Source organism: Chiroxiphia lanceolata, chromosome 5 (genome assembly GCF_009829145.1).
Source record: "Chiroxiphia lanceolata isolate bChiLan1 chromosome 5, bChiLan1.pri, whole genome shotgun sequence".
Classification (NCBI taxonomy): domain Eukaryota; kingdom Metazoa; phylum Chordata; class Aves; order Passeriformes; family Pipridae; genus Chiroxiphia; species Chiroxiphia lanceolata.
Genome location: NC_045641.1, coordinates 51,258,587 through 51,401,959, shown reverse-complemented (window position 1 = coordinate 51,401,959; position 143,373 = coordinate 51,258,587). Strand labels below are relative to the sequence as shown.

The 143,373-nt window shown below is 44.3% G+C and overlaps 1 protein-coding gene and 1 long non-coding RNA gene across 5 annotated transcripts; one reads left to right on the top strand and one right to left on the bottom strand.

The window, feature by feature from the left end:
* Positions 1-38,848: 38,848 nt before the first annotated feature.
* Positions 38,849-43,466, bottom strand: LOC116787197. Its single transcript, XR_004357211.1, has 3 exons — positions 43,367-43,466; positions 39,272-39,280; positions 38,849-38,858 (listed from the first exon to the last, which is right to left on the bottom strand). It is a non-coding gene; the product is annotated as an uncharacterized LOC116787197 (long non-coding RNA).
* A 6,032-nt stretch (positions 43,467-49,498) lies between these two features.
* CACNA1I (calcium voltage-gated channel subunit alpha1 I) lies at positions 49,499-142,056 on the top strand. Of its 4 annotated transcripts, none has more exons than XM_032688586.1 (35): positions 49,499-49,605; positions 50,580-50,713; positions 67,822-67,919; positions 83,645-83,804; positions 85,992-86,307; positions 86,997-87,089; positions 92,718-93,024; positions 94,416-94,816; positions 102,371-102,522; positions 103,110-103,295; positions 103,982-104,099; positions 104,568-104,723; positions 105,168-105,258; positions 107,161-107,363; positions 108,601-109,017; positions 109,938-110,038; positions 111,049-111,172; positions 112,018-112,086; positions 113,011-113,195; positions 113,519-113,645; positions 114,744-114,869; positions 115,335-115,424; positions 115,873-116,065; positions 117,178-117,329; positions 118,989-119,098; positions 119,702-119,835; positions 120,578-120,648; positions 124,198-124,276; positions 124,825-124,946; positions 125,692-126,030; positions 126,656-126,802; positions 130,940-131,056; positions 131,425-131,593; positions 132,438-132,634; positions 134,426-142,056. In XM_032688586.1, exons 1-35 carry the CDS (start codon positions 49,513-49,515, stop codon positions 135,125-135,127), a joined length of 6,279 nt encoding a protein of 2,092 aa, XP_032544477.1. In that variant the 5' UTR covers positions 49,499-49,512; the 3' UTR covers positions 135,128-142,056. The 4 variants fall into 4 exon arrangements, with proteins under 4 accessions (XP_032544477.1, XP_032544478.1, XP_032544480.1 ...); XM_032688587.1 differs by having other exon boundaries at positions 131,428-131,593; positions 134,426-142,055; XM_032688589.1 differs by having other exon boundaries at positions 132,448-132,634; positions 134,426-134,530.
* The last annotated feature ends 1,317 nt before the right edge of the window (positions 142,057-143,373 follow it).

Genomic DNA, 143,373 nt, shown 5'->3' with positions numbered 1-143,373 from the left:
AAAAGACACAGGATGCCGCTCTAACCCTGTCCATCTTGCTTAGCTCTGTGTCTCCTCTCTAAGCTTTTCTTGCCATCATCCACCTCACACTGCTTTGTGACCCACCCACCTTGCGACCTCCTACCTGCTGGTGTCTTTGCTGTCCCTGCCTCAGCCCCTCAGCTGAGTAAGCCATGTTGTCTTTCATTGCAGGATGCTGGCGACCAGCCTCATCAAATCTCACTGCCTTCACCCCTTGCCCTTCAATATTTTGCTCACTCCAGTCCCTCTGATTGTGGCCCAATGTCTTGCCCTACTACCTCCCATGATCTTTGGCTGATTAATGAGAAGTAGAAAAACTATATTCTGACAACATGCAGCTGTTTTCTTTGTATCTCTCCTCTTATTTCTGGGGCCCTGGGCAGTGTGATCTAGTGAGGAGCATTCATGCAGGCCAAAAAGGGAGGGGGGTTGGAACTACATGATCTTTAAGGTCCTTTCTATCTCAAGTCATTCTATGATCTTAGTTTCTCCAAAGGTGAGATGCTGTGTAGTTATGCTGGACATAAGGACAGGTTTCTTCAACCTTTGAAGCTTTAGTTTGCTTTTGCTTTATATTTCCTCACTTTCTTCCTCTTTTCCCCATTCCCCAAACTGATAGCCTCTGTCAGACAGTAACCAACTTCAGACTAGCTGGGTCTTGCTCCCCTCTTCTTACTGCTGGGGTAGGATGTAGCCCTGTCCCATTTAGGCACAAATGTGTCTTCTTCCATGTTGCCTTGCTGAAGCTGGGAACACCAGGTGGGGTGTCACCTCTCAGGCCCTTTTCTTCCCCCAGTCAGTGCCTGGTCCCTTTGACATCTGCTCTTGGGAGTGGAATGACTTGACCTGTGTCCAGTTCAGCAAAACTTTGAGCTCAGTTGAGGTGATGCAGGAGCAGAATCCACAAGGATTTCTCTGACCTTATCCCATGTTGGCTGGCAGAGGCAAAGCTCTTCAAGCGTAATGAGTGTCTCTGAGTGCCTAAGGATCCAGGCACTGGCATAGCCCAGGAGAAGTCAGAAAACTCAACTGTCTCAGCTCAATGAGTGTTGGACCAATGTACTAGCCTAGATATGAATACCATATCTGTCTAGATGTGAATACCACTCTCACGTGCAATACCATCACCCTTTGCTTCTCCTGCTTCCATTCCCTCCCCTCTGTGCAAGCAACAGAGAGGCACTGCCTTCAGACTGGATATGTGTAATCACCATGACCTAGTTTGGGAACTAAATCTAGAAGGGAGAGAAAACCATGCCTATTAAGTTAACAAATGCAATAGATAACTACACTCACTCGCCACTTCTTCCTCACTCCCCAATCCAGTGTTAACCAAAGCCTGATCAAAATTACTAAGTAAATTTATTTTAAGATTCTCAACACCTGTAGCAACTACTGTTTTCAAATGTAGAAAAGAAGTCAGACTTAAATCTGAACCTTTTAGCTCTGGAGACCTCATTCAGAGGTGACAGGTACTGCATCTTTCTTTTGTGGTCTTCCTGTGTGTGTCCTGCCTTCTGTTTGCTGCCTCTCCCTCCCAGTGAACCATGTTTGATTTTTCTAAGATAGTGGAATTGTCTGTTCTTCCTGCTGTCCCAGCTCAGGTCTGCAGTTGACAGGTTAGCAAGCGCATGTTGGGGTTTTTTTGGAGGGGACGAAGAATGGAAGGGAGGATAGGAAGTACATTTGTCATGGTTCACAAAGCAAATGAGCCTGGGACTGGTGTCCAAGTTTTCTTGATTCCTCTCTGTCTGACATCAGAAAATATCACAAGACACAGACAAATATTACTGTATTTAAAGGCAGAATGTGCTACAGGGTTATACCAGCATGAATTAATGAAAGTGAAGGAATGAATAAAAAGTAAATGTTATCTCAGATGACAAAATAACAGGCTTTCATAATGAACTAGCATCCCTCCCTAGGATTGATGGTGTCCAGTAAGCCTGAGCTGTTCTTTTCCACCCTTTGGTATTCACAGATAGAAAATGCTCAGAAAACCTTTTGGGTTTCTTTCCCCATAATTTTTATAATGGATGCCAGGTACTGAAAAGTGTGATTAAGGCTATTGATATAACATCCACAGTACAAGACAGCAGCATGTCATCCAATTTCTTCCAAAGATGTGAAACATGGATCTGCATTTGCAAGAGTAGTATGGCAGTTCACATCTGAGTAGATTACACATGGGAAACCTGCATGTTGATGCTGTCTTTCTATAATCCTATATCAAGATTGATATCAAGCACTACCTTAGCTCTCCTCAAGTGTTATTATTCTCTCTCTCATTCCTCTCTCATTAGGAGGAATCCATGAAGGAGGAGTGAAAAATAAAGAAACCTGATTTGGCTCAGGAAGCCCTTGAGCTGAGAGCGGTTGGCAGCTGGAAAAGGGCCTAAGAGAACTGTTGTGCCTGCTCATCCCATTTTTACACACTTCCCTGGGCAGCTGTGTTGTAGCCCAGTCTGGACAGATGTTTGGTCCAACTTGAGATGCTCATTTCTATTTGTTTTTGTTATGCTCCTCTGACTGTTCCCTGACTCGTGTAGGCTTTCTGATAGTCTGTAAACTCTTAGGTAACTTTTTTTTAATATCCTTTCTGCTTAATCCTTATTGCCTTCCTCTTTCTTTCAAGGTACTTGTTCTTTTGATGGGTGTTCCCATTTAGAGGGGCATGGGACCTCCAGCTCTGGAGGGAACAGGAGCTACTCTACTCAACGTCTTTTGGTGGGGATCTCTTTTTGATGATCCATAACTGTTGGGGTGTGGTTGGAGACTACTGTCTCAGCACCTGCTGGTGACCACCCACCCCATGTTTACCTGCTGACCAGAGCACTGAAGGAGCAGGTTGGCAAAATGTCCCTGCCTGGGCCCTGGGGTGTGCCATCCTCCACCTTTCCTGCTAAAAGCAGATCGGGAGCAACAGCTCCCCCAGAGGAGAGAGCTGAATACGGGTTCTGACTCTCCTCTGCTATGAAAATAGATGCAACACAGAGATGAGCTGTTTGCTTTGAGAGGATGGGATGCTTCCCAAGGGGGATATTATCTCTCCCTTGGTTGGACAGGTTAGCCCGGCTCTGATTAACCTGGACCCACTCAATTCTACTTCATGGTTTGCTTTACGTTCATCTTCCTCCTCTCCTCCTTGAGTGCATATGAGGCTTTGGTGTAAAAATTTAATTACAATGACCTTTTCCTTCTAGGCTGTGATAATGACAGCCCCTAGTTACAAAGAAAGATCTAGACCGACTTACTGACTAGTTGGAGGCTCAGCCATGTTTTGAAGATCATTTGAGGACGAATCTGTAGCACAACAATCACAGGTAATTCAACAGCCTGAGGCTGAAGAAGGAAAGCACTGACTGGGCAGAAGTTTTCATTTCACTGCACAAAGATCCAGACCTGTTGCATTACTCTTGTATTTCCCATTTGTGGCTTCAAACCAGATCAGCACTGTTTTCTGTACTCTCACAACAGCTCAAGCTCCCACAGGTTGAAGTTCATATTTAGTCATAACACCAGTATTTGTCAGCAGGAGCTGCAGGTGATTTAAAGGGAACTGGTTTTGTTTCTGCTGTTGACTGGGTATTGGTGTGAGAGAAACACTTCTTATTTCTCACTTCTCTTTTAAAATCATATTCAGAGTTAGTTAAGTTTTATTTCATATGAAATACTCCTCCTACCCTCACAGCCCCTTGTTTCTTTTATAAAGGCTTTAGCTGTAGCGGCTGTTCCCATGCCTGTTTCTTTAGACTCAGCATAGTATGTGGTTTTAAGACTGAGTAAGCGATTTTCTAAAGCCATGCTTAATTTCCAAGACTACAATGAGTAAGTTACTGGAAGAATGAAGTAGTCTGAAAGGAAGGCACAAGAATTAATGAACTCAAGCTTTGATGGGCATCCAAGAAACAACCTTCTAAAGGACTGAGGGTTATGCAGGAGTGGTTATTTAACTTAATGAAAAGGGTGAGAAAATACTATTTGCCTGGGTGAAGTCTGCTTTCAAACCCTGGGAGCTGGTCCATGTTCACAGGTGTTATAATGACAGTAACACAGCCTAATGCTAATGATCAAGGCTTTGGAGGAGTGGATCATCAGTGGACCCGCTCCAACTTCTTAATAGAAGCACCCTGTGCATCTAAATAGGTAGAAAGGGAAAACGAAAAAATGTTTGGATACAGCTGATGTTAGCAGTTTTGGAGGAATTTAGGGTGGATGGGGGCAGGACAGATGTTGAAGGGAGAGATTGATTAGAATTGGTTAAAAATGCCTAATTTGCCTAAAAGGTTGCTTAGAGAAAATGACAACTTGTAAAAATTCTCTCTAGCATTGGGCTAAATATTAGAGGGTGAAAATGATCGTTCAGCAGATGTTGAGAACACAGAGGGAGTTCAAGAGGTGGTTCACTTGCCAGTGGGTGGCGCAGCCTGATGGGCAATGGGGTGGGGACATTGTTGATTTATTTATTTAGCATCTGTTTGAGCTCTCCCTTGTGGGTATTCCTGTCTGGGCAGAAGGTAAGTTGACTGTATGAGAGAGCCCTGATTAGAAGAGGAGGAAGGATGAATACTGTGTTCCTCAGAGAGGGACGTTTGTAGATAGAGCACTCAGGTGTGTGTGCAACATTACCTTGAAGTATCTCATAGTAGAATATAAATGTATTTGCCTTCTTCCCAAATCACACTCTCCATCTGTTTTATGTTTTAGGCACCTTGGTTCTTATCTAATATTTTATCATCTTGATAGCTCTTACCTTATTAAGTATGTCTGCTTCTATCCATCTAATCTCTTCATATCACCTCCCCAGGGTGCTCTCCTTTGTCTCTTACTGTTCTCAGTGAATCCTTTACCTGATGGTATTTTTTTCCCACCCCTCACTGATGCATTGCAACCTCAGTTGACATTTCTGCTTTCCTTTGGAGCAGTGGTGAGGAAGCACTGTTTGGATACTGGAAAGGGATTGAAAGTATACAGCGTGTAGCTGTAGTACCCTGAGGAGCTGGACATCTGGTGTTCCCTGCGTTGGGAACTGACCCTCCAGGCTCCCTATGTAACTTAAGTCAGCTCTGACCTTTGGTGGCAAAGACAAAACAGACATGAAAACCTCCACTCTGTGTTCATGCAAGGAAGGAATTTATAGGGATCAGAAGCTTCCCACAACGTGGCAGGTTGTGCCCAGAAATATTGCAGTAGTGTGCCTTTTGCTCCTGCACTGGCTCTCCCTGGGCATCTCCTCTTCCAGGTGCTGGTGCACAAGAGCAGTTTGAATGGCAGCTAAGGGACAAGGAAACACTGTGAGTCCAATGGAGAGAGGGCTTGATGACGAGAGCAGAAGTTAAGGTAAACTCAAACAAGCAGAGATTAAAGCTGTCTGGAGCCTGAGGACAGATTGATATTTCCTAAGTGGAGTGACCGGGAACTCACCAGAGGAATGTGAAGCTGGCAGGAGGGCAGCTGATGATGGTGTTGCTCTGTAGAATGGTTTGCTATCCACCTGCAGCAGGGTTGGCTTGTCTGAGCAGCCAGCCTCACCTCAGAGGCAGAGAGCAATCAGAGAGTCCTAGATGTCTCCAGCCTGAGCAGACCTCTTCTGCAGGGGCACCCCTCAGGAGAACTGCTAACAAGAACTGCTTGTATAGGAAAGGGCTTGTGGTTGGCTGCAACCTCATTGTGGAACATCTACAGGCTCGATAGTGTGTGTGCCCTAAGCACCCTGGCATTACAGTGGCTCTTGAGCTCGGGTGAGCACTGTGCTGGTAGACTTGAGTCACTTCAGAGAGTCTGATCCCCTGGGAGCAGGTTCATTTGGCTGAAAGTTGATTTCTCAAATTCAGACAGGCCTGTCATGGGGGGGAAAACGTAGAGGGGAGCTAAGAAAATAAATATCTTCTGTGAGCTGTCTAGTTGCTGATATCCAAGGCAGGTGAGTTGGATGGCTCGTGGAGGTGCCTGTACCCCATCAATGACTAGAAAGGGAGCCTGATTTACCAACTCAAACTGCATCCCTACCTTCTTGTGGACTCCCTGTCCACTGGCTGTAGGAACATGAGGGGAATCTGAATCAAGGTGTGTGTGGGGGAGCTATCCTTGGGAAACTGCTAATTGCTGCTTATATGAAACAAGGGTTCTCTTTTGTCATTATCTGTGCTGAACGTGTATCATTTGGCTGTTATCCTGCTTTGCAGCAGGCAGCTCTGCTCTCATGGACTGCTAACAGCCATATTACATCCCTCTGTGCACATCAGTAATGGCACCCTGTCCTCATGGGGTGCTCTCATCAGGGATGAGACTGGCATTTTGAGCACAGGCATCTGGGTGCTTTGCTCCCTGGTGCTGGTTTCTAGTAGATGATGGGGCTGTCAGTGGAGCAGTGGATGTGAACATGTGGCTGCTCCTCAGGCGTAGGGACGTGAGGAACTCTGACTCCTGAGCTCTTTCTGCCGCTGCCTTTTCTCTGCCTTCACTCCCCAGATTCTCTCTATTCTTTGCCTTGGCAGGAAGAGGTGTCCCAGTATGCTCAAGGCTTGAAAAAATGCAAGAAAAATTGGAAGTGTTTCAGCTTTTTTGTACATGTTTCAATTTTTCCTTGCAGTTTACAGTGCTAGACGCACTGGATCTTATTACATAAAGATGTTTTTTCTTGTCATTAATCCAAGGCACGGTGGCTGTTGGCACTTTCCTTCTAATTTGCGGTTCTCCTTGGTGAATAGCTATCTCATGGCACATACAGACTCACTCTATGTTATCCCTATTGAGAGTATTTGCTCCTCAACTCTAGGATCAAGGGAAATTTCCTTTCCTTTTTTGCTTTGTTTTATCCTCCTGATTTTATTCATGATATAAAAAACAACTCTGTCTGAAGCAATAGCAGCCCAGCAAAACCTGGACTACTCTTTTTGTGGAGCAAGACTTTCCAGATTTGCACATTCAGCTCAGGCAAGAGTTGCAGTGCTAAATTCTGGGTCCACTGGATTTGTGTATTGGACATACAGACTCAGTTTTATTTGGACGTTCCACTTTAAAATGCTGTGATGATGGTTTTCCACGGAAAGAAAACAACTATCAGTGCTCAGCTGTTCATTCTCTTACGACTTACTAGAATATGTCAGTATTAATGTTTTAACATTTCTTCCTTTTTGTCCGAATCAGGATGCAGAAAGCATCATCATTACAGCTTTTCTATGCACAAGCATGGTCTTTCAGTCAAGGATCTGACTAGTGCATGAGCTGTTGTTGTGGCTTAACCCCAGCTGGCAACTACGTACCAGGCAGCTGCTTGCTCACTCTCCCCCCAACTCAGGGGACTGGGGAGGAGAATCACGGAGGAGAGAGGTAGAACCTGTGGGTTGAGAAAGTAAAATACGATGATAATAATACTAATATTATTAATTATCATAATAACAATAATTGTAATGAGAAGGAGAGAGAGGATTAATACCTGAAAGAAGCAAGCAATGCACAATACTACAGCTCACCTGCTGACCAATGTGCAGCCTGTCCCTGACCAGCAACTGGTGGTTCCTGACCAACTCCCTGCAGTTTATATGCTGGGCATGATGTTCTATGGTATGGAATGTCCCTTTGACCAGTTGGTCAGCTGTCCTGGCCATGTTCCCTCCTGGCTTCTTGTGAAGCTTCTCACTGGCAGAGCATGAGAAATGGAAAAGTCCTTGACTTAGGGTAAGACACTACCTAGCAACAACTACAACATCTGTGTTATCAACAAGATTCTCATGCCAAATCCAAAACAGCACTGCACCATTTACTAGGAAGAAAATTAACTCTATTCCAGCCAAAACCAGGACAGCTGTCCTGCAGTGAAAGTTTAAGGCTGAAATCATCCAAATTCTTCCCTTGCTTCCCCATGAGGTAAACCTTCTGCTTCTGGACTCCTCTATACTTCTTGCTCATTTGAAAATATGAATGATTGTGCTTCACCACCTCGGGAAGAAGCTGAGACAAAGGGGAGGATGGAAATATGAGGAACAGTTGCAGAACCAAGTCTTCCACTGTTCACAAGTGCAGAATTAGGTTGGCCAGTGTCTTTTCTTACCTGTTCACAGATCGTATTTTTTCCCATCACTCTCTTGCTTCTGTCAGGTGCTTAAAGGATGGTGTTCATTGAATAAGCAGCCAGATTATACTTTGTTTTCCTGTGTTTGTTCAATGCGTGGCTCTGGGCCTTATTGACAACACACTGTTTAAGTCCTGCTCTGAAGATGGGATTATTGATTTTCTCATAGTCTGTGGGTTTTTTTTTTTTTTTTTGGTCACAGTAGTATCTGTGTTCATCACTATAGAACCCAGGTAGTTCACAAATGTTAATTTATCTTTACAACACTCTTGGGAGGAAAGAGTTTTTCTTGGCTCCCTGCTTATGCAGAGGGGATGGCAGTGGGCACAGCTGAAATCAGTAATTTTGAAATCCTAATTAGAGATACATGAGACTAAGCATTTTTCAGAGTCTGTGGAGTGTAGCACTTGCTGTGTTCAAGGCGTGGAGCCTTCAGATGCAGAAATGGGCTGTCAGGCATCCCTCAAGCTGGACTTGGGATTTCTGGTCTGCAGTGCATAATAAAAATAACAAAATAGTGGCCACCTGCTTAAAGTGACTTATTTTAGAATCATAGAATCATTAAGGGTGGAAGAGACCTCCAAGGTCATCAAGTCCAACTTCTGACCAAACACTACCATGTCAACTGCACTATAGCATTAAGCGCTATGTCCAGTTACTTCTTGAACACTTGTAGAGATGGTGGCTCCACCCTGGGCAGCCCACTCCAATGCTTAACCACCCTTTCAGTAAAAAAAGTCTTCCTGATGTCCAACCTGAACCTTCTCTGGTACAGCTTGAGGCCATGTTCTCTTGTCCTGTCACTAGTTGTCTGGCAGAAGAGGCTGACCCCCGCCTGGCTACACCCTCTTTTCAGGGAGTTGTAGAGAGTGATAAGGTCTCCCCTGAGCCCCCTTTTCCCCAGACTAAACACTGCCAGCTTTATCAGCCACTCTTTATATGACTTAATCTCTAAACTCCTCACCAGCTTCATTGTGCAGTCAAAGTTGGAATAAAGTCTTTCCAAGGTGCCCTTCTCATAGTATCAAAAGCCATTCCCAGAGGAGCAAGGACTTGGACCTTGGGTCTTGATGCTTCTCACCCCATTGGGATCATGTCAATGTTTTTCTCCAGGTGATGCAATGGCAGCTGCTCCCTCAGCTTGAAGTGGCATGAGACTCCTGACTGTGTTGCTGTTGCTGAATTTCAGCAAGGCTGGAAGCTGCAGCTTCCTCCAGGACAGCTGATCAGTGGGATCTTGCCTTGGCACTTGGTGGGAGCATCCACCAATTAGTTGTTTTGGAGCCAAACACCTGTGTTAAACTCTTGCCAGTTTTGTAAGCAGGGAAATATGGGCTCTGCTTTTCCCATATGGGAAATACTTGGGAAATATGAGAATGTTCTGATAAGGTAAGTTTCCCATGCGAGAAATATGGTTCCTCTAAGGGAATCTCATCTTGGTCTAGCTACATGTTTGAACTCCTGACTGCTTTGTCTTGGGTATTTCAGGTAAATATTAGTTATTTACTCTTTTGTACCTTTGTATTTTGATCTCTTTTGGAGAGCTTCTCATCAAAACTGTCTTTCAACAGAAAATGGTTTTCTCAATTTCGTGGAAGCTCTGCCATGGAAAGTGTCTCATTTTCACATAAAATGATTACTTGGGGCAACAAGCTTAACACCACAGGGCCTGCGATGCTTGCTCTAAGCCTTGAGTATCCAGGTTCTGGAGTATGTTCTGCCTTATTATAACAGAGCAGGTCAACTGCAAAGTATGACAGCAGCCAGACACCTGTTCTTATGATGCCTGGCTGTCAAAATTTGCTGCTTCTGGTTGCCAAAATAGCTTCCCGGCTTTACAAAAGGGGTATGAACAGGGAGTCGAATGCAGAGAGAAAAGTTTGAGCACTGAGCAAGTGGCTAAGAACTCCCCGGGGCAACATTTCAAACTTCAAACAGTTAATCTTTTTTTCTGTAATTGGTATTTTCATTTAGTACCAAAAGTACAGATTTTTCTGTGAGGAGGTGAGGAAATGTTTTTCTGACCTGCAGTATGTAATTGCATAGCTCTTGCAGGGCTAGCAGTTTTACTTTTTGACTTCCAGCTGTAATTGTTAGATCTCAGCCAAACTGGATGATTGTCTAAATGATGGTTTTATATGTCATAATAAATTTTTTTGTTTATTTTACCTCTCTTCTAGCGTGAAGACACATTTGGTTTTTGCTTAGATTTGGATAACTGATGTCCTGTGGGGGATAAATGTTCTTCTTTTTCTCCTTGTTGGCGTCTGTAATAGGAAATCTAATCTTTCCATTGGTGTCTTTCTAGGATCCAGCGGAGATGGACAGAGGCATTTATTGTCAATTTTAACTTATTTTAGTCATGTATATTTGCTGTCCAGTGGGATATCTGGTTCTCTGTGTGCATCTTGATGAAGAGGTAAAGGGGTAAAATGAGTGTTTTAGTGTTATTCTGAAATTTCACAACCGAGAATTGGACTCCTGTGTTTGTATTTGCAGAAAACTATCTATTGTGCTATTTGAGCTTTTCTTCCCATTGCAAAATTAAACCATTGTTACCTGCATTTTTTTTTCCAAGGTAGTAGTGACCACTCTGAATTTGAGCATCATCTTTCTTAGTGTTGCTGGAGTAATTGGTCTTGTTAAAAGAACATTCCCCTCACTGATTTCTTCCCTCAGTGGCCAACACCATCCCAATTTGCTTCTGCTGCAAGCCATCTTTGGGAAACTGCTAATTGCTGCTTATATGGAACAAGGGTTCTCTTTTGTCATTCAGCTTGAAATGCTGCACATCTGGATGTGGAGAGACAGATGCTTTGCAAAGGCTGTGACTGTGCCATCGTTCGGATGTAGCCACAAATTCTGATTGCCTGCACTTTGAACTGGCATTACGTGTGGCACTGCAATAAAGCCATAAAGCATGTTGAGGGGCAGAGCTGTTATGCTGGGCTCAGTGCCATGCTGGTGTGGTCACAGCTTCCTGCTGGTTTTGAGCACAAGTGTGGGGTGTGCACTGCTTGGTATGCACATCACGTCTGTATGAAACTTCTCAGAGTTGAGCAGGAACAAGACCAGTGCAGGTTTTGGTCCTCACAAAGCTGTGAAAACATGCTTATGTAAGTGCTGTTGGTTCTGAGAAATGTAACACGCGTACAAGTAATAAACCCTAAAATCCACCTTATTCTTTGGAGAATGCAGATGCAATTCTTGTTCCTTGGTTATAATGGTGCTGGTTTTCAAGACTTTACACTGAAATTGCTTGGAGGAGAAACTTCCTTTCAGATAGTAAGTTTTCTTATGAAAGCAGAGATGGTCAGTCGTAACACTTGGATGAGAACTGTGAGTCCAAGCATTGCTGTGAAAGTGCTTTCATTCCCTCTGTGGGAGAAGTTGGTCTGCTGTGATCTGCATATTGAAGTATGTCACTCTGGAGCAATGCTGGTGCGGTGTGCTCAGTTTTTTTATAAAATCACAGAATGGTTTGGCTTGGAAGGGACCTTGAAGCTCATCTAGTTCCAACCCCCTTGTCATGTGCAGAAACACCTTCTAGTAGACCAGGTTACTCAGAGTCCTGTCCAACCTGGCCTTCAACACTTCTGGGATGGGGCATCCACCACTTCTCTGGGCAACCTGTGCCAGCGTCTCAACACCCTGACAGTACAGATTTTCTTCCTAATATCTAATCTAAATCTACCCTTTTCCAGTTTAAGGTCATTCCCACTTGTTCAATCACTACATGCCCTTGTAAAAAGTCCCTCTCCGGCTTTCTTCTAAAACCCCCTTTTGGATACTGAAAGGTTACAATAAGATCTCCTCAGAGCCTTCTCTTCTCTAGGCTAAACCACCTCAAATCTCTCAGCCTGTCTTCACGGGAGAGGTGTTCCAGCCCCCTGATCATCTTTGTGCCCCTCCTCTGGACTCACTCCAACAGGTCCATGTTCTTATGTTGGGGGCCCCAGAGCTGTACACAGAACTCCTGGTGGGGTCTTATGAGAGGAGAGCAGAGGAGGACAATCCGTTTCCTCAACCTGGAATTTTTCCAGTTTGTATTCTACCTGGAAATAAAGGGAAACTTTTTGCTACCTCCAATGCATCACTACATAGACACTTTTAGAAAAGCAAAGTGGATTTGATGGTGAAACAAGCTCCATCATCTTTTCAGCTTTGGCATCGTATATTGTAGTCTAGGTGCTGCTCCAAAGCATGCTCTTAAGAGGAGCTCATAGCCATCTGTTTGATATTTATGAGATTTGTAATTTTAGATCAGGGAATTTATTATTCTGTATTAAAAGGTAGGCATAAAATAAACCAAGCTAAAGGGCATACAGCCTTTTGAAAGGTTTTCATCTAGTTAAAGCTTTCTCTCTCTTTTCTGTATAATACTATATTTGAAAGCGAGATTACAAAACACCTGGATGTGGTTTCTGTTGGCTCTATGTAGAGATTGCAATCCAAATGTAACTGGCTGTTGCTCTTGAAGGGGCAAAATGCCTTCTGCATCTTTTTTGGGGGGTGGGGGGGAATTGCTGGCAGTACAGCTGACTTATTTAAGTAACAGTTTACAGTTGGCCTGTTGTTCAGTGTGTTTAACTGTTCTACACCCCTCAAAACAGCTGCTGGAGGCAAGCAATGTTCCGGAACTTTCCTGAAGCGGTTTTACTGCTTAATAGCAGATTTGCATTGTTTTTCATTAAATCTGTATCACTTACAAATCTTTGCGGATACATTTAGGTTCTGGTATGGCTGTTTCCCCATAGCTTTTATTTGTTAATTGTTGGGGTTTTTTTTAAGCCACTGCAAGTTGAATTCTCTATAAAAGGGGGATGATCCAGGGCTTGGAAGTTGCTTGGCTTTTAGATGGACACAGGTAAAAAATCCTCCTCTGTAGTATTTGCCTGTATTTTATCAGGAGCTTATGTGCGTGCAAGTTTGTCCTTAGCTGGGCTCTTGAAATTAAGATGAATTGTCGTTTATATGCAGAGACGAACTGTTTGCCCCGCAGAGAACAACACTAACAAATGTCCATATTGTTACCAAGGTACTGCTGTATCTCTAATCTCTGGCAGATGTGAAATGTATGCTTAAAGCTTTGCATATAAATATTTGTCCATTTGTATTAGCTTTCCTGTGCACGTGACCATGCAATAGGATTGCTTTCGTGTATAGATGCACACTCTGTACACAAATATATCATGTGAAATACACATTTCTTCACTTTGGTTTTTTGCATGGACGAGCACAGCTGTGATCAGCCCATAGCTCATGATTTTAGATGTGGGTTGCTTGAGTTGAACGCAGGGAAAGACTTAAAAGCCTGTTTGTGACTATTGCAGCACAAAAACACATGCAGGCATGCTGAAGTTCTCTGCATTTAATGAGGCACGTGAGTGGTTATCCAGTTTTCCCCTAAAATCCTCTCCCCCACAAGTGAAGGTTCAACACCTCTTGGGACCAGGAAATTTCACCCCTCTGTAGTTTGAAGATAAATGGATAAGTGATAAGCGAAGTATGCTAAACTAAAGCAGCTGAGATTTGCTACTGTAGCAGAATACTTTGTCTGTGACCTTCATCTGAAAAGGTGGGGTTGAGTGACGTTAGAGAACAGCAGAAAACTTGTCTTTGGAAACCTGTGATATGTTTGGAGTTGTGCAGTTGGCTGGCTTGCTGAAAGCTGCTTCATCCCAGGATTCTCAACTGTGGAGCGCAGATGCTTTTTTCTATTATAATAGTGCTTTTAATACATTTACTAGTTAATGCATGTATATTTGCAGCAAAGCTTCTCTGTAGAGTGCTCTTCACCACTTATGTCACCTTGTTTATGGCAGAATCTAGCAGAAGTGGAATAACGTGGGGAGAATTAGGCCCTGTTCTCTAATTGTTCCTTTAATGGATTACTCTAATTAGAAATGCATTACTTAATAATTAAAATGCACTAATTTGTAATTCTGTAATGATCTAAGTAGTTAGTCTTTGCAAGACCTGAAGAGGAGATTTAAAACCAGGTAGAGAGCTCTTCCACAACATCTGAACAAGCACGCCATCGCTAATTTAAGCTTAATCCTTCCTTTTGGCAAAATGCTTGTATGTACCTGCATATATAATCTCCTGTGTCTTTTGCAAACTTGGATTTTCTCTTCAGCAGTGAGTTTTCTCAGGCAATGTTCATACTTTATGGCTTTATATAAATCCTATGTATTACTGGATAACCATTCTTAACGTGGCCTTCAGTAACAGCCATAGACTCTGGTTTTATGGGAAACTTTACTTTTTCTACAAATCTCCAGACTATAATGATTTTTGCATATTAGGTTAAATCCAGATTTTACCTCTGTCTCCTTAAGGAAAGTGTCTAGGTGTTTGCACCATCTGTCTCTTGAACTCTTGAACCTCCTTTTGACAGAGGAGCAGAGGTCTCGGAGCAAAGCTATTACAGGGAAGTCATGGAGGCTTGAAAGGCCATACAAAGGCCTCTACAGCAGAAATTCTGCAGTGTGCACTCACTGTTTATCAGATATCAGGGATTCCACGTGGCTGTTCAGCCTTGACACGTGCATTCAAGGGAGACCCCGCTCCCTGCAGAGCCCCAGCCTGTACCTTGGGAATTCACTACTTGTCTGCATTCACGTTGAGTCCTGTCAACAGACGGAAATCCTCACCCCTCAGTTGCCCATGCACCTTGGAAGATGAATATTTGGCCACAGTGGAGATAAGATTTTCTTCCAATTTATTTTTAAAAGCTATTTTTCCTGGGTGCTCTGCCTCTGAAATGGTTCTGACAGCTGACATTCAGCCTGAAGGTTGCTTCTGCCTCCTCTTCCTCCTGCTTGGAGTTTATTTTCCTGTCCCATCTGAATGACTCACCAGTGATTACCTTCCATCTTAATGCAGATCATGATGGGAGAGCAACTTGACAGAGGAGCTCTGTGTTTCTCTGCAGCGCCTTGGAGGCAGCCATGCTGTACCAGAAGACACTTGCAGCCAAACTCCCTGTGTCTGGCATTGCAGCTAGGCAGGCCTTCAGCTACAATATATTAATCTGTGTGCACTGTATGGAGAGCTGTCACCAAGTGCCACTGTTGGTTTTTATTTTCTTTTTTCTTTTTGAGCAGGGTGGAAATAGTTATTTGCCCTTGTATGTCAAGTCCTGAATTATCAGCATACCTTGCTTTAGATTTCTGTGCATTTTCCTTAGCTATGCTATTTATTTTCTGGAATTAATCCTACCCAGAACACCAGCATCTAGCATAACAAATTAGAGCTCTGTCTCTATTCAGCTGTACCTGCAATCATAAAACCATAGAATATCCTGAGTTGGAAGAGACCCACAAGGATCATCAAAGTCCAACTCCTGAAGCAGTTTGTGCTGTGGTCAATGCAGTTAACAAAAGATGTGGATCATTATCCCGGTGCTGCTGAAGCATGCAGGAGGCTTTGTCTTTAGCTGTGATGTAACTTTGAAAAAGCATTTCTTGTGTGCAAGTGCTGATGACGTAATTGACTAAATGTGAAGTGTTTTCTAGCTTTTATTTTCCTGTTTGTGTAAGGCTTGTTACAGCTGTAGCAGAGGCATCAGAGGATCTTTCTTGGCAGTGATGAGATGTGGAGTTGGCTCTTTGTACTTCTGGTCTGAGGATCTGTGATTGTTGCTTTAGTTTTCTGCGTCTCTCAGCCCTGGGGATTTCTCTGTCTTTTTTTCCAATGATGTCACCTGGAACAGCTGCTTCTGCTGTCTCAAGTCTAAATTTGCATTTAATTGTAAAATTAATTTGCATTTCACAGAATCTGAAAAATCTCTCTGGCTTGGGTTAAGGTTAAATCAGCTTTTCACATGAGTCTGACCTGCTCAATCCTTTTGTATTCTGTGTACAAGCCTAATCTTTTCATTAAAGAACCGTATTTCCTCAAACAGACATATTTAAGCTTGAAGTCTGTCATATGTGTCTACTGATTCATCTTTCCATTGGTGAAGATTAAAGGAGGAAGGTTGTACACCAGTAACTCTCTTGCATGGAAGAGGTTCCTTGCCTCGGCATCTTTCTGTGCCCTGTGTATTGTTTTCTGTCATCCTCCCCTTCATCAAAAGCCTTGTATGCCTGCCATGCTTGGAGCCTGTTGCAAGGAGAAATTGTGTTGCTTGCCCTTAAAGGCTGCAGAGAAAGAGCCACCGCCTCCATCCTAATTTCATATTGCTCCCTCAAATGCCATGTCTGCTGTGATTCCCTTGGTGGTTTGTGGTGGATTGAAGATACTGTCTTGCTCTCTCTTTCCTTTGTCCGTGCAGCACCTGGCATATAGGCCCTGACTTGACTGGGGCGTGGAACCACTGCGGTTGTGCAAACAATCAGTAGCATCAATTGCAAGCTCTCAGCCAGCAGAGGAACATGTTGGAGCCAGCTGGCTAGGCAGAGGAAGGCTTTTTGTGACAAGAAGTATCTAGAAACTGTGAGTCTATCCTGAGTCCCATCAGCACAGATTTTGTGACGCTGTCAGCTTTCTTTTAAATTTGTGTGGGCTCTTGGCACTTCTGACCGGTGGCATAGGAGGAGCTAATTTGTTTTAGTCTGCTCATAGTCTTCATTATGTGCTGTCCCCAAAACTGGTGCTCTCCCTTCCTTGTGTCAGGGTGTCTCCAAATTAGGTCTGCACCTGTAGCAGAGCCAGCCCAGGGCCGTAGGGAGGGTGCTGCTCTCTTGATGCCAGATGGTCTACATATGGAATGGGCTCCTCTAGCCTCACATCACCTCTGCCCAGACCTCATTGCTGGCCAGTCACTGGCTGTGGGTTTCTCCCTACTTCCACCTCCCACCTCACTGGACAAGGATATGTACCAGACCTAGCACACATTACCATTGCACCAAGTGTGACTACCTGATCTTGCCAGGTGGCATCCAGTGGTATTGGGGGGACCTGCCCAGAGCAGCAGAAATGGTTTACAGTATCTGGGTTAGACCGTTTGCTTTCTTACAGAAAATGTGTCCTCTCCCCCTTCTTCTCTTTTTTGCTCCCTGCTTTTATGCTCACAGGTGTTTGCATTTTTGCCCTTTCAGGCTATCTCCTCTTTTTGAAAGGAGCTAAAAAAAAAATGACCTTGTAAAACCTTTACTCATAATTGACAGAGCTGCCTCAACACTGAGGCATAGAGAATGAACCTGATTGAAGGAGGGAAAAACAAATGGTATTCCTGCTCATCTGAGAAACAAAATTATTATTTCTTTTTCTTCTTTTAATAAGTCTGTGTGAAATGAAAAGGGGTAAAGGTAAAACAGAACAGTTTAAATTCTGCACCAGGGAAGATCTTGATGTGTTCAGTCCCTGTGCACAGTGTATAATTAAACCCAAAATAGACCAGTGAACTGAGGGAGGGAGGTGGGCTACAAGACCAAGCAGGGAGGGGGCAGGGTTACTCACTTCAGAAGCACTATCCAAAAATAAGTTTCCATTTGATAAATGGACTTGGTCTCATTTAATACCACTTCTGGTTTGCTCTCTTTTCATCTGCTCCCATTCTCTCTGCTATGTCACCATAACCACTTTTTGGAAGCATACTGGGACATGTTGTCCCCAACTGAGGCTGGATCTGCTGTGCCAAAGATGCATGTGCAGCGAAGGAGACCGGTGACTCTGTCTGGGGAGCACTGTGGGGTGTGGGCTGCAGGAACTCAGTCTGTGTTGACTGAGCTTGTAGCTTTCTTTGTCTTCTAATTAGCCCAGACCGGAGCCTTTTTCTCTTTGTCCAAATATATTTCAATAACTTTTCTTCCATCCACTGCATCTGCATGACTTTTCACCAACCTTAAGTACTTTTTTTTTTTTTTTGCTTCTGTGTCTTATTTAGCTTTAATGTCTCTTCACTTTCTTTTCTCTTTTTTCTCTTTGTTCTATTTGCACATCTTCCTGCTTCTTCTGCCTCTTTTTCTTCCCATTAGTGCTCTCTGTTGCTTTGTTTTTCTTTCATTGCATCGCATTTTTCTAGGGCATCACACTTATAATATAGCCACAAGGTAAAGGCCAATGGGCTTGCTAAGGAAACTGCTTTGCAAGAAAGTGAGAAATTCAGGTTAATTGGATGCAATCAGGTCAAAATTTAGTTAATCTTTGAGTGGGTGGGTGTGTTAGCGCAAGGCTGTGTATGCATGCCTGGTCTGGGGGCTGATCCAGGCATATTCGTTTCCAACTTTGTATGAATATGCACATTCCCTTGGAGACTGGAAGAGTGACGTGCATCTGGGGAAAATGACAGGAATACAAAAGTGACATCTCTTCATGTCACAGCAGAGAAATTTCTTCCTTCTCTGGCAAGAAAACAAGGCTGTCAATTCCTAGAGTAAGGATAGCGACAGAACTGTAACCTAATAAACAAGAGTGAAAGATCAAATGGAACATCCACCCTCGGGAAAGGATGCTCTGTGTGGAGGACAGAGGGACACTGCCTGTGTGAAGGGTGAATGGAGAGAAGATTCTCTCAGATATCTCTATTGATTTTGTGTGTGTGATTAAGGAACAGGTTTAGTTTTTCAAAACTGTCCCACTTCATTCAGCTGTTGAGATGTCCTTTGTACTTGAATGTCAGGAATAGGATTGGAAGGTTGAGGAAAATGGTGCTGTAGTTTTGAGGGGCAAAAAACCTCATTGAATCCTTCAGGGAGGATCCTTGGGAGGTCCCTCAGGAGTTCCATCTCCTACTCAAAGCAAGGTCAACATTGAACTCTGGCCAGGCTGCTCAGGGCTTTGTCCGGTTGGGTTTTGAAAACCTGAAAGTACAGAGTCTGCACCACACCTCTGGGCAATGACTGCTATAGTTGCACTACCTACATATGGGAAACTCTTTGCTTCTGTTTGATTTAAAGACTGTTGTTTCTTTTTCTCCTGTTATGTATTACAGTAAAGAGCCTGGTCTCACCTCCTTTAGTGTAATGGATATAGGGCTATTAGGTCCCTCAAATCTTCTCTCTAGGCTGAACAAGCCCCTGTCCCTCGGCCTCTCCTCTCCCAGCCAAATATTCGTGTATGGTCTAGTAAGTACCTTATGAAGGGAAATAAACACTTTCCTTAATCTACTGGTTACAGTCATGTGAATACAGCCCTATGTGTTCTTAGCTGCCTGTGCTGCTGGGGCAGAGCACATACTCCTGAACTTTTCTTTGGTTTAAAGCATGCTGTCCAATTTGGCCAGTTGTGGAGCTGAGTGGGAGTCACCCTGCTTGACAGTTGACTGCCACCCATCTTGGTCCCAAAGGGAAGAGACATGGCTCATCATTTCTGTTATGAATTTGGCATGTGGGAGAGACAGTCTCCTCAGGGTGGTAAGGGCTCTGAAGGTAAGGTGGAACTGCTGACCTTGCCATCAGAAAAAAAAAGGGAGAATTTGATAGTGGGTGGAAGCTATTGTAAAGGGATCTGCTGCTTGGATAAGGACCAGCTTGCCTCTTTTAGGGAAAAGCAAACAAAAAACCCCACTTGTCATAATCATTCATTTAGAAATACTGATGTTTTAAGATTCTATCATTTAGCAGCATTAAATTAGACCCAATAGAAACAAAGCACTTTGAATTTCTATGGCCAGGTACTCATATGGAAGAACATGTGCTGCCAGGTACTGCTAAAACACTAGGATCTTGTTTAGGTCTGGAAGGTAACTGTCATGTTGTCCATCTGTCACACAAGAAATCAGTTTAAATAATTTCAGTCCTCCTGAGTGTGGTCAAGGGCAGAAAACATATCTGTGAAAGTGGTGCTCAAGTAATCTATTTGGACTCTGATGTGTACTTTAAATTCTGAGTCGCAGTGTGCTGTGACAGACCTTTCCATTAACACATTAGACACTTTTCTTCATGCAAGCAGGTGTCCTCACCTACGTGGTTTGATGTGACCACCGAACTATGGGTTCATGAAAATATAACCTCTAGTAGATTGTTCAAAAGCTGCTTTGTTTCCGATGTTGGTTTTATATGACCATGTGGTTATGGGTTAGAATTATTCACTTGTACATCTTTGCAACTACACAGCTGTAATATAGTATTAATAATTACATGGCATTTCCTAAGCAATTTGAATATTCAGAAATACAGTAGAAAATCAGCAAAGGGAGTAACAGATAATTTTTAAGGAGAGGCCATTCAGAACTGTAAGCTGAGTCTCCTTTCTTTTGAATTTGGTTATAAATCATTCATGATTAGGGCCTGTAGGAGGATGCTAGAAAATGGAGATGTAGGAAACTTCCAGGAAGCTGAGAAGAGTGCACTGTCCTGATGTAACCTGAAATTAATAAAAACTTTGCTTCAAGCATGTGCTCTGTCCACATTTGGGGGAATCTCCAATGGAGACAAGGATTTAATGTTGTAGCAGAAAAGGCCCCAGCTAGTCCAACTGATGGCCATGAACTGATGTTCACATGCTTAAAGTGATTTCCCTCTTGGGGTCTACATCAGAGGGCAGGGTTTGGATGACAGGAGAGCTTCTGGGCAAGTTGTGGTTTCAGGCTGGAGTAGGAGGTAGACTGGGGTGAATTGGACACCCTCAATGAGAAAGAGAGGTATATGGTGGCTCTTGGCTATCTGATGTGGCTGGTTGGCTTAGGAGCTTAGAGGTTGTCCATCTCCATGCTGGAAAGGAAAACACTTCAGGACTGTGATGGACTTTGCTTCACAGAGTGTTTTAAGGTTGACTGCGTGGGTGATGGATTGTTGTTACTGGAGCCATTTTGGTAGCACTAGACCAGACAGCCCCAAAGCACCACCACTGAGTGTAAAGAGTGGAAGATCCTGGAGGCAGAGCCATGACTTCAGGGAATAATGATCTGTAGCAGGAAATGGGTGCTGTGATTTCCTCTGCCTTTTGGCATCTCCTGCTCCATGTCCTGTTGACAGAGAGTCTGGAGAGACTCCCTTATCCAGGATTGAGGTGACTGTATCATGGTGGGAGCTGAACTTTGCTGCTCAAGGAGTGGAGCCCTGGTACTCTCTGTGCCCTCCTAGTAGGGGTGTGAAGCCCCCAAGGAAGGCGGCAAAACATAGACACAGAAAGTCGCAGGTGATGCAGAAAGGCTGCATTGACAGGGGACTGTACCTTTTATCCTGTAGCTATCCAAAGCCAACCCAGAGGCCCCTGGCTGAAACACGTTTGAACATCTTTATCTGTAGCACGCTAAACGCTTTTGATTAGTTTTAATTCTAGCTATTTTCAGCTATTGAAGTGCTGCTTTCTTTGCATGGCCTCGTGCTTCTAATTAGCCAAAGCAAACCCATATGCCACAAAATCTTTTCCTTCATCCAAAAGGAGGAGAGCGTTATCATTTCTGCCACAGCTCTTCTTTCAGACACACAAATCAGGACCCAGTAGCTGGGCAACCCCCAAAGCTGCCAGGAGCTTGTGTTGCTGCAGGCTGTTTCCTTGGCATGGGAAGGGAGGGGTGGAGGGTCCCTTTTGCTGCATGTATCTGCTCTGTTCCATGGTGAGCATCACCTGGGATGGTGAGAACTGAGGGTCTGTGATGCACATGTGCCATCTCCCCTGGGCTACTTGCTGTTGAGTGGCACATGCAGTGCCATGAGGCAGTGCCCACCTCGTTGCTCTAGTTGAAGTACCTTCACAGACCCCCCACCCGCTGTTCCTGTAGGTGCCCTCTCTCCTCCTTTCTCCTCTGCTGTAAGCACAGATTTTCAGATAAGTGATACAATATCATCGTATTTTGTGAGCTATCTACCGTGCTAGCTGTATTCTCAGAATACAATAGCACAAATTACTTTACATAACAGAAGTAGGGAATTCAATAATAGCAACAGCGGAGGGAAGGGAGAAATCAACCACTGAAAAACTGAGAGAGACGTTTCCAGCTACAAGCTTTAATATTCACAGGAGTTAAATTCAATGCAAGGCAGATTTTTGTGTACCAGTCCTGAAACAAGGGAAACAGTTTGGTAGAGAGTGACATGGGGGGAAATCCAGGTGACTGTTTTGCCTGAAGTGCAGTGCAGAAGGTAGGGACATGTGGAATGGCCTTAGGCTAGATGGGTACTCTATCTACAAGAGCTGTCAGTGTATCTCTTCCTAAATTTGTAGTGTGATCAGGGTCACAGCTTTGTTTTACCCACCCTCCCCATTTTAGGGTCTTTTGCCTTTTTTTCCCCTTTGAGATGGTGACCAGCGCTGCCTGTAATAATCCCAGTTTGATCCCAGCCCTGAACTATAGAGGTCTCAGCACAGTCTTTGTATGGCTTCATCCTGTTCCTCCTGTGCTCTGACATTAGTTGTGTTGGTTTTTTGGATTTGTTGGTTTGTTTTGTTGGTTTTGGTTTGGTGGTTTGTTTTTTTTTCCCCACAGCTGCACTGTAAGCTGAGCTCAGCATTCAGCTGTTCCTATTGCCATCTCAATTCCTTTCTTTAGTAAGAGAGTTATTTCATAAATTTGAAAGATGTGTGAATAATGTACAGTTTTCTCCTTTTTAGAGGTATTATTTGCATTTAGCAACATTGAATATAACTTATTATCACATTGTCTCTTTGCTTAGGTTTCACACAGGTTCTTCCTTCTTCCTTCTGGTCTTGGCTACCTCACATAACTTGGTGTTGTCTGCAATTTTGTCACTCACTGGGTGCCCTCATTTCCAGCTAACTGTGTTTAAATATAATGTGACACAACCTAGAAACAAATCTTTATCCATCACAAAATTCACTGCCACAGTAAGGATTTAAACACTGGGATATATACATTGACGGATTTTATTCGTTCACCAGCTTGTCATGTTTGAAATATTCAGGGGATGGCAAGACACAATCTTCTTCAGAGTGTGTATAAAAAAAAAAAAAAACAACCACAGAGTTTGTCATGGTATATTCTTTCAGACGTTTGGATATTATACTTTTGGAGGTTATTTTATTCCAATTACTGGACCTTAACTGAATAATTCCTTGTATAGAAACTTCTAGACGCTTTCCAGCTGGGAAGTGTCATCTTGCTAATTCCCCAGTTTGGTTTATGCTACTGAGTTGTTAAGTGGTGGAGTTCCTGCATGCTGCAAGTCACTTAGAGATCATTGGTGTAATATTTGGGAGTAGAAGCTTTTTGCATTTTACCATATTGGTTTCTTCCTGAGCTGCTTCTCCTCCTGGCCTCTCAATCTTCACAGGTATTGTTTCACTTTTAGTGCAGAAAAGGATGGAAAAGAGGCCACAATTTTTTAAAAGGGGTAATGTTAAACTAGCTTCTTCTAAATGCACTGGAGATTAATGAAGCTATTCAAATGCAAGAAAGATGATAGTTTTTCCTTGTACAACGTGAACAGTAAGAGAGTGATACTGGGGGCATGGTCAAGTAAAGTGGGACTTGAGGCAAAATAGGGAAATGGGTCAGGATAAGAAGAAATAAAAGTGTGGATGAAGGTTGCAGTGAAAGCAGACTTGAAAACTGTAATGATGATTAATTAGACTTCTCTCTAAATAACTGTTTTCACCTGTACATCTAAAAGCCATTCAGATGTGCAGCATACCTTTAGAGAGTCCTACAGATAATAAAGGTAAGTAAATTAGCCATGAAGTTGCAATCAAAGTGTCGGAGGAAAAGTTCAATGCAGTCTTGAACTGCACTGTTAATGTTATTACAACTGTTATTTTTAGCTCTGTTCTCTAAAGAAATGAAGTGGAGGTGATCAATGTACCCCTGTAAGAACCTTTTGGCTGATTCGAGTCTCGGGTGGGTGGAGGAGAGCAGTCCTACTAATGCTCTCACCAAAGGAAGGACGGGCAGGGCAGAGCAGAGATCTCATATATTCTGCTTGGTACACCAACTGCTGAAAGGCAATGAGCACATGGGCAGTCAGCCTGCCATGCCTGATGGCCAACCAGCACTTGGGCAGTGCAGGTGCAGCCATGGTGGCTGCTGCCACTTGTTCTGCTGGTAGGGCACGCTGTGCTGAGTAGGTTGCAATGGTGGGAACAAGGAATGGACCCAGGCATAGTGGCAAACTGTTGAGGAGATGTTGGGAACACTGGGAGAAAGTAAAACACTGTGGTGTGATGGAGAGTGCACAGAGTTGTGTGAGAAGTTGACCTGAGATGTGCTGGAAGGTGGGGAAACCCAAAGAGGATGAAGGAAGTAGTTTTGTGAGCAGGATAACTAATGATGCCTCATGTTTGTATCCCATCCCTTGAAACCCACTCTCTCTGAAGTAAGAAGGGTCACCCCCTGAAGCACTGGGAAAGAGACCTGTTCCTGAAAAGGGGACTTTTGGAGGGATAAGACATAAATCATAAAAGAAGCTTAAATTCTGCAGCTCAGAGCACCTTGCTCTCACTAGGATCCTAGTAGGATCAGGAACTGGTTATGGTAAACCTCGTATAATCATAGGAGGAGAAAATGGTCCCTGCTTTAAAGAGTTTGTTTAGGTGTACAATAAGACATCATTCTGTAGACCTGGCATGTAGTTCTTTTTCCTGTGTGATTGGGGTCATCATATGTTAAGTACTCTGGGCTCTGGGGGGATTTTGAAAAAAGTAAAATGGGAAGAGCAGTGAAAGAGAAAACAAGGAAAATACCAAAGGATCTGGAAGGATTGCTGGTGTTTTTGTCGGTGGTTTGTTTGTTTTTTTTCCCATCAGGAGAGATTGAAAGTTCCACTTGTGGGTTGTTTGACTTAGCAACGAGTCAAAGGGAAACCAGGAAGGAATTTAGAACAATGGAAAAAGTTTCTGTGCCAGGGATAGAGAGAAGGCTGTAGAAATGCTGAAGGCTTACGGTGGAGGAAGGAACAAAATATTTTGAATATTCAAAAGAGCTTCATGCCTGTGAAGGTGTTAAGCTGATGAATGCCCCATGGCTTGTGACACTTGCAACCCAGCTCAAATGCACTACAAACTGTGTTGCTAGGATCCTTCAAGTCAGAGCCCAGAGAAAGGCCTGGCTGCTGCATGTGACTGTCACTGCTGACTCACATATTTCTAGGGAGAGAAGCATCAGCTCAAGCACAAAATTAAGAAGGAACATGGCAATTACTAATCAATCAGACTGGAAGCCCTATCACTGTTTCCCTGGTTCTAGCCAAACCCTACAGGCCTCAAGAGCGTCCTAGATTTTACTGGTTTATCAGGAGTGATAAAGGCCTGAAGCATCCCTATCCACAGTGGCAGCAGTCCCTAGTATTGCTGCAGTCTAAGAGGGACCATTTATGGTTTCCTTTTAAAAAGGGGATCAGAAGGCCACAGCAGGCAAGAGTGTGTATGAAGATAGCTCTGCAGAAAAGGAGTTACCTACAAAAAGAGGAAGAGCAGCTGCATGAGGAAAAATGAGGAGAAGCTGGGGAGGAACAAGAGGTGTCAATGCTGAATTCCAGAAGGATGGAGCAGCTCAACATTTAAGGCTGTGCTAAGGTCAAAGAGAATGAGCAAAGAGAAAATCTATGGTTTGCAAAAGATGAGATCATTAGCTATCCCAGGCAATTCCACTGCTCTAACTGCCAGAGCCTGGTCTAAAAACAGACTGGATTTATACTGTGTATAAAAATGAAAGTGGTGTTCCCCCCCCGCTTCCCTGAGAAGAGAGAGGGCTGCAAAGTGACAATATGTCAGGGCAAAGGTGGAATTGTGCAGGGAATATATGTAGTGACATGTAGCAAGGTGGCAGGAGAGTCATGGAGGAGAAGAAATTTGGAATTGTTACACTGGGTCATGGAAGTGGGAGGGGGGTGAAAGGAGTAGGAGGTGGTGCAAAAGGAACAAGAGATGAGGAATACCCTGAGTGATGTGAGAAGGAATAAATAATATCCTGGGAGCGGTAAAAAGCAGCAGCAGCAGGGAGCAACATTATTGAGACTTAGACCATTCCTTACATTGAAAGAAAATTACATGCTCTAGCTGCTCCTAATACATGTGTGTAAGCTGCAATCCTGCATGTATACACTCTTTCAGCGATAAGGAAATGAGTAGCAAATTAATTAGGAATTGGGAGCACTGTCCAGATTGTCTGGCAATACATAAAGAAAAGATTGTCAAGTGCCACGCCTGAAAAAGAGCTTGGAACACAGAGAAGGCTTGGGCATTTGGCAGTCAGGCTAACTGAGCTAGATAAAGCATTGCAAAAAAAATTTGGCTGGCAAACCAAACTACTTATTCTGAAACTGGCTTGTGTCTCTTCAGCATTTCTCAGTGCAATACCATCTTGTAGCTGTATTAACTCAGCTGGACACTGAGTTAAGCAGACATTCCTCTGCCTGTTTACCTTACAGAAGAAGCTGTGAAGAGGATAAGGATCTTGAGCATCTCTAGTGTTGGGTTAAGTCTGATATGTTGGTCTGGCTTTTCTCTGGCAGTGAATGGTGGGGAAGGTAACAGCTGCCTGAAAGGTGTCTCTAACGTTCTGGGCTGTTAACTAGCATGCAGCTTGTACTAATGCAAACAATTGTTTTTATAAATTGAAAATGGGGTGTTAAGGAGGGTTTGCTTGGTCTGATCTATGAAGGTCTGACTCAAAATGATGGGAGCAAACTGATCCTGGAGGGAGAAAAAAACCCAGTTGATCATCACAGAAGTTAATGCTGATGCCCACTTATCTGCTGCCACTCATAGCTACCCCTCACTTGTTCCATGCTCCAGCTTGGAGATGAAACCTGCTGCCTATGACTCCAATATGCTTAGGTACTTAAAAAAATCAAGAGTAAATTTGATTGCCTTGATTATAAATGTCATCCAGCTCAGATGAAAGAGGAATGGCTGAGCTGGGGCTGGTCCAGTACATAACTGCTGGTGATTAAGCACAGCAGGGAGCACCTTACAAGAAAGTGTCCAGACCTTGCTGTAGACAAGTGTGGATTTATCCCATGTGTATGGGTTAGAAATCGGTATAAGTGCTGGGGCTTTGAGTCTCTCTAATGATAATTCTGCATTTGGTTTTATCTTCCTATGGATTACTTAGTTTGTATTGAATGAAGGTCTTGCTACCTTCTGTGGCAGTGAGTTCTGCTGTTTAATCATATCTAGAAATTGGGGGCAGGGAAGGGTAGAAGGAGGAGCAGAACAAAATTTCGTATCTGACAGCTTTGGATTTGCTATCTTCTAGTGACACTGAGTATCCTCTTGGCCCTGCTCTGGGGTCGCAGAATGAGCTCGGGACCAAAAAGGATGGCTGGAGTTCTCTTACCAAGCACCCTGCAATCGTGAACCACTGCGCTGTTAAGTCCAGAATGAGCTGCCAAAAACATAATCTCCTATGTCAGAGGCTGTGAAATGTTTTTGTGTGCTTTACAGCAGATGTAGGACCAATCTACTAGCAGATCAAAAATCTCGAACAGTAATATATTGTGGTGGTAGCCCTGCCTGGTAGGAATCCAGGGTATTGCTAATGTAGTCGGTGCTTGTAGTGGGGAGGAGGATTTACTTGGTAAAAGGGACCAGAAACCAACCCAAACTTTCCACTGCTTGGAGACAACAGTATTCCTAGGCTGTCCATTGCTTCTGTCACCTTTTTCTGAACACCACCACCTCTCCCTAGGTTCTGCAAAAGCTTGCAACCTGTGATGACTAGTCCTACCTACTGCTATCTGTGGCTTTCCTCTTTTCAGTCCTTCTGTAGCTGGAGACCTTACCTGATGGCACTGTGCTTGGCTGAGGATTGCTGAGTTGGTTACAGGGACCCCACTCGTGTGCATAGGCTGTTGCTGCTCAAAATCCTGTGAGATGACTTGTAGCAGCCTGAATGTGGGTTTTCCAAGAAAATCAGTTTGTTTTTATTGACAGTCACCATTGTATTAGCCATCCGACTTACTTTGGTTAAGACTCAGTCCAACACCCAAGACTCCTCTCTGGTCTTAAGAGGCTATTTTGAACTATCCAAAATAACTTGTATCCTCCGCAGACTGTGACTCGACCAAGAGGTTTCTTCCCACATCACTTATATATTATTCAAACCATCTACACAGCACTTGCTTCGTTTACTTCGAACTAATGTCCTTCTGAATGACTCCTGCTGTGCTCCAAACACTCTTCTAAAATCTAGTGTCATTCGTGCATCTCTTCATTCACTACCTCCTCCTAGGATATTGTACTTAATTACATTGTGAACCCTATTACTTAAGGGCTCAGATACTGTCACTTCTTGAATTAGCTCCTGCATGCTGCTGAAATTAAGTCAGGAATATCTGTTTTTGCTTGTGGGTGCTCGAATTAGCTGTTCCAAGCAGCAATTGTTTAAAGCACTGAGGAGTTGTTGTGTCCTTTGTGCCAGCTTACAGGTGAATTTCCTCATCTTCATTTTATTTAAACTGTGTATTTCTTTCAAAACTGTACACCAGTTGTCTTTAGCTAGAGCCCTAATGATAGATGTGTAGCATGGAATTATAAATGTATTGCCACTCCTGGGGTTGTGAATTCACACAGAGTTGATGGTATGATCTTCTGCATGTAGTTTTCCCCCTTAAGAGTTTTAAGGTTTCTGAGTTAACTCCATGGAGGTATCGAAAAGACTGCATTCTTCCTCTAACCCTTTGGCTTCAATGCACTTTACTACGTAACTTGCAGCCAGGTATTATAATATCGCTTTTTAGTGTTCCACCAAGTTTCTGTCATTCATAGTGTATTAGTCATCATCCATTGCCAGGATTTCTTGTTCACCTTAAAATCAGCCCATTTTGAAATGTTTAAAGCTAGGCTTGAAGGGGAGAGAGGGGAGTAAAGGAACAAAAATGAGGCAGTAGTAGAAATGCTAATGTTAAACCTTCCTCCCTTATTTAAGTCTGTGTAAGATGCTACTTGTCTGTCTTTCCTGCTTGTCTCCTCTGAAACTGTGTGAGTTGCTGAGGGAATGTGATTTCTGGCCTTCGATTTGCCAACTAACTGGTTTATGTTTTTTTTATCTGCTGTAATGAAAGCAAGCAAATTGGAGTCAGCAGGTGAGAAAGGACTGTCAGTAATTCCCTTGCTTCACTCTGCTGTATAAACCTGATAGGTTTAAGGGGCTGACGGCTATGAGGCTTGGTTCTCTGCCCCTACTAGCATGATACAAGGTGCTGGGAGCAAGGCTGCTAGCTCCAGGGTATGAAAAATGAGTGCAATCTCCTGCCCCATACCACTGCAAGCCTCCCATGTCCTTCTGGCTTGGCCCTTCCCTGAAGGTGAAGGCAGGCACTGCAAAGGGGCCAAGCCCAGTTTGGAGAACAGGATTGAGTGTCCTGGGGAATGCGGTGGCTTCCTCCTGGGTGGGGGGCACACAGCACAGGCTGTGAGATTATGCTGATTCTTCACTGTAGGGCTCTGCAGGGAAGGGGCTGAGGGGATCTCCTGCAGATTAATCCGGTTAAACCATTCTTCACAGGGCAGATAATCTGTGTCAGCATTTGTGAGTTCAGACCCACTGACGAAAGTTACTCTGCAGCCAGCTGGGAGCTGGATAAATAGAGCAGATACTACTGAATGTGATGACATTCAGCACTCTGTGCAAACACCTGAAAACCCAAAAAAAGAAGCTCAGTGGAGAAAAAGGGGCCAAAGTTGAATGTTTGAATCTGTCCAGATGTGCGTAGTGTCTCAGATGAACACAGGGGACAGCATATGAGTTCCCGCTGATGCTCTGGAGAACTTTGCCCTGGAACTGGTTTCAGTTGGAAATTGTTGATTCAATGAAATCAGCATTAATTTACTGACACCCTTCTACCCCCTGGAAACTATGTGCATGTTTTAATCAGCTCAGTGTGTTTCCTTTGGCTTTATATGCTAATGTAAAAGTCAACATGGTGATAGTCAAAACCCTTAGGTCAAAACAATGTACTTCAAACAAGTCAAAGCAAAATGTATTTTTGAATATATTGTTTTGGTCATTGCAAATTAAGACGACACAGGCTTACAGCACATGGCATGACATTTGGCTTCCAACAGCCTATTAGGAATCTGTGGCCTTAATGTCCAAACAAACTCAATGTTCGGTTTGTTTCTCTTATTTTTAATAGTTTAGTTTTGATAGTGGCTGTGGGGCTGACAGCTCTGAAGAACGAGCCTTAATGCATTTCTGCAAAGCATTTCTTTAAAGCTTGATGCGTCCTGGCAACTCCTCTGTTTCTGAAGCTATCTTTTATAATTTTTCTTTCAAAGCTTGTAATGTTTCACTACATATGTCAAAGCACAAGTTTAGCTGTGACGTGGACAGTGGGGTCTGCAATGCAGCCCATGTGGTTTCCCACACGTTGCTGGCTCTGAGCCCACCCCCTGTGCAGGCTTGGAGGGTTTGTACTGTGCTCAGGATGCCTGTGACAGCCCATCCAGACTGCACAAATGAGAAGAGGCAGTGCAGGGCTGAGAGTGCAGTGCTGGGCTGGCACAGAAACTTACTGTGGGCACTGGGCTTTGCAGGGGGGTTAAGGATGAAGCCCAGGAGGATAGTGGCTTTCGGATTCCTGTTCAACCCACCTGTCCAAGACATTTGCTCTGCTTTCAGTTGGTTTTGGATAGTAATCTGCTTGCAAACTTATGTTAGAACTGGGACAACCCTGCAGGAAACAAGGAAGAGATGAGTCCCAAAGGGAAAGCTTCCTGCTTGTCCTCCTGCCATCCCTGCAAGAGAAGGGAGGAGGCAGGGGTAAGCGTTCCTAGTCCTCCTTGCTCTTTTGTCGACTGTTTCTCAGGGCAGGTGAGCAAGCAAGGGCCTGTGTTGGACACCAGGCAGGAGACAGGGCTGCTGCCTTCCCCCTTCATCACGGCATGGAGGAAGGGGTGAGATACAGGACCAACCATGTCAGTTGTCCTTGCTGGGCATAAGCAAAAGTATATCTCACCAGACATCATGACAGCATGAGCTTGTTCCTACAGAACAGAGCCTGCACCACCCCTACTCTCATATCCTCCCCCATTCCACAGCAATGTGGGGCAGTGGGGGGAAACAGAGTACAAGCTCCCTTCCAGAGCTGGAGTGCTGCAGGGAGATGTACAAGTAATGGAAATCGAAATGTAAATTCTTTTTCTGAGTGGAGAAAAGGCTCCCATAAATCAAGAGTGACAAGAACACAAAGACACCATCAGGATGCATTTGCACAATCAAGGGATGTTTCATATATCTGAGAGAACGAAGGCACAACCTCTACTCCTGAAATAAACCAAATCCATTTTTTTCTCATCAGTGAAGCAGTCTGAAATTCCCTGTTTGAAGATCAACAAAAAAACAGAAAGGAGATTTGAGCTAAATTTTACTCAGACATGGCATGTTTTCTAATCCAGACAGGAAAACATTTGTTTTAAAGGGTCAGTGAAAAATAAACAGTTCTTCCCTTCCTACACATCCAGCAACATTACAGGGATCTGCATTTCTTTTTTTTCTCTAGATTTGATCATCTAATAATAAATAGTACTGCTGCTGAGAATGATGATATAATTATGTAGTCTAGAAACAGAGTAACCTCATGGCAAAGAAAAAGAGCAGAAATGCTTGAACAGAGACCCTGTCCACAGGATACAAGCAAAACAAGCCTGGCAGCATAGAGAGCTCTTTCCAAGGCTTGCTCATACAACCACAGCTAAATGTTTCACCAGCCTGTGCACAGGTCTAGGCGAGCTGGAGGTGCTGCTATAGCAAGAGGTGGAAGTTTTAATCTGAAATCAGAAGTGACATTGCTGAGTGATGGAATTTGGTTGTGCAAGCCCTGCCCTGGATTTTGACTTCTCTCTTCATTATCCTGTCACAAGTACCAAATCCATCCATCTTTTACTGTAGTAACTGATAAAACCCCTGTGTCTCACTATCTTCCATGTTAGACTTGAGACAGGTCTTTTTCAGGCTTACCAACCGGCTTTCCAAACTAGACAATGTGTGCTGGGTGTTTGTCTACTTCCATTTAAACATTCTTGTGGAGCCCAGCTCCCACGGGTGAGATATCTTTATCCCAGCCTTGCTATGAGGTCGTTTTTTCTGCAGTTTTTAGTGTGTCTCAAAACAAGGTTGATTGTCCAACGTTATCTCTGCATTGCAGAAGATGTGATTATTTATGTGCAAGTGGTCTAATAATTCAACTGTAGCAAATTTGAGCTCTGCTTTTGACTATAATTGTGTGGTCCTGTCCCACATGTAGCATTGAATTACACTTGAAAGACTGAAGCAGTTGCCATCTTCTGTTCCCCTGGTTTAAGGCTGGACTGGATGAGGCCCTGAGCAACCCAATCAAGTGGGTGGTATCTCTGCCCATGGCAGGGAGGTTGGAACTTACATGATCTTTAAGGTCCCTTCCAACCCAAACAGTCAACCAAGATATGATGCTATGTTGACAGGTAAATGGGTGTAGAGCTCCACTGACTGATGGAGTCACAGACAATTCCTGCCCCTGTACAAATAATAGGACCTGGCTGGAAAACCACTGAGTGGTAAGCACTGGAGTTGTCCTAGTTTCTATTTCCTTCAACTGAGCCACCACTCTCTGCTATTCTAGCTGTAGAATGGGGATTAGGCAGACAGGCTTTATTGATGTGATTTGGAATGGATTAAAACTTACAATTGAATTATGCAGGTTCTGTCTTAATAAAACCTTTCCATCACAGCATCACATCCTCTAAAGTGCATTAAAAAGTGGCTGCATTATGAAGGGCTTGGGGAATTCAGATCTGTTCTCCTGCAGCTGTTTTTCTGTCCCTGCCAGGGTCAGGTGTGTAATGTGCCGTCAGCTTCCATCTGCTGGGACTGGAAAGAGCCATCTCTGTTCCTAAAAGATAGCCCATGATAACTTTCTCCAGTGCTAAACTGCTTTTTTTTTTTTTTTTTTTTTTTGAGCCATTTCAAAACTAGAAGGGAAGCAGAAGAACTGCTAGAATGTGGGAGGCTCCTTCCTATGCAAGGGTGATTCCCCCTGGATCAGGAGCAAAACTGGTTTCATTTCCATAGGAATGATATGTTTCATGGGTTCCTGTTCTTCTCTGCCCTGATCACTTTATCCCAGTTTTGTGCTGTGTCTCACTAGCCTGCTGGTAGAACTGTCAGTGAGGACAGTGCTCTGGGAGGAGAAACAAGAAGCAAAAACCTGACCCAGAGTGGCCACAGTGTCTGGAGGGAAATGGAATGTGTCAGTTCTACTCTTGCCCCAAACAAGCAAACAAACCTGAATATGCATGTCCATGCTGGTCCCGCTTTATGTATTATGTACCAAAATAAATATGAATTGCCAAATTTATGTGCTATTGAGATTAGAGGTGCAGTAGCTAAGATTTGATGGAGTCTGGGAAGGGGAGCTGGAAATGGTTGTCTGACCTTAACTCAAGCTGTTAAGGCTTAATCTGTGTTTGGAGAAATTCTCTAGGCTGTGGGCTGACAGATGGACCCTGTCTGTGTAGTGTGGAGGATTTTGCTGGCTTCAGTGCCTTTGTTTTGGACCTGGATGGTGGTAGTTATAGGAAAAGGTGCTAAAGGATCACAGCAGCTCCTTATGCAGAGCACAGGGTTTCAGTGCAATGAGGAGAGAGAATAATGATTTCTTATTTCTCTGTTTCTTTTAAACTAGGGTTAATTGGAAAACGTGGGGGAATTCTCAAACATGGGAAGAAAAGGCCTTCTTAAGAGATTTTTTCCAAATAGGTATGAGTGGTTTAAAATTGAGGATTTTGACAAACCGAATGTATCATCAAAACACCTGGGCTTTCTCTGTGAAGAAACAAAACACTTGATAGATCATTGACTCACCTGAATGTACATGACTCCCCAGTGAAAGAGCTCTATCAGCTGGTGATTGTCCTTTGTATGTGGTCTCTATCCTTGTATGTGTTACACATGCCTGGACATACTTCCTTTGAAAAGCTATAATGCAGCAGCCTGTAACGGGCCATTAGTCTGTGAGGTTTTTTTAATGCACTTGCAAACAAAACCCTGTCAGGCAGCATATGGGAATCTGAAAGAAAGAGTGTGAGAGAGAAGTGTGACTGCTAACAGGAGAGGAAAGGATCAGCTGTGTGTGTGGAGTCTTCATGGAAATGGTCTTAAAGCCCGGTGAGACAGATAGGACCAGTAAAAGCTTTGTACATGACAGTGCAGCCTGTCATGACAATTGCCACTTGGAAATTTACAGCTCTGTGAGGCTGAAAAGTTTTGGGGTTTTTTTGTTTGTTTGTTTGTTTTTAAGAGTTGCTAGTACTAATTATCCTGGAGAAATGAAGCTAGATTTAAAAAAAAAAATTATAATGGGGTCACCATGCACAAAATACTAGCGCAAATTTGATTTTCCTTTGTACCCTCCTCCCCAATTTTAGTGGCAGGTGAGTGGGAAGGGTGCAGAGTGAGGGAGAGTGGTGTGGGGGTAATTGCTTTATCAGCCTAGTGACAGCATGCAGGGGTTTGAGTGCATGGCTCGCTCCTGACCTGGCACGCTGTGGCTACCCTGGCCCCTATCACTCCCTGGCAAGAGTCCCTTACCCCATGGGACCACAGGAACTCAGCTATCTTGCTGTTGGCTGATGATTTGTCATCCTCCTTGATGGCAGAGGGGTTGGGAATAGAACTGGCTTTAGGGACAGGCTGTTCTTTCTGGGAAAGTGATGGGAGCTCTTTTGTGGTTGCTTTTTGAGATTTACTGTGGGTTCACAGTGACTGTCTCCTCCAGGCGTGCCAAGACTGTTTTTACTATCCTGACCTACGCTCTGGTTTTTCTTTTCCTTCCACTCACTGTCATAAATATGAAAGCTTTTTAAATGTGATGAAGCTAAGTGGGCGCTCAAAGCGTGCCTAAGAGGAGGCTGTGCTTTACATGTTGTGGAGGCGCAGATGCCTCCTGCTTCAGCTTCCTGCCATAGGAACAGGTATGGCAACTCCTTCCAGAAAAATTTGGTGATGCAGAGGAGTTTTCTCCTTTTTCAAAGAGGTGTTATGATGGGACCATCCTTTTGTCTCCTTACTGATAAATGGTCACTGCAGCTATTTGAGGGAAAATGTTTCTGACCCTTACCTGACTCAGACCAAAACAGACATCCTTCCTACACAGCACGGCATCCCATGGCAATGGGCATGTGAAGCAGTGTGTGTTCTGGCAGCAAAATTGGTGGGTGCTTGGGGCACAGGTCCCAGCAATGACTTCTCACCCCTCAGGCCTCTATCTGCATCCTGACTCTCCAAGAAAACTCTTCTGCTCTTTTTTCACGTTCCTTTTCAAGTCCTGTACTTGCTGAGTTGTCATTTCCAGATAAGCTGAAATGGGACAGGCCAAGGGCTGTGCTCTACTTCTGCTTGGAGAAGCACATGTGGTCAGCAGAGTTATTAGATATGCAACTAGACAAAGGGACTTCTTCCCTCCAACTCCCAACTTTCCTCTCCAGAACTCCCATCCTTGCTGATTGTGATGAGGAGGACAAATTTGCTACTGTCAGTTTGCATCTGCGCTGCTTTCCCAGTCAGGTGTCATTCTGAGTTTGAGATGTTGGCTTTGCAGTAGTGCAGACAGCTTCTGGTTTGCCTTTGACAGTCACTATATTGGCTGTGTAAGCCGAGCAGGTGTGATGTGCAAACAGGTTATGAGGGAAGGAGATAATTCTGTTGTCTGCCATGCAGACAGCTGGATGTGTGATGGCCATAAGATGTGTAAAGTGATTTGCCTTCTTGATACAAGGGTGTCAAATCACACAAGGTATATGAGTACATTAGAGGCAGCTATGAAGGATGCTGTGGTTATGGTATAGCTTAGTGTCAGGCAAATAATAATCTACAGGAAGTAAATCTTGAAATATAAGGGTAGATTATTAGCAAGAAAGCCTAAAGCTAAAGCTTCTATGATAGTCTTTTCTAGTACACCTCTGGGTCCAAGTCTGATTGTATCTGGACGGGAAGAATCATTGTCAGCTGAAAAAAAAGATTACGTAGAGAAGATGAGCTTTGTTAAGTCACTGCTAAATCTGTTTGAAAAAGGATACTGCATGTAAGGGTTTGGAGAATAAATTTGCAGAAGTTGATGGGTCTGCCAGCTGCAAGTACCCTGAGTCTAGTAGTAGCTGGTGTGTTGTCTCGGAGAACAGCACACGAAGCTACTGCTCCTGATGGGCCCTTTGACAGAGCTGCACTGGGCATGAATCAGCCATTCTAATCTACAAAGAATGAATTTATCATGTATATCTGGTCCCTGGTGACAATGTCTCATCTTGCTCAGCTGGACAGGTTATCAATAATTTCATGTCTCTTTGCCTTGGTGATCTACTGATCCAGGGGCTGAAATGTCTGCATCATGATGCAGCCTTCCCTGCAGTAGACCTTTTCAGGCTGCTGAGACCCTACTTGAGCCCTCTTCTGGGGTAGAGGATGATGACAGGGTCTTGTACTCTGCTCACCAGCATTTTGTCCTAGCTATGTCCTAGCAAAACAATCATCTTTGTTCCATCTTCATGGCAAAGTCTCTTTGTTGCTATAAGTGAAAGGGAAGCATTCTGCTGGAACTTACATAGTATCGTAGAATAGTTTGAGTTGAAAGGGACCTCGTATCTCATCTTGTTCCAACACCTCTGCCATAGGCAGGGACACCTTTCACTAGATAGGGTTGCTCAGAGCCTCCTCCAACTTGTCCTTGAAGACTTCCAGGTTTGGGAGTCCTTCTCTGAGCAGCCAGTTCTAGTGCCTCACCATCCTCAATAAAATCATAGAATGGTTCAGGTTGGAAGGGATCTTAAAGATCATCTAGTTTCAACCTGCCTGCTGTGGGAAGGGATACCTTTGCAGTGGGCAGCATTGAATCAGTATAGACTATGGAGAGGAGGCAGGAATCTGAGGATAGCTGACTAGGGAAGGTAACGGAACCTGTGGGACACAATGGAAATGCATGTGATCCTTTGGTGCTCAGTAATTAATGTGACAGAAGATGGATGTCTGTGAGACAGTGAAGAGCAATCCAATAAGGAAGCAGTTCCTGCAGAATCACACAGAATTGGGAATGGTTGTTAAAAGTTAAAACAAAGACAATAGGCTCATAAGAGTCTCTGAAGAGAGAAAGGGAAATACTTGGCATGGCTGGATAGGATGGAGTAATGGGCTAAGCTGCAACTGGTATGTCCAAAATGAAATGGGTTTAACACACATCCATAGTTTGTGACTGGAAACAGCAGGGAAAAATAATTTAGACTGTAAATAAGAGGAAGAAGCATGTATTTCCAGAGGCTGTCAAAAACTCTAGAATAAATGGAGTGTGAAGTTGAATCTATATGAAAACAAATAGGTCAGAAGAATATAAATGTGGTACCAGTCCTAAATCTGAAGAGAGATGATGAATACAACAGGCAGAAAGACATCAAAGAGGCAGCAGAACTCTGCTATACTGATGATGGAGACTTTAGCTAGCCTGTGCTATTAGCAGCACACTGTGTAGGAGCTGCCTTTTTCAGAGATGGCCGTTCTGCAGTCAACATGTTGATAACTTGTGCTTATACAGGATGATACAGCATGCTTTTATTAAAGAAACGTGGAGTGCCCTTGAGAGGTAGCAAATTCTTTGGCAGATGGAAAAAGAGAAAGGTGTGTTGGGTTTTAGACTGGCTTTAGTGTTACATTATCATAACTATCTACGGGCTGAATTTTATCTTGAGGTCCCAGTGAAGGTATCAATGGAAGATGGAGGTAGAGAACTCAGGTATTCTGGCTCTTGCTTGTCCATCCACTGCACACCTGAACAGCCAGAGACCTCTCTGGGTTCTAGGGGGTCCTACACTTACAGTAATCTATATGCAGTACATTACTTGCCTCTACAAAGTGGAACTTGGACACTTTTCCCATTGTTCTCAGGAAAGATCTATGGGAGAGCCATTGTCCCTGTGAGCACTGTCCTCATCAAATGGAGTTGTAATTGAGATAGAAAATGATCTTAGGTCAAAGATGCTGAAAAAGAATTTGGGAGACTCTTGCTCAGTTTCCAGCTGTGCCCCACGTCTCCTGTCTGCCCTTGGGTAAATGCGCTCATTTCTCTGTGCTCTTGCTTCTTGTGTGCAAAGCAGGGATCATAATGCATCGTTAGTCTGTCCTGTTCAGTTAGATTAAAAACTCTTTGGAGCGGGCAGCATGTTATACCGCATGTTTATGTAACATTTTGCATAATTTGATCTTGGCTGCCATCATCTAGGACACGTGGAGATACCTCATAAATAATACTAATAACATTTTAATATTGATAATGCTTAGCACACTCACAGCATTTAACTTCCCCCTAAAACAGCACTCAGTACTGTCGACATCGCAGTGATTGAGCATGAGTCACGTTGGCTCCTTTCCCTGGCATGGTGCAATCTGTCAACTAGCCAGAAAGCTGAGGTCTTCAGTGAAAATGTACTGGGTGTCAGGAACACCTGAATCTTTATGCAGTCCCAGGCAGTGACTTACTGTGTCGTTGCTGGGTAATGTTTTTGGTTTGTTTTTTTTTTTAAAGTGAACTCTGACTTTTGACATCTGACTTGAGATGTTAGGAGCCAGAGACTTGGAGCTTCACGAATCCTGTTGGCTGTATTAGAAATTACAAGTATTACACACTCCTGAAAATCAGTCTCTGTGAAGCTCGTGCATTGGAAAACCCAAACCAGGGGACACTTAAAAAAACCTGCCTGTCTCCTGCTTGCCTTCTTATCAGTAACAAAGGTGAAGTATTTATGCACCTTAAGGGGGTATATGTGCTAATTTAGTGAATTTAATGAAAGTTTACACTTTCCTTCCTTTTGGAAGGAAAGCACTATACAATTTAGATAATCTCATTTTCACTGACTGCTCTTTGTTGCAGGATATAAGAGGAGGGATGGAAGAGAAAGAGACCAGATGTACAAAGAGTGCTGACACATCTGCTCATCCACCACAGGGTCCCTTTTCCTACTCAGATGAGAAGCTTAAATAATGAAAATCATTCCTACCCTTCGCAGGTATCTCTGTCACACAGATACAACGGGACCTTCCTTTTCAGGAGTCCATCCATAGTCCATTTGTGTCCTCGAGGAGGTTCCAGCAGCTGCTGTGATCCTGCATGCTGGCTGAAGCTCCTAGCTTCTAGTTATCTGCTGAGACAGATTGGCTCAGTCATTTGCAATCAGTCTTTTCTCCAGGCACGTGTGCTGTGGGCCATCAGTGCCAATTTTTGCAGCATATTCTGGGAACCAGGGTAGAGGGGCCAGCTACAAGCCTTCAAAAAATAAAAACTGTTAGGGGAAAAATGTGCATTCAAAATATGGGGTGGTGGCAACTTAAATTCTGAAAATTGTTTAAATTACAGCCAATAATGAAAAAACCAACAGGAGCTCATACCCAGCTTTCTGTTATTGCCCTGTGTTTTGCTTAGACTGTATGTAATTTCTTCTGAGTGACCTTACCGAGCACTCCCTACACTTCTGAATTAATCTTTATTTACTTTGCTGCAAAGCTTTGTCACCACATGACTTTCTTTTCTGTACTGAAGCACTCATCAGAAAAGCCTGCTAAACCAAGCAGCAAGCATAGGATTTAGTGAGGCTGTATCCACTGAAAGCGTCACCTAGCTGGGAGAAGGGAGAAAGGCAAAGTGGCTTTATGTCCCTCCAATGCAGTACTGCTAAGGGAGTCAGTGTACCCTCTAGGATAATTTAGCCTTGGAAATGGGCCGTCTGGGGGAGCAAGGTGCTCACTTCCACATCCTTCACCAACTGATGTGCTGGGGTACAGGGTACTGCCATGACACTTGCAGAGAGCAGAGCCCCTGTGCAGAAGGGCACACACACCTCTTAAAACTGTGAGAAGATCCATAACCTGTCCTTTGTACTTTCATTGTCATCTTCACATTCCTGTAAGGCAAGATGGCCTTTTATTAAAGGTGCGCTGTACTCCCTTCAGAGATGTTTGAGTTGTACGTCATTGTAAGCTCAGCTTGAACTCGTGTGACATTTGACAAGGATAGGTGGGAAGTTGCAGAGAGTGGAAAAAGTAATGTTTAACATCTGAAGACTAGTATGGACTAGAAAGACAGCAATTATGAACAGAGAGATGAGTGCAAGAAAAAGGAACAGGAACGCAATGAGTGTTAAGTGGGCTTTAGACCTTCAGTGCTGGAGAGGCTTCTGCTGCTCTTTTCCCTTTCCATAGAAACAGCTTCTTGTTCAAAGACAAATATTTCCATTGTTCCTTGTATTTGCAGTAAAGTTCAGTATCCAGGACCACATCTGTCTGCCTTCCACCCGTCTGTCCCTCTAGTCTTGGGGAGGTGACTCCCAGTCCTCCAAACCTGGGCAGTTGACAGGCAGCTGCACAGCAGTGCTCACAGGGAAAATGGCTCTCCCATAGATCTTTCCGGAGAACAATGGGAAAAGTGTCCAAGTTCCACCTGTTTCAGGAGGTTCTTTGGAATATCTTCATGCCCCACACATCTTTTTCCAAGGCCCACTAAGCCTTAAACCCACAACAAGAGAACAAACTCCACACCTATAAAGCATCAAAAAGTAAGATGAGAAGATAACCTTTTACTGGGAAGGTGAAAGTTGTGCTGGAAATAGAAAGAATTGACCTTGCTTTAGATGGTGCAGGGCACTTTACAGCCAACTGTCCTTACTCCACATGTGTCCTCTTTGCACTTGTTTGAGTTTTTGAGCTACCAGAGAGATCATCTTGTAGGTTTGAGGGGGACAATGTGGTGTCACCAATGTCAGTGGGGAGGCAGGGATCTGTATGCTGTAAAAGGTCTCAAAATGTTCCTCTGCATTCTTAAGGACCTGCATGTCTTCTAAAACCTGGGCCTTTGTTCTTTGTTCCTGAAGAAACACTTATTCCCCTCTTTATGCTGTTTCACTCCAAATATTTAAGCATTTCTTTTTGGTAGAGTGGGGAAAGAGAGATCCGGAAAGCAGAAGAGAGATGCCAAGGCAGAAGAAAAAAACCCAGACAAACCAGAAAACATTAGGAGCAATAGGGAGGCTTTCCTTTTTTTCTCTCTTCCCTGCCCTCCTAAATCCATCATCACTAGTCCTTTCCTCTCCCTTTCTTGAAATTGGGTCACACAAACACTCCTGTTATGGGGCTCTATTTATTTAGTGGTTATGTCTAGTGGGCCCAGTCAAGATAAGGACCCCATTCAAACCTATGATGATATGAAGGCAAAAGAAGGAACTTCAGTACTACCAAACATGTCAGGACTGTTGCTTTAGTTTGACAAATGCTAAGGAAGACTTACACAACTTTGGATGGGGTCGCTGGGAGGCAGGGCAGTGAAGTGGAGGGAGGATTGGGAGATATTTTGACCTTTTTTTTTTTTTTTCCCTTTCAAAACACTGTTTTTACATTTTGGAAGGAAATTTCCACCAAGTAAGCTTGACCACATCCAGATTAAATCTGGTAAAAATGCTCATCCCAACCTCCATGGCTCAGGCTCTGGTTTAAGAATGGTAACTCCACCAGTCTCTCTGACATGTCACTTTCTGGGGTCATATATGTTGGGGCATATATATGTATATCAGAGCATTCAGCTGCACTGTTCAAATTCAGATTTTGTCACTCTGGAGTACATTACTAATTCAAATCACTCCTGGACTGCAAACTCCTTTCTGTTTTGGCTGCCAACTTCAGCTCTTCTCTAGAGCAGAGGTCCAACTGAGTCCAAAATCAAAGACTAACTCTTCTAAGCTCTGTATTTTGCCACTGATGCCAATAGAGAATTGCCTCTGCTAGGTGAAATATCAGTAAACAGTAAGGATTTGAAAGTTTGGACCTTGGTTTTGTGGTTCAGGGGGTTTCCTCAGGTGGTCCTTCTCTGATATCTGTTACCCCTACAGCTCCATCTGCAGCAGGAAGCAACTGCTAAAACTGCCACTTTGACTAGGAGATTTTGGAGCAAAATTCTTTCACTTGTCATATAGCACAATAATGTTCCAAGCTGCAGTCCTATTGCCTCATACTGTGACCTTGTTGAAGCTCCTAATGTGAAGCTGGGTCAGGTTTTGGATGCCAGTCTCCAAGGCAGAGCCAGAATGCTGCAGGAGGCACCATTTGGGAGTCAGCGGGAGGTGTGATTCCTCAAGTCAGTCTTGAACTGGTTCCACAGCATGGTGGAGTATTGCTTTCCTGGCAAGAAAGACAGGCAGCCGCAATCCCAGCCATCTGAGGATATTAAAAAGCTCTTTCTCCAGGAACAGTCATTACCTCTAATACCCTGCTTAAGTTTAAATTTGGGTAATTACTTTCTTCTGACCTAAAAAAAGATTCTTGGGTGGTTTTTTTCTAGGTACTATATTTTTCCCATGCTTTCTACAGTAAACAGCTCTGTAGGAATGATACACACTGTTAAACAGATGCTCTGTTGTACCCTGAAAGCTAAATGCAATTTGGAGGTGGGTCATTATCAGTCAAGAAGCTCTGGGGCTCAGCTGCTACAGGCAGGAGGTAATCATTAATAGCAGGACTGTGTAGCAGCATTGATGAAGATGCATGGCATTTTTGAGATATTTGAATAATTAGCAGTGGATCTGCATAATTCTTCTGAGAAAAACACCAGGTTGCTTTAGAAGACCAAGGTATATCCATTCAGGTACCGTGACAGCCAGTCAGAATTCTTGGTGTAACTTGTGCTGGTTTTAGTACCAGTGAGTCCTGGGGTCGCTGTGGTGAAGAGCATCTTAAAGAAGCCTTGCTTTCTCCCTGCAACCTCCCATTTGATTAGGGGCCTGTTGTGGCCCTACACTAGGTCAGAGATCTCCCATTGTCTTCCTGTTTCTGGAATATCTGAAGACTTGTCTCATTGTGTTAATACATCTGTTTATTTGTTCTTCAGATTTCTTCTGAGCTTTTTAATGTTTATTGTATGTTTTTCCTGACAGAAATTTTTTTCGATTTTTTGTTTTACTGGACTTGAGATTTTAATGGATGCAGTTAGAATATCTGAGTAAATCATTATGTAAAGAGTTTTAAGAGAGGAGAGATTTGCTTCATTTTGTTTCCCTAATAATAAAAAAAACCTAACAAAACTTTTCAAAGGCCATCTTCATCCTTGCCTAACTCTGCAGAGGAATATGATGTGGTGCATAAGAAACAATTGACTTTAATTCAAAAAAACTTAGAGCCTAATGAAAACTGAGCTATGCAGCCAAAAACCATTATAGCCTCATAAAGGATCCACTTTCTGAGCAGTCCTTGGAAGTTAGATCAGAGAGGCTGACCTATGGTGCTCTGTTTTGTTGGGGTTTATCTGATTTAACATGGATACAACAGTCTTTCTCTTTTCTAATGAATCTGTTCTTGATAGAAAGTCCCTTCCAAATGGCAGAAAAATAGAAGCGTTGCCAAACATTTAAAATCTCCATACTGCCTCCCAGTAACATCATCACAAGTTATTTAAACCTTCCCTAGTGCCTCTCATGCAGCCGAACGTGCCTGTCTCGTACTGGCCTCTTTAGCCACCAGAGCGCTTGTAACAAACATGGGTAGAACCCTTCCCAAATTTTCGTTCATGAAGCCTGGCCATGAAAAGTGCCTCTCAAATCAACATATAAGTCTTGCTGTGGTTGGCAGCATTAAAGTCCTTTCTTTGGCATCAATGTTATTGAAGACTTGAAGACCTTAGTGATGCATATGGCAGGTGTCTAAAGTTCAGGTGCTCCTCTTTTATGAGAGGAGTGTGTAAACGATGATGTGATGAAAGCAAACATGTACAAGATTATGTGACATGGGAACACCTAGAGCATGTCTACCTCGAGTGCTTGCAAAAAGGCTTTATAAATTGCCCCTTGTGGCTTGGCCACCATGAAACCCCCCAGCATTGCAATGCTGGATGTTGGCATTTAATTTCCAGTGGACTCAGAACTCAAAACCAGTCTTCTATGTAGGTCAAAAAACTCCAACCTTTTTCTGTAATGCTTTGCTCTAAAAAAGACAAAGACGAAATGCTCCAGTCTTTCCAAAATAGGATTTTTAAAGCTTTTTGTTCTGAGAAATGTTTTGATTGTTTTGATCTATTTGAACACAAACACATTTTGAGAGGTATTTTTCTTTGAGTGAACATTAAGTGTTACATTCAACTTTTTCTAGTGAGATAGCTTAGCAGATTGAGGCTGAAGAGAAAGAACCCTGTTGATTCTGTCAGCTTGTTTTGTAGAAAAAGACAATGAAACTCCTATGTATCAGCGTAGAAAGAAAAAAACCACAAAAGCTAAGTGGTAATAAGAAAAAGTAGGAGGGGGCAAAAAATGAAACTTGCCTGCGAGAGCATATGCAAAAGACAACAGCAATGAGATAGAGAAAATGAGCACCCCTTTCCTTGGAGCTACTTGTTTCTCTGATCTTTATAAGAAATCACTCCTTCCACTCTAAACGAAACATCAACTGTCCTGCTGCAGGTACGGCATCCTCCTGGCTCCTTGCAGGACAGTCACAAAGCAGGTGAGGAAAGTAGGGAAGGAACACAGCTCTGTCCTTAGCTCATTTCAAAAAGGAGGGAAAGAAAATGTAATGACTGCAGACTGGAATGACAGGGTGAAGCCATTTAGCTGGTGGGAAGGATGGTAGGATGAGGGGTAGGGCTCAAAGGGGGGGCAGAGAGGAGTGATGGAGATGTGACATTTCACCTGCACATTGCCCTCAGCTGAGCCTGCCTGGCACCAGCTCAGAGGCAGGAGGCCACAAGGAGTTGTATGATGGCTGGCTGGTGTTTGGGATGCATTGCATGGGGCTTCACATTTCCACTGCAGTGACTGAACTGCTCTCCGTTTTGGGGCAGGAACGGGTTCTACCGTGATTAGCCATACCACGAGGCTGGCTTTTCTGCTTTGCTGTAAGTGCATTCTTCTCAGGCATTTCTACTGCAGCTGAACCTGAGATATTCAGGATCTTAACTGGCACAAGGACCCTAGGAGTAGTTCATGGGCAGCAATAGGAAAGACTGAGGGATTGTCATGTTTGTAAAGCTTATATATTTTCTGTGGTTTCAGGATTGCCAGCCAGCAGGGAGCTCTTTGTGCCTGCTTGTACTCTTACTGTTCAGCTGATGATAGAGAAAGAGCAGAGGGGACCCAAAAGTACTGTTTTATTTTGCTCTGTTGTATTTTTGTCAGTGATAGAAAATAGAGATTAAGGCCAATCCCAAGAACGTTGTTGTACTCAGTTTTTTAAGTGCAAGCTATTTACAGCTCCAACATAGCAGACGTTGCTTCTGCTATTTGTCAGTCAGGAATCGAGCCCAAAAACTTTGCCTGTCTCCTATCATCTGTTTCTAACATCGTCTTCCATTACATATAGTCATGTTATCAAGCACTACCACAATACGTCCAGCTCCCAGAAACACCTTAACTGTCTTGCAACTTGTGGTTTTTGGCATGTGCCGAATGGTTTAGAGTGGATTAAGGGTCTCTCCTGGTGTGTGCTGGTGATGCATATCCCTCTTGACTGTCTCTCTATCCCAGGCTTGCCCTGTCCATTGGAAGACATGGTGGTCTGTCCAGCAGCTGCTCAGGTGAGGTCCTGCTCAGGGTGCAGGACAGGGATGGCACCCAGCAGCAAAGAAAAGTGTTGTTGCCACAGGCAGGCACCAACTACAGAACCAGTACAAGTGTTTTAGTCAAAATACAGTTAACCTAGATATGGATCTTGATGTCACAAGACAGTACTGAAACCAAGAGCTTAACAGGACTTTTACAAGGCAGAGATATTTATGTGCACAATGAGAATAGTCCATGGTTAAAGGAGTCAGGAAATACTTTTTATTGTTTTTCTCTTTTTCAAATGAGAGCCATGACCCTTTTGTCTGAAAGGGCTTGAATCAACTGTGAACTGTCACTGTTAGGGGAAAACACTTCCTTTAAGGGCAAGTTATAACGTAGCAAATTGCTGCAGATTTTCTGGTACTTTGCTCTAAGGCACCTTCTGGTGGCCAAGGAGAGGAGTTGACCAGAATGGGCAGAAATTGAGTGTGTCTTCTTTTAGTTTTAAAACCTGCTGGAGGCCTCAAATTTCACGGGGAAAGATACTGGGAGTGATGCTGTGGGAAGGGAGAACAGCAGTGAGGAAGGGCTGGGGTGGAGAGAACATGTGGATGGGTTTGCTTGTAATTAGTAGATTTAAACTTTGAAAGAAGTTAATTAATAATGAAACTTCTGACTGAATGATGCAGATTATGAAGACTGGCTTTGTCAGCAGCTGCAATTAATTACAGGCTCAGGCACGGGAAAAGGAGGGGGGTGAGGGATGTGGGAAAGGGGAGGCGTCACCAAGAGAAAGATGATAAACCTGGCTGCAGGCTGTTGCTGTGGTGACAGGAGGCAGTACCTATGGTTGAGAGCAGTGACGGATTGAAGGAAGCAGGTACTTCTAATTACCCCCTCAACCAACCCAAGCAGGCAGCAACCCCTCTTGACTTGGGGCAGGAGATGCTCAGGTTTTCTCCTTGTACTTTATTCCTTTCTGCTGCAGATTGGATGTGTTTTTTCAAGGTTCTCAACTGCTCTAAAAGGAAAGTAGTGAGGCAGTGGCTTTTCCTAATATCACTTTGATAGCCTGGGAATGGCCAGCAATCCAGCACCGTCCTCGGGAAGCATAGACAATGCTGGTAAACTTTGAGAGCTGATATCCAAAAGGCAGGGAAGAAGAAATTGTATAGATGGCCACAGCTTTTTTAACAAGAAGATGAGGGCCTTGCACGTCTGGCCCAAGTTTCAGCCTTTTTGGGAGCACTTGTTATGACTGGTCAGACCTTGTGCTTTGAGGTTTTGCTAGCTGCCCAAAGGCACTCTGCCCTGGTCTGCATGCTCTTGGGGGGGACACTGCAAGGGGTGTGAGAGGGGCACGGGACCATCCTCACCATCCATACAGTGCTGCTGCCAAAGCATGTGCACAGACGTGTAGATCTGCATTAAATAAAAACTCCTGACTTTCAGCCCTTTTGCCTGAATTCTCTGAGTTTGGCAGCAGTCAAAGAGTAGTACTCTTTGCCTTCAGTTCTCTTGTGTCATGTTTTCTGAAGAATAAAAAAAAAACACTTAGGCTGTTAAAACAATTCCTGCTTTCCACTTTTTTATGCATTAGTTTCATCCAGGGCTGTTCTAAAGCCCTGGTTTTGTCCATACATTTTTTGCCTTCCTTATGCCTAGGGAGAAGGACTTTTGCAACCATTGGCTCAGCCCACTCTGATACTCGTGGCCCCTTGCAGAATGTCCTTCAGCACTGCTCCCTTCACCAGCACTTCACTGGTGCTGCCTTTCCAGTAACTGTCAAAGCACCTCCTGAAAAAGGGAGAGACTGATAGAGCTGGAACTGCTCGGCCTGGTGGAGAAAGGGCTCAGGGAGATCTTATCCATGTGTATCAATACCTGATGGGAGGAGTAAAGGACAGAGACTGCTCAGTTTTGCCCAGTAACAGGGCAAGAAGCAATGGGCACAGCCTGAATAGTGGGATATCCTAGTTAAACATAGGAAAACACTTTTTCTATGAGTAAATACTCAAATGCTGGAGCAGGTTGCCCAGAGAGGTTCTGGTGCTTCCATACTTGAAGATATTCAGACCCCAACTATATGTGACCTTGACCAATCTGCTGTAGTTGATGTTACTTTGAGCAGGGCTGTTGGACAAAATAACCTCCAGAGGCTCTTCCAACCCCAACCATTCTGTGGTTCTGTAATTCTGTGAATGATGATGCTAAATAGATTTTGAAGAGTCCAGAGGAGAATTGCAGTCTTATCTGAAAAGCCTGTGTGAGCTAATGGAAACCTCTCAAATTGTTTTCCTGGACTTTGGATCAGATCATTAAAGAAACTTGGAAGAGAGAGGAGGCGAAAAGCTGAAGTTGTGTTGTATAGACCCCTGAGGGCAAATACTTTATTTTTGCCCCCCTTCTGGCACAGTCCTCTCAGAAAAGGTCTCTGGTTTTGAAGCCAGCCTACATCAAGGGTGGCCTCCGTGTGCATTGTTTTGTACAGCACTTGGGATAAACTTTGGGAGGTATAGTGATAACACATTCTTGAAATCACCTTATGACATAATTGGCAAGGTAGAACTAGTGCCCTGCTCTTGTCTGATTTTGCAACTGAATGTAGCTCACCGAAAAACAGCTGGGGGAGAAGAGAAAGAATTAATAATCTTCTTGATCAGATTGTACAGGTTAGTCATAAATCACTGTCAGAGAATGAGCATGGAAGACTTGCTCAGAACAAACCATAGTTGTTGAATGTCTTTCAGAAGGGATCAAAGATACAGGCCACTGTTTTTAGATGCAGTACTGCAAGGACTGAAAGAGGATGTGCTCAGCGGATTGTATTTTAAGTGGATAATTTCATGGATTTTGTTATTGAAAAAAGATAGAAGAAAGTTTTCTGACAGTGGAAACTGGGCAGATATATTGCTGTGAGGTGTATAAAATACCCAAGAATGATGGTTCTGCCAGAGGTTGGAGGTCTACTCTCATTAGCTCTGCATCACCACTTTACAAGGGGAACACTGGAAAAGTATCACAGAAACGTGCCCACTTTCAGAGCTAAAATTCTGCAAATGAGTTCTTGGACAAGTGTCTATCAGACCTTAAGACTCCTTCAGTCTTAAGGAGGAGGGATGGTGAAGAGAGGGCAGATAGAGGGTGTGGAAAGCACAGAAAAGGTCAGACAAATACACCATTTTTATCCTCTTCTCTAATATATAAATGAAGTAGCACTTGATGAAATTAAAAGGCAACAAATTAAAAATAAATAGGAGGGAACAATTTTTAATGTAAAGTATAATTAGCCAACGTAGCTCAGGGCTGCCAACTATTATTGAAGCAGATATTTTAGCAAGATTATCAACAAAGGATTCAAATGAATAAGCAAAGCATCTGCAGGGACACAAGTGTAGCTGAGAAAACAATTATAAGGACTATCAATCCTCATGCTTTAGGCCATAAATAGATCACCAGCTGGGGTCAGAAACACAATTTCTCCCCATAGTTACTAAATAACTTAGGCATATTGTGGAGTTTTATCCATAGTGGGTTACTGCTGGAAGCAGAATAACCAGATGGAGCACTGGAAACTCTTTACCCCCAGGTTCTTCTTAGAAGGAGACTTCTAGCTTTGTGTTGTACCTGCTTCCCAGAAGGGCAATAATCACCAGGATTAAATAGACATCAGTCTATCCATTTTGATTTAGATCTCTAGATCTTAAAGGTCTTTGATGTATTTTGGTACAGGTCACCATGGAAAGTCTCTTCCACGTATTTGGAAAATTCAGTAAACCAATGAAGGGAGAGGCTCAGCAAACCAACTGGAGAGGAGCAAGCATCTGTTTAAGCATAGCAATAATTTGACTTGTATAAATGCCTTAGGCCTTCTGTGCTACCTCTACTTTCCCTTTTTTAAAAGAGTTTTGGCTTAATCAAGGAGTGGAGTAGGGATGAACTGAGGGGGGAAAATGTAAGAATGTAATGAATCAACCTTCCAGCACTTCTTTCCCTTAATCTTCCCATTTTGCTACCCCAAGCCTAGAGCAAGCTTGTCTCAGTCATGATGCTTTTGCAGTTTTCCTTGACTCTTTTCCACCTGGTTCGAGTGTGTCAGTATGATGGTGATTTTGCTAAACTGCGTTACCCTGGGAATGTACCAGCCATGTGAGGATATGGACTGCCTTTCTGACAGGTGTAAAATCTTGCAGGTAAGCGGTCTTCCTTCTTGTTGTGATGGTGCTTCGGTCCAAGTCACAAATTTTCACGCATGCTTTCCTTCAGCGTGTGGGCAATACCTTCCCAGAGAGGTTGGCAAGATTGTCCCTGGCAGTAAGCTATCCTGTTGTAAAGTGACAAAAGCTTGCTTTGAGGAGAGGAATGGGGTGAGAAAGAGAATGAATGAAGTCTACCTGTGACCATGCAATACAGAACAGCTGCTAATCCTCCGGATCCTGCACGTAAGCAGGAGTTTCCTGATGTAGGCAGTTACAAGATATATAGCTCAGAGTTCGGCCAGCAAGAGGCAGGCAGCAGAGAACAGCAGCCCCCATTGCATTCACTACTCTGTTGAGGAGCCAAGAATATTACTGATTCAACAAGTACTGTGGCATTTAGGATGCTCAAAGGAAGAGGAAATAAGAGGAATGCTTAGAAGGGCCATGAGTACATCCAGCTAGCTGTGCTTGCTGCTTCCCTAAAGAGAAGGTGACAGCAAAGGGTGTCATTCATAGTATTGTTGTGGCTAAGACCTTCAGATATCTGAAGCTTTTATCTGTGATTAGTATGTGCTGTTCAAACTCTGCATGAAGCTGCACTATGTCCCCAGCTCAGCTATTTGCAGCAGGGTGATGAGGAGCCCATCCTGGGGGACCTCAGAAGAACAGCGTTTTCCTGGCTGGATTTGGACCTGTTGATGCTGAGCCAACACCTCCTTTCAAGTCTGTTTAAGGAGTCTCTGAGTCTGCATCAATTATTTCACCTATAGGGGAAAAAGAAGCTACAGAAACCTGCTGCAAACTTGAGCAGCAGGAAGCTGTGATGCCAGGGCTGCATGGGAGCAGCTTTTCCAGCCCTTCTAACTCATTTTCAGAAGTACTTAAATTTGTATTTATGTGCATTCTGGGTTTTAAAGTCAAAGGCTGGGAACGCTTATCAGATGTGCTCTTGGGTTTCTGTTTGGCAGGTATTTGATGATTTCATCTTCATCTTCTTTGCCATGGAAATGGTCTTAAAGATGGTTGCCCTGGGGATCTTCGGCAAGAAGTGTTACCTTGGAGATACCTGGAACCGCCTGGATTTCTTCATTGTCATGGCTGGGTAGGTTGATAGTTTCTGGGTTTATTTGTTCTGTGTTTACTAGATTCTTGCATAGAACAGAAATGATGTAACTGAAGGGAAGTTTCTACTCTGGTGCTACTCCAGTACATCTGCCGAACTGGAATCAGGCATGCTGGGCTTAGCAGTCTATGGAAGAAAGAGTAGACAAGGTAGCTTAGCTCCCCAGCTGATGTGAAGCCATCTGTCTAGCACAACCTCAGCAGAAGGTGTTAATTTGTACCAGCTGAAGAGCTAACCCAGAAACTTTTCTGGGGTTTTTTTGTTTTGTTTTTAAAATGTCTGAGTAGAAGAGGTGTAACCCTTACCAGAACCAAACTGAAGCTAATGTTTCTGTTTCCAGCAGCAGTGTTTCAAAGGTAGGAATGTAATTTTTGCTACTATGGGCTTTTTGCCTTTGTACTGCATCAGGGTTATCCACACTACTATCAGGACAAGCTGACATTAGAGTGTTTTTTACAAAAAAGTTGCTATGGTGAAGCTCTGATTTGCCCCTCTGCACATATGAAGTGGAAAGTCTATCAGGATTTGCCTTCTGAATCACAGCAAAATGTCCATTTCTGACACCAGTGGGATGTGCTCTTTTGGAGTTATAATTTTCAATTAGAATGCCTTGTTGTATAATAACAATAAAAAAAAAAGGTCAGAAATAAATATGTAATATTGCTGTTCTCACTGTAAAAAAGCGAATATCTTTTAGAGAGAAACCCTCACTTTTCTCTTCCTCCCGGTGAGGAATTACTAGCATCCACCGTTGTCTGGAAGTGCAAGTATTGCTGACTGAGCTAGCAGTGATTTCGAGCTCACTTTGCAGAGTTTTCCCCTGTGGTGTGGAGCAGCACTGTCTTTATATTTGCTTTTGACACAGTTCTTCTACAGCAAAGCTTGAAAGTCATTCTCTCTAGAGGGGCTTATAATTGTTTGCTTCTGGGAGGAGCAGAGAGTTTCAAACTCAGTGCAGTTGTAAAAGTTTGAAGGCTGATTCTTGGCCAGGTAGTGCATGAAAGGAGGACAGGTAGATGAAAGCTGTAGTCTTTTCTGAATTAACACAATATGTGTGAGATAGGAAGACCTTTCTTGTGGCTGAACCTGCTGTGATTAGCGTCTGATTTTAAATGGCCTGACACGAGGACTGTGAGCTAAAGTTAAAGCTCATGGCAATGAGAAAAGCCAGATCGTTGTACGTTCTAGTCTGAACTCCTAGTGGCAAAATTGCTGGAAACTGGATGCAGTGAAAGCAAGATCCTAGCAGAGCAACCTTTGAGGAAGAAAGGGAAGAACTGGTATGCTTGAAAAGAGGACATTGGAGCCCATGGTGCTCCTCTGTGTGGGTGATATGCTGCGGTGTGTTGGGAGAAAGACTCTGCTCTAGGTGGGCACAGGAGCACCAGCATATGAAGTAAAAGGCTTGGGAACTCTGCCTGGTGTCTCTGTAAGCATGGTATGTGAGTGATGCTATCTGAAGAGATGATGAAATCAGTGGGACAATGTTAAATGAAAGAGGGTGAGCTCAAGTACTTCATGCAGAAAATAAGTGAAATCCACACTATATAGACAAGAAGGTAGAATACTTGATTTACATATTTCCTTCGGTCGCCACTGCTGGCAGAATTTTGAGGAGAGAGAGGCTCTTTTGTGCATCTGATAGCAGTACTAGAAAAAAAAGCTCATATCTGAACTCCTTTCAATGCCAAAGAGACTTAGTATCAACTCCTTAGATATAAAATAATCAGTGTGGAGGACTTTTCATTTCAGGTCCAAAACGGAAAGAAATTTGTTTCCAGATATCTATGCAATTGTCCTCATGAGGTGTCAGGCTGAAATGATAGTAATCTCACTAGAATATCTGATCTCAAAAGACTTCTGCTAAAGAAAGATTTTTCCATTTAGTTATATAGAACTAATGACTATATAATGTATTTTGAGTTAAAAAAGCTTGTGGTTATTAATTCATTATTCTTTGAAATTCATTAAAATTGTCTGCACTGTTTAAATCAAATCCAAGGCTTAAACTTGCCCTTATGTACTCTAGGCTTTTATTTAACTTGAAATGTAAGCCTCAAGCTTTATCCTTATTGATTCCACACCTGGATCATGGCTTCAGCTTACTCTGGTCCAGATGCTGCCTTAGCGATCTGACTCAGAGAGGACAGCCTGCATTAGGTCTTATACGTTTTCTCCATGCCCGTGAGCTAGATCTTGATCAGAGGCTAATCAGTTTTCTCTAAGAACTTTATCCTTTTCGTGGTCCTAGATTCTCATTTTCTGCAAGGGAGGTGATAAACTTCACTCTTAAGAAAATGTCCGTGGTGTTGGGAAGTAATGCCCGGCCTAGAGTACACACAACTTCTCTCAGTTTCAAGAACAAGGACTGTTCTTCCCAGCCCATTCTTCTCCCTTCTTCCTTTTCAAATGAACACCAAGGCAGCAAAGGCTGGAAGAATAAGCTATAGCATGGAAAAGTGAAGTGCAGGCAAGGGACCATTCTGCCGGCCATTCCCGGGCAGCTGAGATATCTCCCTCTGGCTCGCTGCACGACAGCAGGTTTTATCAAAGAGCATAACAACAATTTGCTGCTATTGCCCAAGATGGTGTTTTGGTTACATAAGCAGTGTATTCAGGCAATAATTTGTAGTTTTTTCCTCACTCCCTTGTAAAGCCAAAAGCTATAGTTTTAGTTAGCTGAATTCCCTCATGTGCCCCTACCCTGCTTGCCCCTGCTCCCCACGCAACCCAGCAGCTCAAGGAGGAAGACTCCATTGTCACTAAAACTGTTCAGTTTCCATGGCAATAGGAGATGACATCACCAGAACTTTCTCCACTCTCAAACACTCCTTCCCCCAACCACCTTCAACACATTTTTTAACTAAAGGATTAGAAAAAACCCAAAACAACAGTTGTAAGTCAACACTCTACCTCATTGTTCCTCTCAGAGCTCCTAAACCCATGCAAGGCAATCTGGTTTGAAGAATGCCAATGCCCTTGTGTGCACAAACAACCAGGGCTGCAGATTCAGCTTGTCAATACTCCAGTTCCGACTGCTTGTTGGTGACAGGAGGTTGCAAGTTCCCAGGCATTTCAAGAAGACTGTGCTCATCACCAGCTGTCCTGGTGGGAGTCCCTCTTCCCCTGCGTTTGTGATTAGGTCTTGTCTGTCATCATTTGTTTCCCACAGTGATGGGTGCATTTGAAGAGCTTGATCTGAGGCAACTTCAGAGGGCAGCTTCCTAAAGTTGAGAGCCTGCTATGTGTTGAAAGTTGAGATAATGCGAACACTAATCACACTGGAAATGTCAGCCAGAGTCTATATGTGTGTGAATTTAAGGGAAGAGTCACTTATTTTTGGGCCCATACTCATCAACTTTTTAAACCAGGCAGTTCTCCAGCAATAAAAGAGTGAGCAATTTCTCCTACTCACCCTTCTGTGAGACAGTTGTGTTCAAGTGTGATTGGAGATGATGCCGCTGTTCCTCTAGGAAGGGAGACATCATCCCTTTCTTTATGTCACTGGCCCGAGTGTCCCCCTGGCCTTGAGGGCACGAGTTCCACAGAGGGAGTGATTGTTCTGCCTCTCATGAGCCAAGTGCTGTAATTAACCATCTATGGTGGGAATTTTGTCTGTCTTTGCCCTCTTCTGTGGCGTTCCTGGAACATGTCCTGGTATACAATTTACTTGTGTAAATAGGTAGGTAGGTACATAGGTAGTTTAAGGGGGAGAGGACTTCACTACATTGCTAGAGGGTATGACTATGATTACGAGTGTGTCCCCAAAATAGGCCCAAAATCTTTCCTTAACTACTTGTTGCTTAGAGTCCAATGGCTAAGGAGAGGCTGGTCTACCTTTCAGAGAATGCCCTGTCTTTACCTCTCTCCATTATCGCTGTGGAGTTTGTCATGTGGATTTCATGCTGCAGTCAAATCCCAACCTGACCTTGCCTCTGATGAGAGGAATGGTATGTTGGATATCCCGGCATTTTGAGGTATTTTTTCAGTGTTCTTAAGCAGCTTTTAAAAGTGGTAGATATCAGAACAAGACACAGTACTCTGTGTAACTGCTCTAGTGCCTTTGGCGGTATTATCATCTCTCTATTCCAGCCTGAAATTTCCTGGTTCCTACAGCCAAGTGTTGCAGTATCCCATCCAGTCATTTATGGCATCTCCCTATCAATTAATTCAGCTGCTTTCTTCATTGGCTCAAGCTTTATTCATTGGGGGTTTTTTCCTGTCTTCTCTTCTGAAGAGAGAAAAAAACCTTCCAATTAGTAGGAACAGGAAACTTTGTCCCCAGATATATGTTGGTTTCATTTTTTCGCACTGGAATACTGGAACACGTATTATTTGCATTTCCAAAGCAGTTCATGCTTTTCTATCACCGACTTGTCCTCTTCATTTCTTTTCTCTTCTCCCAAAAATATGCTTCAACTGCAAAATCCATCAGTGACTTTTTTAAGTTTTCTGTCAGGTTGTGATAAATAAATAAAGAACAGAGTGGCAAGAATTGTGCATTACAGAAGTACATCTGCACACAAATGAGTTCCCATTTAGTGTTGCATGTGGGGTTCATTACTTAGCCAGGTTTTTGTCTCCAGCTAATGTATGTCATGATGATTTCACATCATTCCGGCCATATCAACATAATTACTCGTGTGAACTAGACTTGTAATCTCGTAAAAAATTATAGCATATTAGTTTGATGCCTATTTTTCCTTAAACTTGTGTTGATTATGGTTAATTTTATTATCCACTTTTGATCCATAATCTATCAAAGCAACATATTGGCGATTTTATTACTGTATTGTGATGAGCATCAGTCCAGTCAACCTATTGAGATCACTGTGTACTGGTGCAACATTAGAATTCCTTCAACCCTTGGATGCTTTCCCAGTTTTCTGAGTCTAATCAAAAATCATCAGGACTGGTCCAGATCTTTTCTGGCCTTTTTTAAAAAAACTTTCGCAAACAAATTCTCCAGGCTTGCTTATCTTACAATGTCTCTATTTAGGTACAGCCTAAAATATTTGTTCACAGCTGGAGCTGAAATTAGCTCATTATGATCTATGATGTACATATGTCATCTGACCTTCCCCACAGAACTTTTTTTTAATTGACATTTTCTACTTTTTTACACTGTTCATGACAATTCTGTTTTCTTGTTCCAGGGATTAACTTGTGCAGTTTTATGTGCTCATTCAGTTCTATTACAATTTTTCTACAATTTCTATCTCCTAATTTATATTCATTGGTACTAATTTCCCTTCTCCCGCTATTACGTTGTTGCTTTTGCTTTCCCTTATGTTGTACTGTCTTTTTAGCCTGTTCACCTTTCTTGTCTCTATTGAAGCTTCTTGGATACCTGATAAATATTCCTAAAAACTGCTTGACAGTCATGCACATGTCATGAATTGAAGTCTGTCCGGTTTGATGCCTGGACGTATTTAAAAGATGCGTAGATGTGACTGGCTTGTGATGTAATGGTGGACTTGGTAGTGGTGGATTAACGGTTGGACTCAACGATCTTAAAGTTTTTAACCAACCTAAATGATTCCGTGTTTCCAGGGCTGTTTCTGTGTCGTTTCAATTTCATGAATATGATCTCTAATCCACAGAATATATCTAGTATTTTGATGATCTTACTTGATTTGTACATAACATATGTAATCAAGTGTTTAAGTTCTTTAATAATTTTTTTGTTAAAACGAAAGCACTTAAAAGACAATCTCTATATCTTCCATCCTTGAATGCAGTTGTCTGTGAGTTGTAAGGCTGGGAACTCACAATGAGATTTAGATACCCCCAGTGCATTGCTCAAATTCAGCTCTTAGAGATGGATGAAGAGAATGCTTTTCTTCTATGATTTATAGACCAATATCAAGAGAAGCTAGTCAGTCTGTTTTTCAGTGTGATCTGGACATACCTAATTGCATTCAGAGGATCATAGGTAATCAGGGTTGGAAAGGACCTTGTGGAGTCTCGAGTCCAATCTTCTTGTTTAAAGGAGGGTCAACAGCAAACTCAAGTTGTTGCTCAGTTGTCCAGTCAAGTCTTGAAAACCACCACAGACGGAGATTGCTCCATCTTTCCTCACCCCAACCCCACTGTTGATGTATCTTGTAAGTAGTCTGAACCTCCTTTCCCTCTTTGGATTTATGTCTATTGTGTCTTGTTCTCCTGCCATGTAACACTGTGGCTTAATCTCCTTAGTGACTGTCTAACAGGTATCAAGGAACTGCTGTTAAGTCCCACCAAAATCATCTCCTCTCCGAGTTGAACAAACTCCCATCCTTCAGCGTCTCCTCACCAAACAAATGCTCCAACCCTTGAGCACCTCGGTGACTCTCCACTGAACTTGCTCCAGTTTATCAACACCTTTCTTTGCTGGAGGGCCAAAAGTGAGCGCGCTATTCTAGATGCGGTCTACCAAGTGCAAAGTAAAGAGGATAATCCCTCCCTCATCTATCAGCTGCGCTCCAGTTGGTGCAGCTTGGTATATCATCAGCCCCCCTTGCATGGACTGTGTGTCACCTGCTGTCCCCCAGGACTAACAGGTCCTTTTCAGCAGCACCACTATCCATCAGTCCTTGGCCAGCGGGTCAGTCCAGCACAGATGCAGGACCTTTCATTCATCTGTTGAATTTTATGAGGCTCCATTTCTCAGCCAGGAGGAATTCTGTACTTTATATGGCAGAAAATTAATCCATAAGTACTCATTTCCAAATTGTCACTGATTCTGTACTAGAAAATGCCATTTTTGACAGAGTATGTTACTCCCCCTCCCTTTCTGTCCACTTGAGCCTCCCTAGCTAGGTTAAAATCCTTGATTTTAATATTCCTTTCATGTAGATTTTCCCAGCAGGCTATCCTAATGTCATTTAGACTGTTTATGTTCAGAAAATGGACAATTCTTATTCTCTTTATTACTCGGGCCCCTGGCACTGGTGTATAGATGATACTATTTTTCTCCTCTTTACATCTTTTAGTGCCTTGATTAGTTTTGTTCTTGATATGGAGGTTCTGTAGAACCAACTTTTTTCCTAATTTCATCACTTTCCCCTTTGTTCTTTCATTTAACAATCTCCTGACTGGTGTCTCTCTCTCAGTTCTCCAAAACCTAATTATTCTTCTAACGAAATGCTGGTTAATATTTCTGCACAGGATTAGCCCAGTGCTTTGCAAGTCTCATGCCCTATGTGGCTGGTCAAGCCGTCAGTTTATCACCAGATTCCTCCATCACCTTTTTTGCCTGTTGTCCAGAATGTGCCACTAAGGAGCTCAGCTGAATATTTCTTGCCCATCTTCTTCAGAAATGGACATAAATCTAAGTCTATAATGTGTAGTATATCTGCCATGATAAGAAAAACAATTAGTTTCAAAACACATCATCATGGTTAAATACCGTCCTTCCGGTCTGGAAAACCTTCCTAAATTTGCTTTTTAAATTTCATATCACTTATAATATGGCAGCACAGCTCTCCTGATATCTTCATTTCTTTTCCAAAGCATCCTTTCTGAGTAGTTACGCAGCCTTCGGAGAGGATTTTCTGGTATCTTTATACAGCTGAAGATCTCAGGCAAACCTGATAGTCCCTTAGATTGAGCAGAACATTTCTTCTCACTCCCTCTGCCTTTTGGCTAGTTGCTTCTTCAGGAGTGCTTTATGCAGCTTCCACACTGGGAGCCTGGAAAGTAATGATATTAACTGAGGTATTATTTTTATTTTCTTTTTCTGATACTTATCTACTGTCCTTGATTTCTGCTTCCCATAATTCCTTAGGTAATGCATCCTTTCCATAAACTTGCAGTGATGATGCTCCCCAAATTCACCCATCCAAGCTTTTTTCAAATCTGTGCAGCATCATCGTGTGTACCTCTGAACACCAACTGTGTCCTTACACGGAAAGCACTTATAGCTCCAAGTTCATCCTCCACATTTCAGTCCAGGAAAGGGAGATCTCTGAAGGATGTGAGGTACCAGCCTCCAAGCCTTCAATGCCCACCTGTTCCCAGGAAACAAAATTGTCTCTGCGTGGTGCCCTTCCATGCTGGGAAGATGCCGCTTAGCCTGAAACACACTGATTGGCCTTAATCTCACAAGATAGGGAAGTGTGTTGCCAATCTTCTGCTTTTTCTTTGCTTTTAATTAACTATGGTTCTTCAGGGACCTGGCCAGAATTTGCATAGTTATGACTTCAAAATCTCAGATCATTAAATACTTATTAGCAGCAGTGTAAACAGCAGAATGCACAGAAAATCTTAGTTAGCTAACACTCTTCGCCAAATAAAAGTTTCTATAAAATTATGGCAAGTTAAAGAAAACTGTAATAAATATAGCAATTAGGTGTTTCAAGTAGTGATCAGATAAAGATGGAAATCAGCAAGCAGCAGGCTAAATAGCATCTTAACCAAGGGTAGAAATATCAGTAGAACAGCCCTTCCCTCCAACATGCACTCTTTTTTCCATCCTTAATGATACTAATTATTTCATTTGCTTTCTCCTAGTAAAACTATTGCTAGATGTGCAACATATTGAAATGAAAGCAGTCATCAAAATGAAATGAATCATACCAGAAAAGGAGGCAGTGGTACCCTCTCTGTGTAACGTGTAGTTCTCAATTATTGCCTCTGATTTTTTTGCCTTCCTAAAAGCTAATTCCCTACTCTGTGAATGTTAGGTTTATTTAAAAAACCAAAACACACATAAAAAATCCCCAGAAACCTAAAACCCAGAAGAACAAAGCAAAATCAGCAGGCTCACAGGACCAAATGCAGACACTCTTTTTTTCTTTTTCTTTTTTCTTTTTTTTTTTTCCTTCTCTAAGCAATGAAATACAGAGCTCAGAGCCTGTGTTCTGACTCTTGATTTTTAAAAGTGAGGCCCCATCATTCGTATTCAGTCATCTGAGCTCAGCGACTCCTTCTGGCTTTCTTATCACAGTGTGAAAACCTGCTTATGTCTTTTTGTATCATGTCTCTGAAACTATTAAGAAACTCTGACATTTTCTCCTAGTACACAGTTTGGAGAGAAATCTGAGTGTTCCAGGGTGTGAAATAATCACATTCCAGGCAGCAAGGGACCAGGCTCACAGGCTCTGGAAGCTTTCAGCAGTTTTTGCTTGCACAGCAATAAAAAATAATAATAAAAAAAAATAAAATAAAAAAAAATATATTTTGCACTGGAGGGAGGGACAGTTGCACGTTATTTTTTTTAAGAATAGAAAGCATCACAGCTCTGGAGCTGACTGTGTAATTAGCAATTTATCTAACGTTCCCTGAGGAAATGTCTTTTTACTAAAAGAATTATACTCTCTTTATTATTATTATTTTTTATAAAGGGGGAAAAAAGGGTATAATTTTTGCAGTCCTTGTTTTACTAGCAAGGGATTTTTTTTTTCTTCACTTATCTTTCAGCTTTTATGTCAGCAGAGAGTTGTCATTTTGCAGCGTAATGAGCTCTATATTTAAAAGAGATAAGCAGGACTACTTAGCTTAGTATACTGTGGCTTGCAGAGCAATTTGGAGGCCTACTGTGTAGTGTCTGGCCACACCCCAAATGATGTTATTCTGTTCTTTCTATGGTAGGTGTTGAAAGGAGTTCAAATCAGCTGTTTAGGATGGATTTTGAAGCCTGGCCCCAGAGGCACCAAACTGTGCAAAATGGGTGCAAATGCACAGTTTGCTCTTCAAGTATATGTCAAGTGATCTGATAGCAGGGTCAGTACTTGGGACTGCCTGGCAACCCTATGCCTCCTGCACCATGGAGCAACCAATGTCCATATAGCAAAAAATCAGGTCCAAATAACCCATTAGTTGGGAGTCAGAGCATCCATGAAGACAACACTTTTAAGGAGTCATCCATGAATGACTGCAGCCCTGATGTGACTTGAGGGCTTCATGTGCTTAGCCCAGTCCATGCAGTCTTGCCACTGCCCATTCCCAATGCACCAGGACACGTTGTGCTTTCTTGCAGCTGCGAGCAAGTAAAGGCAATGAGAGCACAGGCCACGACTCAAAACTGACCAGGGGAAAAGGGACACCTAGAGTCTAACTTTTGCCATAGCCCCCAGGACCTTTAAGAAAAGTGAGGATGTGGCTGTGGCTGGAAAGGAGAAGGGCAGGCATGGTGCAGCAATCTTAAAAAAATAGGTCCTGCTGGGCAGGCAAGTTTGCATCCACTAGTACATGTGCATCCTGTAGCTGCAGACTCAGTGGAAGCAGTAGCCCCCCTCTCTTGCCCAGCATCTGGGCAGGCCTCATCAAAATCTCCTGGCTCTGCTTTTAAAATGTCCAGATGGGTTTACAAGAGATTGGATTCATGCCCTGCTCTCCTTGTGTACAAGCTCGGGCATATCCAACCTTAGCAAGCGATGACTGGAAGTGTCTTGAACATCACACATGCCCCATGCTCTACCTCTTCAGCTCTGTGCTCTTCCTCCTGCCTCCTTGCTGTTGCTCCAATGCAGATAGTCTCCACTATCCAGGCAGTTGTGGACACCAGAAAGCGGATTTTACTGCCTGCCCTCCCTTGGAAAACCAGAGATTCAGCTCACAGAGCTTCTGTGGGAGCCCACCCAGCCCTGCTTTCCATGTGCCCCGCACATTGCTACACCTCCAGCCACAAAGGACCCAGGACTGTGTGGATCTAGTGATGCATATGCTTTTTAATTTCCTTCCATCAATAACATAACAGTGGAGATACAGGACCATTAGGAGTACGGGCTTTGCTCCTTCTTTGTGTTTTAGCCATAGTCTTTGAAGCCAGAACAAAGGTAGCAAGACCTGCATCTCATCCTGATGTGTATGACAGAAGTGGGAGTATCTAGGGGTAAATCAGTCTCCCACCACCCCACAAACTGCAGGTGGGAGATTTGAGCTGTAGGATGGCTCATATATCAAGGGGGTGGACATTTTGGTAAATGGAAAGACATCAGCTCCAACTTCTGGCATAGATATCCGAATAAAAAATTCAGATAGGGAAAACTGACAGACTTAGTCTTACGTTTTTCCTATGCATCCTATGTTTTTTGAAGTGGTAGAAATTAGTTTGTAAAATTTAATGGCTGAATCAAGGAGACAAGGATGGAAGGGCATATTCTTGTACACAGAGGACATCGATTAAATCCCATCTAGTCATGGCATAGGTGCATGTCAGTCTTAGACCCCTGACATAGCTGAAAAGCTGAAGGAATTCAGAGCAGAGAGCAATTAAAGTCTTATTCCCTGTTCATATCAGATACTCATAGATGCAAGAACCAAATAAAAGTCCACAGGCAGGAAAAGCTTCACTTCCCACAGACATTCACAGCAAGTCCAAAATTATAGCTAGGAAGTCACAGCCTTAAAGTTTTTGGCTTCAGTGCCAACCTCAAATTTATTTGACAAAGAAATATGAATTGATTAGATGCAATTAATTAGATTTCAATTGAAAACTTCTATCAGAGAAGGGGAATTAGGCAGCTTTTGAATTTGACAAAACATATTGGCTTTGTGTCATAAGAAAAATACTGCCTTGGTATTTTTCATGAATGCTTCCATAATACATTTTAAATACTGTTTCTTGGCTTCTAATTTTTAGCAAACAGAAGTTCAGAAGCTAAGATTAGAGAAGTTAATGAGTGTTTAATAAAGGTATAAGGAGATGTAAATATGAAAAGGTAAATGGTAATGTTTGAAGTGTTTTAATAATGGATTTCATTGAATGTAATTGTGAGATAGCAGGTAGCCAGGCATTGCATAACTACATTATCTTGGGTTTCATGTGCAGCAAGATAAAGTCTGAATTTTCTGGACTCCTTACGTGTTTTTCATAATCTCTATTTTAAATAGCGTTAGTTTTTATTCCTCCATCCTGCTGGTCAGTCTGCTCTCCTGTGTCTGGCACAGAGCCACTCTGGCCATGCATTTCTGCTGTTGGACAGTGAGCACTGCTCTTCTTGAGTGCCAAGACAGATCCAAGCCCACTCTTGAGCTCACAGGTACAGAGGAGCAAAATTCCAGGCTGTAGCTGATGAAGCTATTCTGCTGTTGTTGAGGCCTCATGAGCATTGAAGGTTTGTATGCCAGTGGTTTGCATGCCCCCTCATCCCTGTGTACTCGCTGTCTGCTCCAGTGGCTTGGCATGGGGCGGAGCTACAGGAGACCAGATACTTTCTGGACAGGGTCAATGTGCTAACAAATTGCTCACTTGCTCCCTGCGCTAGCTTGGTCTCATCTCTCTTTAACCCGAGGTCTATTGTGTGCTCAGCTGAGCAGACGTACCTGGACATAGGCTAATGTTTATCAACAAGACAGAGGCCAAGTTGGAGGAGAAAGCAGAAAGATGATCAGTACGGAAAGGGACAAAAAGAATAAAGATGAAGATGGAAAAGAAAATAATGGATTGGGAAGGGAATTGAAGGATATGAGGAAAAGTGGAAAAATATGAAGGAAAGTCAAGGGACAAGTGGCAAAACTGTAAATTAAGATGAAAGACTAAATTGCGAAGTGGAAATGTTGCAGGCAGGCATGAAGCAGAGTGATGTAGAGAGAGAGAGGGTAGGGAACAGTGGGATACCTTGAGAGTAGGGAGGGAGGCAGAGCTGGAGTGGGAGGTGTTCCCTGCCAGGCATCTCCCCGCTTCTGCAGGATGAACCCCATACATGCAGCTGGTGTCCCTATCCCATTTCCTACCCTGACAGCCTTCCCAACATGCATTAGTCTTGAGCTGTGTGATGTCAGGACAGTGCACATGTCAATCCCCTCTCCTTCCAGAAGAGTTTCATGTGGAAAGTTTCAAAGAAGAAAATCTCTAGCGAGGGAAGAAGTAAATTATTGTATATATTCATTTATCTTGACAGCTCAGCACTCAAATTCCATCACAGATCAGGAGTTTCTGTCTGATTTAGCGTAGTTTAAGCTTCTGAACCTGTCCCTCCACTCGTCCACCCACACCAGAGGCCACAAAATACTTTAGTGGTGCCAGAAATGAGGTGCTGTTTCCCTCAGAAGAGATGCATTCCACCCTGCCCCCTCATGATAAAGGGAAAGGACTCACAACCAGCATGGGCTTTTTTTTTTTTTTAATTTCTCCCACATCCTAGACTTTGCCTGACTGCCCCTGGATGTTAAAGAACCTAAGGTGTTTACAAACAAGACGTGCTTTAAGCAGCCAATAAAGGTGGAAGAACTACATGAAGGGTAGTCAGGACATGGGGATTACCTTTGCCCGTGGCACTGAGCTGCTACAAAGAAGAACAAGGAGTCTGGAAATCTCCTGGAGTTCAAAAAGGAGGCAATCATTTTGTACTAGCTGTAATGCTCCTTACTCTTGGTTTACAAACACTGAGCAAACGTGGGGTTCTGCAGGTTGCTGGTGTGATAAGGATCCAAGCACTGAGGGTTGAGTGCCTGCCTGAGAGTCCAAATAAGCACAGCACACCTGATTCACCATTGCAAGATCTTTAGACACACACACAGCAAACGTGAATTTCCTGGCATAAATGTGCTGCCAGTTGCTGACTGATCACTTTTTGTGATAATCCCTTTTGACACACTGTCAACCCAACGCCACCTCCACATATGGCAGTAGGAGATCGGGTACAGCCCAGACCTAGAGGGGGTTATGTGTCTAGGGTGTCCAGGCAGTGGGGAGCAGGGCTGCCTGGAGAATGATAATAACAAAAAGAGCTGGGCTAACAATCCCTGAAATGCTGCAGATGCCTCGAGACTCCAGCAGAGTCACTTAGAGATGCCATTTCATTAGAGGAAGGAGGCAACGTTTGAATTTATCAGTTTTACTTATACAGAAGATGTTTTGTTTTTTTTCTTAATCAATGGAGTTTCATTTCACCTTGGTCATCTGCCAGCCTTGCACAAAGAGGAGTGTGAAGGTAGCTGATACTAAAGCCATCACTAAGAATGAAAATACAAGAACAAGAGGCTCTAATACAAAATACACTGGAATTGCATTGGAGTTGTTTTGGTTACAATTTGCGTGACTACAACAGACATAACTCATCCGTGGGGATTCAAGCATCCTGGATGTTCTCTGTTATTACAGCCAAGATCAGGAGGTCTCAGGAAGAACTGTGGGCAGAAGGGGTCTGTTCATCGAGCTGAAGCCCTGGGGCCTCCTAGGGCTGAGTTCATTTTTGTTAGTAGATGCTCTCTGAAAAATTTAGCAGTTGCCCTTTTCTAACCCATCCTTGGGAACAGCCTGGTGTTTTCACTGGCAGTGTGATTGTCTGTTCAGTTTTTTTTGTCTGGCTACACTGGAATGTAATCATAGCAAATCTGCAGTCACTGAGGGCTGCAGGAGGCTGGCTTGCTGCTGTCTGAACCGCACAGTTGCAGCTAAGACAGCATTTGTCTTGCCCTGAAAGGACCCACAGTCACTACTCTGATGATTAATAATTTTCTAGTGACACATGGACTGCACTATATAGGTGGCAAACTCATTCCAGCTAGGAGAGGGCAATGATGTGCACCTGATTAAGGTTACTTCCATTGTAATGCTTGCAACATGGCTGTAGCCAAAAGAGGACAAAACTTAAATGGTTTGTAAACAGTGGTTCTATTTTAAAAATAATTTTGCATGGTTAAGGCTAAGAAGAGATGTCACCTCTGTCCACTGATTTCTTGTCAGCCTGTTGCTTTTCCCCTGCGTTCAGTTTCTGTGAGGATCACCATGTTCTTCAGGACTTCTCATTCGGTTCCTTGCAGTTCAGAAAAGACCACTTTTTGGAATTAAATGTATTTTGAACTATTTGCTTACTTGGCATTTGACTCTGTTTCAGGTTGTTCTGCTGTTGCCCAAAAAGAATTTTTTTTGCCTTCAGAGACTGGATCTCAACCCAGTGCTCTAGTGGATGCATTTTTTTAGAAAAGTTCTGTGGGACTTCACCAAGCTTGGACACCTTTATGTTTCTGTGCATATACCTACCCCCTGTAACAGACTGCAGTGTAGGGACTCCTTCAGCCATGAAGCTACCTCTTCATGTCAAGTCTCTGTGCTATGAAGAGCTGTTAGCTCATGTCCTAGGAGCAATACACCTATGTCTATAGGGTGTTTTGTCTATAACTGTAGTTCTAAAGTTTTAGCAGGTCTGTCTAATTCAGGAGTAACAACATGCTGATGAGGCAACCTTGCTTTATGCTTTTGGAGCAAGGTTGGTCAGTGCTTACAAAAAGCCCTTGGTTCTTTGAACCACACAGGTATGTCCTTTGTATGATGTTCTGTAGTCATTTCTATGCATTTATATTTGTGTGCATTCCTCCTTTATACCCGCTTCCCACTTTGATCTGACTAGATAGATCCTAAGCCTCTGTCTATCACTAATGCTTTCTGTAGGCTAGTTGAATATTTCTGCTTGATTTGAGGTGGGCTTTTTGGGGTTACATTTTTTTTGGGTATGTATATATTTTGATTATCTGCATGAAATCCCTTGTCTCTCCTTCTGCACTTGGCATATGTGGAACTGACAGCTCCAGGGAGGTAAATGAATGCCACTGTGTTTCAGAGGAAAAATTATTGCATGCAATTACCCTAAAAGTGCATGAGAGAACAGAGTGAAAGCAATAAGGGAGAGAAAGAGAGAGAGCATAAGAGAGAGTAATCACAACACTTCGACAGGTTTACCCCATCGTGTTTGAAAATCTTTCACTCTGACAAGTCCCCTTTGTGAAAGGTGTAGACGGATAACCAGGCATTAGCTCTTCAAGGTCCTCTTCAGTGGAGGGTAATCAATAGAATGACCAGTGCACAGGTCCATTTCACTAAATGCCTCTCCCTGATATTTTTTACAGACTGGATGTACCCCATTTCCCTCTTAATGTCTCACTTTGGCTCTCTCATTCACTTTTCAGTGGTTCCTCGGCAGACAGATCTGGGTCAATGTGGTTGACTTCTGGGTCTTTCTGTATAAATTATAATGTATTTGTTCTGAGAAGGGGTGCAGTAACAAAAGGCTGTGTCCCCGGTCCCTCTCTGTCTCTTGAGCCTTGTTAAAAGGCCAAGGAAATGGGAGGTTTTGTAGCTTCATTATTCATGTCTGAGAAGAGATTCAGTAGAAGCAGTCCTTGTCCTGAATCTGCTGCTATTTCACTCACCAACTCTCTTACCCCCTTGATCCCATCTGCACATCAGGGTCGCCCAGGGGAAGCTGGTGACAACAGCCCATGTCCACCTGGAGGCCTCATGCACCTATGTTCACAAAAATATGTAAAATGTTTTGAGATCCTCAAGTAGAAACTGCTGACCAGGGTAAATGGTTGTGTAATGGTTTCTCACCATGCTTTCAAAGAGGCAGGACATTTGCCATACTGGCAAGCAGGGAAGCACTGGGCTAAGGGATGCTGAACCAGGTCACTTTTTGTCACCTGCACCTGGAGCTCTCGCAGCAAAGCCAATGCATTAGTCACACCTATTTACACTTTGAGGTTATTTAGATAGCAGGTTGTTGTGTTAGGGAAGCTAAAGTCTAGCATATGCCCTAAAATTAGGCTTTTCCCCTTTTGTTTGGTGTCAGAAAGGAGTGATTCACAGGTATGGAGGAAGCCTCTCCACCTAGTCAAAGCAGTTACCATTTCAAGTAAGAGAGTTATTTTCTAGGCGAGATAAAACAGGTTAGCTGAAGCTGCCTCCAGGGACTGTATCCTGCAGTGTGAGATGAGGAGAACACGGGGAGCTGTGCTGCAGGTAACACTCAACAAAACTGGCTACACAGCCCTCTTCTCCTGGCCTGGTGTGAAATGGCCACTCCACGTGTGTGCCCTCACCAGCAGCACATGCTTCTTGGCAGTGCATCTTCATGCAGCTCTTTCCCCTCCTGATGGTCACAGCAGGTACGTGTTATCACATCTCCTGGCCTGCATCATGTGCGCTCTCACTGTTCACTGTGCTTTCTGCCAGAGGAGCTGTGGGCTCTGGTCTTGTTCCCAGAGAGCTAACGGAGACTCCAGTTTTGCTTCCAAAAACTCAGACTTCATCCCCATGGCTTCCAGCAACTCTTCAATGAAGAAATGATAAATCTGTGGCTCAAGTCAAAATTCTGGATTCTTTTAAACTTTCTTTTTCTCTCTTTCTCTCTCTCTCTTTCTCTCTCTCTCCCCTTCTGCAGGATGGTGGAGTACTCCCTGGATCTCCAAAACATTAATTTGTCTGCAATCCGTACTGTCCGTGTCCTGAGACCCCTGAAAGCTATCAACCGTGTGCCTAGTAAGTCATGCTTCCCTGTCACACCTGCTCAGCTCAGTTTTTGGGGAGTACATGACCAATAAGGCTGCATGTGGTGGTGTTCTCCAGGCAGGGTTCGGGTACAAACTGAGTGGAGGCTTCTGCAGGATATGTGCAAGTTTTTACCCATCAAAGGGCCAAGAGGTGTCATAGGATGGGCAGGAAAACAAGAGTTTCCCAGCATATCTGGTCATGGGCATTCTGTGGCAGGAAAACAAGAGTTTCCCAGCATATCTGGTCATGGGCATTCTGTGCACAACCATTTTGATGGCACAGGAACTGAAGCTGAACAATGTGCAGTAAAGGAAAGTGTTTTTTTCTTTCCTTTACTGAAGAGCGTTGCAGGTTTGACAATGTCTTCAGCCTCAAAAAGGGCTGTGTGAAAGTTCTGAAGAGGGATGAGCTTGGGGAAGCAGGAAGAATTGGTTTGCTCAGGCTTTCACATGGTTTTCCAGATCCTCTCCTCTGAAAGATTTTCATGCCATTACAGCTTAGGGCCATGTAATACTGACTGTTTTTTCTTTCCTCCTCGCCTTGTGCTTTGCACTCCCCCTTTTGTGCCAGCTATCCCCGCTGCGAGCTGGCGTGTGTATGAGCCAGGCTGAGCACTACTGGGAATGGGGATGCCAGGGCTGTGCCTGAGCCTAGATGTGTCAGCAGCCAAATTGCTGCTCACCAGCACCATTCTAGTCTGACATACAGCCCTCAGTTCAGGTCTGCATCTAAACTAAAGACATGTTGTAGTCCTGGGGCGTATCCGTGCACGTGCACTGCACCCACAGTGGAGGTGGCCCCTTCATAACCCTTGCATCTTCCCTTCCCAGAGGATGGGGATGAGACCATCCTCTTCACCATGCTTTGAAGTTTTCAGTGGTGTTGAACTTCTTCCTTCACCTTTCTTTCCTTTGTCTCTCCTTGTTTTGTTTTTCTTTTTCTCATCAATGGTGCTCTCCTTGCAATCCTGAAGCAAGTAAGCAAGCATTGCTGTTGTTATTGTACTGCAGGAAAGAGGCAGGTGGCTCAGGTTTTGCAGTGGTTGTATCCAGGTGTAATGGAAGTGAACTGGCAGACAGGATGCGTGCCACTGGGATCAGGGGATTGCAAGAGCACTGCACTCAGCCTGCCGTGTCACTTTGATGTTTCTGGCTGTTCCCTGTGCAAAGGCAGCAGCTCCCACATGCAGCCCCATGAGACTTCAGGCATTTCTTCTGCAATTTTTTCAGTCTTACAGAATGGCAGAAAGTCTCTTTGCTCTTCCCCATAATCTCCCTAATCAGGTTGTATGCAGTGGCTAAGACCTCACCAGAGCTCTCCTAATCCTTCTCTCAAGCTCAAATGCTCCTTTTTCTTTTCCAGTTCTGAGGGAGTTTGCACAGTTGACCCAGTCTGCATCATATGCTTTTCCTTGTGCTAAAGTCACTTCTATGATGATACCTATTTCCTGAACACGTTGTGGAGGTAGATTTGAGGGTCTCTAGTTCCGTGCAAAGCCCTTCTAGAACAGGGTCTTGTCCCTCTTCCTAGATATACTTTTGACTTTGAGCAACAGCCATGAGCAGAGAGTGCTGAAAGGTGTGATGGAGAAACCGAGGCACAGTCCTCTGTGCTCAACGTGGCAGGAGGATGCCAGGTAGAAGAGCAGCTGGTTGGGGCACTGAGAAAACACCCAGGAACGTAACAAGTCCATCATGGGGTGATAAGGATGGGAGTCAACACAAGCTTTTGGCTATTGACTGTCAGCAGAACAATTCCCCCAGTCTGTCTCCATCTCTCTGACCCTTCTTCAGAGGGGGGAGAGGACTGGGAGCCAGTCCTGGTCCTGGCAGTGGGTATGCACTGTAGTGTCAGGAGGCACCCTTTCTGTGAGGGGTAGGCTGGAGGTTGTGCATGGCAAGCTAGCCCCTTGCAGAAAGCGTACTGCCAGCTATGTGAGAGCAACACCATCCTCATGTTATGCAGCCTCCTTTCCTCCCTGCTTCATCAGGAGTCCCATGAGTTTGTGCTCAAAGACTACTTTGAGACTGATCCCTGTTACAGGGTAGACTTAACCCTGATGGAGAGTGGAAACATCCTGAATGACATCCAATTACCTCCTACAGGTGTCTGCCATTTTAATTGATGGACACTGGTGGTCAGGAGCAAAGACTGACTGACAGAAAATCGAGGCCTTCTTTTATTTCTATTTATCTTCTGGAACAGCCAGAGATGCCCCAGGGAAGAGTAGTGTGAGCCATGTCAGAACTGACCCATCAGGGACCTGCTCTATGCATGCAGAGGCACCAGAGATGCTTTTCATCATCTCTCCTGACCTTTGCAGAGCGCAGGCCACTGAATTTCCTCTGGCTGTCCCTGCCATGACACTACCTGTCTGCTCCTTTTATCAGTATAAAACTTTACCTGTATGAAATTGATGCTGTTTTAATTTCCACTCTGTGGTTAAATATTTATGTATTTTTCTTGCTACATAAATCTGTGGTTATATGCAGAGAATGTTTTGGAAGAAAGACATCATGTCATTAATTAAAAAACAAAAACAAAAACAAAAACAGAAAAAAACCAAGCCCAAACTGGATTCCCTGGGAGAGGAAGCATTGACTTGAGGGCTGAAAACTGGCGAAGAGGCTGTAAACAAAGGCTGGTGATAAATGGAGCTGCATTAGAAGAAGGTGCCTAGTGGGCTACAGCAAACATAATTAATGAGACCTTTGGCCACAAATCTTTTTTTAATGCCTTTTTAAAATTCTTCATTACAGATCTGAAGTAAGAGGAAAGTCTATTAGTGAGATATACTGATGATACCAAGCTGGAGGTGTTGCAGGTGCTAACAAAGAAAGTGGGAAATCAGACAACAGGAGGTAGAGGGAGATTGAGGTCATGATTGTGAGATATCTGGAGAGAGGTAGTAGGGTTAATCCCAAAGGTAGATATTCAGCCGTGTCCAAAAGGCTGTGACGGGACATTGTGGCCCAGTGTTCACCAGTGGCTGTTTCAAAGGCTTCCACGTGGGCACCCGGGTAGGGACAGGTTTTCACAGAGAAGTCTGGCTGTGTGGACTGAATAAAGGCAGATTATTATCAGGAGAATGGGCAAAGTGATTAGGAACCTGACTGATTACAGTATGAGTGGAAGAATGCTCAAGTGTCTGTCGGGGTAGATTATTTAGCACCCAAAGAACAGTAACACTCTACCGATTAGCCAGTGTTTGAAAAGTCCACATACTGAAGTGAAAAATTTCTGGAGAATTTTGAGAGAAATTTCATACTACATGACAGAAAAAAAAATAACGATGCCAGAAAATTAGAAGAGAGGAAATTCACAAGGAATTTCTAAGGAAACAGTAGCAAACATGGTAGAGGAAAAAGTGTCACCTATTAAATAAGTTAAGTAAACTTATTTTATACTCTTGGCAGGTGGGCAAGGCTGAAGTTTAAATGCCCAAATTGGGTATGTCTAAATACTGCTTACCCATGCTCATTTCTTAACATGTTACTGAAAGCCCTTCCCTTACAGTGAGACTTCTGAGGCTTTGAAACAATATCGCACAAGGAGCTGACAAATGCTATTTGTGTGTGCCATGCTCATTATCTATGGTGTAAAGGATGCATAGACTCTCTGAATCATGACAGTAGAAGAAAAGGACATCCAGTGTAATCAAAAGGTGGTAAATGTCCATTAAGAATGACATTCTCCACCCAGTTCATAATTAGGCTGTAAAACTCTCTGTCTTTGGGAGTCCTTCCAGTCTCAAATCAACTAAGATGCGCTGTGTAAGTAAAGGAAGCAAAATGGGATTTTCCAGGGGAAGCCCCATCCCTGGAAGTGTTCAAGGCCAGGTTGGATGAGGCTTTGAGGAACTAGTGGAAGTTGTTCTTGTCCATGGCAGGGGAGCTGGAACTAGATGATCTTTAAGGTCACTTCCAATCCAAACCATTCTATGATTCTATGAGAGCTCACATGGAGACACTTCTAGATTTCCAGCTTTCTTATGTCAGGGTTAGAGCTGATCTTTGGCTATTGGTTATAAGCAACTGATTGCATTTTTTGCAGTTCTCAGCAGGATGTGCTGCTGACCATTGACAGATTTCCCTTCTGAATGAAGAAGCCTGGGGTTCTGCCACATTTGATCATGTCATTTCCATTCTCATGTCATCTTTGAAGTGTACTAGAGAAAACATGAGGAACCCTAGTTTTATAATATGTATCACGCCTTCTTCAACATTCCTTCTTATCTCTTGCATTCTTGATTACAACCCCAGGAACTCAGCCTTTTGGGGCTTTTTTTTGAAAATGTGAGGGAAAAAATTAGAGATAGTTCTGGTCCTATTAGCACATGATTTGATTCCATGGCAGTGAGTTGGTGTGACAAGCCCTGCAAGTCACTGAAGAAGTGTAAAAAGGTAAAAAATACCCTCCAGATCTTGTCAGGGGTAGTTGCTTTCTGCTCCAGGCATGTCTGTGTCCTAGTCTTGGGGTGAAATTCCACATCCATTTGCTGTTATTATCATTTTGTGATTGTGTGTCAGGTTGCTAGGTGAAACATTGCTGTTTGCAGCTCTTTCATTGCTTCTTCTCATGGCAAGGCACAAGATCTGGAGGGGGAGGCTGGTTTGGTTTTATTTCTGCCTGCTTTTGAGTAATTTTTGATAATTTGAATTTCTTGCACTTCTGTTATTAAGTTTTTTGACATTGGAGCAGAAAATGTTTCTTCAGTTTATTCTTTCTTGTTGCATTGGCCTTATGCAAAGAAAAGCCCTTGGATTATGTTTGATGTCTTCCAGTTTCCACTTATAATTTAGTAACTGATTCATCATTTGGAAGCAGATTATTTCAGCTGACCACACTGTATGGAACTGAAGGAGTCTGTTGCAGTGTTGCATAGCAACTTTATAGAGTAGAAAGGGTATACATGTGCTAATACTTGGTGTGTAAGTGCAGTAATATGTATGTGGAGTTATAAGCATTAGAAATATGTTATGTGTTTATTACTAACTGTGCAGGAAATAGAATTTCAGATTTGTGGGGAGTTCCGCTTTTTCTAAATGTGGTTTATTTTTAGTCACAACAAAAACAATCTTTTCCCATCCATTTTAACATGGCCTTATGCTGCCTAATTTTAGGTGGTGTGTTTGGTTTTTTGATTTTTTTTCCTACACTTAGTCATGACAAAGAAGTTTAAAAATCAAAAATCCTCAATCATGCCATTCTAGTATAAAAATGATTTTTCTCTCATCTTGTCCTCTTTTTTGCTAAATGTTTTAATAACTATTGCATCATTTTTATTTCAGTGAAATAATATTTTTTGCTGGTAAATGTGCCGTGTAGGAAAGTCTTGATCTAGTTCCATTTTTCTTTATCAATGATTGTAATTATAGTAGCTCCATGGGTCCAAATAGACTGGAGTTTTCTACTTTTCTTCTCAAAGATATAAAGATCTCAAAGATATAAACCAAGATTTTTTATTTCAGTCTTTCTCATGTTTCAGACCAGGTGAATGAGACCCAGTGATTGTCATCAGCAGACTCGGGAATACAACTGACATCTCCTAACTCTTAGCTCTGCATTCATCTCACTAGACCGAAGCACTAATATAAAAATAGTCTAAAGCAGATGTTTTGCATTTCTATGCCTGCCTTAAATCTGTATTCCACACCAATCTACCTGTGCTTGGTGCTGTAACAGTGCCTAAGATAGAGCAGTCTGGTTATGAACCCTGCACTTGGCATGGGGAAAAAGTGATGACATTTACTTCTCTAAATGTGTTTTTGAAGAACTAATTTCACTGATGAGTGTGTGTGAAATTAGCTTCTGACTGAGATATATTAGGCTGTAAAACAATCTCTTTTAAAGCTAGATCAGACAAAAAACAAGCACATTTGACAGGCACAGTCCTGCCCTAGCAGTTGGAAATGCAAAGGGATTACGAAGTTCCTCTTCTAAATCCCTCCCCCCCAGGGTCTTTGCTTCAGATGCTTCCATCTTTTTGCAAGTGGACTGTCACTCGCTTGTTCTCTTCCAACGTTGATTCCCTTTCAAAACTGTCCTCTTCTATTTGACTCTTTTGGAAGTACATTTTTCCCCTCTCAGCTTTATTTGTGAAGTAATAGCTGAAAATCAGATACTGTTATATTTTCCAAATATTTAGACTTACCCCATTCACAGTTCTTTGTAGAAGCTGCTCTGTAAATCTTTATTATCACATCTCAGTGACAAACAAACCAAAATGTGCAAATGTGTATACACACAGATTTATCCACATGCAGCCAAAGTCCTGTGCAGGTTAGTACAGGTACAGGAGTGATGTTCTCTCACCACACCCATACGCAATAAAGGTCACAAAGCACTTTTCATTCCCTAGTCAGGCTGTGTGACACAAACATATTGAAAGGCAAAGCTGTCAGCTTTCTGTAGGCTCTGTCCCAGACAGGTGGGCAGTGAAAGGATGGAGAAAAGCTGACAGAGAATGGACTTGACCAATGGGGTCAAGTTCAGTCTGTGTCCTCTGTTCCCAATCCAATCTCCTAGCCAAATGGAGCAAAGCACTGAATAGAGCAATGTGATTTATGCCTGGAGCAGGCCATTAAAGGATGTCTTTCCTCTAAGAAGGGTACAGATCAGAGATGGAAACGTATTCAGAGCTGCAGTATCCTGTATGTGCAGCTCTCTATCAAGTCAGTCAAGCCCTAAATGCTCAGGCTTGCTCAGGATACAGGGAGCAGTGCAAAGGGGAGCAGAGTAGAATGAGGATCAATAGAGATGAGAGCAGAGAAGGAGCTTGGCTGGAAAGAGAAATGCACAGGAAGCAAACGGGGGTTTGCTGGGCACAGCATGTGAAGGTGTGATGCACCTCTGTGTGTAGGATAATGCATAGACAGTGGGAGGGGGACGGAGGGAAGGAAATCAAAACCAAAACAAAGTCAGGGACTAGTATAAAGAAAATCTATTGACTCTCAGACAAATATGCTGGATGAGTTTGCGAATCGATGCTTCTCTGGAGCTGTTTAAAACTGGTCTATCAGAGGCCCACATATTGTAGCGATGGAGGAAATCTTCATAGAATTATAGAATGGTTTGGGCCGGAAGGGACCTTAAAGATCACCTAGTTCCAACCCCCCTGCCATGGGCATGAACATCTTCAAGTAGACCAGGTTGCTAAAAGCTCTATCCAGCCTGGCCTTGAACACTTCCAGGGATGGAGCATCCACAACTTCTCTGGATGTTCCAGTGCTTTACAACTCTCACAATAAAGATTTTTTTTCCTGTATCTAATTTAAGTCTTTGGTCACCGAAGACAGGTTGCAATTTTATTTACTTGTTGTCTGATCTCAGTGCTGTTTTCCGTGTGGATTCAAAGTGATATATTACCAGGTAATTATGGGAGAAAGTAATCTTTCCCTCTCTGAAGCAGTCCACTCAATTTCACTATTATTAGCAAGTATTCAAAAGTCACAAATTGTGTGCTCGTAGGTTATCAGATGAGTTTAAAGCTGTGAGATTTGAAAAAGTGAAAGGAAAACCAATCACAGATTATATTTCTTTTTCCCATTGCTTTCAGACCCTTAAACCTGTGACTCGGATCTTTTAGTCCTCTTTTTTCCCCCCCATAGTAGTGGGGAATAGAAGCTTCTTTTTTTTGCTGTAATCTGGCATTGTCAAGTCATAACAATATTTCACACCTAAAGGTTTCTGCCACGCGTCCCAAGACTCACGATAAAAATCACAACAGTCAGTAACAGCATCCTGGAGTTTGTGTAAAGCAAACCTGGAAAAAAACAAAACAAAAAACCGTCATAAAAAGACCTTTGTTGGAATCTTTCTTTCTTCCTTCTCCTGTAGGAGAACCTGCACAGCCAGAATTTTAAAAAATGCTCAGTGCCTCACAGCTCCCATTGTGACAATTCTGCTGCCTGTTCAAACAAGCTCAGCCTCCAGTGTACACAGCACTCATGAAAGCCCAGCCATGTATTTTGCTGCCTAAATGGGAGCTGAGCTGTTTTGCAAAATCTGTCCCATGGGACCTATCGAGAAATGGATACCATGGAAATGTGAGCAATAATGACAGTGTATTATGGGGTGAAAGATAATGTCATATTACACTAATGCAAATTACACTTTGTATGTGTGGGCAGGGCAATTTACAACCATAACCTTAAATTTCTCTATCTTTGTGTATTTTGGACCCGATTCTCCTGTTCACACTCATTTCACCTAACATCATGTCACTGCCTGCAGTAGAAAGAAACATGATTCATGCCAGTGACAGCAAGAGGAAATTAGCTCCCTTAAATCTGAACCAGAAGTTGCATTAACACTGTTTTACATAATATTTTGCATTATTCTGTCCCACTTACAGAGCACTAGAGATGTGTAAAGAACTTGAGGATATTTATAGAATGGAGGCAAGTGGCTCACAGCCACAGCACTGAAGTTACCTTGCCTGGCGTTGGGTGACCCCAGCAATTCTGAAAGAAAAGCTGGTGCTGTATGTTTTTAATAGATTCTTCACTGAAAGTGAATGCAGTCATCATTGCAGTGATAAATGGGGAAAAAATGAGATTATCAGTGAATGAACTACTGTAGCAGGTGGTAGTAGGTGTTGCTTATTAGATGTTCAGTATTACAAAAAAGAACAGAACGACAGCAATCCCCCAGAGAGACACCTCTCTAAGAATTAATCTGACACCTGTCATCACTCTCCAAGACAAGGTTGCTTAACAGTCCAAAGCTTGCAAGGCGATAATGGAGAGAGAGTGAAGAAAGGGTTGCTGACTGAGACCTTTGCCTGCATTTGTTTCTCCTCATGTCACCGATTATGTGGCTACCAACCATGCTATGGTGGCACATACCGAATGTGAATGCTTTTGGTGGAGGAGCTTTCTGTCGTTATCCATGAAACCTCAGCTGGGCTCCCAGCACACATAACAAGGTGCAGCTTGCTGCAGAGCTTGGATGTCTCCTTTGCGGATGACAGAAAAGCCTGGACTGGGGCCATTCTTTTTCCAGAGATTTCAGCATTTAGGTGTCAAGACAAATTCGCTGGATTTCACCCTCTTTCTTGAGGCCACTGTAACCCTGGGGTCAGGTCTGCAATTAGGAGGCTTCACTTCTGAGCTTGCTTCTTCAAAGCACCTGGCAGCTCCATCTGAGCCCCCTTTGGCAGTCTGCTGAGCACTGTGGCTATGCAGCACCCATGTGTTTATTTGCTCACCTTCCCCCTGCCCCAAGGAAAACTGCTTATCTCTGGTTTCATTTGCACTCTCTTTTTGGGAATTGTTTTAGCTGAATGTCTGTATGGTGGGAGGTGTTCTAAGTGGTGCATTTTTTTCTCCCCTTTTACTTTTCTTTTTAATCCTTATGTTGACCTGACCTGATCCATGTCTTGCTCTCCAACTGAAAAGAGGTGAGGTCTGTGTTAGTCCCTGGATCAGAAGGGATTTGTTTCTACAGCCTTGGAGAAAGCTCAAGAGAGTTCTTTCTCTTTTATGAGTTTACTCTAAACATACTCTGGAAAGCTCTGTTGTCCCAGCAGGGGGAAGCTCTGGCCAACAGTTTTTTTCTGGAGTTTTTTGCCTCAGGCTTAAGTTTAGGAATACTTTAAAGGTAAGGACTGAGGAGATTTAATTATTGAACTTGATTCAGTATTCTAAGGGAAGTCACTGTACCAAGATGAGGCTTGATGTGCCCATGTTACTGAGAAAATGAACAACAGCTCTTTGTACTGGCTGAAGCTTTACAAGTGCTGGAAATGTCATGTTTTGATATTTTCTGTGGTTACACCGAGGAGTGACAAAGATTAAAATAATTTGAGGTTATGTCATGAACAGGCTGTACAGGATGTGTCTGAGCCAGTCAGAGCTGCTAGAAGGCTTTGCTTGTCCGTAAGGCAAAAGTGAGGAATTGCTGAGGAACTTAACCAGTGCTCCTGAACTATGGATCATGCTGAAAATCTGCAAGTGCAAAACCCCCAGCTCTAAATGTATCCTACAAGGGTATATGGCAAGGGAGACAGCAAACACCAGGAACTTGACAAAGAGATCAATGGGAAGACTTTGCTCATCTCTGAATGAGGCCAGTGTGTCTGGGGCAGTTTTTCCATAGCAGCACAATTGGCTTAAGGTCTCTCACTGCCTCATACCATCAACTGGACCTGCCTTTCCATAGAGTTCATTTAATTTGGGTCTGGCCATCCATCTGAACATGCTCTCTCTTGCATTGGTGATGGTGAATGAGGCTGGATTTGCAGCTTGAGGACAAGGCACCCAGAGCTGTGCACCAGCTGTTCCAGCTGAGCTCATTTCACTTACACTTGTTGTTTGCAGGAGAGGCCTCAGTTAGGAGGAATGCAGCAAAGGGAAAAGGTTTGTGTGGTGGGGAAATCTGTGAGTTATAGTATCAGTGAGCTTGGCAGTGTGTCTACTATTGGACAAACAGCTGATCGGTGTCTCTTTGCAGCAGTTTGGCTCCACAGTTTAGCTGATGTTCAGGAATGTAATGTGTGAAATGATAGCTAAACCTCAGATCAGCAAGAGATCAGTGAGAAGGGCCACAAGCTGGAGCACCAGCTTGTACTGTGTACAAAAAATGAAATTATTTTAACTACAGGCGTTGGCTGCAAAAAAAAAAAAGGTGCATTTCTTTCAGTGTACTTTCTGCATAACCTATCTGCTGGAATGGTTCCTCAGTTCTGAAAATTTCCATAACGGAGCATGCACAGGAAAATCCTGCCAACCACATGCTAGCGGGATGGACTGCCATGTGTCCTGGGGCAGGGGAGGAAGGAAAGAAGGCACACTTGGACAAGCAGCCTGGCCGAGGAACATAATGACACTTCACTCTGCATTCTGCAAAATATCTTGCCAGCTTCAGTCACAAGTGCTGATGGGAAGGAGATTTGCTTTTGCTCCAGTTAAAATGACAATGGGTGGCTTGGTTCACGATGTAGATGAGACGGGCGCTGAGAATTATGTTCTCTTCCATCTGGTTTACTCTGAGCAGGGGAATGATGCTTCAAACAGCTATCTCCTTTTGACTTCACATGCATTAGCTTTCTCCCTCACTCTATAGCTGGGTAGGATTTGAAAGCCTCAGAGGTGAGCGAGATAGAAACCAGAAACAACAGGATTTCTCACCCCCTCCTGAGCCAGGCCCCCGTTCAGATCACAGGGTGATTAGCACTAGGGAGTGAATCAGCTCAGCTGTCGGCCCTCACTCCGGGAAAGAGGCAGGCGGAAAGAAGGCGAAGTGACAGAGCGATGCTGAGCAGGGGCAGGCGGGGCGTGCCTCCGGGCACACCTGCACTGCACAGCCGGCTCTGGCTGCCCGGAGCCTCCTCGCCAGCCCTGCCCCGGCTGCTCGACCCCGCCGGACCGCTGTGCCCGGGGCTGCCACGTGCCAGACGAGTCTGCTTGGCTGTGACGGCCGGGCTAACCAGGGTTGATGGCAAGTGTCTGGAGGGAGCGAGGGTCACTGAAGAGTTTGTCAGGAAGGGCCTCTGGATGCTACCGGGGTGAGACAGACGATTTCCTTTTTTTACAAACCCAGGAGGGAGCTCAAAGACAGCTCAGCCCTGTGCTTCCTGCTGCTAGCTCACTTGCTGGCACTCCTTTCGCCCTCCCACCATTTTTTTATCCCTGTAACATACTTTGCCCCATCTACTGCTGTGTTTGAGTGGTGGCTTTGCTCCTGCAGGATATCCTATCAAGATTAGCCCTGCCAGCAAGGTACAGTTGAGCACCCTTCTCTACCCCATGCCCAAGGGCACGGGTAAGCAGCAGGGAAGCATTATGTGGGCATTGTTTTGTGGAGATCCTTCCTTGGATGCCCACAGCTGAGGCCATTTTGTTTCTTCCTTTCCCTTGGTCTCCTTGTGAGGGTGAGTGGAGAAGAGAAAAGATCTTTTAGAGCCCACACCTGGCACTCATGAATATTTCATGTTTCTTGCTTTTCTTTCCCTTGAAGAGCAAAACCTTTTCATATTTGATGCCCTGGAAGGCTGTTTGGTTGCTGAATGTTACTTCATCAATGCTCTCCCTCCCTGCTTTTCCTCCAGACTGCCCAGCCCTTCTTCCTTTCTCTTCTTGAGCAGTATCTTCTTTTTTTAAAAGGATGCTTTGGAAAAGGTCACTGTCCCTTTCATATCCCCTCCTTGCTGTGAGCCAGCATGGCTTCTGCTCTGCCAGTGGTAAAGGATAAATGGGGATGTGGGTAAAGGCAGCACTGGGGAGGGAGGCCAGGAAATGTGTGCACATAAGCTGAGGAGCAGCACAGAGGCAGAGAGGAGTTGTAGGCACAGCAAGAGAAAAGTAAAGTGGCAGAGGCAGCAGAAGGATTTTGCTGAAGAACCGGTTTTCCAGCACCTTACAGAATTTGTCATGCAAGATGCACTGGTGTTGCTGCTTGTCCAGCAAAGGCCCTTTGGAAAAGGGTGGCAGCTTGTCCAGCAAAGGCCCTTTGGAAAAGGGAGGCATCCCAGTTCCCCAAAACAGAATGCTCCCACAGCTGCACTGACAAATATGCCTTCTGCCTATTTCTGTTGCCCAGCACTTGCTTTGGAGACCTCATTATTTTGGCCTCCGGGCTCTACAGTATATCCTCCCCTATTATCCTTAGGCTTTTCAGCCTTTCTCTCTCTTCCCTTGTAGTGTTTGAGGAACCAGGGACTGTTTGCAACTGTTTGCTTCCAGTCAGGCTGCATAGACCCTGAAACACTGTGAGTCCTGCCTGAGTGGAGTGCGTTCCCTCCTGCCCATGAAGGTGTTCAGACACCTGGCAGTAAGGGCCTTTCCTTGGAAACCTGCAGCAGATGCCCTAGCTTGGCTGCTAGACCAGCCCATTCCTTCCTGGGATGGAGGACTGCAAAGAACTAGCCACAGACAGACTGGGCTGCTGGCTCAGGAGTGAATAGGGAGGCTGAGAAACCTTCCACTCAGAGTTCCCATGGTGACATACAGACACAGCACCAAGATGCCATAGCAGAGCACAGGGCTCAGGGACTCTGGCCTGAGTATTGCAGGTGGCAGGGGAGGCTAACAAGGAAGGAAAGAAAGGTACTGAGCTTGTATTTACACTGTGCCTTTCATCTATATGGAAGTAATAGCTGAAGTACTGCCACTAACTGGGTGAACTCAGCCAAGGAGGTGCATTTGATGGACCAAACTGATGCATCTGGTGAGAAACAGATTCTCAGAGCAGTTGCTTTGTAGTTTAGGTCAGGAAGCAAAAGAGGTTTTACATAAAGTAAAGTGATGGATTTGTTTTAGAGATACTTGGCCCATAGGAGAATTGCAGCTGATGTTTGGATGGGTGTAGCTTCTGCGTTCCTGCTTTTGGAAGAGCCAGTCTCATATCCACAGTCAGCATAAATGGGAAGAGAAAGATGAATCTGTTTAACAGTGAGATTTTAAAAAAATAGACATTTAGTTTCATTTAGACCTATCAATGCTGAAAGTCTTTGTGATGTAGAAAAGATGCCAAGTGATGGGTCCACCTGCCAGTTCTTGAGTCATGGCCCCAGGTACCCAGAGGGCCTATCGTGAGGGCATTAGCTATGATCTTGGTGCTGTGGTTAACATAATCTTGTACCATCAATAATCCCTCTGAGAGTCAGGATGGAGAACGTATGGGTAGGCAGGGATGTTTCCAAGAGAAAGGCAGACAAGTTTCATGAGTCACTTGTCTTCTCTTGGAACATGGACAAAATCAATATTTGCAAATTATGACCCAACAAGTGTGTTGTCTGTAAAATTCTGGTGACAATGTCTATTTTATCTGTTCTGTGTTTCAGCATAAGGACAGTCTCCTTCTTGTCATTACCCAGCTCTGAAATGGAGCTAGCATCAATTGTTCTGAAAAACATCACCCCCTCTTGCAGTGCTACTGGCACAGCTTCCCATGTCACTTGGCTCTCCCTAATGTATTGACTAGGACAGTTTATGCGAACTACAGAGTTCATGCTGTGAAGCAACGTTAATGCTGGGAACATGCTGCACTGTAGTGAGGGTACATGGTCCTGAAGTCAAAGTGCTATCCAGAGTGTTTCTCCAGGGCCTGACAGGTCACAGCAACTGGCAGCAGAGTACTGTGGCTCTGCTGTTGGACTTTGTGTGGTGAGAGATCAGACAGCTGTCAGTGACTCATGGCATGTCCATGATCCCCAGTGAGTGACTGGAGCTGTGCCTCTGCACTGCTGAGTTACTGATGTACTTGTCGGGAAGCTGCCTTACGTGGTCACCAGTGATGCACCTGGGCAGTCATGCAGCAGGACTTAACTACTGCTCCACTCCCTGACCTTAGAACTAATGCCATTGTTCCTTGTCCTTCATGATCCCGTGTAGCCATCATTAAGCATCTTCTTCCTACATATCGCCTACAGCTCCTGTCTATTCCACCCCTATTTGTCCCCAAAACTTTCCCTGCTAATATAAACCAGTCTGATATCCCACATCTGTCCCACATCTCCCTCTCCTTTCAGTGTGTGTGCATCCCATGCCTGCACACCCCACTGCAGGCATCGCTTCCCTCCCTTCTTTGTGGCATGAGCAGTCCAGGGAATAGGCATGGAACATAATGTGTAGCATCATGTGGCTAATTACTTGATGCTGGGCACACAAGGGGGATTATCCTGTGCCTCAAAGGGCTGTCAGAGAATCCTAATCTTATCTTTCCCTCCTCTTTCCCCTTCTTCTGCCATCTGAAGTAATGAACTGGTTATAAATACCTAATTAGCTAATTATTTTCTGGCCTATATGGAACATCTTCAGTGAAGGAAGTCCCCAGGCACTTGGGGGAGGGACCTCCATGGAGGCGAGACAACCTCATGAGGTGTGTGCAGGGGTAAAGGCAGTACGGTGATGCTCAGAAGAGTTTCCAGACTTTCATCATCCCCAGAGAGCAGAGGAAAAGTCACTAGCTCCACGGAGAAATGAGCCTATCTTTACCCCTACTTGCAGCTGTGTGAGCTGAAAAGCCAGGGGCAAAATAAAACCACTGAAATAATTCATTAGGTAATTAGAAATTTTAAAAAAATGGCTTTTTGGAAACATTTGCATTGGGCAGAGGTTCTGTGCTGGCAGCATTTCGGGCTGTGCCTGCTACTTTTGTGTTCCAGTCCTGTTGGGGCAGGAGGACTAGCCAGGGAACTGTCTCTTGATAATACTGTCACTAAGAAAACCAATATATGCTGGTTTATATGTGACAGAGAGGTTCCTCCCACTGACAGGCTGGCGTTAGTCTGTCAGTACAATTCTCACAGGTTGCAGCATGCAGTTGTTGAACTGAGATGGCTTTCAGACCGAGTCTGAGGATGGGGCCGTTGAGCTGTGTCTTTGGGACAGTCATCATTCTGTTGTTTTTCTGCGGGGAAAGGAGAAGCAGGGGGTATTAGTCAGACAGCTGATGGTACCAAAAGTCTCATTCCCCTTTCTTCTCTCTGCTGCAGATGGAGGCCAAGGGTTAACAGATCATGGCATCACAGCAGCTCTGCTGGCTGTCTGTCAGTAAAGGTTAGGACAAGAAAGGGCAATAACCATAAGTCTAACCTGGTTTGGACAGTAGCTAATTTCTGACACGCTGCTTTTATCTTCATGTGGCTTTTTTTTTTCTTTTCTGCATGTCTTGTAAACTTCTTTCCTTTTCTTCTCCTTCCCTTCCTCTCTCCCTTTCTCTTTCTCTGTCCCACACTTGCTCCTTCTGGCTCTCTTTTTCCTTTGCAGGCATGCGCATCCTTGTGAACTTGCTCCTGGACACCTTGCCCATGCTGGGGAACGTCCTTCTTCTCTGCTTCTTTGTCTTCTTCATCTTTGGCATCATCGGGGTGCAGCTGTGGGCTGGGCTGCTCCGCAACCGCTGCTTCATGGAGGAGAACTTCACAATGTGAGTGACTGGGAGACAATGTCTCCTTCCTTTCTTCCAGGAATGTTTCTCTTTCCCCTTCCCTGCTCTTGTCTTCTACTGCCTGGCTCTCTGTGTATCACTTACTCCAAACAGCTGTAGGGTGATAGCGTGCAGAGTGTTGGTCATGTCTTGCAGTGGTAAGGGAGGGCAGGCAAAGACAGCTGGTTTTCATCTGTCTTCACGGGTAACAGAAGAACGAGGCTGGGCTCATTTGGGTTGGATCAAGGCACGGGTTAGCATGGCTGCCTCCTCCAGCCATGTCCAGTGATGCAAGATGCTGCTCCTACACCCAGAAAGAATTGAAACTCTGAAACACCAGCCATGCTGTCTTTCTTCTGAACTTGCTCCCTCTTCAGAAAACAACACGCAGAGGAATCTTACAGAAAGCCGTAGCGCTGCCTGATGCTTCCAGGGTCATCTTTGGCACCTCCAAGATGGAGCTGAGGTCACTGTTTGAACAGTAGTACATTACCTTTGGAGACTTTGGAGGGACACTGGGAAATTATTGGAAAACTTCAGGAGTAGAAGTGCATGTGAGTGGTGCCATGTGGAGGGTATGGAGGGCTGGGGGAAGAGGTATCCCACAGCTGGGTTAGCAGAAGTGAGAACATCTGAATGCAAAGAATGGCTGTTTGAATGGGACAAAAAACTCATGGGGAAATGTGGGTACAGTTTGGGCGGAGCCTGAAGTCGCACGGGGATCAACTACAGGTATTTGGGGTTTTAGGGGTAAGTCTGCAGAACACAGCTTTACTCCTCTCCACAGGCAGAGGGGTAGTAAAGCTCGTGCCTGCCATGAATTCTCCAATTACCCAGTTTCAGGGTACAGCTCCTCCTGTTGACTTTCTGACTTTAGCAGATCTCAGGCTTTAAAATATTTTCTTAAAATCCTATGCTAATCCCAGATGTGCTATCAGTTTAGACTGCTTAAAAAAAAGATAGAACTGTAGGTCAGTTTAGACTGATTAAACAGCTCTGAAACTTGGGAAAAAAAAAAGTGTGAAAATACAATCTGTAGAACAGAGTGGAGTTGGAGAGTAGGAGCTGCTTAAAGCAGGCATTTCCTGTGATTATTTATTCCTTGGGGGAAACTAATGTTTAGGATGATTGTCCTTTATGTAAATCAGGAGTACTACTACTTTAATGAGTGTAATTAAATCTGTGCAGAGTTAATGTAACTGAGAAGTGAATTGGTGCCACAGCCTTCAAAGTGACAGATATTAGAAAATCTTTGGCTGACCATTACTAGAGAAATCAATTCTGAAGGTACCTAGTTCACCAATTAAGAGGATGAGTTATGACAGATCTTTGTGGTTTAGTCCTGATTAGTTTAGAATCAAAGACTTTCTGTCTTTTTCATCAACAGCTGTCCTCTTCCAGTGACATTTAGTGCAAAAGTCTGCGTTCACAAAGTGTGAAAGTTACATATTGTAACAGTGCAAGGAATACACCAGATAAAGTTTAACCAAAAAAAGTTTAATCTCCACCTTTCACTTTCCTGATCATTAGCTCATCTGCAGCTAGGCAAGCATAGATTATTTTAATTGTTCATGCATTTGGAAGGTGCTTGCATTATTTGGAAAAAGGTACGTGAACTTGTCATGAAGCATTGCACCCATAATGCCAGCTGCCAAGGAAGAGTCAAAGTTAAGGTTAAGTCAATTTTAACTTTGCATTTCCAGATTTTAGGGCTTATCTGTGCAACCTTAATTATGCACGAACTAGATTTTTTCTTTTTTTAGAAGTACAGAAGGTTCACTGCCAAATGTTACAAAACGTGTCTATCAACAGTTACATATATGAGCACATCACCGTAAAGCCTGATGAACTACCTTAATATCATTGCCTCTGATTTAACTTGATGCTAATGGAGAGAGTGATCAGACTGCAAATTTCTGCATTCCAGCTTTTCTTCATCTCCATGCAAGCAGGTTGTATAATTTGGCTTGAGATGATCTGATGGAAGACAAAACTCTGAAAACTGGAGACTCACCCTGGAAATTTCCTGTTTTTCAGGAGCCTTGTCTTCCTTTCCCATAAACCTGGAAATCCCTTACCCAGTGCAGTCTCTGTGTCAGAATGGGAGCTCCCAGCTTCACCAGTGTCACTGATGGGAAACTGTCTGTCACAGAAAATTTATGACCATGGGTTTTTTTACTCTTGCAGACAAGGTGATGTTGTCTTGCCCCCCTATTACCAACCTGAGGAGGATGATGAGATGCCCTTTATCTGCTCACTGTCAGGAGACAATGGAATTATGGGTTGTCATGAAATACCCCCACTGAAGGAGCGAGGCCATGAGTGTTGTTTGGACAAGGATGATTATTATTACTACAATTCAGTGCGGCAAGAGTTCAATATCAGTGGCATGTGTGTCAACTGGAACCAGTACTACAACGTGTGCCGTACCGGCAACGCCAACCCGCACAAGGGTGCTATCAACTTTGACAACATTGGGTATGCCTGGATTGTGATATTTCAGGTAAGTCCAAGTTAGCCTTCTAACAAGGCTCAAGCTATTTTTCTTTTTTTCAAACTCAACAGTTCTGGGCTCCAGCGGTGGCTTCTGCAGGCTGTGACACAGATGCAGAGACTAAAGGGCCTTGTAACTACCCTAGCAAGGGAGACAGCCTGCACACCATGAACGGTGTTCCTGAAGATGGGGAGGGACATAGAGCAATTACAGACCCTTGCTGAAATAATCTGTGCTCTTCAGGCTGACTTGTACAAGTTTCCCCTTCAATGCAAACTGCTATAGTAAAGGAGTCCTTTTTTTTCCTTTTTTTTTTTTTTTAATTCCCAGCATGCATTGCAGATGGGAGCTAAAAATCCATGCCTTTTTGCTTTTCCTCCGGCTGTACACAGTGTCCAGTCCAAGGGGCACAGAAACCTGCTGCAGGTTCTCCCCCGCTGCGATCCAGGGAAATGAACTATTTTAATGAAATATTCCTGCTGTGGACTAGAATGATCTCACAGGCTTTGACAGTATGCCAGTGTCACCAAGCAGTACCATGCTGATTTCCTGAAATGGAAATTTGGCTTCGTTGAAATGAATTGTTGTTTCTCACCTTTCTTGGGTTGCAACAGCTCTGCCAGTATCTGTCTGTACAATGAGGAATGAGCTCTGGAAGCCCACTTCCCTCCTGTTTCTCTTGTTGTTTATCTTTGCAGGTGATCACACTGGAAGGGTGGGTGGAGATCATGTACTATGTGATGGATGCACATTCCTTCTACAATTTTATCTACTTTATCTTGTTGATAATCGTAAGTATAAGACTTGATGAATGTCAGCAATGCAGGCTAAGAGCCTACAAATAACAGGTCTGAGATCAACATACATACTGGGGAAGCAAACTTCTGGGAATCTCGGAAATCCGGCTAGTTGATTTTCACCAAGAGTCTGTGGCAGAATCACAAACAGTTGTCAGCCAAGTTATTATCTTTTACTCCAAAAATATCCTTAGGATTGATTTCTGAAGTTTTATGTACCCAGTGTAGGATAATGTTCTCATTAGCAGATCTTCTTGAAAAGTAAGTTCCACAAACCAATTGGCTCAAAAGAACAGAAAACAATTTCTTTATCTGCCCTTCTACTTGGTCTCTTTATACATTTTAAGCTCTTGAGTAATTTTTGAGCCATGTTGAGCCAGCAGTTTTTGGCAGCACCTGGATTTCTCAGGTTCAGAGTCTCAGATTCACATTTTGTTAGATTCAGGGTCTGTCACGCTGAATTACTTCCTCACCATGAACGAAAAGGAGCTGCTGCTCCAAAAGTGTCAGCAGTCCAAAATAAACTGGCTGTGTGAGATCCCTTGTGGATGGTGGGGATGGAAAGAGAGAAGTGTGTCCATGATGAGAACTTAATAAGCAGTTTATAAGCCCTGTGGATTTACACAAATAAAGTTTGAAGGTTGGTTTTCTGTAAGGGTGTTTGCTGTCTGTACCTGGGAAGAAAGGTGAGAAACATGGTGCTGTTGCCTCTCCATTCCTCAAGCCTCCTCACATAATTGCATTTTCTTTGAGGGAAGATACTGTTTCTGACAAGGAAGGGTTTTGTTTTTATGAAGACTCTTGCACTTTTCTCATAGGGGGACCAAAGTGAAGAATAGAAGGGAAAGATGTAGGATGAATTATGAGAAGTATAAAATCTGTACAGGATAGATGCAACGTAGTTCTGGGTCACTGACCTAGGTCAGTAAGGACCTCAGTGTGTATCTCCAAGGCCTATATGCATTTGGATGGGATGACAAATGGATCTGGCTAAGACTCTGATCTTCATCTAATACTTGTCCTGGGGGGCTGTGCTCTCCTAGAAATAGGATCTCTAGAAGCAGTCACCCAGTAACATTAACAGACTCACCTAGTACAGCATCTAGTTTAAATTCAAGTTGACATGTAGTGACTTAAGAGAAAGCAAACTTTAATCCAGTTTCTGTGAGAAATTCTGCAGCGTGTGCATATGGAAAGCGGCACAAAAAACAATCCCATTCAGTTCAGAGAACTTAAGAAAAACATATTATATCCTTGATTTCACCCTGCCTTATCACCTTCTACCATCGCAAGGGAAAGACAAGGAGAGAAAAACAGAAGGATGACCTACTCTATGTGGGCTCTGTCCCTGTGTCTCTGAGCCCTGACAGCAGAGGTGAAATACACCTTAAGGAATGTTGCTTTTACTTTGAGCCTGGAGAGTCCCAAAGAGACAGTGCTGAGATGTGATTGCACAGGATGGGGTGGCGAGGGGTGGAGTTCCCATGTGCTCTGTTCTCAAAGGCAAACTGAACATCCACTGCTTTTTGTGAGTTCAGAAAATAATTATTTCCCTTGAAGTTTGTTCATATATCCCATAATGCAATAGATACTTAGTACCCACTTGCATTTTCACCTTGAGCAGCATGGTGAGGATACCCAGATTTGTAGAATATGTAGTTCAACACAGAATTTATTCCTTATTCCAGAGCCACAGTTTCTCTCAGAGCCAGGAAGGACTGTGCAGGGTGACCATTTAACTGCGAGAGTAGACATACCCAGTCTGTTGTAGGCCAGTTCCAAAAACTGCCCCTCACCCCCCATTTCAAACCACATAAATTCTGTCAGTATATTTTTGGTTTCTAAGCATCCTTCTAGCACTGGCTTACCTCATGTGGTTTCACAGTGATTCAAACTTTTTCTCTGAATTTCCAGGCACCGAAACCCCTCAATTAAACACTCCACCTGAGATTTTACTGCAGAGTGTCATTGACATTTCTAGACACTCCCTCCTCATTTGCAGAAGCCGTATAGGTTCATTTCCATCAAACACAGGAGAATATGAATCTCAAGTTACTTTGGGGACTGCTCAGAACAGAGGAGCCATATGCTAGGTGGGATATTTCCTTTACCTTTGATGGAGTTACACCAAGAAAGTATTTAGCCTTTCTGTTACCTTCTTGGCATGTGTGATGCATCTTTTTTAGCACATAGCTACACAACTGCAAACTTGCTATCACTTGGTTGCATTTTCTGTCTGAGTCTTCTTATAGAAATGACACTCCCTCTTTAAGTCTCATGAAGGACAGTCCTTCCAGCCTTTATCCTTCGCTCCTTCTCCATGGTTGAAAGGCTCAGGTTTCTAAGCAGGAGTGCTCTGACAGTCATACTTTAAGCCCTGACTCTTTGCTTTTCCACATACATTCTAGCCTTGGCTCAGACTTGTTTTTCTGGACCTGGATCTCTGCAGCTTCTCTTTAGAGCTGTGCTTTCATCCACGATTTCTTCCCTCGCAATGATATTTTCAAACACCTACATAAGGGCATTACCTGCTACTGCTCATATGGCAGGAAGAAGGCTCCACCACCTGGATACATTCACAGCACAGTTAGAAATCCTGCACAGAGGTGCTTCTCTGAGGGGAATAGTGCTTGGCTACTGCTATGGCTCTTGGACTAGAGCAAGCTCTCCTGAATTCTCAGACTAGTATCTGCAGTGTAGCACTCAGTGAGCTTCAGAAGACAAGCTGGATATCCAGGCATAAACAATAAAAATAATTGACTAGTAAGTCAGCATCTGCAGCACTAGTCAGATTTTATTAGATATTACAGAGATAGGGATTGAACCTTGGGTTGAATGTGGCCAAGATCTGCTTAACCAAAGCAGAGCTCAGTCTCAGGACTGAATGGGACTCCTGTGTTGGGGCTCTGAATTAGGGGTCTCCATCTGCTTCTGTCAGATGCTTTGTCTGACTTCATGTCAGACACTTTGTGTCTCCCTGCTCAGCCAGCTTAGATGGATCACTCAATTAGGAGCCTTTGGGGACTCTTCCTGTCCTTCTCTTAGCTGGGAGGCATTGTCAAGCTCAGCAGAGACTGAGAGCTTATAGTCTTGCCTGTGGTCTTAAGGATTAACCAAGCTTATTTGTTTTGTGTTTTATGTTCCTAGATAAAAGGATAAGGATTGAGGATTAGTTGCCATAACCAGTCTTCTCACTCCTCCCCTTTTTGGTCATCTGGTGGGAGATCAGAGCAAATGGTGCCTGTGAGGACAGGGCTCGTTGATGTGAACCTGAACCCCACTCTAGATTCAACCCCAGGCTGACAGTGAGATCCTCATGAGGACATCTTGCCTCATGTTGCCTCAGCTCTTCCGCTTCTAGCCTAGAATGAAGGTGTTCCAAGTCTTAATTACTTGTTGTTTGTGGAGTTGTAGGAAGTTACAAAGTACAGGAAAGTGTCACAAGTAGTGTTTCAGCAATGCTCATGTAGGTGGTGTCCAGCTCCCAATACTGCCTCACTCAGTGTAAGCAGAGGGAGATAACCGAAAGGGAAAGCCTGTGTGAGTGTCATGTGCTGCTGAGGAGAGTCCATCAGAGAATTTGGATTCACAGTCATGCTCTCATCAGTTAGAACACGCAAGACATCAGGGACTAGGGACAATCTTGGGTGAAAGTGAAAGAATCTGAACGAGGCATTTTTTTTAATTTTCAAGGCCACATTTAGAAGCTGAAGAGAAAATAGGCTGAAATATGGGGGAAAGGAGAGAGAAGAGGAGAGTTCAGTGATGAAGGGAAACCAAATTAGAACAGCTTTGAAGGGTGATGAGAGGAGGAGGGGAGAAAAAAGCCCTTTATTTGGAGATAGTTTATTGTCCTTATGTTGAATCTGGTCAGAAAGAGCTTCATGTTTCAAAGGGTTACTGAGATGCTACCAGGAACTCCTTTCCTTTGAAATACCCACAGCCACTGTATTGAGCCTCTGGACAGAGCTGCTGGGCACCTGTGTGCAAGAGAAAGGGACTTCCAGGGGAGCAAGCTGGTGAGGGGGTGGCAAGGGCTATGAAATGAGGGAAAGGCTGCTTGGATAGGTAAAACAAGCTGGAGTACTTGCTGAAAAACACACCTTTTCCATGCACGAGGGCTGGGATCAGGTTACCACCATCTTTGCTTGCTCTCTCCCATTTGCTGGAAAGGTTATAGGGGGGAGGACACGTGTGAAGATAAGGGCAGGACTAAATCCAGCTCTCTGTCTGGGCTGTTTGCTTGTAAAGGAGAGAGTGAGGTGAGACTGGGTCCTGTGTGGGTTCATACAGGAGAAACATGATGCAAGGATGTTCCCTAGCAGGGATACTCACTGGTCCAGGGGAAGCAGAAATCTTGACCTCGTGCCTTGTCTCTTCCCAGAGGCTGTCCCACAGAGTCTGTTTCAGAGCAGGGCAGATGTGTGGTCTTTGTTCAGAGTTCAGGCTCTGCATTTTATCAATGCCCTATCGACACTTACAGCTCTATGGGGAGTAGGCACCAATCAAGGCATTATAGCTCTTGAAAATGATTTTGAATGTGTTACTAGCCCTTTTATGTATGAAATTCTCATCATATTGAAGTCCAGGTTTTATCCTAAATCTCTCTACCTATGGATAGATCTGCTAGTGGAGTTTCATTTCTAATTTTATAATATGTAACACAAAGTGAGATAATTTTACCCCCAGATTTCTCAGCATCAAGAAATCTTTACTCCATTATACAGGTAGAAAAACTGAGGCTTAAAGGGAGCATGCAAAGTTGTAAAATAAGCTTGGTAGATGTTTTGACTTCTGTATGGAACAAGGAGAACTTGGGCATCTTATTTGGTTTGTTCCTAAGAAATTGACAGAGTTAGTTGTGTAGGTTTTTTGTGTTTGAAATGGAAAGCCTACCTAGGCTGATGGACAAGTGAAATAAGAACTAGTATAATAGGTCTTGTATCAGAAGAATAGGAAATGAGCTAGGAAGCATGGTTTTTCCAGACCATTCAGTGTTCTCAGAGTCATTAGTTTCTGTAAATTCCTCTTGGACTTCGTGAGCTCAGTCATTTCAGAAAAATGCCATCTCCCTGTATGGTGAATTAAGGTGTAAATGTAGAAATTAATAATATGCTGCAGGTATACTGATGCATCCTTAAAATGATCTGAGAATACTGACATGTCCTCCAAGAGCTGAAGATCATAAATGGCAGTGCATGATTTTTCCAGTAGTAAATGAATAAACAGAAGAGAAAGCAAAAAACTACTAAGCTGGTTCTCCATTTCCCACCATCTGTTTAATGCAAAGGAGAGGGAAAGAAAAAGTCCAGTTTTCGTTAAACCCTTTGTATATAACTTCAAAGTGACTTGCTAAAGGTCCCAAAGCCTACCAAAAGAGACAGAGTTTGGACCTGTATTTCTTGAATTTCAGTTCATAGCTCTAAGTTCTGCATGGAAATGGTGTCTAGTGAGATCTCAAAACCAAGGTCACGCACTCCTGGCTTTCTCTGAAACCCCTTCTCCACATGCAGACTCGTTCCCATTCCTCTGCCTCCAGTGAATTTCTCCTCTTATATTCCCCCTCCCACATGTTCTTCCTCATGCTGACATTGACCATCCCTTCTTCTCCTTTGCTATTAGGTGGGCTCTTTCTTCATGATTAACCTGTGCCTGGTGGTCATCGCCACACAGTTCTCGGAGACTAAGCAGCGGGAGCACCAGCTGATGCAGGAGCAGAGGGCCCGGTACCTCTCCTCCAGCACTGTCGCCAGCTACATGGAGCCGGGAGACTGCTACGAGGAGATCTTCCAATACGTCTGCCACATCGTGCGCAAAGCCAAGCGCCGCACCCTTGGGCTGTACAACAGCATCCAGAGCTGGCGCCAGGGCAACGTGGAGCCGAGTGATGCCAAACTAGGCACGAACAGGAAAAAACAGAGGCATTACAGTAAGGATTGCACTGGTAAAGCTGGAAATGCCAATAGTGTAAATGTGAGAGTAACTGGGAGCATCTTCATGTGCCAGCTTGCCAAAGGACCTGTGCCTACAAAGCACAGAATTAGAATTAACATCAGCCGTTGAGCGTGGTACCATGGCTAGCACACCAGACCAGCAAGGTGGAGATGACCAGCCAAAAATGGGAATGAAACAGGGGCAACCAGCAGGGAATGTGGATTATCCAGATCTGAAATCCAGAGACAACAGAGATAAAATTAAAGGCACCATCTGAGGCTTGTAAAGGGCTCCACGTCTGGTATAACCGGGTGATGATAGCAGTCTGGGAGAGAGAAGACTTAGGGGGATATGACAAAGTCAGACAAAGGATTGGACTTGGTGACACAGCAGGTCCCCCAGAGCTATCCTCCCAAACTGAGTTGCTGTGGGACCTCAAGAGAGAGGCAAAGAGAGTAGAATTGCAGTAGGGTGTCCTCTGAACCTAAGGGGGCAATGCTGAAGAAGTCTGTTTGATATGCAAGGGCAGCAGAAATAATTTCTTTTGACAGGAGCACATGCTGTTGTGCAAAATATCGCATGAGATATCATTCAAATCAGATTCCTTACCAGAAAAGTCAATGTGAAAGTGGTTTTATAGACTTAGTATTAACTGGCTGCTGACTATCATTAACAAGCAAAAAGCAGATTTTCCTTCAGCTGGTCTTGCATACTCAGACTTTCATTTTCTTTACTTGCTGGGAGAAAAGTTTCGGCAGGCTTTATGCATGGTGTTAATGAATTAATTGCTTCATTCCCCCAGTGTCCATTTGACCTTCTAGGTCCAAATGGAGGATCAAGGAACGCAAATTTAGTTTCCTTACTGAAGTCAGGAGTTCTGTTCTGATTCAGAACGCAGACTATCAAGAGGAAGTGTTCTTGTGCTACCTCTTCTGGTTTTTTGAGATGATTTGCTAATGTAGTTTCTCTAATTTAGAGAGTTCAACTTAGTCTGGGTGTTCTTGGACCCCACTTGTAGCAGTTCAGGACAAAATCAGCTCTTGTGATCATTTTTCCCTCAGTTTTCACTTAACACGAGCTACTGAGCCTCAAGCTGCAATTTCTGCATTAGACAATTCTTTCTCTGATGGACATGAACCCCTGTTGAGCCTAATCACTGGCAAGCTGAACAGTACTATGCCTTTTGGAGACACAGCCCATCAGTGTAGAGCCTCCAACAGCAATGACTTTTATTACTGACCTTGAGATGATGTGTCAGTGTTTAATCATTCTTACAGCTAAAAAGCCCAGTTATCCTGTTTAAATACCCCAAATCCAAACACATGTCCAATTTCAATGTCTTTTTTCAATGCCTTCTCCTTTAAGCATAATCATTTCTTTTTCCAGGGCTTTGCCAGCAGCACAACTCTCTTGGCTGCCCTCCTCCAGGCTTGGTCCAGCCTGTTGCTGTGACAGCAACCTCAGATCTCACCAACTGCCCACGATGCCATAGCGAGGAGCATGAAGCATCCAGAGGGCTCTCTGTCCTGGATAGTACTTATTCAGACCAGGAGGATGGAGGAGCCAGTGAAGGGGAAGGAGAGGGCAGCAGAGAGGACCAGGGTGCCTCGACACTGGAGAAAGAGGAGGAGGTGGAAGAAGGAGGGCGGCTGAAGCTCTGCAGTGACATGTGGCGAGAAGTGAGGGTCAAGCTCCGAGTGATTGTGGACAGCAAGTATTTCAACCGTGGGATCATGATTGCAATCCTAGTGAACACTATCAGCATGGGCATCGAGCACCATGAACAGGTAAGGCACCTCAGGGCACAAACTGGGAAACATGGACTGGTGAGTCCTGCTGGGGGTTATGGCCTCGCTAAGCAGCTGATGCAACTCGGTGGAGGCAGAGATTGAGCAATTTGGACCCCAGACTGCAGCACAGATGGTCCCAGCATGGCTTTGGAGAAAGCCTCAGAATCTTGTAGGGTCTCTTATTTCCTTATTCCTGCACTTAATCACTTTCAGTCTCCATGTATTTTCCTCTCACCTCTTTTCGACCCCTCTCTTTTCCTCCTCCCTGCTCGCTCATCCCTCTGTTTTTCTTTTTTTTGCCCTATCTTCTCTTTCCATCTGCTTGTCTCTCCTTCACCCTCATCTCTTCCATCTTCCCCATTTCTCTCACTCATTTCTCTCTTCATGAGCTTACTGAATCCTTAGTCTATTTGGTTAATTTAATGTGCCCTCTGGGGATGTCACAGACACTTCACCAGCATCTCAATTCAAATCCGTTAGCTTGCTAGCGTTCCCAACTTAATTAAGAGGTGCCTGAGCACATTCTATCTATACAAGAAAGCTAGGAAAGGCACCACCTCCCATCTCCAGTTATGCTGGGGGCGTAGTCAGCTTGAGCCTTTCTTTTGCCCTGTGAGTAAGAAGTAATAGGTAGGTCAGACACAAACAGCAGGTGTGGGCACAGGTTTGACTTTCAGGCCAATAGTTTGTAGGCAGCTCTGAATCAGTCATGCACTTTATCCTAATGACAGACTTATGAAATGGAGAAGAATTGTGTGCCCTTATTTTATAGCTGGGAAACAGAAACTGTGTCTACTTTGTGATGTGCAGAGCCAACTTCAGAGGGCGTTAAGTGTGTCCATGACCTTGGATCTGCATTGCTGTTGGGTAGCTCTGCTGCACTTTCCATTAAAAGAGTCCATGCTGTACATCCATGTCTTAGATCTATGCTTCTAGTCTGAATGTGAGCATGGTTTGCTCCATGTGTCTGCCCAAAACACAAAAATAGGAGATTGCTGCACTACTGAGATGCTGACTGTATTGAAGCTTTGGAGCCAAGGTGAAGTCTAGTCCCAAACACAGTCTTAGGCAGCAGAGACAGGCAGTGTGCCTGGTTCAGGCAAGGCACCCAGATTTGTCCTGTGCTGTATCAGGATGGAGATATCTTGCAACTCACTGTCTCTTAAATTCCCTGTTTGAGGCAACACGGTGTGTGAGCTGGTATTTGAAGCCTCAGATGTCTGGATCCCACCCACATACCAAGCTTTAGACCATTTTTCAAAGCCCAACTAGTTTCTGATACAAGGATGGAAAACCTTAATTTGATCCCAGAATGCAAAATTGCACTGGATGCTTCAGTACCAGAAAAATACTGGCAGGAGCTCAGAAGAGAGGAGAATGAAGAAGAGGCTGGAGGGGTTAACTTGTGGAAATAGATAAAAAAGAATCATGTGTTTATCACACAGCAGAGAGATGAGTATGGACTGGAGCCTGGGACAACTTGAAAACTGCCCATTGGTGTTTAAAGATGTGAGCACCAAGCAGGGAGAACCATTGTTCATTCTGATTTATTGGAGACAGCGTGAATTAACAGTTTAACAGAAGAATATTTGAGCTGGAGGTAGAGAATTCACTCTCATGTTTTGGCTTTTGTATGTGCAGATTTAAGCCTTTCTAGGATGCCTCTGCTGTGTTTGTACAGCCTGCAGCAGTGGGATCTGCCTCTACAGCCTTGGGGTTTCTAGTAGCAGGTTCTTAATGACACATCCTTAAAATTATGCTATCACTTTTTATCCGTAAGTAGCTAGGAAAAGCTTGTGACCCTGCATGCTGTTTCTACTAGAAGAGATGTCAGTCAAATTGATCATAACTGAAAAATGTGATGCAGCCTGTTTATTTAAAACACGTGTACTGAATTCTGTTTCCCTGGCACAAGAATATTCAGGCCATACTCAGGTCCTTTTCAGTCAGCAGTTAACTCGGAAGCACACAGACATTTGTCCTTTTCTTTGCTCTCTTTCAATTCTTCTCAAACCATTCTATCAGTACATCTCAAGCTGGTACTTCATTGCCTCCTTTTCTCTCCTTCCTTTCTCTTTTTCCTGTTGTTTTTCCTCCCAGAAACACAAATTTTCATGGTAGGAAATCTGGAAAAGCCCCTCTGCCCACCAAGATCTGTGATTTGCCAGGTGACACCACCCTATTACTGAAAAAGCTTCTGTTGCTTCAGCTACTTCATCATATGAATGTCTTCTGGCCCAGAGCTAAGGCGTATAGAGACCTCTTGAGCTTTTATTTTCTGGTGCATGGGAGATCACAACCCCAGCCACTCTCTGAGGTCATTTCTGGCTGGGCAGGATGTGTGAAGGTGTCACAGGTTTGAGCAGACCTGGGAGCAGCTCATGGTGTGTGCATCAGCTCCTTGATGCTCCACTTTTTCACGGACTATTCACAGGCGAGCTCACCAAAGCACACACAACTGTTAGGTCAAGGGGTGAGAAGGACTGCAGGAGTGAGGCACAAGGTTCAGGCTCAGAAACACAGGAATCCAAGGGACAGAGCCCATGTGTGGGTCTCACCTTCAATTCCCAAGTCTTCACCAACAGACAGAAAAACATTAATTAAAACTATTTGTTTGTTACAATCCAGGGATTTAGTACTCACAATGTTTTTCTTCCAGGAGACTTAACAACTCAAACAACTTTACTTGGATTCAGATAACCTTGGAATTTGGCTTCATTTATCTTATTCATCCATTCCTTTGTCCTGTCCTGATTGTGTGGCCAAGGCAGCTTCCCACCTCCTTATATATTTCTTGTGAGGGAAATCAACTAATTTTGGGAGAAACTGCATTGCTATGAGTCATTTTTAATCCATGAGTTTATCACAAGTTATCACTTGTAAATAGATAAGTTTATACAAATCCTCAGTGTGCAATATACCATGTAATATTCTCAGTATTAGGCCTTCAGATATTGCTGAGACGTTGCCTAAGCCAAAACCCATCATTTCAAGCTTTGTCCTGCTTGAAATAGTTTTTGCAGTTCTTCAGATCTGCTTCTATTTGGAAGTGTCTATTTTTAAAATCCAGTATAGAAAATATTAGATTCTTGTGGCTGTCCAGAAGGATCCTTTTAAGAGGCTTACTTTTTTTAAATATTCACAGTAGATCTGGTGCTGCCCACTTTTCTCCCTTATTCAGCATGAAGATGAAAGGCTGGTCCCAGCTGAATGTCCCAGGTTGCCTTTCACATCATGTATTTTTTGAATGGTCTGTTGGACTCAAACCTCTTTGTCATTAGCAGCCATTTTAGACAATTGCTGAGTAACTTGGTTTATCTTCTCCAGTATCTACTTACAGTTTTCCTTCATACATCAGTTCAATACTTTATGAGGTCTGTCTGTGTGGATCAGAAGATGATCCCTTGTTTCCTAACTAGACCTGCACTGTGGATCAGTATCTTCATATTCTTTAGCTTGTGTGATTTCCCTTTATACCAGCATTTATTGCATTCATTAGTTCATATTTTACAGGTATTGCTTCTCTTTTTACTATTTGCTGCTTGTCAGAAACATTCAGCAAATGTCCAAGCCAGCTCATCGTACTGACATTTAGTAAATGATAGAACAGTCTCCCTGGGGTAGTAGATGAAACCACATTACTTCAGTCTTGTAAAACTAGGGTATAACAAGCCATCATGAAATCCTGCATTGGTTATGGGGTGGTGTTTAAACTATATAAAAGCTAGTTGGTCTGTTTCATGGCTGATTTCTATGGCTCTTCTAATTATTGTCAAGTGACTTTGAACTTGTGAGTAAAAATAGGCTGGAGAGACCCCTTTATGGAATATTTCTTTCTTGTGTCCTCAGAGGCAGTGCTGTGCAGGTGCAGTTTGGTAGGGTTGGTCTGCATAGATCACATCAATTACTATTCAGTTTCTAGACAGATGCAAATTTACTCCTGGCTAGGAGAAACTTTTCCTGCAGGGGCTTCCTGGTGATCTGCATCTTCTTAACCTTTCCTATGATGCAGGACTTTCTGGCTATTGTCAGATAATGTACTAACTATATTTTCCGTCTAATCTGACAAAAGAACTCCAAAGTTAATAAGAAACTGAAAAGGAGGAAAAAACTGAGCTGCTGCCCTCTATTGCCCCAGTTCTAGTTTCTGATCACTGGACAAGTATTCTGAAGTAAATCTGAATCATATGTTTCACTCTCAGTATTTGATCTACATTGTTAGAGGTGAAAGACTTCATGCTCTGAAGATGTGAATTAAATAGTTTCATGGATTGGGAAAGAGATCTGTACACAGAGTTAGTGAATCATTCTGGTTCAAACACTGGCTCTGGGCATGCTTTGCCTCTGGGGTCTCTCTCCCCTTCAAGCCACCCTCCTTACCTCAATACTCAGCTCAATACACACTCTAAGCGTGATGGGTAGATCAATCTATACTGTCTTGGCAATACGAGCAGACTGCTTGTGGGGAGATTTCAGTGTTCTTTGTTTTTTCTTGGACTAAAATAGCCTTGAGTTCAGGCCTCTCCTTGTGGATGCTTCAATTTAGAGTTTCTAGGTAAACCTGGGAGGAGGAAGGTTTGCCAAGGGTTTTGATGACGAATGCCTGAGTGTTGTGTGTGGGAGCTTGGGGAGCCCTCACAACTGTGAGGTGACACATCCACTGTGTTGGAGATACTGTATGTCAGTAGGGAGAAAAGGACAGAACCACTTTTTCTCTGTTCATTTGTCTCTTCATCAAGTTTGCACTTCCCTGGCCAGAGAAGAGTCCCCTGGACCAGCAGTATTCCAGCCACCCACCTCATCCATTGTCTCTCACGGCCACACTGACCCAGGAACAAGGGCATCTCCACACAGGACACAATCCCTGGTGGCTCCCACCTTGCAGCCCTGGCCCCCAGCTGATGATTCTTTACACTCTGTCAAATTACTGGTATCTCCAGAAACTACTGCAATGCTGGGTCTGCCCTTAGACAGTGAGAGTGCTTCTCCAGCTGGCTCCTCTCTCTTTATCTCCTCTTCTTGTCCTGAGTTCATTTGTTTTGTGTTGCTCTTCCTTTCCCAGCCTTTACTTCTTTCCTACTCCGTTTAAAACGTATGTTTTCTTCTCTACTTATTGTGGATGCCAGTGAGTTTATTTTTTTTTTAGCTTTGTTTCCTCATTTCTCTTTTGCTGATTTTCTCTCTGTCCATCTCTTCTTTCTTTCTCTACCCGGTTTTTCATGCCCCTTTCTTTAGGAAAGATGCTTTTTTGAGGCTGATTGATGGCCCATTAGAAACAGATTGCAGGTGAGGCTGGACTATAGAAACAGACGTTAAGGAGGGAAAGAGAGACTGAGGAACAGGTGACCTTTTCCACAGGCAAAGGCAAGCATGGCTTTTCAAACATCAGTTACTCACTACAAAGCACAAGAGAGAATATATGGAAAGCAAAGACGAGGATAATCCACCATCATAATGTGGCTCTGGGCGTGCTTTGCCTCTGGGATCTCTCTCCCCTTCAAACCACCCTCCTCGCCCCAATATTCAGCTCCCAAAGTTTTGTTCAAGTGACGCTCCAAGTGTGATGGGTAAATCAACCATCATAACCTGTTGCTTTTTTACATTACTCATTTTCACTAACATAATCATTTGTTTCAGACTGAAATTGGCATCTCTGTTTAGCATATAGACCTCATGTTCTCGGCAAGTGTCATTTACTGCCTGAGTCTCCTTGAAGTAATCTTCATCTCTCCCTTCCCATGTACCCTTGCTCGTTCTTTCTTTCTTCACTTTTATCTCCCCTCCTTTCCCTGTAATTTTTAGGATGGTTTTGTTATTTAGATGTAATTATGGATGGAAATTGAGCCATCTCCCCTTTTTTCATTTTAAAGAGATGGACTAAGAAGCTGCAACGAGGAGTGCAAGAAATTAGCAAAGGGCACGGGAAACCATAAACGTGAGGAGCAGATTCCAGTTCATTCGCACACCTGGGAGGATCTGGGCCCATGGGGACCTCAGAGCAGGGGTTAAAGCAGCCCCCAGCTTCAGGCAGAGGGTCAGAAACAGAACTGACTGCCCTAGGAGTCTCATGCAGTCTGAAGGCTATGGGTTGTCTAGACTGGCCCCAAGATGCAACCCGTTACCCTGGGAGGAATTTTTTTCTCACTCTGGCAATATTTTGTACCTTGCCATTGCTGTGGTAGTCTTCCTGGGCTATGTATGTGTGTGCCTGAGTATGTGCAAACATGGGCAGGCTTGCATGTCTTACCCCTCATGCATCTGATCTTCTGTGAGACCTCAGCCCTTGCTGTTTTGTCTGGTGCAGTCCTAGTCCCTGGGTGAGAGGTGCTTTGAGCCCATAAATCCATCCCAAAATCAGTGCAGGAGATGCTTCCATTTCACAGGGGATGGCAGGTTGCTGGCACCCCTCGTCAATGATATCAGCACAGCCTCTGTGCCCCTCATTTCACCATTCCTGAGGAAATGGTCTAGACCCTTTCCTGACCTTGTCAGAGAAGTTTCCAAGGCTGCACACACACTGAAGAAAAGGTCATTAATTCGGAAAACAAAAGGAAGAGTAATTTAATTTGTTCAGACTTGTTCCACTGATGGAATCATTAAAACACTTTCTCTCATGCACACAAACACACCTGTCTCTGCTGGGGAAGACAGGGAGTGAAACTTGTATCAGAGGTGTAACAGAAAAAAAATTCCCAACACAGGGTCAGATTGCCTTTTCTTTTTCTTTCAACAGTCATCTTGTGTCATCCATGGAATTTTTCACCTTGTGCACTTGTCTTTCTCCTCTTGCTGTCCATTTTTTCTCTTTTCTTCATCTTGTGCCCCTCTTCCTGTCCCTTGCAGATATGTTTTTATCAGTGTGCCCCTCCTCGCTGTTTTCTTACTCATTTAGTTCAATATTCACTTAGGTAATTATTGAGAGTACTCTGAGGACAGAGGCATAAGAAAAGACTGATGAAGCAAGACCAGGAAACTAATGCATACCAAGGATTTGGTGGGGAGAGAAAAATGGAGAAGTGAAAAAAGAGAGAGGAAAGGACCAGACAAGTGCAGTGAAATTTGGAGGAAGATGGAGAACTGTTTTCCTGTCATTCAAATATTTTCAGAATTTCTGCAAAAAAAAAGTGTCAGCTCTGTATGGAAACCTGAGAGTACAAAATTCTTGAAGGAAAAAGTTGATGGCAAATCAGCCACTTTTGCCCTGTTTCAAAAAATACTCAAGTCCTTTGCACAAAATAAAGCAGCTTTAGCTGAGGTAATGGGATATGAAGGGGAATGTGGGAGACACTTGGTCAGCCTTGTCTATGTGAATGGCTGTGGGACTCCTGATCACCTCTAGTAAAAAATTTGTTAGGGACATAATCCATGATGAAGGTAGCAGAAGTTCAAAGGAATTGGAGTGCAAGTGGCTCTACTCAGCTACACTTTAATCTTGCCAATGGAAGCTTTGCAGCTCCCAACAAACCCTATACTCTGGGAAGGGTGGCATTTTATTTCCTATAATTTCAGGGCTGTTTCAGTTCTGACTCTCTGAATTTGCATTCTCTCCAGCCAGAGGAATTGACCAACATCTTGGAGATCAGCAATGTGGTCTTTACAAGCATGTTTGCTCTGGAGATGATCCTGAAACTTGCTGCTTTTGGTCTCTTTGATTACCTTCGCAACCCCTACAACATCTTCGACAGTATCATCGTCATCATCAGGTGACCAGGGCCTTGGGGATCAACTGAAATAGATATAGAAAAGCATACCACAGAGCTTGGACACTTTTGAAAAAGGATTTAGCAGCTATTCTAGGAGGATCTGAGCTGAACACAAGACCAAGGATTGGGAGACCAAGCTGTCTTTTCCCAACACTCTGTGTTGGTGCAACACAAGCTACAGAGCGTTTCTGCCCGTCAGTTCTCTCCTCTGTAGAATGGAGGCAATTGCAGCTGCCTTGTTAAGTCCACAACAAATATTTTTTGTGAAATATTTTTAAAATGCACAAATTGAGGAAGCTACAAAGGTTTAATATATGATAGAAGAACTTGTCTTGCTGGAATTTAATGCTGAAATCCTTCCCTCATTTCTGCAAAATGCAGTGCCATGTTCATGTTCTTAAGGCATAAGTGCAGCTTTCTACACATAAGTATAAACCTGTACTATATCTGTCTTAGACAGATTTTCTCTCTCACCTCCTTATGCTGCCAGTGCAGATATGAAAACAGCACTGTTACTCCTCCCTCTTTTCTGTTTGTTCACTTGTCTTTCATTTTGTCCCTCATGCTCCCTGTGCCTCTCTGGACAGCATTTGGGAGATCATCGGCCAGTCAGACGGAGGCCTCTCTGTGCTGAGGACTTTCCGACTCCTTCGGGTCCTGAAGCTGGTGCGTTTCATGCCTGCACTGCGCCGCCAGCTTGTGGTGCTGATGAAGACTATGGACAATGTAGCCACGTTCTGCATGCTCCTCATGCTCTTCATCTTTATATTCAGGTGAGGAGGCAGTTAGTTGGTTCACAGTGTTTTGGAGTGGCACTGCGTGGCTCATGGGAACAGAGCTTCAGAGCATGATTGTGTAACTCATCTTGCTCGTTGTTCTATAGGCTAAGGCAGCACTGACAACCATTTGTTTGTAAGGGCTGAACTTACTCCTGCACTAAGTTGGGTTCAGTTGCTGAAGATTTTGACCTGGATGGGGTGTCAAAATGGTGTCACCAAATGTGGATGTTGAGCATAATGTTCCATCGCGGGATAGGTCAAGTCCCTTGCTAATCAACACTGGCCACAGGGAATAGTTCAGTCTGGAGGCTGACTACCAAAAGGGCAGCAGGAAGCAACCAAGAAAGTTTGTATGTGCATCCAATGCACTGATAATAAGATGAAGAAATATGACAGCAAACAAGAACAATAGAGAGAACAGATGTGAATGACAGGTTGGGGGTAATACGTGAGCTCTGAGTGAGCACAGATGGAAACCAAATTTTTTTGTGAACTACAAGGGTGCAATATGCAGTTCCTTCTTCACAAGTAGGTCCTAGTAGTCTGACTGTGTTGTCATACTCCTTGCTGCTGTGCTGTAACATTAGATTTTCATGAGGAAAAAGAGAATTACTCTGATGAGCTCATTGTGGTACCAGAGATATTTATATTATACACCATCTCCACTTCTTGTCCCAAAGCATCCTAGGAATGCACATCTTTGGTTGCAAGTTCAGCCTCAGGACAGACACAGGAGATACAGTTCCTGACCGAAAGAATTTTGACTCCCTACTTTGGGCCATCGTCACTGTCTTCCAGGTGAGCCCACTTTGCTCTCTATGGATGGGCCAGGGCAAAGTGAAGAGGATCAAGAGATGCTTTTTCCTCATTGCAGAGCTCTGCAGTCACTCCTGACAGCACAAAAGGCTGCATAAAACACTCTGTCATGTGATATTTGGAGGAAGAACAATTGCATACTGGAACCAAACAACTGGTATATGTCTCTAACAGGGGAGCTCCTTCCTTCCCCGGGGACAGTCTGCAGAGGTCACTCCTGTTGTGGCAACTCCCAAGTTTAACACTATCATCTCACTACTGCCCTAATTGTTGCTCATTTCCTCTTGCTCAGCTAATGTTTTTGGCGCAGAACCACAGCTGGATGATGACAGTGGGTGTGTAGTTATGGGAAAGTTAAGAGGCCTGATGTGCTCCTGATGTGATTCACTGTCCTTTTCTGGGAACCCCATTCTTCCTTCACGTTTATCTAACTTTTGCTTCTGATTGCAGATCCTAACCCAGGAGGACTGGAATGTCGTACTCTATAATGGCATGGCCTCCACCTCACCATGGGCTTCCCTCTACTTTGTGGCTCTCATGACATTTGGCAATTATGTACTTTTCAATCTGCTGGTGGCCATTCTCGTGGAGGGGTTCCAGGCTGAGGTAAGTTGCCACCAAGGCCTCCTTAGGAGGAGGAATAGAGGTGCTAAAAAGGTAAACTTTGGGACACTTTGAGGATACTGAACTGGATGACTTCCAAAGTATCACACCTCTGTCATTTCACTCCTGAAGTTAGGGTGCTCTTTAATTGGAAAAAAAAAAAAAGGCAGTGTTAACCCTTGTAAGGAAAGAGACAAGCTCTCTGAAAGGGAATTCACAATTTTCATCCTGTGTACCGCAACAGCCCCTGCCCTAGGGCGAGTTCTTTACCCCTCCAAAAGCAAGAACGCAGTACATCAGCCATCCCAAATCACACAAGATTCTTTCCAGTGATCACACTGGATGCCTGACTGCCAAGGACAATTTTGCAGTTGTTCCAGCAATGAAAGACAAGAACAAATGGTCTTTTCTGTTTGAGTTCCCAAATTCTAAATTTGTGTGTTACAGGGTGATGCCAACCGGTCGTATTCAGATGAAGACCAGAGTTCATCAAACGTGGAGGAGTTTGATCAGTTTCAAGAGGTCCAGGAAGGCCCAGGTACAACAGCTCAAACAATTTGCTTATGTCCTGTTGCTGTTTGGTGAGAAATCTAAAAACAGATTCTGCAGAAAATTCACTCTCATCTCCAAGAACTTGCCAGTTGTCATTTTGAATTTTATGGTAGTTTGTGTTGCTGTCTGTGGAAAAACCAGAGACATGTTGGCATCCTGAGGAATGTGGTAGCTAAGTGGAGCAGTTCTTGAATGACCTCCAGAATGGCAACTGGAAGTCAGAAGTGAGACTGTCTCTGCTTAGCTTCAGGGGCACTATTTCAGGAACAGTGTGTCTAAATATGGGACCCACATTTGTAGAAAGGATACCTAGACCTTAAAAAGAACTCAGGTGAGTCTGGAAGTCTTGCCTCAGCGAGAGAGTAATGAAGTTTAGAGAAACCAGAGAAGTGACTTGACCACTCGCTCTGTAATTGTAGACCATAAGGAGAGATTTCTGATGGTAGATAGCTCTTTAATTGAGCAGAAAAAAGCATAATGAGATTGTAAAGGTTTGAAGCTTAAGCTAGACAAATTCAGGCTGAAAAAAAGCTGCATATTTTCAAGGAAAGATAATTAACAGTTGGAACAGTCTGCCTACAAACTGCCTAGTAATGTCTTCATCCCTCAAAGTCTTTCTTCAGACTGCAAGTCTTTCTACAAGAGGCATTATACTTCAGACAGGACTTAGTGGCAGGGAGCAGCTTACTTTGCAATGGATGGTGAGCCAGGAGCTGAAGGGGACAGAGAACCAGGCAGGAGGGCAGGGACCACACCGACAATACTTGCACGAGGTGAGCAGAGCAGGTCCTCTGACACTAGCAAGGGTCAGCCAATGGTTCAGCGATTACCAGGCAAGTCCACAGTGGTGAGGCAAGTCTGAGGTCAAGCCAAGAAGTCCAGTCAGTAAGGAAAGATCAGGATCAGAAAGGTGCAAGAGCAGGCACAAGCATACTCAGCATAACCCAGACATGCGCCACAGGCACATGTCTGAGCTTTAAATGCAACTCCCACAACAGGGAGCAGTGGCTGCAGTATTGACTTGTCCCAGCTTTTTCCTACAACTTAGCTCTTTTCAAGGCAGTCCAGTCCTGAGTTACATGGCTGCACCACATTAGAGCTTGTGTCGAATGTAGGCAGTAAAAACCCCTGAGATGGAAGAGGTTACAGAGGTGTTGGTGCAGTCATGGCTGTGATGCAGATATGCATAGGTGACCTTCATTATACAGTAGTCAAGCAAAAACTATTGTTCCAGTCCTTTCAGGCATTAAAATTCAAACCCTGTCCTCTCCATGCTGCTCAACAAATGCTGATGGTCATCCACAGCACCTAACATATCCCTCAAAAATGTCTTGGATCTTCAAGGTCAATGATCAGTCACTTGAAGAAGCACAATGTAGTAGGATAGACTGGGATGCAGTTTTTGTGTGCAGTATGATTGCAGGAATTTTAATGTGACTCCAATACATGGATGGCTGTGGTTATTCCTACATCTTAGTCTCAGGCTCTGTTTCAGCCTAACTGCTTAAAGTAGCCAGCCTGACAGTTGGTGGTATTTGTTCAGACTTGAAGATGCTGTTACCTCATCTTGGCATGCAACACACTCTTGTCCTCTTGTTGCCAGGGTTCAACTTCTTGCTCTGTCTGTTGGCCTGAGGCTACCTGACCACCACTCTGCTCCCAGGGAGAGCCGCGGTCAGTTTTGGAAATCGAGGATATTACTTTAAAGTCTTCCCAACTTGCACTGCTTTTGTCACAACACCCTAAATCAGGGGAATTGATGTTGATTGATGCTAAAGAACTAATATTCTGTTAGCTGCTGTTAACATGGTAAAACATCAAAGCAGTCACTGCATAGTGAGGAACCCACTTTCTTCTTTTCTCATTCTTTCTGCGTCTTTCTACTCAGATCCCAAGCTCTGTGCAATTCCTGTAACACCTAATGGACACTTGGACCCATCCTTGCCCTCTTCCAACCCACCAGTGGCTGCTGGGGGGGTCACCAATTCTTCACGCAACTCCCTGCAACTTGACCAGATCCTTGTTGCTGTTGGATCCCGGAAGAGTAGTGTGATGTCCCTGGGGAGAATGACCCATGACCAGCGGTCCTTGGTGAGTGACTGAATATAAATGTGTGTCGTACCCTTCTTTTGGAGGCCAAGCACTATATTGTCTTTCTTTCATCATCTGGAGATTGCTGTGAAGGATTTCACTGCTGCTGCAGGCTTCTAACACAAGTGCATTTCCTGTCTTTAGAATCCTGATCAGTTCACATTACTTATCTAAATTTCCAGATTTTTGAAGTCTATTTTCAGGTTGCTTACTTATATTCCATTGAGTGTGGGATTCCATTCTCTCTCTCTGCGTCTCTCTCTCTCTCTCTCGCTCTCTAGGTATCTATAGACATATATATCTATATTCCATTAAGTGTGAGAAAGGAAGAACACCAAGAAGACAGTCTCCCTCTTAGAGAGAAACACATTTTGTCCCCTTTCCCTTTCTTTGTTTTGTTCGAGTGCAGGATGCGAAGTGATGCCTTGAGTGAGTTAAGAGCACAGAAACATCTAGGTAATACCTAGTCCCATTACAGGTGGTTTTTCTGTGATCTTTGTAACAATGAAGAGAAAAATCTTGATTTGGAGCTCCCCATAGGAGATCCTGCTGCCCCATGGCACTTCCCCAAACACTGCAGGCTGTCTAACCAGTGCATCTCAGACCTGTCCACCTTGTCACATTAGCTTCTGGGCTTTCTGCCCACTGATGTACACAGCTCTGGGGGGTGCATCAGTGCTTAAAGGGTTCATGCCCCTGTTATTTCTAAACAGGAAGAGCTAGCAGCCACATACTACATGATAAGTTACTTATGTAGTTGAACTAAACTGTAGCCAACAAGCCTGTTTCTCTCATTTCTTCCTTTTACTAAGACTGTACTCAAAAGCCAGTGTGTCAGATTATCCATCACCCTGTACTTTGCGTTATCCTTTACCCCAGGGCAGCATAAAAAGCTGCCAGTCAGATTTTTTGAGAGCTTTATTCTTGCTCTGTGATAGTGTAAGTAACAACATCAGGCACCTGGCCTTTGGCTTTATTACTTACCTTCCCCAAAAGTGTTTTGCACACAGATGGTGCTATAAAGTAATCACAGCCAAAACCATTGCTAATTCATTATCAATTTATTGTCAGATTTACAGAGATTGCTGCTAAATTCCCAGCGTGCAACTTGCTCAACATCTGATAAATGGTAACCTTCTGGCTTAGGGGCCCAGGGAGAAGTCTGCGATCTGAAATAGCATCACGTGCTCTCTCCTTGTGCCTGAAGTCAATGTGTCTCCATCCCACTCTCTTACAGTCCAGTTCCCGCAGCTCCCACTATGGTGCCTGGGGCCGCAGCGGAGCCTGGGGGAGCCGTCGCTCCAGCTGGAACAGCCTGGCCCGGGGACACAGCCTGAAACACAAACATCCCTCAGCCGAGCATGAGTCCCTCCTGCCTGGGGAAACTCACAGGGCAGCACATGGGGAGACGGATGGGACAGGAAGGGTATTTCATCACCGCCGGACACTCTCTCTGGATAATAAAGGCTCCTGTGACCTGCTGGAGTTGGCCTCGGTCCCGTCCAGCCACAGAGTGACCCATAAGCTGGGAGCACTGCCTGGAGCCAGCGAGCATCAGGACTGCAATGGCAAAATGCCCAGTATTGTCAAGGAGATCTTCCCAAAGATGAACAATCGCAAGGAGCGGGGAGAGGATGATGAAGAGATAGATTATGTGCGTATTTGGTGGAGGGAATCTGGGGTTATGCTGCAATGTTGTGGGAAACTCCAAATCCATCCTCAAGTTTCACTCTCCTTGTATGTGGATGGGAGAGCTTGCCAAGATGCTTTAGGAAAGCTGGAGGACAGCGCTGAGTGCAGATGGGACCTTTTTGTCACAGACAAGCTCAAAGCACATTGTGAGGCTACCTGCAAGGCAGCTGTACAGGTGGATGGTAGGAGGAAGGCAGATGTGAGACGTGCACATGATCATTTGGGAGCTGTTATTTCAGAGTAGTGCAACCAATGATTTCTACAGGATAGGAGAAGTCAGGCTGTGGGAGCAGTGGGAGCTTTGCATGGGGAACGTCAAGCAGACCAGAGCAGGAAACACAGGCACCAGAGACAAAGCAAGTGAGTTTTGTGGTGCCAGTGTGGGAGACAGCAACGCCCAATCTGGGAGCAAATCAAAGGGTGGAAAAAGTGGAGCCAGGGTCAGTAGAAATTTGGACAGACGTATATACTGTATGAAATTCCAAGCCCAAGTGCCAACAGAAGGTCTTTTTGTCCTGGTTTCTCATTTAGCTGAGGTAGGGAGGTAATGTTGTCCTAATTTAACAAAGCCCTTCCAACAGCTCTGAGAAGGTGTCTTGGACAACATCCTGATCCAAAAGGGACATCAGCAGTTTTATTTGTTGTGATCTGGAGGAGAAACCAGATGCCAAGAAGTAAACAGGCCCTGGCAAAGCAGCTTCTACCTTCTTTTCCATGACTTGTTGCCTTTGAGTTGATTTCCTCATTCAGGGGCTTAAAGGCAGGTAGTGCATCTGGCAGACTGCAGGTAGTGATGTGTCTGGGTCAGATGTGAAAGGAGGAGTGTCTCTCAGGTAAATGGGAACGTAACCAGAGGCACTTGCTTCTTCTGCACCCCTACAGAGCCTGTGCTTTCGCATCCAGAAGATGATGGAAGTCTATAAGCCAGACTGGTGTGAGTTACGGGAAGACTGGTCCATATATCTCTTCTCTCCACAAAACAGGTTTGTGCAGTTTTTGCTATGAGAAGGTTGAAAAGATGGGGCAGATTCTCTTGCTGTGCTGGCCACATCCCCTGATGTCAGGTTGTGACTTTAAACTTACCAGCTGGGAAGTATTTTCTCCTCCACTGTCCCTTGTACAGCCAAACAACTTTTCCTAGATTCTGGAGATGAAACAAAGGTTTAGCATTCTAAATAGCTATTATGATCTTCCCTCCCTTTGGAGCATCCCAATTTTATTTTGTGTAATCATAAATATTTATAGCAAAGCAAGGCAGGGAATACTAATGTTAACCCAAAAAGGATAAAGAATGTATTATTAATGACTCCATTATACTGATATTTCCTCCCCTGGTACCAGAACAGTCTCTCCATTTCATTTACAGGCCCAGTACCAATTTATCAGCAGTCATATCGCACCTTTTAGGGTAAAGTTATTATTCTTCTTGCCTAAAAAAAAAAGAAATTTGAGTTAAATTCTTCCTACTAAAGAGGTCTTCCCACCAGGAGGAAATGTCCATGTACCCCAGCCAACAGTATTCTCAATGATGTGCATCGCTCCTTGAAAAGAAAGGGCTTTCATTGTAGGTCATAAGGGAGAGCTTTCTGCTCTGACACCTATGTTAATGTGCACAGTGTCTTTCGGAGTGGACAGAAGTGTGGTCCCCATGACTGACAACCTACCTGCCACTCCTCAGCTTTCAGCATGTGGCCTCTTTGCCATGGGTAGGTACAAAGTGTAAGTTTGGGAGATAAACTGAAACACAGCCTCTTCTTTACAAGGCAAGATAGGAGCACAGTCATAACGGTTAGGATGCCCTTGCGCTGTTCCAGACTCTCTGTATGACTGTGGACTGTCCTGGGATATTGCCATGTCAACAGACATCAGTATCAGTGATAGGAAAGCTGCTATGTCAGAGTCCAGTTTTGGCCAGAACTCTTAATTCTCTGTCCTCATAGCTCCTAGACTTGCTCTGCCTGAGGCACAGGTGCCTACTGGAACTCTCTTACAGGTTTCGCCTCCTCTGCCAAACCATCATTGCTCACAAGCTCTTCGACCATGTCGTGCTGGCCTTCATCTTCCTGAACTGCATCACGATTGCCCTGGAGAGACCACAGATTGAGCACAGAAGCACGGTGAGCACAATTACCTGCCACCTTCTTTTTAGCATAACCTCTAAGAGTAGTTCTTAAGCGTTCCCAACACTGGTATGACCTCTGGAAGAACTTCATCATTAAACACCAGCTCCCACTCATTTATTCAATACCCAAGTATTAGTAATTAACATAGCATGTGCTTCCCCTGCAGGGTCTTATAATGGGGCAACCTGCTTTATAATACAGAAATCCTGGTTCCTTCTGTGTTGGAAAGTAAGAGAGTCCTTCAGGAATCTGCATAGAAGAGTTGAATGGCAAAAGGGACAAGGACTGGGAACTGAAAGATAGAAGCAGCTTCCATCCTGTACAAATGGCATGCCATCATTCATATATGCTACTCTTGAGCTATTTTGGAGATGGCTCAAGCTGGCAAATGAAATTACTTTTTCTGCTTGTCTGCCTTAGCTGACTCCCAGACTCCACTGCACTTGGATACAATCTGTGGTCAGTGGTCAGCAGCTCTTTGGGAAGGAGTTCCAGGTCAGCACAGCAGGTCGGGACTGAGCAGCACTGGTAGAACAGGGCAGAGAGTGCCTTGAAACCAGATTTGCAGGATGTGTTGCAAATCCCATCCACTGTGCTCTTCCAGAGATGCACAGGATCCTGTCCCAGCTGTGGCACAGGGCTGAGCCAAGGTGTATGAGCTGAAAGCTGCCTAGCGCTGACCTCTGCCAAGGGCACCTCCCTTATTTCACCAACTTTCAGGTCCTTCACAGGATTGCAAAAGATATTATCAGAGAAGCTTGACAGAGTAACAAGAAGTCAAGATACATTTAAGGTCTTTATCTGTTTCTTTGTTTTGTTGTTTTGTTTTTTTTTTCTAGGAGAGGATCTTTCTCACTGTGTCCAACTACATTTTCACAGCAATTTTTGTAGCTGAGATGACACTGAAGGTAAGTTACTGGAGATGAGCAGCTCAGGGCCTTTTTCCCATGTCAAACATGGTTTATATTTGCTCAGCACCTTTTTAAAATTTGTACCTCTTTTCGGTGTGCTGGGCCTTTCCTCTATCTTGGCAAAGGTAGATACTGGCTGGGGTTGAGTCCCATCTTGTCAGGCACGGAGGGGATGTTTATCCTAGGCTTTAGATCCAGCTGGATCTTAGTATCTGTGATGGGTAGCTGGCCTTTAGGTATGGATTTTGTAATGATGTTAAATGTCCATTCCCTTTCTTCTGGAGCAAGAATGGGGAAATAACAACAATATTAATAACATGTTCTTAAATGAGATAATTATTCAGTAGATGTCTAAGTACTTTGCAACAATCGGGAAACCTTGTTATTCCCTTCTTGTGAATGGGAAAGAGACCTAAAAGTGTGTGCCTGAAGTTAAACCCCTAAAATTTATACCTGAATTTTGGCCATTATTTACAGGGTGTTAAGCTCTCTCCATGGTCAGCAATTTCTGTAGCACCTGCTGTTTTTGAGAACTGCTGACAAAAAAAGCTACTCCCTTAGAGCCAAAGTATGGATTTAGGTGCCTGACTTTACCTCCCAGGTGATCTTTGAACAGGGACACTTGCCCCAGGTCTGTGGTATAGCAGGGAAAGGTTTCCTGCATGTTCCCTGTTACTCAGGGAAGTAGAAAAAAGATGAGAAGATGCCATGGCCCTGTTATTTCTGGAGTTATGTGCCACCACTTTCCCCAAAGACATTATCCTTCACAGACATCCAAGTGAAAGGAAAATATATGAGATACACTTCAGTGTCATGAGGAGTTGATAACTATCCCCCACCTTCCAACTTTCTCCATAGTTGCCCTCTACTGGGTAATGTGGAGGAGCCATTTCACCCCCTCCCCTCTCCCCTCTCTTGCAGGTGGTCTCTCTAGGCCTGTATTTTGGGGACCAGGCTTATCTCCGCAGCAGTTGGAACATCTTGGATGGCTTCTTGGTCTTCGTTTCTCTCATTGACATTGTGGTCTCAGTGGCCTCTGCTGGTGGTGCCAAAATCCTGGGGGTGCTACGAGTTCTCCGGCTGCTGCGCACCTTACGTCCCCTCCGGTCAGAATCCCACTGAGCCCTGCTCAGCCCCCCCTTCCGTTTCTCCCCAGGAAGGGTGCCAGAGTCAGATCCAGCTGTGCCAGGCAAACTGTTGTCTTTGACACAGGGAGGTCCCCCTTAGCCATATGGGTCTGATGCTAGAGGTACCTTATCAGACAACAAACCCATGGGAGAGAAGAGGCTTTTTGGTTACAGGAGGGTCATCTCTACTGATGGGTCACTGCATAAGGAGAGCAGGGGCCTGCTGCTGCTGAAAATGCTTAGCTTAGGCCAAACAGCCCTGCCCTGCCCCTCTATCACTCTTCCCCTTCCTTCCCTTCCAGAGTCATCAGTCGAGCCCCTGGCCTGAAGCTGGTGGTGGAGACACTCATTTCTTCCCTCAAGCCCATAGGAAACATTGTCCTCATCTGCTGTGCTTTCTTCATCATCTTTGGTATCCTGGGTGTGCAGGTAGGTTGTTACTGTCCATCAAACAGCCCTTGTACACCCACCCCTACTACCATGGGCACCTCTGTACCCCCAGGTCCTATATCAAACGTGCGGAACAAAGCAGAACAGGAGGGATGGGCAAGCCAGGAAATTTTCTGCACCAGCTTTCCCCCATAAGCTGTCTCCCACATAATGAACCCCTAACCTTTGGCAAGGACGGACAGGTACTCAGCAAGGGCAGACATTGTTGGATGTGAGAGAAAGAAGTAGACACACCTGGCAGGAGCTGGATCAGAGTTTGGGTCAGCATTATAGGAAGAGCCCAGGGCTGGCACAGCACAGGGCTCACTGAGCACATCCCTGTCAGCTCACAAAGGCAAGCAGTTCAGTGCCTGCTTGCATGAACCCTGCCTCCAGTTAGCTCTGTTTCTCCCCCTCACTCTGAGCCCTAAATCCACCCACAACCTTCTTTTTAATTTTTTTACTTAATCCTCTTTATTTTTGGCTGTTGCATTGCAGAGGAGCAAGGGTGTGGGTGTTACTTCCATCTCAGGGAATGTGCTATACTTAGTCTGCTCTGATGCATCTGTACAAATGCACAATCCAGTACCTTCTATATGGGGAAAGGAGCCCTGGGCAGGAGAGCCACAGCAGTGCAGTGCAGTCTTGTCAAAAAAAAAAAAAAAAAGAGGTAAATGAGAAGAAGAGGATGGCTTTTTCTGGTTCTTTACCCTCAGATGAGATCTTTTCCCATCAGCACTCTCAGTAACTGGGAAGCAGGGAGAGAAGATTACTCTAGGGGACTGATTAGAAGATACTTTTTCCCTTTGTACCCAAAAAGGATTCCCTAAGGGCTGTCAGATGGTAAGGACTTACAGTCACTGCTGGCCTGGGGAGGTGGAGGAGGCTGAAAAGCCAGGTGTGAGTTTACGAGGGTGGTCCTGGCTCCTTAGCAATGTTTGAGCCTGTGCTCTACATTGTGGTGGTGGTGTCCCTGTTATGCTCCACATGGCTCGTGGTCTTGCAGCCCACCCACCATTTCAGGAGCTTTTGCACATCCCAGGAAGCATGGGGAACCCTGTGGGGAAAGGGGTTGATGGGGTCATTCCCCTCCTGCAGCTCTTCAAGGGCAAGTTCTACCACTGCCTGGGAGTCGACATCAGAAACATCACCAACCGGTCCGACTGCATGGCCGCCAACTACAAGTGGGTACACCACAAGTATAACTTCGACAACCTGGGACAGGTGAGTGTGTCACAGCCCCTGCCTCTGTCTCCTCCTATACATATACTCCTCTCCAGGGCACAGATACACTGCCTGGAAAGCCTGATCCCTGGGCCAGAAAGAGTGCTTATTTGGCATGGGTATCCATGCAGAAGCTGTGTCACTAGTGGGTTGGTATCAGGATGATGTTTACAAGTTGTAGGGGAAAGAAAAGTTGTAGCAGCAGAGAGTTTGATTTTCTCTTTTCTCCTGCCACGAAGCAGAGGGTCTTCACAACCTCTCTCCTCTGCTGAGTTTGACTGCACATGGCTTCCTGTTACCCCCTCTCTGTCCTCCACATGGGAGGGAGCAGGTTTTGATGTGTGCAGAGACACTGGCAGGAAGAGTATTTCAGTGCTGTGTGTGTTAGACCATAAACCCATGATTTTTTTCTCCCTGCCTGCCAGATGCACCTGCTCCACATCTGCTTTGCTTTGTATGTTGCAGGCTCTGATGTCCCTCTTTGTTCTGGCTTCCAAGGATGGCTGGGTCAATATTATGTATAATGGACTAGATGCTGTAGCTGTTGACCAGCAGGTACAAAGATTTCCTTGTGAAAGGACCTTTTTCACTTTCCTTGGGCTAGTAAGGCAGAAGTATACTTTAACATCCTTTAACATGATTCAGATACCTCCCTCAGAAAAAGATTCCCTTCCAGGGTCCTTCTGAATCCTTTGCTCACCTATTTGCAAGGGGTCAGGTCCATGGACTTGCCTAGTTCATGCAGGGAGGTGCAGCCGTGCCTGTTTAGTAGGTGTCTGTAGTAATTCATACCTTCTACTCAGTTTAGATCTTACAGCGGGCCTTTATTTATAATGATGGAGCAGCCATGCCCTGTGCTTTTCTGGGTGTGCTGGCTCCCTCCTGACCCACAGATGGTTATTTTAATGCCTTATAAAGCAGGAACTGTTAGGCTGCTGCCCACTGCATCCCTATTCCTTTACTGCTAAGACCATGACCAGCTCTGTTTTCCCCCTTCCTCCAGCCAGTGACCAACAACAACCCCTGGATGCTACTCTACTTCATCTCCTTCCTCCTCATTGTCAGCTTCTTTGTGCTCAACATGTTCGTGGGGGTGGTGGTGGAGAACTTCCACAAGTGCCGGCAGCACCAGGAGGCTGAGGAGGCGCGCCGGCGGGAGGAGAAGCGCTTGCGACGCTTGGAGAAGAAGCGAAGGAGTAAGGCACAGCCTAAGTGTTTGGTTGGTTCGTAGGCCAAGGTTTTCTGAAAAAAACCTTTTCCTCTTCTTTTTCTTTCCTGATGGACTGGTCTCCAAAATACGTTGCTCATGGCCGTGCTCTCAGCCTTCCTCCCCACACCACTGCCGTGCCACTACACACCTCACTAGAGCAGTCTGGGGAAGAGGGGTGACTGATGAAGGCTGCTGGGACTCTAGGGAAGCCACTGGGGCTTTAGCACCCTGCTCCTCAGGAGATAATGTACCAAAAATACCCCTGTGCACATGCTCATGAGCACTGTTGACACAGAGCATCCACACATCAATACACCTCCTGGGCTTGGGACAGTCCCACCTGGGCTTCCTGCAACTCAGCTGGTGATTGAAGGAAGACCTGGACAGACCATCCTTTGTGTTTAACTCTAAATTTAAAGAAGAAGGAGGGGGAAAAAAAAAAAGAGGAAGACCACTGTGTTTTGTTCCTCGTTCTTTCCATCAGTGTTGCGCTGTCACTCCTTGGGATCCCAAATCCTCTGTGGTGAAAGAAACTCTCTTTTCCTGGTGTTTCTGTCCTCTTCTATGTTACTTTTAGACAAAAATTGCAAAAGCATACTTGCCCCTGGAAATCATCCCTACTACCCAGACTGATGGTTTTCTTACATTCACAGCCTGTGGGCATGCTTTCCCTTCCTTTGCTCCAGTTTTTCCCCTCTCTCCCGTGACACCCCAGGGTCTCTCCTTGAACCATCTGCTCCCTTTTATCAAAAGTGATCTTAATTTGTCAGGATACAAAATGCTGATTTAGCACCATTCCTACAAACGTAGACTAACAGATTTCCTTTCTAGCATTCCTTTCCTTATCTTTTTTCTATTTATATTTTCCCCACTTCTTCTTTCCTCTTTTTTTTTTTTTCGTATTTTCCCCCCTCTCCTTCCTATGTCCCTTATCTTTTACCTATCCTTGTCTGGTTTTTCTCTCTCCCGCCTTCATTCCCTTTTTTTTCAACACCTGTCACCAGTCTTATGCCTTCTTCCTTCTCAGTGTTTCTTACCCATTTCTTTCTTTCTTCCAATTTCTTCCTAACTCTGCCCATATCCCTCTTTCCACTGAAGAGGCGCAGCGTTTGCCGTACTATGCTACCTACTGCCCCATACGCCTCCTTATTCATTCGGTCTGCACCAGCCACTATTTGGACATCTTCATCACTTTCATCATCTGCCTCAACGTGGTCACTATGTCCTTGGAGCACTACAACCAACCTGTGGTGAGTGAGATCATGGAGATAAGCCCTGCCTCTAGACATTATGTTACTTTGCTACAGCTTTCTGATGACCACTGCCCACCAGCATAAGTAGGACACTTGACTGTCTCTAAAAACTACTGTTAAAATTTTATAAGATTTAATGTAGTAGGCAAAGTTGGGTGAAGAGTCTCACAGGTGTCCAGAAAGATAGTTCCTACTCAGACACTTGTTGGCCATTAAAATCAATAGAGAGAAGGCATCTAAGCAAGAGTCAGGCCCCTAGAAAGCACGGTACAATTGAGTCTCTGTGCTTTATATTAGTAAGTGGATTTGTGGGTCACCCAAATTTAGCTCCCTGCTCTGCTTTTTATGTTCCCCTGGATCCTAATAGGAGTAGTGGAAGCAGCAGTGTCCTGGGAGCTTCATGCTTTGTATCAGATTTCCAAATATCAGTCCAATTCCCCTGCCATATGGCCTGAGCTCAGAAAATTAGAGTGGCTGGTTGTGCGTCATGGGATGGGATGTCTTTACCAAGCCACCTTTTTTTAGTGAGAGAAGCTGCAGGGCCAAAGTGCTGAGTAGAGCCTCTCTCAGCTGCAGGGGATGATTCCCAATACAGCACCTTGGAGGCCAAATAAATTTTACACTTTGGTTGGGGAAGACCACGTATCTCAGTGTTCCTGGCAAAGCTCTAGATACGTTTGATGGAAACAATGTATGCTGCACATACCAAAGGAGCCTTCTGCCTCCATATGTAGAAAAAGCATTCGTCATGACATCTACCCAGTGGCATTTCAGTTTGGTTTAGGCTGGCAGCTCTGATGTCTGAACAGGTTGTCTGAGGTAGCTCAGGCTTTGAGCAGCAGCTGAATCTGTCTGTCCTCATTCAAATCTACCACCAGGCTCCTCTGTTTCTTGCCTGTCTTGCCCAACTGCCCAGCTTTTATCTTGCCCTTGATAGTGTCCAGTTTTACTCTGCAGGAACTCTCAACTTTTATCTGTTGGCATTCTCACATCAGGCCTTTGTTCCTGAACAAGTCACTCCTCTTCCTTACTCCTCAGCTCCTTTCCCTGGAACACAGATCCAGCCATGGCAGCCTGTTGTCAGGCTCTGTTAAACAATGTTCTCAAAGCTCTTCAAACCCTTCCAGTACAAAACACCCACTGCTCACACTAGTCCTTGGTGGTGGAGAAGGGGCAGCCTGTAAAAGAACCAAAAGCCAATCAGCTCAGAGGTGTGACATATGCTGGCCCCAGACCAAGGCATAGCAGGATTTCCTCCCATCAGAGATGACCTGTATCCACAACTAGAATAACATCTATTCTTCACTCCTGGTTGATAGCTATGCCAGTGCCACTAACAAGGTGTCATCCAGGTGGCACAGGCTACTGGCAGAAGAGAAGGCTGATGGTATTTTGTGGATTCTTCTTGCAATAGCCTCCTCCTCCCCATTATGCTGAACAGTACCGGAGAAAGGATCCTGATAAGAACATGGGGCAGAGAGGCCAGCTGGTGCTTGCCCTTAGTAGGCAGCCTCCACATTCAAGTAGGTAGGAAGCATGGGGTAGCTTCCCCACCTCACAATGAATACCCGGCACTTAGGAAAGTCCCCGTGCAGAGGAGATTTGTGCTTGATGTTGCTTTTGCCTAAATTCTTTGCCCTCTTTTTCTGCTGGAAGTCCCTGGAGACCGCCCTCAAGTACTGCAACTACCTGTTCACCACCGTCTTTGTGTTTGAAGCAGTCCTCAAGCTGGTGGCATTTGGTCTGCGGCGATTCTTCAAAGACAGGTGAGCAGGGGGTTGTCAACCATGTAGAACAGCTGGGTTTGGGGTAGAGGTTTTGAGGACAATTCCCTATCTAGAGTGTGAGGTGGTGGCAGAGTGCCCTAACTGCCTCCCAGTTCTGCACAGCATGGACCTCACCTCAGTCTGCCTGAGCTACAATGCCTAGGCAATAGTGAGAGTTGTCCAAAAATTGCCTCTTGGTTGGCATCTGCTGGTTAGGCTAGAAAGCAAAGGAGATGAGGTTAGAGAGAGACATTTTTTTTCCTGCCCTTGAGGCATACTGTGAGCATTCTGAAGCAGAACATACATAACAAAGTCGATTTGAGGTAGTAAGGCTGTAAAAAGCTGAGCCCATTAGTCAATGCATAGCGCCACAGTAACACAGCTCCATGCTTCCAAATCAGGCTGGCTTGCCTCTGGCTGCTCAGGCTGTGTGCAAAGTGAATCTCTGTTTGTCTGCAAAAACCCATATAGGCCAACTCAGAGTGAGGCCTTGAACTCATACATAAAGAAATGTTTAGGTTGAAGTGGAAACAATTTACTTTGTTTTTCAGGGAAATGGAAAAACTCTATCTTCCTTTATTGTCTTCAATTTTTCTTCTTAAGGTGGAACCAGCTGGATCTGGCCATTGTGCTGCTGTCTGTCATGGGCATCACACTGGAAGAGATTGAAATCAATGCTGCTCTCCCAATTAACCCCACTATCATCCGGATCATGAGGGTGCTGCGTATCGCCCGGGGTGAGACACTGGCCGAAGGCAGGGTACATGTGGCCATGGAGTGGGACTTGGTGCCATGACTCATTGAGCAGTGGCTGTAGAGTCATGGGCTCACCCTGTCCCCAGCCCTGGAGGAGCCTCTAGGGTGTCCTTTGTCACAATCCAGCAGGGATTCTTCTGGGATGTGATGAAGGACGGCCTAGAGGATAAGACTTTCTGGCTCCCTTGGAGGTGAAGGACTAAGAGGGTGGGCAGATCATGTGAGAACTGAACTTTCTCTGTTTCTTATTTATGGGGCAAGCATGGCAATGGTATGTGAAGAAGAGGCCACAAAGCAGGTTGAAGTTTGCACAGGCAGGGGCCTGAATCTTCCTAGTGGTGGCCAAAGTGTGCTAAGCTGGATTAACAGTGGTATCTGGAGGAAGAGAAACTGATGGAAGGAGAAATCCAAGCAGAGGGACAACTGGGGTACACACTGCTGAGAAAAGGAGCACTTGGTTATAGTGCCTGGGTGAACCAGAAGTCCAATAGGCATGGGTGGTAGAAGGAGAGCATTTAGTAAAAAGGATATGGACTGGAGTAGAAGGAACAACTGGGGTTGTGCAGTCAAAAGGGAAAAGGGGGATGAGGGAGAAAATCCAGTTTTTCTAGGGCAAGGGGAGACAGGACATCTATCTTGTGCTATTGTCATTAGTAAGTCACACAAAGGACAGGCTTTCTGAGCTCAGTCTGAACCACACTTCTCTTGTGCTTGTTGTGGCAGTCCTGAAGCTACTGAAGATGGCCACAGGAATGCGAGCCCTGCTGGATACCGTTGTTCAAGCCCTGCCACAGGTAAAACAGACCAGCTTCCCAAAAGACTCCTCTGCTGTCCCTTTCTTCTGAAGGGCTGATTCTTGTGTAGTCTCAAAGACAGTGCCTACTGTGTTGCACAGGCAACTGCCTGAAGGTTATGTCCAAGTTTTCATGTCATTCAGGGGGGTACAGCTCACCTCACATCTCTCTTCTCCAGTGGGTGAATGAAATAAGGTTCGACTCCTGGATAAGGGCAGATTTCTTCGCATTGTGTCTAGCTAGTGTCTAACTGCAGTTAGTCCTCAGCTCCTTTCTCTCCTCTCCACAAGCAGGGAAGAGTGACTGGCAGCCATTTCAGGAGGAAAGGAAGTCTTTGTATCACTGGCCCTCTCACCCTTCCCTGCATATGCCCCCTTTTCCCCCCTTCTCTTTCATTCGCGCTCTCATCACTTCTTTTCTTAACAAGTGCCTCCCCCTTCCTTCTTTTTCTTCTTTTCTCCTCCTGGATCCCTTTGTGTTTCTGAGCCTCTCATATATGAGAAGCAGTGACATGCTCTGTTGTGGCTCACACAGCCGGCAGTTAAGTGTCTACTGCAAGACAGCTAGACAGAAGGATTTCATGAGCTGTGAGCGGCAGCTGTTCCCGAATGAGATGCTGACACAGTGCTTTACACAGGCTTCAAACCCACTGTGAGTATCCTCCATGATGGATGAGCAGCCAGGGAGTCTGGTCCCCTTCCCTTTGGATTGTTAAGAGAGAATTGTTATGCAAGAAGTAGTGGCACCAAATGGCTCTACTGATCATACATCAGGCCATTCCCCTGGCAGGCCCTGAGAAGGCAACTATATTGCATGATATCAAAATGCACAGGCATTTGTCAGTTGATTTATCAGCTAATGTGCCAGTGCTGGTGAGTGATGATGAGCTGAGATTCAGTCTGAAAACAGCATGAGTAGTTACCCAAGGAATTTACTTCTGATGTTGGTGACAACAAACGTCAATCTGAAAAAGAGGAGTCTGATCGCACAAAAGTGAGAGGGGAACTCTGTGATCTTTTATGGATCTTGAACTCTGTCTGATCGCTCATGCTTTTTATTAAACAATAATTATTTCTGGGTAATAATAATAGTAATAATAACAATAATAATTCATATGTAGGATATATAATATCATAATTCAGGGTAGTTGTGGGCTGAGATACACTGGACAATGGAAGGAACAGGAGAGTAAGGGTGTTCTTATAGCAGGCAGATTCAGACCAGCAACATTTGTTAGTTCTGGCTCTGCTGCCCCAGGCTGACTCAGTGAAGCTTCTTTGCATCTTGCTCTTTTCCATTCCAGGAGCCACAAAAGATGATTCTTCTCAGGTGAGGGTCTGGAATGGAGCAGGTCTTCAGATCCAGCATCTGCATGTCTGTGGCATGTTTATTCTGCAACCCAGATAAATGCACACAGATGCACACAGAGCTGGATGAAATAGTATCCATAAACCCTTGGTAAGAGGACTCTGCAATATATTTGCACCTAAATGATGAGACTCAACTTCTATCCCCAAAATATAGAGCATAAATAAGAGACTAGGAAATATTCATATCCCTGTCATGTAGATGGAGAAACTGAGTCATCAGAGAGTAAAGTCTTTTGTAAAGAGCACGGCTGGGACCTATGAGTCCCTGCTTCTGGTCCTAGCCACAAACATATTCTTCCATACTTTGTAAATTCTGACTTTTCTCTCTCCAGTTTACGTACATCTCCTTTGCTAACCAAGTTGGTAGGTCAGGTCTTTTGGAGATCATTAATATCTGCCCCAAAACAAGCAGATGTTTAGCCTCTAGGTATTGCCTGGGAGGTAATAACAAGCAGTACTTAATCCCTCCAGCATCAAAGCCTATGATCAATGGACTTCCTATTGACTGGCTTTTACTTCCTCCTGTAACAATTTGGCTTTGTTTAATAAAGTTGTGTAAAAGGGATAAAAAATCACTCCATGGTTGTGTAAAAATCCACACTTAAAGCGCTAAAATCCACCAGTTTCACTGTTAAAAGAATAAATTTAGTCTCCATATTTTATACACTGGGTCTTTGGGGGACAATTGCATTATCTGTAATATTATTCTCCAAGATTTATTGGTTTTGCCAAAAGAAGCAGTTTAAAATAAGCTGTCCTTTCCCTTGTGCTTTTTCCTCTTCTTGACCTTTCTGTTTTTGTTCGTAGAGCACAGACTCATATCAGGGATTTTGGCTTGCTAACGTCATACAAGGCATCTCCAGTTGTCCCGTTTCAACTCTCTTCCTGTCTTTGTTGTACTGCAGCAATTCTTAATAGTGAATAGAGCTTTAATTTTAAAGAGCCCTTTGGAAATGTAGCCCTTAGCTAAGTTTTATTAACTTCTTTTTCTTAATGCCCTGTAGACACAGGCCCAGTGGTGTGTGTTCACAGCATTAACTATGGTGTCCAATTTAGTAATCAGAAATAATTTCTTCCACTGAGTATGTAGGGAGCCAGAATGTGGCAGCTCGGGGGAGTGGGTGGGCTGAATCATTTATTTCTCTCCTGAATTTGGATGGCACAGCAGTTGCAATGACTAAATTAGACTCTTGAAGTGGATGATTCTAACAAAGGCCCAGTGACCACATGCATCAGACCAGAAACTGTTCCGTACTTCAGAAACACCCATATGCCAGTTAGGTACCTAATTTTTCCATGACTTCTCTTGTTCCACCAACACTATGCTAACCATTACTAGTATTTTCTGCTACTGTTTAACCTGCTTCTTCCAAAACCCACTCCAGGTCCTGACATATAATCTGACTGCCCCATGTGCCGGTGGGGGAGGAGATTCAGAGGCAAGCTGTGATTTGGGAGAGTGAGGACTGGGTGGCAGTGCCCATATTGCTGCTGCATTTTTGCACCATGAGGAAGCACTCCTCTCATGGGGATGTTTCCCAACAGCAGCCACTGAAGGTCTAGAAGTCAGGCTTTGACCTAGTATTCATGAGATGCAAAGGTAGCTCTGCTTTCTCTCTTGACTCCTTCATACTCCCCTCTCTTCTCCTCCTTCTCTACACACATCTTACAAATACGTCTTTACCCTTCTTCCTTCCCACCTGCCTACTCCTCCCACAATCCTTGATGTAACCTCCACTTGTAGCCGGTGCTGGTGTACCTGTGTCCCTGTCTCCTTGGAACACTGTTCTTGCACTATTCACATGATCATAACTTCAAGGGATTTAGGCAGTTTGGTGGGGCACGTAGCACTGCAGGACGTCTCCACGCTCTGACTTACAGCTTGTCCTTCACCCAGCCAAACTGGCTTCACCTTCTGTGCCCCTGCTCCAATGTCCCAGAAACTGCACACTTCAGTCAGCTCTGGCCAGAACTTGTGCTGGAATAAAGGCAACTGGATAAAGGGTCCAGCTGCAGCTGGAGCCACGACCGATGATTTCCCTAGTGTTGAACAATTGTTTGGTTGCGTTTGTACACTGGGAATTCGCTGCTGTTCTCTTCAGGCTCTGAAAGGCAGAAACACTTGCCTGTACAGCTGAAATGAGCTTTGGGATAGGCTGACCATGCCCTTTGCTTTCAGGTGGGAAACCTTGGACTTCTTTTCATGCTCCTCTTTTTCATCTACGCTGCTCTAGGAGTGGAGCTCTTTGGAAAACTGGGTAAGTCTCAAGCAGACCATGCTCCAGTGTGAGCTACAAACCTGCTGGTTGAGGTTTCTCAAAATCACTACTCTTCAATAAGGAGACTGGATTATTTGATGGACTTTATTCTCTCTTATGAATAATTGATATAAGAGGAATTTCCTCCAAATTTTTGTTGTCCTAACAGTCTAACAAAATAAAAGCAGCCTCTAGTTTCTCTTATATTCTTAAACATTTGCTTTTCCTGCACTGTATGCCTTGATGTTGCCTATAAGATTACAAGAAAAAGTTAAGGAAAGTTTATTTACATCTCTTGCCATGGAACATTGATCAAGGAGAAAGGCAGCTCAATGACATATTCGGAGGATACTCCTGAGAAACAGAGTACACTGCATGATATCCCAGGGCTGGGCCCTCAGGCATTTTTCTGTATTGATGGCCAACAGCCAACTGTTGGGCAAGGTGCTGATGCCATTACCCGAGGTCTTCAGGCTATGAGTTTGTATTGTTGATCTCAGGGCTGGTAATGTGTCCTCCACTGAGTGCTGCAATCACCTTTTTTTCAGTATGCAATGATGAGAACCCCTGTGAGGGCATGAGCCGCCACGCCACCTTTGAGAACTTCGGGATGGCCTTCCTCACACTTTTCCAGGTGTCCACAGGTGACAACTGGAATGGGATCATGAAGGTAACTGCCTTTGGGACAATAATCTCCTAGTTATGGGGAGGAGAAGTTCTGATGTGTGCTCTGTTCAGCACTGCTTGGGCTAGCAAAGGGAAGGAACACAGAAGCTGGGTTGATAGATAAGGTCCCTGCTTGCTCTAGAGTCTCTCTCCCCAGTGTGGTAACTCAAACCTTGGGCTCATCTAGTCCTAGAGACGTCTGATTGAGAAAGTGCCAATTTTCCTTGGGAGGAACAAGAAGACTGTCCAGGCTAATATTTCACTGTAGTAAGGTCTGTTATCAAAGCTGAGCACAGGACATGTGTGTTGGACATGGCACCCATCTGCAGAGGTACCAGGAAAATCCAAAATAAATACTTACTTCCTTCAGAGGACAGAGAGAAAGGCAAGTTTTTTGATCACATTTAGTGGTTTTGAGTCTGGAGGGGAGAAGACAGTACCAGACTGCTCATTTTTGATCTTGCTCACGTGTGTGGGGCTACAGTGGCAGCAACATGCGATGGTCTGAAAGTGTTTGCTCCATATGCTTTTGGATGTTTTCCCTCTGAAGCAGATAGCATATGCACAGATAGTGTCCCAGATTCTTTGGGGACCTCATTATCCCAATGGGTGTGGTATGCTAGAAGTGTTTTCCTTGTTACTTCCATTGGCATCAGTGATTTTCAGCAGGAAGAGCAACCAATACTTTATTCTTACTTTGGCTTTTCCTTCCTTCCATCGTTCCCTCTCAAACCCAACTTCCCCTCAAGGATACTTTGCGTGACTGCAGCCACGATGACCGGAGCTGCCTCAGCAACCTGCAGTTCATCTCCCCACTGTACTTTGTCAGCTTTGTGCTCACAGCCCAGTTTGTCCTCATCAATGTGGTGGTAGCCGTGCTCATGAAACATCTCGATGACAGCAACAAAGAGGCCCAGGAGGATGCAGAGATGGATGCTGAGCTTGAGCTGGAAATTGCTCATGGGCTGTGCTCCCGCAAGTCAGGCTCTCCAAATTCAGGACAGGGAAAAGGAGCAGGAACAGGAGGAGATGGTGGTAGAACAGATCCTGAAGGACATCTGTGCACAAGATGTTACTCTCCAGCCCAGGTAAGTACACCTTTGAGCTTACTAACCAAACTGCAGCAAGTAGCTGTGGGTAGAAGCTGGGCAACCTAGATGACTGAGGGCTTAGCAGTAGCAGACAGAGTCTTCCACCTCAGGATGAGAGGCTTGCTTTCAGCAGTAGACTTTTGAGTTGGTAGCATCACATAGGGACAAGGCTGTGACAGCAGTGTGTCCTGTTTATTGTCATCATGGTGTAGGAACCTAAGGGCCAGCAGAGGAGGGATGGAGCAGATTAGCTAAAGGTGTGACAGGAGCAAATTTGAGATGGGAGCTCAGGAGATGAGTGCAGGGAAAATGGCAGATCGAGACTGAGGCACTCCAGAAAAGCTGAAAGGGAGGTGTGAGCAGTGCTGTGATGCACTGAAAGTGAGTGAATACTGTCCCTCATTTTTTATTTTCTTTTTTTGCATTGAACTCTGGCATCTTTACACAACCTATGGAGCAAGTGTTCCCCCACTGACCCTGTCCAAGTACCTGCAGAACAAGATGCTGCTCCAGATGAGTCAGGCTGGAGAACCCAGCCCCAAATTCACATGAAACTTTAAAGCAAAAAACTCGACATTCTTAAAATGATCTCTCCCGTCCTCCCCCCTTTCTTGTCCCCTAGGAGAACTTATGGCTGGACAGTGTCTCTTTAATTATTAAGGACTCCTTCGACGGGGAGTTAATGATCATCGATAACCTATCGGGCTCCGTCTTCCACCATTACTCCTCGCCGGCCATGTGCGAGAAGTGTAACCATGACAAGCAAGAGGTAACCTGCGTACGAGGATGTGTGAGGGGACCCTCCCCCCAGGGCCTGCACACCCACACCTACATGCCCACAGGTCGTCTGATGTGTGCTCCTGACTGTAGACTGTGTAGCCAGTAGACCTTGTTGACCTGTGTTTGTTATTTGTCACGAAGTGCTGATACTGCCTCTAGTACAGGCCTGCCCTCTTCAGCCACAGGTGGATGTTTGAGGTGGTGGAAAAGTGAGACGTGACCGGCTACAGGTCAGAAGGGACTGAATGACCTGTGGAGAAATGATTATGAAGGCATCCTGGCAGCTCTTGTTGTGTTCAATTCTGCAAGAAAAGGCTAGGTTCACGCTCATGTTGTATGGAGGACTCAAAGGATCTCACCCCAATGACAGCATTCGGAAGCAATTCAGTGGGAGATTTAAGCATGTGTTTTTTCCTTGTTTTAAGCACGTGCTTGCTTATTCCCTGTTGAGGTCAATGAATTAAGCACATGTTTAAATGCCTTGTTGAGTAGAGTCACCCTCTGTGAGCAAGGATTGGTTTGTGGTGAAAACCAGTTAATTAGTTTGAGCAAAAACTAAATAAAAATGGGCCCACTGAGAAAGTTTGTTAGCTGACAAATGGGTTGTTGTTAAGAGCAGGACACCAAATGGCTTAGACTTGAGCTTCTAAAGTTGGTAGATGCTTTGGAAAACTACTTCCTAAGCTACTAGTCTTTTCACGTTGTGAAACTTCAGGAACAAAGTAGTCTGGGAGGAGTTAGGTGAGGAGTAGAATTAATTTTATAGCTGAAGTAATTTTATTGGATTTAAGTGCTCCCATTTTGTGTGGTCAGACTTGTAGCAGTAGTGTGGCTTATCTAACAGTAAATTGGTGCATCAGTGGCAATCTTCATTTTCTCCTACTCCATAACTAACTTGATATGTTGCTATCGCTTATAAAGAAATGATGAAACTTGGGAAATGAGCTCTTATTGGCAAATTACTCTATCCAGGTTTGAAGAAAGCATTATTTTGTTTGGCTTCAGATGCCTACTTCTGATGTTCTAATTTTTTCTCAGTTTTTCAGCTATCTGCTCATCCCCACAGCTTCCCTTTGAAAGTATCAAAATGCAAACATTGCTGTAGTTTATTATTATTGCAACACTTCACAAATGGATGCTTCATTAGTGCAACCAAATAACTAGTTTTCAATTAACTGCAATTTCCACTGCTTAAGTCCTTATGTTCAGCAATTGGTGCTCAGCTTTCTCAGCAAATGAGATCTCCTAAGGCATTCCAGAATGATTACCCCAAAATTAAGCCATTTGCAGTTACTTTGCTACATTTTAAAACCTTCCAGTCTTCCCTATCCCACTTAGGAATGAAGGCAACAACACGTTTTCTTACCTTTCCATCAAGAAAACCAGATAGCAAAATCTTCAAGTGCAACCCACAGCCACAGCAGTGTTTGATATAATAATCACAACTGAAGAATGATTCTTATATTTTCTAATGGTTGTTATAGAGCCATAAATTATTTTAAAAATTGACATTTAAATACATCTAAAATATGGATTCAAGAAGAAATTATCTATATATGCAAGAATAACTTCAGTAATAAAATGTAGATATTTTATGTCTGATGATATGAAATCAAAACTACAACTCAGGATTTCAAATCATAATTGATCGTGACCTTCTCTTCATATTCCATAGTAAAAAACATTGAGGAAATTTGAACAGGAAATCACTATATGGATATATAGCTAACATCAGGAATGCACATAGTCATTAAATTAGAGTTTACCCTGCTACATCAACATATTCAAATAGGTATTGTACACACAGACAGAACTATACCATCTCAATTCAATTGACAGCAAGTTACATAGGAAAAATAGTTTTTATCTAGTCCTCTTCAATACATATGTATTCAAAAAAACCAGTATGCTTGCTGTCCACCATATCACCCTTAACTCTGCCCTTGTGACAAAATTCACTTATTAGCCAAAAATGTTCACTCTGATTTCATTGGTGATTTAATTAACCAAGATGCTGAGCACAGTGGATGGACACAACATTTAAACATATGCTCAGACTTATTAATACGTGCTAAGCTTTTTGTGGCATTGAGCTCACCACCTTTCCCAGTTATGCTCCTGACATTTTATTTTCAAACCAATTATTTATACAATTAAGAATTTTTGTAATCACAGGTCTGTTTTTAAAGTTATATCTGCAACTAGTTATTTTCTGAGGGATATATATGCATGGTTCAGTGTCTCAGGTTGATGTTCTTGGCAGTTTTTGTGGATTGTGATCTAGTGAACAGCCCCTTCTCCCCCCACTGCAATTTTTAAAACTTTTTTGTTCCTCATCTTTAGTCGGCAGATTTAAAATATTCTACAGTAAGGGAATCAATAAGAACAAAACCTCCTTTTTTCATGGTGCTAACCTCTTCTCTTGTCATTGCTATCCTTCCATTCTTGGGATGGTTGACAGACATTTATGTATTGGTGGCTCAAGTGCATTTAACTACTTTCAGGAGTTTGTCAGTGAGCACTAGTGTTTCCACATCTGCAGTTTATATATTCAAGACTTTGTTGATTATGTTTTTTGTGTAGATCCCAGGTGGCCAGAATTTTGAAGCAGTGACAAACAGGCTATTCTGGCTTTTGTTGAAATCGTTTTTTTATGGATGGAGAAGGTAGTCACAGATGTTACCACGTTTCATGCTCATGTCTCTACAAGCACAGCTGTAAGGCTGTTCCGGTGTAACAACCTCTTAGGCGAGTGATAGATAAGTGCACACATTAAGTGGGACTGAATGAAGACTGTGTTTCTCTACACAAGTAGTTGCTGACTGGTGGTTGTGTAGCGTGCTTGATATAAGTTCACTGTGGGCTCTCTGTGTGTTGGTGCTCTGAGCAGCAGTTGTTGGTTTTGCCCTCTCTTCATGGTGGAACGGCACCATGTTCCTGTGTCAGGATATCTCAGGGGTGTCATTTGTGCCCTTTGTCTAAATCCAGCTCTGGTTTTCCATCTTGTTTATTTAAAGTGCATTATCCCTCAGATGGAGACCTCTTCCACTCTCTGGCATTGGCACAAGCCACTAAACTTCCAGCTCAAAAGAGTCTTCTCTCCAAATGTTTCACCTGCTGTCATGGCATAAAAGCTGTACCTGTCTCTTGCAAACACAAACACATGGCCAGAAAGATACACAGCCAGGAAGCAAGCTGTCCTCATTGAGACAACCCAGAATACAGCTTTCAAGAGTTAGCTGCTGTTGGTGTGAACTGGTGGGACTCTAGAGACCAGTGACAGAAATCCAAGCACAGGAGGGACAAAGCAACTGCAGTTGTTTTTGTGAGACAGTTGTCAGGCAGAGGGGATTTGAAAGCTTGGAGGAAAGAGGATGGGAGGGGGCATATGTGGTATGAAGCAGGCCAAAAGATTAAGCAAGGTCAGACATGGGTCTGGAGCAGAGGCACAACAATAAGATGCAGTGGTCAGACTTGCTTTCAGAAAGCAAGAGTGGGTGGGAGGAGTGAGTTTAGGGATGAAGAGCAGAATGGGAGAGGGTGTTAGGTGAAGTCTTGGGTAGGTTAGAGTGGAGGGGATAGGGAAGACCTAGGACAGCTGGAGGGAAACAGGGTTTCAGTAATGAAGGTAAGAGAATATGAAACGCATGATACTGGCATGAACTGCAAGAGGCATGACTATCCCTGGAATGAAAGCACCTTCATGTTTAAGCAGGGCTATCTGTGGTGCCTTCAGAGAGAGGGGTTCACTCCTCATCCCTCAGCAGATCAAGCTGCCTTGTCATTGGCCTGAGGGAACCCTCTGCCTGCCTGGCTTTACTTGCAGGGCCTTGGGCCAACTGTATCGCTGTGACAGATTCAGGACTCATTCTTCCAATTCTGGCACTAGAGGAGCATGGACTGGTGGTGGGCTGCTTGCAGATCATCATATTTTCGACCTTCCTTAAAAAGTGAATTCTCCTGCCCAGCCCAGGTCTGGGTTAGGCGGTTCCTGATGTATCCAAGGGAATATAACCTAAAATTGATCTCGGGTCTACAGGCTCTCACTTATCCACCATAAACAGTGTGACTGCTTGAAATGTGAATGTCAGGCATGACCTGTGATAGCTCCTTTCCCTTCCTGCAGGTCCAGCTGGCTGAAATGGAAGGATTATCCCTGAACTCAGACAAGTCCTCTTCCATCCTTCTAGGAGATGAGTCAGACAATCGAAACACTTCTCAGCTGAGTCCTAAGCAGATCAAGGTCAGCCCCAGGTGGTCATGGGCATGTTACACCGTGCACTGTATTTATGCCCCTGCTCATTTCAAGTGCTCTAAATTCATCCAGGTGTCCCTGCTGAGGAATATAATTCTGGTCATTTTTCAAGAGCTTCTCCATAGAGACATACCATGGAGAAGGATTTGAGAAGAACAAAAGGATATATGTTTTTGGAAGTTCTCTTCACTACTGTTAATAACTTCCTCTGAATGAGTCTAAATTTAGGGGATTTGGGCGGGAAAACTGAGCATCTCTTAGCTAGCTTGAATCAGCTCTTTCTGAGGTTTTGACAAGTCTGCTCTACCATCTGCCATTAAATTTCACAAGGCTTTGCCCTCACTAATTTTTTCCAGCAGGATGGCCAGGACAGCCCTGACTCCAGTGGGGCAGACAATCTTGGGGAATGCCTGCTCCCAATATCCAGTGAGGATGGCTCTACAAACCCCGACAGTTACCTGTGTGAAATGGAGAATACTCCCTTAAACTCAGTCCAGTCTTGGCTAAAGCATGAAAGTACCAAAGGTGAGCACAGTTCTCGTCATTCTCCAGGTCTACTGAAAGTGTGGGTTGGTTCAGCTCTTCTATCTTTCCCCTGCCTCCCCTATACCAGGAATGGAGTTAATGTGACATGGGATTACACTAGCCAAGAATTACCTTTCAGTTTGCTGGTCTTCAGGAATGGTGTGAGGAGCAGTTCCTTCTTTAGCTGCCAGATCTTGTATCTTCCCTCAGACATAACTGTGTGAAATATTGTAAAAGAGCTGATCCCCATTCACAGTAGTGTGCCCATGCACGGTCAGAGAAGAGTAGGGACAGATTCCCTTGACATGCCAGCTGGATGAATTGTGCTTATTCAGCAAAGTAAAAAAACACTGCTGCCCCCTGTCACGAGGCACAGTTTCAGAGAACATGTAACACATGTCTGTCCTTGGTGGAAGTGCTCCAGTTCTACTCTAGAGCATGCTCTGGTCTCCTGTGGTCCCCAGGTTCCCGAACCACCACTTTATTTATCTCCCTTCAACCCTTGCAGGACCTGGGTTGAAAGTCCTCTGGCAGTGATACGTACTTTGCGAGAGCAACAGCAGGGGCAAGCTGGGCTGTTACTTTATGACTCTGAGCTGTGTTAGGTCTTGTGGGTCTGGTGCAGGTTTTTGTGCAGATGGTCATGGGCATGTTACACCAGACTGGTCTGAACACCAGACTAAGACTTCTTGGCCAGTAGTGTGTGTCACTGAATATCCTTTGTACACTGGACTTGAGGACCCTTAGTGTAACAGCAGTAAAGGCACCAAATCAAATTGGAGAGCTCTTACACTTTTTTTCCTCCTATTTCTGTTCTCTTCCCCTTTCTTTGGTGCTCTGTCAGTCTCTCCTAGCCCCTTCCCTCCAGGTGCATCTTGCCCTCTGTTACCTGTACCAGCAGAATTTTTCCACCCAGCCATGTCTGCCACCCAGACAGGGCCTGAGAAGGTCTCGAGTCCACACAACCTTCCTAAGATCTCTCTGCAAGGCTCATGGGCATCACTGAGATCTCCGAGTGTGAACTGTTCGCTTCTTCATCAGGTGAGGAACCCTTCTTCCCTCTGCTAGGAGAACTCAGTTTTCACATCACACCCAAACAGAAAGGGCTGAACAAGGAGGAGGGCAAAGGAAAGACAGAGGCAGCTGTGCTTATGGGCTGGGTAACCTGGATCTGTTGGAGGGGCACAGTGGACTGCAGAATGCAGGAGGGTTGGGGAAAAGAGGGGGTCATATAGCAAAGGGGTGTTGTATAGCTCTTACCCCATCAAGTCATACGTTCTGCTGCTTTGGACAGACAAATAGTTTGACAGCTGCAGTGAGCCCCACATGAAGATGAAATCACATCACTTTGTAGCTCACTCCTGAGTCCCTGGCACTGAGTGTGCTGCAGAGACCTGCATGCACAGCAGCCATGGTGTGAGCCAGGGAGATGACAGCTGCACAGCCTCCTTGGGTCCTCTTAGCACCATGACTCCAGATCACACACTTTGGTTGGAACAGGCTTCACCCCACCTACATCCTCCACAGCCCTTAGCACCACATCCGCACACTGTCCCTAAGCTCACTGTTTTCCCCTGCCCACGTAGCTCTCACATCCCAGGAAGGTGCTATCTCTTTCTGAAAAAGCAGCCATTTCTCACTAATGAAAGAGAAAAATAAAAGCATTGGAGGAAGATCAAGTGTCTCTAAAGAGCAGAGGAGGCAGAGATGAAAGCCCAGTAGAGATCCCTGTTACTGTTCTTGGAAGGTACTCCATGAACAGGGACACTATTTTAGACAAACTAAAAAATAAAATCAGATGTTATCCAGCTACATGTGACAGACACTGTTGGTTCAATACAAATGTGTATAAATTCACCAGGGATAAATTAAGCCTTCAACTGAGACCACTGAGTCGTTGCAGTGTTGAAACTTTTGGTATAAGTTAAGACACAAAGAGGAAGAACTCTGGAGCTGGCATACCACTGCAACAAAAGTACTGAAATGTTGTAAAGGAGAAATTGGTAAACCTCTGATTATGTGATGCAGACTGTGTTGAATAACTGTGGCCCAGGAAACTGGTTCCAATCCTACATGTATCATTCCCAGTGCAGTGTCCCAGTGATAATCTCTTAGCGCAGACCAATTTCCTAGAAACAACTGAAATGCAGCTTAACTAGCTGAGACCTGATACAAGGAAATTAAGGCTGTTTCCTCTTCCTGCTGGAAGGGGAGCCCACCTTTCCGCCCTAAATACCATCATTGCCATTAGTGCTGGTCAGAAGAACCATGAGGACTCTCTTCTCTCCCCAAATATCACTGATTTTTTTAATGAGCAGAGCTCAATGTACAGAAGTCCCCTAATTCCTGTCTGGCTGATAGTTTTGATGTGTTCATAGCCCGTATGGCAGGTTTATAGGGAAGCCATGAGAGAGGACCCACGAGGAACCTCTGCTCCACTGCCCTCTGGACCATCAGGGAGAGCCTAGTGGCAGGGGCTGCAGAGCTCACAACTCCCCAGCTTCCCTTCCCTTTGGTGGAGCACTTCACATGGGAGGGCTAGGTCCATCCTGGAGTAGAATGAAATCAGTTCAAACTATTGAAACCTTTCCTCCTCCTTACCCAGAAGGAAATCCCCTGGGCAAGCTGCACGGCTGGTGCTTTGTAGCATTGCTTATGTGGTTTATAGCTGCCCCTCCCAGCAGAGGAGAGTGAGAGAGGAATCGGAGATTTTCCCCTTTCTTGTGGTTTATTTTCACACCCCAAAGTACTCCTAAAACAAATAAGGCGAAGTCGCTTGCCCACTGCCCATCTACTTCCTGAGAACTGTGTTTTCATATTCCTGCTCCCCAGCCGCCTGACAGTGATACCTCGCTGGACAGCCGGAGCAGCAGCTCAGCAGGCAGCCTGCAGACCACGCTGGAGGACAGCCTCAACCTCAGCGACTCTCCTCAGTGCACCCTGGATCTCCCGGTGGCTCTGTGTCCTATGCCAGCTGCGGACAGCCAAAGACCCCTGGCAGCTCCCCTCTCCCCTGCCTCCCGCCGCCGGAGCCTGCGGGGCCGGGGGCTCTTCAACCTGCGAAGTATGTGTCGTCATCAGCGCAGCCACAGCAGCGGTGGGAGCACCAGTCCCGGCTGCACTCACCATGACTCCATGGACCCCTCTGATGAGGAGGGGGCGGGCAGCAGCCTGCGGGGGGGTGGCAACAACAGCGAGCCCTCGGAGACCCTCAGCAGCCTCTCGCTGACCTCCCTCTTCTCGCCCCCACCACCAGGGCTGACCGTGGTGAAGAAGTGCAGCAGCACCAGCAGCCTCCACGCCAGCCCCTCGCCCCGCCGCCCCGCCATCCACCACGCCAAGCCCTTCTACACCGTTGACCCCCGGGGCTTCCTCTCGATGCCCTCCTGGGTGACGGACTTCTGCAAGGACACCCCCTCGCCCAGGGAAGGAGAGGAGTCAGGCGGCCCCGACAGACTGGGGGCAGGGGACCGAAGCTCCCCGCTCCCTTCTGAGCTGGAGCTGGGCGATGGTGTCAGCAAGAGAAACAGATGAGGGTCCCTGAGGTGCAGGGAGGGAGCATTCGGCCGCTGGCATGGGGAGCATGTTTCACTAGCTTCTCCCCAGCAGCAATTCCAAAGGATTTGCAAGAAAAAGAAACAGGCAAACAAAAATTTATAAATATATAGATACGTAAATATATATATATATTTTATATATATATATATATATATATAATAAATACTCTGATACCGTACCTCAGAGGCGTGGGAGAGTGCAAGCAATACGGGAATGGTCCTGCCTAAGGGCAAGACCTGGACCATCACCACAGAGACTATAGTGACAAGAAAAGGCCATGGGGCTTGTAGGGACAGGCCCCTCCAGCCAGGTGACTGCCACGTGGCAGCTGTTTAGTTATATACATATACATATACATATATAGAGAGATCGATTTATTTATTTTTTTTACCAAGAGATTAAGAATTTCAGAAAGTACTAAGGAGGAACAAGCGAAGAGGGGCTGAAGGAGCTGCTACACCAAACAGGCAGGGTGGCAGTGAAGGGAAGGGAAGGGAAGCAGGGTGAGCAGCAAGGGAAGAGCTTGCCTTGCCTGTTTTCTGGGAACTTCCTTATTGTCCATGCTTCCGTTTCAAATGTTAAAAATTGTGGGCCAGATCTTCATGGCAAGTGTAAATTGGCAAAACATGATTGTATGCTATTGGTGTAAAGCAGCAGAGCTCTGGCTCGAGGTGGATTCACGCTGATTTACAGCAGGTGAAAATCTGGCCCCAGCAGCAGGGAAAAGCAAACAGCCATGGAGCACGGGAAACATTTTGAGGTGAAAAGCCTCACTTTGAAAGGAATGTGTGAACACAGCAGGCATGATCATGGGAGGAGGGGATGGAGGCTACATGGCATATTTTTGTTGTTGTTTTGTTGGGTTTGTCTTTTTCATTTTCCAAAGAAAGAAAACTGCTAAGGGAAAAAAATTACAAGACTCATGGAGAAATTTGAAGTGGGAGAGGCGGGATGGAAGGAAGGTGGGAGGTAAAAAGGGGAGAGCAAATTGAACTTTTCCTCCTTCCATTTACAGTAATTGTGATTTCTTTTTTTAGAAGCCCAAAGGTCCAAAAATCAACCCTAGAAAAACTTATCTGTTATTTTTGTATCTATAGCTATATATATTAAAAGCAAACAAAAACTAGAATATTAAAAAATACATAAAAGCAAAGGGGGCTTCAACAACACAAAACTCAGTCAGTTCCCTGGCCGAGGGCTAACCCTGTTCCAAGTTCTAGTGGGAAGACCCAACAAGGACAGTCTCAACTCAGTGGTGACTGCCTCCTCTCCAGCATCATCCTTTGGTGTTTTCCTGATTTGCATCAGTGTAGCTGGGACCAGAGTCCTATTCTCTGCCAACTGTGGACATGGAGAGCAGGGAATACTGATGGGTGTGGGGATGTGTGTGCATACAATTGTAAGGGTGTTCATGTACGTTCTGTCCAGGCTGACTGGCTCACCAGCTGGAGAGACGGGTGAGAGGGACAAGGAGAACTGCATCTCTCCTTGTTTCTGCCTTGCATGGCAGTGTGAGTGGAGAGAGCTGCACTGTGGAGGGTGAGGGCAGATCAACTTCTCTAACCATGACCTGCCTCAGGATCCAGGATGCAATCCAGTGAACACAATCCTCTCCCAATGTGGTTGGAGCAAGGCCTCTAGAGGCTGCATCCCTCCTTGCTTTTCCAGAGGTATAACTGCACAAATCTCCTTCCTGGCAGGGCCAACCTGGATCTCCTCCTGCAGCAATGTCAAGGTTTTGTACCCTTTCCAGATTTGCAGGTGGGTAAGAAAACCAGCCACTTGAGAGGGACAAGGAATTTCAGACATCATCTGCCACCCCAGCAAGGTTCCACTAAGGTGTGTCAGAGAAGGTGGAGTGGGAAGGGCAGCAGGGAGAAGCCAGCCACCCAATGGAGATGTGAAGGTTTGGAGGCTGGTGCACCGAGAAGGAGCAGGGCTCCCTCAGGGCTTCCTGTCCCATTTTTTCCATCAGAACAAGAGGGCCCCTGCAGCCCTCACAGAGGTCTCCCAGCTGGCATATGAAGCATTGTGAAGTGGGCGACACAAAACAGATGTTCTGGTATTATTGTGACCCATCTGACTTTAAAGCAGCTGCTGCATCTTACAAACCGGGGCTGTAAGCAGTGAGCACAACAAATGGGACCAACAGCCAGGAAAAGGATAATTACTGTGTGAACTTAATTTATTTGCTGGAAGGAGTGTTTGCTGTGTTGCAAGTGTGCATGCTGACTGCAGGGAGGTCAGACCTGTAAGGAGAGAAGAGGAGAGCCTGGGTCCTTGTCCTTGCAGAAAGGATGCAAATCTAGTTTTATTAAAGCAATAATAAGGGTCTTTAAATGCTTTTTTTGCATTGATGGTTCTTTGGGTGAGTTGCCCGTGCTTGCTGTCCTGAGGAGGGACGAGACACATGGTTTCACATCCTCAGGGAAGGAGGGAAGTCGCTCCCCAAATGGCTGAACAATGAACTTGGGTTGCACAAGGCTTAGACCCAAACCCAGAGCTGCTTTGAAGCCAGAGGTAGGGCTTACAAAAAAACCCCAAACAGTTGAAACCTATCCAAACCCAGGACAATTCAAAGCAGAGTGTTTCCTGGAAGATGGCCATAAGGAGAATGGAGGTGGGACTCCAAGCTGTCCTGGTAGTTGTGTGGGCCGTGAAATGTTTCAGTGGAGGAATGGGAGAAAGGTGAGAGATCAGTGTGGTGCTAGACAATACCCCAATATTTGATCATGAGAGAAACATGACCTGCACTTGGGATGGCTGGGAGGAAAGAACTATCAAAAGATGTTGGGGAAGATTGTGGTGATGACCTCACGGGGGGACTACAGCCCCTAGGATGGATGCTCTCTCAGCTTATTCTTGGTTGTCCATGGAAGTGACTTGCAAGGAAAAACATCTTTGTTTCTCCTGTGGTTTGGGGTTCATGGCAGTCGTTTGGCTCTGAGAGTTGTCTCCCCTTTGCCTCCCATCAGGGTCATGCCAGCTCTCCCATCTCCCTGCAAAAGGGCATTCACTCTCTACCATATAACTTCAGCAAAAGGCTTCTGCCTTAGGAAGGAGGTTGCCATGGAAACAGAAGACTAGGTTATCTTTAGAGAATATTTTGTCTCTCTCTTTTAATTATTTACTAACAGTTTGAAGAAACATCTATCCTTTCTGAAAAGGAAGCAGAATACTCAACCCCAGCAAACACTTTGGTTTTTTGCTGGGGATTTCTGTGGCGGGGCAGGTTGTACAGTTTCTCTTGGCAAGAGCTGCCTTTCCCAGCTATGCTTGGCTCTTGGCACACAAAAACCTCTGTCATCACCCACCCACCTCCCAGACAACACCTGAGGGTAGCCCAGGATTTGCCCAGGCATCTTTTCAGCCTCCTGTACTCCCCACTTCCTACTGGGGACTATCGCAGGCAGTTCCTGCCAGGACGCTCTTTGCTGCCATCAGCCCGATATCACTCTGTTTTGTCCAGCTGCCACACTACCCTTGTGCCCAGCTCTCCCCCACGTCTGCCACTGAAAGCAGTCCCTCTCCCTGCTCGATACTGAGCTCCTCCTTGAGCTCACACATTGCTGCCATGTCCTGCTCTCGCTGCTGCTGCTCTTTTTATCTTGGCTCAACAGGTGGTTTTCTGAGTCTTTTTTTCTAAACCCTCCCTGTAAATTTTCCTCCTCTACCATGACCTCTGGGCCTGTTAGTGTTTTTTATTGCAGCTGCAGAGCAGAGCCCATCCCTAGTGCTTCCCACCTTCTCTTTCACATGGAATCCACAACTGCTCCAACCTGCCCATGGAAAACACACCAGTATTCAGTATTTCTTCTGCACCCAGAGACTCTGACTCAGCACAGTCAAATGAGTGAAGTATACCACTAGATGTGCTTCTCACGGCTTCTCAGTCTTCATCTGTCTTCCTTACTACTACCAAAAATTCCTTATGAAATTAGGTATATAGGAATCAATTGCCAGTGTGACCACTGTTTTCTTTCATGGAAAGTTGGCAGTGTGATGCATTTGGGTTTCTGGGGGTTTTTTGTGGGGTTGGGGTTTTTTCTTTCATTTTGGGGATTTTTGTGAGGCCAAGTCCTGTAAAGGACTGAATACCACGAATCCTCTATGAAATTAATGAGTTGAGTAGGACTGGGGGAGGGGGAAGGCAGAAGCTGAAAACATTACTGACCAGAAAATTAATTTTTCAGACAGAAGAAATATAAAGCAGAAATCCTTGAAGTGTTCAAGGAATAGAATTTTTTATTTTTCCTTTTAGCTGAAAATGAAAGGATTCCCGCCAAAATGGTTCTCATGTTCAAAATGCTTCCATAGGGCATCACAGAGGTATTGTGTTCTTTTTGGGCCGTGGTGACTGAATCCTCGAGACACCAGGCCAGTCATCCACCCACAGGGCACTGAAGATTGGTCCCCAGGCAGTGAGGTGTCTGCAGGACATGTGCCCTGCACACACACCTTGCAATGAGGGCAAAAGTCTTTGTAACACCAGCTCAGGAGCAGACACTTAATTTTAGCCAATATAATTAAAAACTTAACATTTCTTATGGAAGATAAGGAGGTAAGCAGCTTTGGTTCACTTGTTTTTATCACAAGAATTTCACAGAGAAGAAAAAAACTAAACCCCACTGATTTTTTTAACTAGCTAAGATACAAAACACTTGTAGGAAGAGCTTGGTACTTTGCAAAGTCAGGCATCTGGATGTGTGCCACCCAGTTTGACCTGACTTTCCAAATATCTCCTTCCCTAGTCATCATGAATACTTTATCTTATGAGATCAGCCTTACTTCGGTCTTTTTTTTCCCCCATGTTATTTTTGTTCCTTGCTAGGGAGTGGTTTCCAGTAGGAACTCACTACCTCCATGTCTTTGAGTTACCACTCATTTTTTTCATCTCATTTAGACATATATATTTCTCCTCTAGCAATTTTTCCTTCTTCTACATATTTCCAAGCCACGCTTTGAGCAGGAGCTGGCAATCTGCTGTTCAATATTTATGCCTCCCGGCCACTTCTAGAACAGATGTGCTCAATTTGCAAGTAAGGAGCACTCACCCCCAACAAAACCAGCCAACCATACTCTGTGTTGCAGCGTGCCTCTGCTTTTGCTCCAGCATCAGCTGTGGCAATAAGGGCTCTGCCCTTCCCCTTATGCCAGTGATGGGATTGCACAGATGAACCTTGTGACTGGGTTCATTCTCACTTTGCATATCAGCACAGCTGCTGAGCATCTTTCATGCTCGTGACATTAGTAAGAGAAGGGGGGACTCAGCACCTCATGAAGTTGCTCCAGTGAGCAGCTGGGCTGTTGCCATGTAAAGCACAGCAGGCTCCAGCTCACACTCCCTCTTTGCTGTGCAGCGCTGTGGGCACAGAGGAATACAAATCTTTTTCCTTAGCAGTGTTGTCTGTAGTCGCCAAAGTCAGAAGATACAGCTCTCCCTTCGTCTCATGGTCCACAGAGCAGAATGATAGGAGTAAGAGAGGCACTATTTTTCCAAGACATTTTCCTGGAGACCAGAGCACTTTAACCCGCTGTCTTATGCTGCTTTAATTATCTGTATTGGTTTGGAAAACTTTGAAAGGTGCTGTAGCTTTATTTTGGGTTTTTGAGGGTTTTTTTTTGCTTCTGGTTGCTGCAGCAGTGTTGGTGCACACAGTACACCATGTAAAAAAAAAAAAAGCTCCTTCTGCAGCATTTCCCCTCTCTTTCCTCCAGCTTACTCATCCTGGATGATTTTTTTGCACTGCAAGCTACCTGCTTGTGCTGACCACAGTGTAGTGGGATTTGTCATTGCCACCACTTTCTTTCTCTTCTTTGCTTTCTTATGACTGCTGCTAAGGGAATAGCACTGAATGTTCCTTCACTGGAGTCTGTCAGAGACTGTCAGAGTATCTTCAAAAAGAGGGCTAGCAACCACCCAGCACAAGCAAGCAGGGCAACCATCCCTCCTTCAATCAGAAACACATATGAGCTAAGATGCTGCTTCAAAACAAATTGTCAGCAATACCATGGGATGTGAGGATGACAATCTGAAGAGAAAATATTTTTCAGTGAAACATCTTTAATCTGAGCTTTTGTTCTTACATTGAAAAGTGCCTTCTTAGGGAGAGAGCCACCCACACACAAGCAGAAGTGTCATTCAAGAACCCAAGGTATGTGGTCCATGCACAGGCAGGTATTTCTATTACCCTGCAAGTTCTTGGCATAAGCCTTGCTATCAAACTATCACAGCTTTGGAGATGAAGTATCAGAGGAATCCCCCAGATGCTACTCATCTTCAAAAAAAGGGACAAATTGGGCAGGCTGTATCAGGTAAGCTTTCCTCTAAAACTACCACTGTCACCCTTAGCCGCATTTAATAATTGTTGGGCTGATAACAATGAAAGCAGATAACCCCATTTCTCCTTTCAATTACAACTTCACCAACACAGTTAATTTATGTTCTCACACACTTCTCCCACCTCCTTATCTGAACCGTATTAAGGGTTTGTTTCAAGATTTGTTCTACGCACAGAAATACTACACACATTCTAGATAACAATAGATCTTTCTAAGAAAAAAACTGTGTGCAATGTAAATGGGATGATGTGGATAAAATATCTGCTTTTGTGTGTATAGTCCCTCTATATACATATAACTGACCTGTCCCCCTGTATGTTTATATTTCTTGGCACAAATTTTTGAGATTACCTTCCATTGAATGTAGAGTTAATAACACATGAGAGACTGTTAATCATTGGCCACTGATTAGTTTCTGCTGTTATTGTAAACCCAGGCATAGGAGATAAATCAGGAAGAAAGAAAAAGAAGGAGAATAAAAAGGAAACTTACAACAAACAACATGGCATTAAATTAAAAAAAAGAGAGACTATTCTGAAAATCCCTCAGTGTATGCTCAATATTTATTCTTGTGCTCCCATAGTCACTGATGCTTCCTCTGTGTGTGTGGGCGTAGGCATATACCTGTTTCAGGGTGCCTGTGGCTTATAATCAGACCTCCCACTGGTCTCTTTTTTCAAGAGTATATTAAAGCAGTAAACAGCCCAAACTGCTGACATGGGACACTGCTCACCAGCAGCCCTCACAGCATTGATACAGTCAATGTCTGGGCAACATTGTCTGTAACAAGTTGCAGAGGTCTCTGCTTGCTCTAGGGCAGTAAGCCCCCTCCAGCAGTGCACCATGGGCCTGGAGCAAGGAGCAACCTCAAAGTGTTGCAGCCTGAGGGGCACGACTTAGCTGCAACCCATGCTAGCCATCACTCAGGGAGCCAGTGTCCGTGGGCAGGGGAAATAGGGGTGTTGGGGCTGGTGGGGAGCTGGAGCAGATCACACAGTGGAGTACACAGGAATCTGGGGCTGTTGGAACTGCCACAAGTGTGTATATGTGCGTGTACTTGCATTGCTGGGGACCACCAGTACCCTCCTCGCACCGTGTACATTACTACTCCATCTGCAATTCAGAATTTGAACTGTGGCACTTCAGCATCAATGATTTGCTCAGGAACCCAAAAAGGTCACAGGTCCATATCAAAACATGTTGAAATACTCTCCCTTTTTGGAAAGGATGTTCTGGCACCTACACGAGGGATGCCATGGAAACAGCAGCTCTCTGCAGTAGAAACCACCAGCATGCAGGGCCCTGGCTGGGGTGGGCAAGCATGGCAGCCACCCCTGCACTGATCACATTTTTGCAAGGTTAGTTATCACCTACCTGAACATTGCTCATACATGGGGTTTTGCACATGAGATGGAGACAGTGCTGGCAGCCAGAAGGAACCAGGAGTCCCAACATCCTGGAGCTTGTTTAAAGTGAGCCTGTTTAAAGTCTGACTTGGAATTTTGCTTTCAGTTCTGGCCACCTCTGACGTGGGCACGTCTGAATAGCCCAAAATCTCATAGCAAAGGAAGGGTGCCTGTGCAACTGCTGGTTCTGTGACTGGAGTCAAGCCCAGGGCTGTGAATCCTGCTCCAGAGTAATCCCTCTGGGCCTCATCCATGCTCCTACTCAGGGACCACTACAGAGGCTGAGCCATTCACCTCCAACCCAGCTAACTCCAACACTCTAATTGGGTGGGACCAGTGGCAGGCTAATCCCTGGGGCTGGGGGCACTGACTCCTTCCTAACCTGACTGGTAAACAAACAGCCTTTCCTTTTGGGCTTGTGTGGACACAGCATTTTAATGTTTATTTGTGTCCAAGCAGCCTAGGTAACAAAGA

Excerpts from the sequence above, each read along its gene's own strand:
- CACNA1I (XM_032688586.1), top strand. The coding sequence starts at position 49,513 with ATGATGGTGATTTTGCTAAACTGCGTTACCCTGGGAATGTACCAGCCA. Across the intron at positions 107,364-108,600 it reads CCCATGACCAGCGGTCCTTG|TCCAGTTCCCGCAGCTCCCA; the intron begins GTGAGTGACTGA and ends ACTCTCTTACAG. Across the intron at positions 131,594-132,437 it reads AAAGCATGAAAGTACCAAAG|TCTCTCCTAGCCCCTTCCCT; the intron begins GTGAGCACAGTT and ends GTGCTCTGTCAG.